The sequence below is a fragment of the Erpetoichthys calabaricus genome, chromosome 2 (assembly GCF_900747795.2).
Source record: "Erpetoichthys calabaricus chromosome 2, fErpCal1.3, whole genome shotgun sequence".
Lineage (NCBI taxonomy): Eukaryota > Metazoa > Chordata > Cladistia > Polypteriformes > Polypteridae > Erpetoichthys > Erpetoichthys calabaricus.
In genome coordinates this window covers 97751549-97874827 of record NC_041395.2, presented here as the reverse complement: position 1 = coordinate 97874827, position 123279 = coordinate 97751549, and the positions used below count along the sequence as shown (strand labels likewise).

General features: G+C 37.2%; 2 protein-coding genes across 4 annotated transcripts; both read right to left on the bottom strand.

Moving 5' to 3' along the window:
* Positions 1–16485: 16485 nt before the first annotated feature.
* On the bottom strand, positions 16486–39416 carry saal1 (serum amyloid A-like 1). The gene is made up of 13 exons (XM_051923202.1): positions 39190–39416; positions 30049–30233; positions 28808–28921; positions 25194–25277; positions 23499–23578; positions 21499–21558; positions 20718–20833; positions 20160–20349; positions 19881–19963; positions 19584–19772; positions 18555–18724; positions 17663–17755; positions 16486–17537 (listed from the first exon to the last, which is right to left on the bottom strand). The coding sequence occupies exons 1-13, from the start codon at positions 39191–39193 to the stop codon at positions 17451–17453; spliced, it is 1455 nt and encodes a 484-aa protein (XP_051779162.1). The 5' UTR covers positions 39194–39416; the 3' UTR covers positions 16486–17450.
* A 10661-nt stretch (positions 39417–50077) lies between these two features.
* hps5 (HPS5 biogenesis of lysosomal organelles complex 2 subunit 2) lies at positions 50078–108212 on the bottom strand. 3 transcript variants are annotated; one of them, XM_028794182.2, is made up of 23 exons: positions 108086–108212; positions 106577–106767; positions 99696–99806; positions 99513–99577; positions 99048–99240; positions 98805–98935; positions 92393–92608; positions 90516–90587; positions 89923–90011; positions 80105–80283; positions 78906–79064; positions 75475–75625; positions 72466–72589; positions 71115–71264; positions 69610–69684; positions 64965–65770; positions 62953–63073; positions 58989–59144; positions 56678–56797; positions 56375–56488; positions 52522–52628; positions 52094–52370; positions 50078–50644 (listed from the first exon to the last, which is right to left on the bottom strand). In XM_028794182.2, exons 2-23 carry the CDS (start codon positions 106682–106684, stop codon positions 50584–50586), a joined length of 3585 nt encoding a protein of 1194 aa, XP_028650015.1. In that variant the 5' UTR covers positions 106685–106767; positions 108086–108212; the 3' UTR covers positions 50078–50583. The 3 variants fall into 3 exon arrangements, with proteins under 3 accessions (XP_028650015.1, XP_051779159.1, XP_028650017.1); XM_051923199.1 differs by having other exon boundaries at positions 80105–80280; XM_028794184.2 differs by lacking the exons at positions 106577–106767; positions 108086–108212 and having other exon boundaries at positions 99048–99236; positions 99696–99712.
* Positions 108213–123279: the final 15067 nt, after the last annotated feature.

Below are 123279 nucleotides of genomic sequence, written 5' to 3'. Positions count from 1 at the left end.
CAAGGTGAGAATACAAAGTCTCACTAGCCATCTGACTGCAGGCAACAAAAGATGCATTTAATTAGTCAAAAATAAGCAGCTCATAACTTAACAGTGCATCACAGTATGTTGCCAGGTTTTCCCCCATCTGCCACTGGCTTACTTTCTATCCAAGATATATAGAGTGTAGTCAGATTTGAATCAGTTCCCTTTTATTTTAGTTTTTCTTGGTGGCTTTATGATGTCATCTAATATAAGAATTACTGGAGTTGGACCATGTTGGGGTAGCCATTTTTTTTTTGCTCTAAAATGTCCACTCTCTTCATGGCTGGTCAGGATGATTAACGACACCCAATTATTCCTCCTCCTCCTCCTCCTTCAGCAGCGGTGTGCTTGGCAGGAATGCCTGAGGAGAGCAAGTCACCTGAATGAAGCTGACAAGAGTAATTCAAGCTAATGTCTTCAAATGTCCACCAGCCCCTTGGAGGCCCTCAAGGCCAGGAGACTCATACAAGCAGCATCCCACCACTGAAGACTACAAACTGAGCTGATGAGATGTCATTTCTCGAGCAGCCCTGTGAATTCAGCCATCTTGCTGACTATCCGTTATCACACAAAAGGGCTGACCAGCCCACTTTCGCTGTCAACAACCTGCCAAGTTTATGCTTTGCATATTCATCTGTGGATTTTGCTCAGCTATGGCTATTTTAGAGAGTTCCATTTATCTATTGTGATTTGACCTGTAGGTTTGGGGACTTTTTTCTTCTCTAACCTGTGATAAATTTCCCATTTTTCCTATAATGTTTTATTTACAGTAAATATTTATAGAAGTGACAGTGTTTGACATGTGAGTGACGACATTATGGTCTTGTGACAGCACGGCCCTGCAGATGACAGCCACTCTAGCTAGGCACCTGTGGTGCACGAGAACCTCTTCAGATCAGGCCCTTAGGGACCCTTGTGTGTCCACTCAACAGCAGCACTGACAACACAGGGGCCGTGCTACAATTCCAGTTGGTGAACGCAGAGCTAAGGGTGGGGTTTTAGCTACTAAATGACAACAGAAGGAGATAATAAAATGTATGGATATACCATCAAGACACATGACGCCAGGGAGTACTTTGCACGTTCTGAACAGGTAAAGGCTCAGGTGAAGTGTGGAATGGAGAAGGACACCCAGGAGGACCACTTACATCACTTCTGCCACACTCCCAGAATCCCTGTCTGTTCTGGTCCTTCCAGTACACAATAAAGACAGACATCAGAAGTTGGTGTTCACTGTGGAACCAGTTTCAGAAGAGAATGACCTCACTTTCTCTTACCAACAATAATTGTTATAATGACGCATATTTTGGATTGTTTTACGGTTTTGCAGGCTTCAGAATTAATTTTAAGGTTTTTTTTTTTTCACCAGACTGAGTTGATTTTACAAAGTTTACTTTTTTTACGTGTGCACGTTACATTCAGTCACGTCGCACAACCGCAGCCACTGCACCTAAGATGTCAGCAGACGTTACGGTATGAGTATGGTGGCGGTTCCATATAGCGACATCCCTTGACTGTATAAAAGACAAAGACAATAGCAGTAGGCCTAGCGTAAGGTTCCGTTCATATTTTTTGAGAACTCCATTTAGATCCCACGTTCCCTTTCACACTCTGTCCATTTGCTTCAGCTGCCGGATTCTATTGTCTTTCTGGTTATGATTGTAGCTGCTGTCACTTCATTTCAGGATCGTTTTCAGCTCCTGGTTCTTTTCTCACTCACAGTAATCCTCATTACAGTAATACCTGCCAGCCAGAAGTCTCCATCCTGGAAGACTACGTGTGGTTTTCTTTTTTTGATTCTTTTAGGCAGTGATCTGACTTCCATTACATGGGTTGCCAAATTCTGACCTCAACTCTTTCTCCGACTCCTTCTCCTTGTATTGCAATGTTCCCATTTCTCAGTGGTTCCAGTTTAATTCCACTTTTTGATTGTTCGATCAAAGATGTGCAGGTTTTGCTACTTGGCAACTCTAAACTGGCCCAGTGTGAGGGAGCTGGGGTGCGTGGATACGAATGTGCCCTGTTAGACACACTGTCCTGCACCCAGTGCCTTTTGGGTGGAATCCAGCCTTCATGTTCTAGATTGGATAAAGTGGCTTTGATGATGAATGCAGTGTTCACAATCATAGACACACGAACTAAATTACCAAGTGGAGTAGTAGAGGGCAGGGACTTTATGAACTTTCAAAACACAACTCAACTTATTTTGGAAAAATTAGGTGAATACAGGCGTCAAGCTTCGCTGGGCTTGACGGCCTGTTTTCATCACAATTGTTCTCATGTTCTATTTTGAGTGCCTTCTTTCAAAGACAAAATGGCAGATAGTGGAACTGTATTTGTGCTTAAAATAGAAGTTAATATTCTTCATACAATAATGTAAGTATTTAATTTTTACCATTATAGGATTTGGAAAACCGAGCGCATACAGCCGCCCTAACCCGACACAGACAGACAGAGACACGAATTACCACGCAACCTGGGGAAGCGTTTCTTCTTCTCTCCCCCTAAGTACAGCACAGTCCATAGAGCACCACAACACAGTCCTTTCTTCAGCTGCCAGTTCACAGTCCTTTCGCCTCCACTTCTCCTGACTCTGGCTCCTTGAATGGAGTGAGGCGGCTCCTTTTATGATGGCCCTGGAAGTGTTCGGACCTTGAATCACTCCCAGGTGTGGTGAGAGCCCAGTGTAGGCCTCTGCAGCTCCCCCTGACAGCCCCCATGGAACCCAACAGGGCTGTGCCAAACTCCAAGTCCCAGCATGCCCTGCAGGAATGCATGATGCCACAGCCACCCAGGAGAGCTGCCCTCTATCATCCGGGGGAAGGTATTGTGCTGCCGATGTTCTCTCCCCCAGGTAATGGCCATGGCTGCCCATCACAATGATCAAAAAAGCTCTACTTTCATTTGAATTTGTCTTCAGGTTCCCCATTTACACATATTGGACCCTGTCCATCGCAGAGATCACACTTGCAGAATCGTAACACAGACTCCTTACTCCATCCAGAGTCCTGAACTATCTACCGATTCACCACTCCTCATTTCAGACATCTTTAAAACTATTTCTATGTTCATTTGTAAAGTCACACTTGAATTCTGACTGATGAGGTGCCATACCGGAACACTTGACAGTGCTCTATTATCTCACTGCTCGAGGACGAACGTATCATTCCTGACCGAGGTACTTTTGGTGTCCATAAAGGTTTGTCAGTGGACTCTTCGATTCTTGCCACGGCTCAAAGACATGCAGATGAGGTGGCTTTAAAGTAAGACTGTGGTCTCAAGTTTTTGTTCCATCCGGTTTATTAAAGCCAGTCATATCTTTCCACTCATTTCATCATTCATTCCAACACACGTCATTTCAGTGTGGTGCTACCAGCATAGACTCTGACCTCCCCAAGGCCCTGATTTGGATTAAGCGACTTCGAGAATGTTAGGTTATGTTGTCGTGTTATCTCTTCTTGCACGGTTTGTGATTTAGGTCTGTGACAACAAATTCAGGCGTCTGCTGAGAACAGCCACACCAGTATAGAAATCAAATGGATTGACGTACTGCTTGGAACGCTTTTAGCACACAGCATCCCCTTATTGCTCTTCAGCCCTCTTTATGCTATCCTAAGCAGTTTTCTTTAATATTAACTGTTATCAAATACTACTCATCAGTGTAGACGACATGTCCTCAACTGGGGAGTCCACTCCATTTCCATTCATGCCATTGTCTATTCACTATTATCACAGCATGAGTCAAATAAGAGGGGACCAAAACAAGGCTGCCACGTTAGTGAACAGTCAGGTTATTTTCCTCTTTAGCCTAACATAATACAAACCCCACCAATTACAACACAACAGCATCATAGAGTGTAGCACACCTCAGAATCATGATAATGTAATGAAGGAGAATTCAGTTTGTAGGGTCCTCATTGTCACGTATACAGAGTAGGGTGAAATTCTTACTTGGATGTGCTGATCAACATGCAACATGTCACCACTTTCCAGCAGCAGGATTAGGATAAAGTCAGAAAGCGTAAACTGTTGGGCGCTTAGGCACCTTTCAGCTTTTCATTTTTTGAATAGAAAAGAAAATTAGACAAATAAACATTGACTCCATTAAGACAGAGAAAAGACGTGATGATGGCATCCCATTGGGCTCAGGCTCCAGACAGCCTTGTAAATTATGACAAGTGTGTACTTAGGCCTCCAGTAAGCTACAGAGAATCTCAATTTTCTATATCATAAAACGTTTAAGGGTTGGTAATGCATTTTATAATAAATTGCTTTTAAAAAACTGTATTTGCACTATTAACTGGGTTCAACTTACTTTTTAAGTTTCAGCGTGTCTCCAGCCTGTGCATTACTCTGACTCTGGCCGCATGTGAACTGCTGCCGTAGCCGCTGGTTATGCTGCACGGAGAGCTTAGAAGACGTCTGAAATTTAACAAGTTAGCCATTTTTGTGAAAGTGGGGAACAAACCTGCACACCGTCAGTAGGGGACCTAATTTAAGGATTGGTTTTCTATACTTACCCAGCACCAACACCTGATGTGCTCCAGTAAAGCTCTATTTTGTCTGCCATTTTTACCTGCTTAGTGATTCTGGCATATGGTAGGTCTTTGTCATACAGGCAGGAAATCTTCTACCGTCAGCCCTTCTGGCCTCTCCATGTCCATCAGCGCCGACTTTTCAATTACACGTTAAAAGCATTCAGCTCACAGAACGGTTTTCTGAAAGGCAGAAATGAACACGTTGTCATATTCTGTTCATGATAATCTCCAAAAGAAAAGATCCTCTATTTTTACCTCCCTCCCAGTTTTTTTTTACCACGAGTCTTTCTGTTTTCTATTGAGTTTCCCACATTTCCATTACAAAGGCAAACAGCATATCAATGACATCTTTAATTAAACGGCACCTTTATTTTCCAGCTTTCAAATAGCACTCTCTGGCATTTAAAAATGTCCCAACCTTTTAAATGGCCAACTTTTTACATCAGAAGCACATCAGCCAACCACAGATCGAGTCAGTGCACAATTTGCTTTCATTTCTTCCTGTAATTGTTATTGCCGAGATGAAGCTACCAGTAGAAATCAGCAGATAACTGTGAATGCCTGCTGTCACAATGGAAGGCTCAATGTGAAAAACCATTTAGCTCCTCTGGCGGGGCAGTTTGGGGTCTCTCTCAACACTGCATCATCTAAATGTGTGTGTTTTTCTAAATCACCTTCGGTGTGTCCCTTCAAAGAGCTGTGCCATATTGATGGGCCAAAGCCATAGAGTCGCTACCTCAAAAATAACAACTGTTGAGGTTTACTGCACTCAGATCTGGTAAACAATTCTACATACAGTGGTGTGAAAAACTATTTGCCCCCTTCCTGATTTCTTATTCTTTTGCATGTTTGTCACACAAAATGTTTCTGATCATCAAACACATTTAACCATTAGTCAAATATAACACAAGTAAACACAAAATGCAGTTTTTTAAATGATGGTGTTTATTATTTAGGGAGAAAAAAAATCCAAACCTACACGGCCCTGTGTGAAAAAGTAATTGCCCCCTTGTTAAAAAATAACCTAACTGTGGTGTATCACACCTGAGTTCAATTTCCGTAGCCACCCCCAGGCATGATTACTGCCACACCTGTTTCAATCAAGAAATCACTTAAATAGGAGCTGCCTGACACAGAGAAGTAGACCAAAAGCACCTCAAAAGCTAGACATCATGCCAAGATCCAAAGAAATTCAGGAACAAATGAGAACAGAAGTAATTGAGATCTATCAGTCTGGTAAAGGTTATAAAGCCATTTCTAAAGCTTTGGGACTCCAGCGAACCACAGTGAGAGCCATTATCCACAAATGGCAAAAACATGGAACAGTGGTGAACCTTCCCAGGAGTGGCCGGCCGACCAAAATTACCCCAAGAGCGCAGAGACGACTCATCCGAGAGGTCACAAAAGACCCCAGGACAACGTCTAAAGAACTGCAGGCCTCACTTGCCTCAATTAAGGTCAGTGTTCACGACTCCACCATAAGAAAGAGACTGGGCAAAAACGGCCTGCATGGCAGATTTCCAAGACGCAAACCACTGTTAAGCAAAAAGAACATTAGGGCTCGTCTCAGTTTTGCTAAGAAACATCTCAATGATTGCCAGGACTTTTGGGAAAATACCTTGTGGATTGATGAGTCAAAAGTTGAACTTTTTGGAAGGCAAATGTCCCGTTACATCTGGCGTAAAAGGAACACAGCATTTCAGAAAAAGAACATCATACCAACAGTAAAATATGGTGGTGGTAGTGTGATGGTCTGGGGGTTGTTTTGCTGCTTCAGGACCTGGAAGGCTTGCTGTGATAGATGGAACCATGAATTCTACTGTCTACCAAAAAATCCTGAAGGAGAATGTCCGGCCATCTGTTCGTCAACTCAAGCTGAAGCGATCTTGGGTGCTGCAACAGGACAATGACCCAAAACACACCAGCAAATCCACCTCTGAATGGCTGAAGAAAAACAAAATGAAGACTTTGGAGTGGCCTAGTCAAAGTCCTGACCTGAATCCAATTGAGATGCTATGGCATGACCTTAAAAAGGGCGGTTCATGCTAGAAAACCCTCAAATAAAGTTGAATTACAACAATTTTGCAAAGATGAGTGGGCCAAAATTCCTCAGAGCGCTGTAATAGACTCATTGCAAGTTATCGCAAACGCTTGATTGCAGTTATTGCTGCTAAGGGTGGCCCAACCAGTTATTAGGTTCAGGGGGCAATTACTTTTTCACACAGGGCCATGTAAGGTTTGGATTTTTTTTTCTCCCTAAATAATAAAAACCACCATTTACAAACTGCATTTTGTGTTTACTTGTGTTATATTTGACTAATGGTTAAATGTGTTTGATGATCAGAAACATTTTGTGTGACAAACATGCAAAAGAATAAGAAATCAGGAAGGGGGCAAATAGTTTTTCACACCACTGTACACTGTACAGAACTGAATGCAAATGCATTTGCGAAATGAACATGCAGCTCAGATTATGACAGTCCTGCCAAGAACAAAAATGTAACCATCCATCCAGTTTGAAAGCTGCTCTGTCCTCTACCACAGACTCATCTCTGCACTTCCATGCACCAGCAGTACTTTAACCCCCTCAGTTTCCTCTGCTCTACAAATGTAACAAAAGGTGGGGATCATCTTGTCTGGCCTGCATCACATACAGTCCTATCTTCAATAATGACGCTTCCTGTATTGGTGACGGACCAAACGTATCTCCACCCCAGGTAAATGAAGGCATTATGACACTAGGTGACATCTGTAATGACTCCAGGTTTGGAACATTCCAGTTTCTCTGTACTCCCTTCTTTCTATCTCCAGCTCCTTTCAGTTCTCAAAGCAATGATGTTCTGTTAGACCTTCCACCACCATCTTTGTAACTTGTCATGGTTATTGTCTCTAAATTTGAAATTATTGGTGTTATTATATGCATCTCTGAATAAAGTACCTGCTTGGCCTTTACCAACAGTTTCTCTGTAGCAGTGAGAGCTCCCTTTCCATCTCTTTAAGAACTCCATAACATCACTGCGTTCACCAAGAATGCAAATTATCAGCCTGTTCAACTCCAGACTGTACATCGCTTATACCTTACCATGGCAGGTGATTTTGTTAACTGGCATGATGAGTCTTTTCTACACCTACCCATTACAAAAACTAAGTAATCTATAATGATTTCAGAAGAAACACCATTCACCCACTTATTATTAAAGTCCTGGTAGCGAAAATTGTTGACAATTATAAATATTTCGGGCTAATTTGGTCATATCAGGTTAGGTCGTGGAGCATGCACTGGTACAGCGTATTGCTGCACCCACCACACGATGAAATAGCTCAGGATCCCAGTTGGCACCCTCTCAGGCAGACGCGGTCCAGTCCCACCCTCCAGAATTGACCTATCTGCCACAGCCAGGTGTTATGTGGGCGACTCCTTGGCCTGGTCCAGCCACTCAGGTCCTCAACAATAATGAAGATTCTGTGAATCGGATCACCCTCGGGGAAGCGCGCCACATGGATGTAGTGATGTAACTGACGCTCCCTCACAATGCATGTAATGTGCCTCATTCGGGACTCCATGAGCAATCGCTCATTCGACAAAAAATAAAACCAGCAGTACCAAAGGATTCTCCGATGAGACGCAGTACCAAAGGAGTCCAGTCTTCGTCTCAGGTCACTGGATTGCGTCCATGTCTCACCACCATATAGCAGGACAGGAAGCACCTGGACTCTAAAGATTTGGACCTTCATCCTTTAGCATAGATATTGGGAGATCCACACACCCCTTTCCAGTGACCTCATGACCTCCCATGCTCTCCCATTCCATCTACTGACTTCATAGGAAGAGTCACCAGAGACATGAATGTCGCTGCTGAGGTAAGTAAACCTCTCGACAAGGTCGACACTCTCTCCTCAGACAGACACACTGCTGACAGCTGTGCCCAAGAGGTCGTAAAATAAAATAAAATAAAATAAATAAAAAATACAAAGAGACACAGACTCAAAACTGACTTTTAAGGAAAGCACAAAAGCCACCTGCAAGAAGGGAAAGCAAGCAGAGCCTCTACTGTTTAAGGAAGTGGAGTCTTTTTAATGCAAGTCCTACCATGATGTCCCATGTTTTAGATCTGTTCTATTGAGTCTGCCTTTATTTATGTTCTTCTGGCCTGATTTGGAAATCCTAAGATCAGCAACAAAAACAGAATATAAAAAAGAATTATAAAAATGGAGCAGTAAAAAGACATGGTCTCGACAGCTCAATCTCACAGAGCTGTTTAATAAGCAGCTATTACAGAATGCAGAGTGTATTTTGTCAGACAGGACTCGCCCACCACATTCTCACTTTCAGCTGTTCCAAAAATAAATATTCCTTCAACTTCTGTTGAACTTCTCAATAAGTTCAACTTTAACAAACATCCATAGGTTTAAATCATTGGACTAACAGAATTTGAATCGTTCATTTGTCAAGTCTAAATGTTGGATTGATTTTTATGTCTAATCTAATGTTTTATAATATTATGCATAAAGTTTCCTTTTGAAGGCTTTGTTCTTTGTGATGTGCTAATGTTGTGGTCGCTCTGTAAAACCTGCTCACAAACCAAATTTCCCTCTTGGAACAGTAAAACTGAATTGAATGGAACTCTATACACTATTTAACCACTGATCCGTCAGTTTTCTTAGTTTCGGCCTTGTGGTCTGCCATCTCAGTCTGAATATCTTCTGCCATGTCATTTCACATTCCCTTTCTACCCCACAAATTCCTCCTAATGGATCTCTCTGTGCTTCCACTCGCTTTTACCCTGCAGAATCTTTTTCCTTGGGTTGGGGGGGTGGGGGTTGAATAGTCTTGGCCTCCATTAATGACATGTTAAAGTGTCATTGTGAGCTATTAGAAATATCAGTAGATGATCACAAGCGTAAGACAAGGTCAGGCAGAGCAGAGTCAGAAGCATGAGATCAAACAATCGGGGGCTACCAAGAACAAAAGGACAAGATGAAACAAAATCCTATCAAAAGGGCCTACTTGTGAAATACAATCACTTCTGTGGCCTTATCAGTGTGACTTGACCTGACAGAAGATGTCATGCAAATAAATAAAATAAACATGTTACAAATAAAACTCCAAACATCAAATAAATATCAAAATTTGAATCCTCCCAAGTTTACAACCCCACAATACCCGGAGCACATATGAAATTGTCTAAAACTGCAGCCTCTTGCTGGAAATCACAATTGTGAATTTCCATCCATCCATCCATTTTCCAACCCGCTGAATCCGAACACAGGGTCACAGGGGTCTGCTGGAGCCAATCCCAGCCAACACAGGGCACAAGGCAGGGAACCAATCCCGGGCAGGGTGCCAACCCACCGCAGGACACACACAAACACACCCACACACCAAGCACACACTAGGGCCAATTTAGAATCACCAATCCACCTAACCTGCAAGTCTTTGGACTGTGGGAGGAAACCGGAGCGCCCGGAGGAAACCCACGCAGACACGGGGAGAACATGCAAACTCCACGCAGGGAGGACCCGGGAAGCGAACCCAGGTCCCCAGATCTCCCAACTGCGAGGCAGCAGCGCTACCCACTGCGCCACCGTGCTGCCCATTGTGAATTTCCCCTTGGGATTAATAAAGTATCTATCTATCTATCTATCTATCTATCGAAATCACCCCATTATCTTTCTTTACATTTCTGCAACTCCTCTCTCTTTAATCTCATCCAGCTCGTTGGTGGAACGCATCTGCAACTCGTCGGACTCTGAAACAGAGAATGGCAGGCCGCTGTGCACTTGGCCAGAAGCTGGCTGGCTGATGGTCACTGTTGTGTTTTTTCTCTCAGCTGTTAACTTGCTTGTGTGATTATTCTTCTTCTTTACTCCTGGGCTTCCTGTGCCCACCCTACGTTTTCCCAGTTTGTGTACGCACCAAGGATCCTTTTGATCCTCCAGGGACCTCTCTCCCTGGGTGGGAATGGCATGGACTGTTTGACACGCATACTCTTTTTTTCTTGTTTACAATTGTCATCGATGGATGGGCCAGTGAAGGTGGACCCCATTCCCTTACCTGGATGGGAGATGACAGCATGACAGGACTGGTGTACCAGGAGGAATGGTTGGGAGTCTCTTGCCTGGCCAGAGTAACAGATGAACACTGTGGGGACATCCTGGACAGAATGATTAGCATTCCTCTTTCCTGGTTTAGGTGGCTGGGGTGAGTGAAGTGCACTGGGACGCTGCCTCCTGTGCTCATGTTGTTTCCCCAAATGCTGAGGGGCAGCATCCCTTCTGGCGAGTTCCTGTTTGGATACCCACAAGGCCTTTTGGGGGTCTTGACTTCAAAGAGCTGCCCTTTTGGGTTCCTCTGGTGCTAGCAGGGGGGTTTGCAAGGAGGACAGTCCTCGGTCTCATGTGGGTTGATCTGCCTGATCTGGAATTGGTTCCAAGAGGCAGCGATTGGGTACCACAATTACTCAAAGGTTAGGGTCAAAAGGGAGGGCGCCACACAGCCCAGGGGAGTCTGAGTCAGGAGGTGGACGACACTTGCTTTGGAGAAGTGCAGAAGGAAAAGAGGAATTGTGACTGTATCGATTTTGAGGAAAACAAACCAATGGGAGTTTTTTTCTTTAAATAAAACCATCTATTTAAACCTGGACTGAAGTCCAAGTAGTTTTGCCTGGCTTTTGGGGGTCTATATGGCCTAGCGGCCATATAATGTTTGATTTATATTGATGTCTCTTATTTAACTTAAATAAAACTTTGACCAGAAAAAAGAAACCCATTCTGTCCAACGGAGTGCCAAGAAAGCAATTAAAATTTCTTGTAATGCAACTGAGAAATTTGTTTGCTTCCAATCAAATAATCACAATTATCACAAATAACAGCTTGGCATATTTGTATTGTATACTGCATTTTCAAACTAAACACATTGTTATCACTACAGAGTGCTGTTGTCTGCTCAAATGAAAAGGATCTCAAAAGCTTAAGAAATGTTCTTAAACAATCAAGTAGGTAATCTTTAACAACCTCCATAGACGTCGTGTCTCATCTGAAATACTGCGCAGACAAAGGAGCTCCAGCAGGGAGATTCAGTTCTGTCTGTAGGTAATATTAACAATATTAAAGTTTTGAACAGTGCTGTATCGCTGTTCTGTTTTTTGGGTTGGTCGATACATTGTATACAAATTGCAAAGGCCGTCATTATCAGGAACCAAATTATACTGATTTGAGTGGCATCTTGGATGGAAGGCCAATATGATCCTGTCCTTGCAGAGATGCTAAGTTAATGGAAGAATAGTAGCAGATACAGTATATGTTAAAATGGCAGCAATCGATTTTCCTCCATATACCAGTAGTTGCTTGTGTCATTCAGTGCCCTGCAGGGCTGCCTGGCCCTTTATTGCTCAACAGGCCCATGGACTTGTAGGGACACCATCAGGGTAATAAGAGAGCGACTAACACCACCATTATAGTACTGAACAGATTTCACTAAAATCGTTTGCTTTTTGTACGGATAAAGTAGCAACTCAAAAGATGGCCCATCAAGTGAGCAGAATGAAGCAGCACTAGTGGTACTGCTAAGGGTACAAAGTACTGTGAAATTCTTATTTGCACATCCAACCAATATGCAAAACATTGCCACACTCCAGAAGTAATAAGGGAAAAACAAAATCCAGTGGTGCTTCGTACTTTGAGCTTGATTTGTTTCAGGAGGTCATCTGAACTGTTCGAAGTCCGAATCAATTTACCCCATTAGAAATAATGGAAAGTGAATTAATCCATTCCCAAACCCTAAGCAATACCTATTTTGATAAACTCAAACAGCAAAGACACATAATTTAAGGTAAAAATAATACAATTAAATGCTTTAAGTAGTAAATTAAAACATGAAAACAATAAATAAAATATGTAAATACTTTAAAATAAAGTGAAAATTGCATCTACTGTACCTTCATGCTTCACAATATGTTCCATTTCCACCTCAGTTGTCAATACTACAATCTTTCTCTTAGGCTTTGTTGCTTCCACACTCTTCTTGGATGCCATGGTTAATAGATAGAGGTTTTATATTATATATATATATATATATATATATATATATATATATATATATATATATATATATATATATATATATAAAGTATCTATCTATCTATATAACCAAGCACATCAAAAATAAAGTGGAAAAAAAAGCACTGACAACACAGAAGTGTAACCCAAGAAGTGCTTTAACAGCGAGAACGAGGAATGACTTGGGTACACAACAGTTTAAACGCCATCGGTTGCGGCATTTTTTCACTGCACACGGATCAAATTTCTCTCGATTTCAACTGTTCAAACACTTTAAGTACAAGGCACCATTATAACCCAGAATTCAAAAAAAGGTCTTTCAGGGGACGGCCCCCTTATAGAGCAGTTTTAAATTCACTTATGAAGTTTGAAAGTGTACCCTATATACAAAGATATTTCCCCCTTGTGTATTGTGGTTTTCTTCCACAACTCACTAATGCTTTGGGGGATTAATGGATGAGTTTAAAGTGGCCCAGTATGAATCGGGGAAGACGTCCATTAATGGACTGCCACAACATCATATTTTGGGTGATGCAGATATTGTGCAGTTGAAAAAAAGCAAACATTCCGAATAAAACCCTGAAGTTAAAAATGTAAGAGCAAATCAATGAATTGAAGCCATTAGTCATATTTTTGGAAAAAAAGAGCTGATGTGACCATACTTGAACTTTCCTATATTTGTGAAAGTTAACATGGACTTATCTAATACTATTGTCCTTCTTTTGCTAATGACTAGCGAGATATGCTAGTTTACTCACCATTTATGTCACAAAAAGCAAATAATAAATGTTGGTACCTAGTCTATCTTGATTATTGTGGTACCCTTGGACATCAACATCAACATCTGACAAAATACAGCCTTATAGATTTAAAAACAAGGCAAAATGGAAGCCTGTTGGCCTAGAATTGAACGGCTTTGCAGTGAAAAATGATATGACTTATTGTCCACCTTAATAAACTTAAGTGTCTGTGTGCCTCTGTCATTCTAAAAGATGGTGCATCACAACCATTTATAGTAATACAATGCAATGCATTTGTCACTCTAATAGATGGAGCATCACAAACATTAACACTGTTCTTACGAATTCCATACCAGATAGCATATAACAGACATAAGCATTGCATGGTGCACCGCAAACTTTAATGCTGATGTCTACGTTGATTAATTGGATTTTAATCAATTTTAGATGGGTAGCATCGCTGGTTAACACATAAAGAACAAGCAGGCTGCACGCTCAACATAACTCAAGTACACGATCCAGGGAGTGTTCTATAGCAGTGCTAGTTACCATGTAACCTGGTGTTTGCTGGAGGATCACAAAGGTTTGAAAGATCAGTTTTACATGCATACCTACTCTTTAGACTCTGGGCTTTTTTTTGAATCAGGAGCAGCATACCAATGACTCTTTCCCCCTAACCCCAAGTGGAAAAAATCATACATAAAGCTTTGATGACAAATTTAGCGCCATCACTTGGTTCTCCGCCGCAATGAGTCAAGTTTCAAGATGCCAGTCATTTCTTGTCCTTGGTGCATTTCTGATATTGATCTGCATTCTTGTCTTTTCAGATTACTGTGGCTACCTTTAAGTGCACAAATGGTGCTTGATTTCTCATCTCTCTTCGCTGGCTTGAGCTGCATTGCCTTAACTGGCTTCACTTGCTAGCCAAAAATGATAAAGACTCAGCATTAAAGAGAAACGCAAGTCAATGTACATCGAAAAGAGAAGATACATTCTTTTTAATAGCTATGTTCATGGTTAATATCTGTTTATGTTATTTGAAAATAGGTACTGTTTCTTTGGAATATTAAAAATACTTTAACACGCACAGTCTGTAGAGAAAAGATGTTTCCTATGCCAAGAATTCCTGTTCCAATTGTCTTAAAGAGACATAAGTTTGGTATGCTAATTGCTTAGAATTCATAACTAAATGGAACAATATAAGTAATAGTGAGGTATAAATAATGCATGTGAAGAATTTAAAACAAAGAAAAATCATGTTGGATACATGAGGACTTTTCAAAATCCAGCCATCCATTTTTCCATCCACTTCTGGATCTGTTTTTGCTTTGGAAAGTCACACCCCGACTCTCTCACTGTAGCACAATTTAGAGTCTTGTCTTTGGAATTCAGAAGGAAAGAGACATGGCCATTGTGCAAGCTCCAGGGCTGTGAGGCAGGGCCTATAAGCATCGTTCTACCTATGGGACACCACAGACACGAAACGGTTTAATCCCGGTGCACACTCCGGAACACTATCCAATGTGTCACCCTCTGATAATAAATCACAACGTAATTCTGGCAATATGTTTATATAAACATGGAAACAGAACAGACAAGTGTAGACAGGTCAAGTAAACATAATTTAGCTTGTCAAAGAATATAAAAGTAACAAGGGTGCAGTGGCAGGCAGCCCCCAAGGAAGTCTGTATGCATCATTTAGGATGAGGAAATTTTCCACATTCACAGACCACCAGTGTGGGTTCACGTCAATTTAGTCTTTATGTGCAGAGCTGGAAAGCAAACATCCTGACTTTTCCATTTTTTTTTTTGTTCAGACCATCTGCAGAATGTGACTAATAATTACCCCGGAGATTATTACATGGACACACGCCACACTTGCATGGAACTACTTCTGATGACAGATTGCATATAATTCATCACTTTAATAACATACAAAAGTCCCTGATAACATAGAGGGCACACTTACTTATTTTTGCCATTTTAATGAAAATACTGTGTAAGGTTATAACATAAAAAAGTATTTTCAAAATGGCTTTTGATATTTGGCTGTTTTAGGAATTTTAATAGAATCTATTAATAACAAAATGTAGATCTATGTGTGTACATACTACATTGCTTTTTTGTGTTCAATATTATTTTTTGTTGTATTTATTTATATGTACTCTGTCTGTGATAATGTATAGCATTACTATGCCCATATCAGAGAGTAAGCTGTGTAAAGATCACTTGAAGTTTAAAAAATTAAGCTTTGGTCAATATAAGGTGCATTTCAATGTTAAAGACTTTAGAACAGTTTGTTGTGTTATAGATAACAGAATTTAAACAAATATGCAATTAACTGTGTGATTTGTAATGTTTTGTCTAAGATGTGATCTTAAATTATTTTCAGCCCATGTTCTCCTTCCTTGTTGAATAACTTAACTACAAGCACATATTTCCAATTTTTGTTTTCCTTACATTCCCAACTTCTAAGACTAATATGATTTGTCACATCCAATTGCCTTTTTTCTTTCTGCAAATGAGAAAATAAGTTATTTTGTTAAAAATTTGATTTCCCAAGTCATCCATTAAGTTCAGCATATCACCTTATATAAAATATTTTTGTACTCTGAAGCAAAGATTCAATATCTGCAGTTCAGGCAGCACTGAGCACAAGCTCTGGACAGGGTGCCAGTCATTTTAGAGTTGCCAAGCAGCCAAACAAACACATATTTGGGAAGTGGAAAGAAAACCAAAGTACATAAAAATAAAAAACAATGCAACAATAATAATATGTTCTCCCTGTTAAAGAAGTACAACTGGGTTTCTAAACTGCAATGTTCAGAGAGAAAATCTAAAAAAATACTGAAGTATTCCTGAAGTCAGTAAATATGTTGACAGAAATAAATGTAACAAGACTCCGATTAAACTGATGCCAGCTGACAGAGGCCCTTTAAAAGTCCTAGCTGACTAACATTTTCAGTTATGTCTCTGCATGAGGCTTTTACTGCAAATCATGTGGGTGCAATGATTTGTGCAATTACGGTTATTTACTAATTTACCTCATTTCTGTAATTTCTAGAATTTACTTTTTTTGTTTTGGATATACTTTGTTAATCCCCCAAGGGGAAATTGTTATAAGGTCACATCTAGAGTAAACACTCATTTAATAGGTTTCACAACTGTAAAGAGCAATGCAGCTCAAGCCCTTCTTTAACAGTACTGTACATTTTGGTCAAGCATACAAATTTTAGCTAATAGGCTCTTACTTTATGATGCCTATCACAAGTATTAAACTAGACTCGTTGTACCACAACTCTTTAAAGACAAACCCATTTAAAAACAAATTTCACAGATCATACATTTCAAGTTTGCAAAACAAACAGTCTCTTTTTACAAACCACCTTGACAGTTGATGGTTATCAGTACATGTTAATAAACTTTGGGAGTCTGATGGATTCAGCTAATTCCATAAGCAATTAAAAAATATAGGAGCTAAACATTCTAAAATAAAAAGGTCCACAAAATGAGTCCTTAATTATTCATGATAGAGGATAAATTCAATAAGATATTCCAGTGTAGCTGGCTACATTGAAAACCATTCAGACACTAAGTCTCATCATCCATCTTTTTATCTACATAATATTTTTGGTAGATATTTTGTGGGCTATGTGTTTGCCTTTCTGATCAAGTTTGTCCACACAAAGCAGAATTTAAAGCAGCCGCTTATTCACTTCAAGATCCTTCTGTTTCCCAGAAAAGACCTTAATTGTCACTACCAGTCTGAACAAACACAAAAGTCTGTCATATTTAATAATAAAAAAAAAGTATGTATGTGTCCACAAATGCAAACTTCAATGAGTCTAGTTAGAGTGTCAACAGTATTCCAAGAGATTGAAAAACAGAAATCCAGTCTGAAAAGGAAAAATCAACAAAAGTTGGAGGATTAGCTCATGGGTAGTTGGGAATAAAAACCTGCATGGCATGGATGGTGTCAATAGACAACATTAATGAAAATGTTGATTCATCTTTGTTTAGGAAGTAGCTGAAATGGTACCGAACCAGGAGGTCGAGCTTTGTCCAACACAGGTAGTTTCAAATATTATCTTCAAGGTTTAAGGATGGGGAATTCATTCAGAAGGTTCATAGCTAGCTTCTTGTTTACATCCATGAGCACACCAAAGAAATGCTGCATCTGTAACATAACAGAAGATGCTTAAGCTAAAGAGGAACAATATTGGGTAAATATCAGTCAGTTACATTGTTGTGTTAGTCAAAGCTTTAAAATATAATGAAAAGACGATTCAATGAAATAATTACCGCAGAGCTGTACAGAGGCAGCAAGCTCTGAAAGGCTGTATTGCAAGACTCCTCACTCAGATAACCTTCCTGGATTAGTTCCAGTGTCGTCTCCTGCAGATTACAAATTAAGAAAGACCTGAGAATGGATGGTTAGTGCCAGTAATTTAAACAAACAATTTCCTTCAATTACTAACTAGGGGGCTTCGCCACCTGCAAGCTTCATTCGCCAACCACCCGGCCTGCACTACAAGCCAGCCACTTCGCATCTCTGCTGCTCACGTATATGGATTTCACTTTCACCAAACAACAAAACTTAATTCTTGCAGATACGCCTCTTCATTGTGAAGAAACACTACTTTTCCCTGATGGCAACACGAATTAGATGATCTACAAGTCTCCGATTTAAAGTTTAAATCCCAACAATATATCCAATCTCTTTTCGCTGTTCCGTTATTACACCGAGTAATAATTTCCATTTGTTTGCGCTAATGCGGTCTTTACTATAATTTGTTTGAGACTTTCGAATTTTAGTACTTTCATTACCACTAACCTGCTCTGTATTGTATTGCGCCAACATTTTGGAACCTCTTTATGACTGTCTACTTTGTCATCTACTCTTTTTCTTTTATTTCCAGAGTGGTTAAATCTATTGGCACAAAGTCTCGTCTCACAGGACTTGAAAGTATCTCTCTGAAAAAGTCACGTCTCGCCCCAAGCTGAAAAGTCTCGTCTCTCGTCCCAGGATTTTTTTATATAATAGAGCGATATCCAAATACACAAAACCTAGATGGAGGCTACAAAGTTGTTTCATATTTAGAAACACAGACATTCAACTGATTTTATGTTTAAAAATATAAGACAGTCCAAAGATTAATGTAAAGTAATGCCATCAACGCTCTTCCAAGAATACCTTGGGTAGTTCTGTAAGAATGTTGGAGAGGAATTCACAACAGGTCTCCTGAAGGATGGTCATCTGTTCCTCTTGAACCCCATCTGTTTTACTCTGTTCATTGGTCTCCCTCTTCTGACACTCCCGCAGATACTGCAGCACTCTGAATAGACTGCCTATCAGTTTCAGGTCTATGACAGAAAGACATAATGTGGTAACTAAGCATAGAAATAAAATGTGCTCCTGACCATTAGATAGGTGCTATTTCTGTGAAATGTACTGATTGGTCTAATACCAGCCATTAGCTTAGTCCATCACTTAGGTCACATTTTCTAACATTCCTAAGCTACTCTTCAGATGTTTTAGTCTCTGCTGTGTACATTATTTTTCATCAGATAAAGCAATCTACAATGTCAGGAGGGGATCAGTTTGAATTCAAAGATTAAAAGACAGTAATGATTATTTTATCTTTTTTTTTTAATTAAAAGAACTAGATGCAGTTTCCAATCTAAGGAACAGAACAGAAAACCACATTGATATTTACACACAATTTCTCTCAGGTGTAAGGCTGCTGCAGCCTGTTGAGGCATCAAGACAGAATCCAGCCTACACTTGGTCAATTGCAAGGTACACTGACATGTCAACTTAAAGTTAACTTATTAGCTTAAGAAGTTGTCAATAAACTGTGCAGCAAACACATGTTATTGAACATGAGCAACACACTCGAGCTCTCTTTTAAAAGGATCTTATTTGAGTGGATTAATGTCACGATTCTAAAGGACACATGCAAGCAAGAATTTCACTGTACTATGTACACATGGCAAAAACTTTAACTTATTTTCTAAACAAGGATCTGCTCTACAAGGTCTCAAAATACAGTAAAATCTAACGACTTGTATGTGAAGGTAGTTGAGTTAAAATTGGCAATAATTCTTTAGACAGCATATGTTGTTCAATATATGTTGCGGTTGTTAAAAATTGACAATCCTCAAAGAATAACATCTTAGAAAGATAATTAAATTGCCCGAAAGGGAAATACAGCAGTCATACTTCTGTCCATCTTGCTGTAGGCATGCTGGGACTGACAAGCGAACATGGCTGACAATACAGACAGTATCGATGCCAACAGAATCTTCTGTTCCAGTATAACAATAGGAGGGTCATCAGGCTGACAAAGGTCATTACACACTATGTTGCAGAGCAGACTCCATGTGTTTTCACCTATCTCTGCAGACACCACTGTAGAGAATAAGCCATTGAAACATCGTTATAACAATATGAAAGAGCATATGTTAACACAATAATGCACAGTGCTGCGATATTATTTGTTAAGATGTACAGACTCACCTATAGCTTGGATACCCTCATCCACAGTAGTAAGAAGCTGCAAAATATGCATATAAACCTCAAGTCCATCAGGGCTTTCATGCCTGCAGACAAATATGAGAAATATTGCAATGTTATAAAAACATACAAATACAGTTAAAATGACATGCATACATACTTACTTTCTTTCCAGAGGACTTGATAAATTAAATGCTAACATTAATTCTTCACATATACTACACATACTGTATTTCCAAATCCTTTTTGTTTGTCACCACATCCACTTTCCTAGATTCTCACCTCAGTTGCTTGATTGCCTCAAGCAAACATGGAGCAATACCCAAGGTATCAACAATTGCTTTAGGCTCTTCATCTTCACAGTTGTTTCCAGTTGATGCCTCAGCAGCATTCCCAATCCAGTGCCTCATCAACTCTTCATCCAAATCAAACATCTTGTCTACTACCTCTCCCACCTTCACAAGTAAATCCACTGTGTAATAAAAACAACGTTAAAGTATTGTGAAGGAGCTATCATTGTTTTCAGAAACATCAGCACCACACAGACTAGAATATCTCTTGCCCAAAGCTTTCTCTTAATGCATAACCGATGACAGCTTAAAACAAGTTAGACAACTTGAAGATCAACTGAGGGGGAAATCACACCACCATTGAAGGAGTTGGTCCAGAAAAGCAGAAACAATCAAAAACTAGAGTAAGTAAACAAGTAACTGGAGAAGATACAATACCGAATTATGAATAAACTCCAAAAATTAAATCAAGTGTAAAGACAGAAGCACACAAATTTTAGGAAAATTTATTCTGATGAAGCAGATTTTTTGGAGGAAGAGGTATCCTTACCACAAGTAGAGCTTGACATGATGAAGCAGATGTTCTCACACACAGTTTTCTGATTTTTTATCCGCTCTATCCAGCAAGGGCAGACGTCTGGTTGAGACAAGCATGTCAACAGCAATCTGACAAGAACAAATCGTCCCTTGTGATATCCTGTATAAGCTAAATGGTTAATTCTGATTTGTAGAAAAAAAGGATGACAGGAATCTGTCATAATCTGACATTTAAAAAAAAAAAATCAACCTTTTTGCATATGTTTAGCTTACTGAACCACAATATACCAGATCAAATAGGATTTCCAGAATTTTGCTGTTTAAATTTACTTAATAGTTTTAACAGTGCAAGTTTTTACATTTAGTGTAGATGGGCATTATCATTTCCAAGGTGGCTTGCATATTAACTGCTTTACACCACAAGCAGAAGGAAATCCCCTATACATTTTAAACTGCCATTAAACCTAAATTCCCACAGCAGATAAAAAAAATTACACAGAAAATGATCACAGAGTAACATCCACTTCCCCTACAAAAAGTGGGAAAAGGCGAGACAACTGCTACTCCCTTAAACCAAGGCAAAAAATGTGGCACATTTAAGTGTCTCTGTAATGTTGGTCTAGCAGTATAAAGCTGGTGCTCACATCAAGACTTTTAATCTTAAACTGTACCTTAATAAGCTTTTTTTTGTTAATAATTTGTTCTTTAATCAATGTGACATTACATTTTGAAACCTCGAAGTGATTTTCAATGACTTAATATTATCAGACAAATATATTAATGTGCCCCCACACCTGCTTGTTTCCAGAAGTGTTGGAGGATCTGAATCTCCTAATAGCAGCAGCAGCACCTCCCTGTGGAACATAAGAAAAGTGCAACACAGTGATTATGATGAGAAGAGTTTACAGAATCTATACACACACTGTATACATGTATTTTTATATTAAGGTAGTACATTGGACAACATCTTCTAGTATGCGGAGTCTGCAGCCCTGCTTTCAATAGACAGAAGATTTAAAAAGAGTCAAGCAGCAATTTCATTTTGCCCTTTGACCAGGTTCTCTGGATAAACAAACAGATATATCATCAAATCAATAATGAAAAAAGTATTTAAAAAATCTCAAAACAAAAATGCTTTTTTCATTAAGGTTCTGCTTCATTTCTGCAGTTTTGACTTCAGATAGATGAGCATACCTTTTTGAAAAAGAGTTGAATCTGTTGCCATTGGGCTCTTATATCAAAGAAAGCACAAATTAATTATGATTCACACATAGGCCTGCTCACTGAAAACTGGCATTGTTTTTTAAATGTATCCTAGAAAGCAATTTCATTGAGGGAATACAGAGAACACGTCTCATTTAAAAAAAATCTCACATTGTGCATCCATTTAGAAACAAAAGACAAAAATTTGAATGCAGCAAAAACAACTGTACACAAATAATATTTCAGTTAAAAGTGTTCTCTGATTAAGACTTCAGTAAAAACCTGCAGCCCCTGGAATTGATGCAAGTATCATCTTTTATTTATTTTAAACAGTAGGTAGTTTAGCTGTTTATACTGTATAATTGTACATTATCCAATCTAACTAATAATTTAGCTTTTGCCTTGCCTAGACCGCCCTTTTCCCAGTCTCTGTATTTAACTAGCCTGTGAAACAAGACTTCAGACTGGCTAATAAACAATAACATCTACAGTGACTGTTCTTCTTCTTCTTCAATTACAGATAGTAGCATGTGCCATAGCATACTACAGGGCATACAGGAGAGTCTGGGTGGCTTGTTGGCCCAAGTAAGTAAGGCTTCGAGTCTGAATATTCGAAAAGAGAAAAATGTATTTTCTCCAAAAAAAAATGTTTTGGCTCTCCTTCATTACAAACTTGTCTTATTTTTTCTTAGCTTAACAGAAAGCTTCCTTTGATTTTATTTTTAGAATATTTTAAACAAATGTATTATTATTGCAATTTACCTAGATACACAAGTAAAATATGTCAACATGGTAGGATGTTGTATTTTTCAATTACTAGTTTCTTTTAATGCTTGTTAATTTGTGCATGCATTTCAAACATGTCTTCCGAAATGGACAATTAAGGATTAAACTACAATGAATTAAAACTAAAACCTCAAAGTCTGCAACTTGGGATTGGATTTGTTGTTTTTGTGCATTCACTTCAAATGGGATTATTTTATACCATTTGCTCAGAATAATGTTAAGGTACTGACTGGAATGTCCAAGGCAGGCCTATATACATACTTATAAGTGTCATACCACATATGTTACAGGAGACAAATTTGCCTTTAACCTATTAGTCCTTTAATAACCAGCAACTGCCCCAACATGTTTCAAAATTTGTCTTTGAGAACATCTTCCATCAAAAATATCCAGAAGTGAAAGATAAAACCACGCAGCCCAAGATTTTCACTGATAAATCCCAAAAAGCTCCTTTCAACTTAACAAAAAAGTGAACAAATGGGAGCAAAGGTCCACGAGAAAAAATACGGTGTATGCTGCAGGGGAAATTTACATGAATAATCTTTAAGTCACAGGAATGAAGCAATAACATTATTAAAAGGAAGTTCATGAAGAAAAAATACTAATATTATAAAACACCCATTGATTAGTATTTCTCGATGCATACTGAAAGTTGTATAAATGCTGCCAGAACAGATTTCAGTCCCTGTTATCATGAATTGCATAGGTAGGTTAGAAAAAGGATAGGTGGGCAGATGAACTCTTATTAAGATGCTCGTTTTATAGTTCTGAAAAACAAAAATAAAAACAGATATATTGCTCTCACCCAAGGTCATCATTTCTGCTTATGGACTGGCAGGTCTCTGGGAAGCAAGCAATATTGCCAAGAATGCCAACACAGATTTCCTATAGCAAGACGACCAAAACAACAAGTTAAAGTACTGCTGACAGTTAGCATGAAAATACCAGTCTATTTTTCTATATGTGCTTTTCTACAAACAAATTCAGCAAGACATACAAGATAAAACATTTTTTGAAAAATTGTAAAAAAAATATTCCAGTCCTTAGCAACATAATGATTGAATGTGATCGCCAAATTATAAAAACACACACACACACGCACACACACACACACACACACTGGATTCAGAAAGTAATGAGACTCATTTCACTTTCTGCATACTTTATCCTGTTGTTGATTAAATTTTAAATGGGCAAATTTGTCATTTTTGCACAACAATCTACATTCAATAACTTATAATGACAAACAGGCTTTCAGAAAGGTTTACAAATTTATTAATCAACAACTGAAAGCGCTCATTTATAAAGGTATTCAAACCCTTAATTCAGCACATTAGTGAAGCCCCATTGGCAGCATTACAGCTTTGAGTCTTCTTGGGTAAGTCACTAGACACTTTGCACACATGGATTAGGGTAGTTTATCCCATTCATCTTGGCTGATCTTCTCAAGCTCCATTAGACTGGATGGACGCCATTTGTAAACTGCCATTTACAGGTCTCTCCATACATGTTCTATGGGGGTTAAGTCTGGGCTTTAGCTGGACTACTCAAGGACAGCCACAAATATGTTCCAAAGCCACTCTAGTATTGACTGTATGCTTCAGGTCACCGCCGTGTTGAAAGCCGACATGCATTCTAGAGCAAGTAATTTTTCAAGGACCTCTGTGTATTTGGCTGCATTAATTCTTCTCTTAATTCTCAGTGTCCCTGCTGCTGAGAAGCAACATCATAGCATGACGCTGCCACCACCATGCTTGGTATTAGAGGATGGTATTAGGCAGGTGATCAGCAAAGCATTAGAAATTGTTTTATACCCTTGTCCTGATCTATACCTCAGCACAATTTTATCATGGAGGTCTAAAGAGAGTTCCTTGGACTTCATATCTGGTTTTTGACCTGACATGCAGTGTGAACTGCGGGACCTTATATACAGAGGTGTGTGCCTTTCTAAACAATGTCCAACCAATTCAGTTTGCCACAGGTAGTCTCCAATCAAGTTCTAGACACATCTCAAGGATAATTAAAGCAAACACAATACATCAATACATTTAGCTTCAAGTTGGAGTACAACAGTAAGGGGTCTGAATACTTATATAAATAAGAGATTTCTGTTTCTGATTTTTAATTTATTTGCAAAACTTTCTGAAAACGTGTTTTCACTTTGGAATTATAGGTTATTGAGTGTAGATTGATTAGTGAAAATGGAAAATTAATTCTTTAAAATTAAAACTATACCACAACAAAAAATGTGCAGAAAGTGAAGAGTACTTAATGAATTCCATGCGAGTGTCAGTCTGTGTGTGCATATCACTTACACTCACACACATACACACACTTCAACCCTGATGTTGGGTCAAAACGTAATGAGCAACATCTCTGTTCTTACACATATGCTCTATGTCAAATGGAATGTGCATCATTAACTGCAATCATCCCCACCACTGATTCAAGACATTTAAACTTAATTCATGAAACACCACCAGATGAAGAAAGCTCTCACCGTCAATCTAGGACAACGAGACTTAACGATGACCTCCAGTAAGATGTCTGCCGCTTTAAATTCCTGCAGAAAAGCAGCTACATCCTGAAGGAAGATGAAGACCAAATGTAAAAGAATGTTAAGCTGAACATCCTAAATCTATAAAAATTATCATTTAGTAACACAGACCAGTCTTCAGCTCCTCTATCCAAACTCTAAACTCTCCAAAAACTTTTACATTAGTCATGTTTTACATTCATCTGTGCTGCTACTCACCGTTTTTGAAAAGATCACCTACAAATTTTCTAAAGTAAATGTCTTAAGAACTACCATGTGAAACTGTGGTGTAGCGGGTCCACAGCTCAAGTTAACAGGGCCACTTTTTAAATAAATAATCGCCGCACTCACAGCTTAGCGAGGGGGCGTGGTGTGTGTGGCCGAGCGGTTCCCGTGGGAATTTGTGATGTGGGCAGTCCTCACTTAAGTGCACAGATGAGGAGTTGTCCGCATCTGTAATTGTTCCTGCTAATTACCACAGCTGATCCACGTCCCTGTGATAAATAGAAGTGCGAGGCAGCTAGCACAGAAGAGGAATGAGAGAAAGAAAAGACACACTGAGGTTGCAGGAGAAGAAGGCAGGAAGCAGGGAGAGAATAGCCGGTGTGAGAGAGCGAGCGAGCGCAGGTTCGCAGGCAGCTGGACAATGAGCCCTAGCGGGGTGTTTAGCTGACACCTAGGACAGTCGATTATGGTCGCTCCTGCTGAGCATTTTGTGAAGAGCAGGAGTGACCGGAAGAAGGATGACTCGCCACAGAAGACAGAGGGAGTCGAGAGGCTTGGGAGGTGGATTCCACAGTGTGAGCATCCTAGCCATTGGGGGAAGCCAAGTCTCGGTCTGGGGAGAGCAGAACCCAAGCCAGGGATCAGGAAGCCTCCAGAAGGCAGAATGAAGGTCAGCTGCAAGTAGGGTGGCTCCCCTGATGCATAGCCTGAATGGGAGAAGCACGGGCGTCACCAGTAAAAGAATGCACCGGGCTTTGTGGTAAAAAAAGGACAGCTTCCAGCCATAGTTTTAACTTTGTTTTTTTTAAAAGGATTTATTTATTGTTTTTTTGACCTCCACAATTCACAGTTTTTTATTCGATTATTTATTTAAAGATTTTTGAGACACTGCACTTATTTATTTGAACACTGTTTTGTTTGCTGTTTTAATAAAAGTGCTTGGCACTTTTTTTGCACCATCCCCTTACTTTGTTATGCCTCACTGTCTAGCTCATCGGTGACATTACCAACAGTGTCGGGTACAAGAGCTCCCAGAAGGAAGATGGGAGCATTGAGTAGAACCCGCATCATCACAAAAACCATATGAGACTGCTACTGGCAAACACTTGCCAGGGTGGTTTCTCACAGCCATTTAGCAGTGTGGAGTGGTTGCTGCAGTTCATGTGTTCCATCAAATTTCTATTTGCATTTTTTTTCTCCCTTGGTTTGTACTCACCATAAATGAGCAACACAGAATGTTTATTTTGGCATCATGTACTTTTACTCAGTAATTTTACATTAACTTTTTCTGATCAAGAAAAACAAACTATCATTTAAATGAATCAATACTCCTCAAAGGAAGAAATGAATTTTACACCTATTTTATATATAACATAACAGTTTCAAATTTGCTTAATCCAATTCTGGTCTGAGGGGAGCACAACCTCCTGTGGCAATATTAGGTACATGACAGGAACCAAACCTAAGCAAGTCACCATTCCAACATTGGGCCCATTTACAGAGGGTATAGAAAAGAATCGCCCCTTCTAAATATTCACTTTTTGTTGCATTGAATAATGAAATGAAGACACAAACAAAAAAAAATTCTCCAGCTGTATTTACTCAATGAAACTTATGACAGCCAAATGAAAGATGTAATAGCAACATTTCATAAAATAACAAAAAATTAAAAATACAAAATACTTGTAAACTGAATCAGGTGCTACTAATCACCTTCTTCAGTGCACACCAAGCTAATTGGTTTCTACCTGTGATTGACTGTAATCATTCTGATTAGTTTGGCATAAAAACAGCTATTCCTGGAACATTCCAGTGCTTGGAAGTGCAACTGAAAGCAAACAATCAATTATGGGTGGCAAGGCACGGTTAAAAGATCTCAGGGATAAAGTTGTGGACAGGCACAAAAATAAAAAAATTCAAAGACTTTACCACAATCAAGAAGTGGAAAGTGTTGGTACTGCTAGGCTGTCCCTTCAAATTAGACAGAAGAGCAAGAAGGCCTATGGCAACTATCAAGCAACTGCAGGAATTTTTAGCAGAGTAGTCATTGTATGCATGTGACAATATCACAAATGTGGCTTGTAGGGGGGGTTTACAAGAAAAAAAAAAAAGTCCCTTCTCACCACAGGCCACATTAAGTCTCGAGCTTTGACAAAATGCTCCTTGAAGATTCTGAGGCCAAATGGAAAAAGGTGTTATGGTCAGATGAGACTGAACTATCTGGCCTCAATGCCAAATGGTATATTTGGCATAAAGCCGATACACCTTACCATCCAAAGAACACCATACCTGCAGCAAAGCATGGTGGTGGTAGCATCCTGTTGTGGGAGTGTTTCTCTGCAGCAGGGACTGGGGACACTTGTCAAGACAGAAGGAAAAATGGATGGGGCAAAATACCGTCAACCTCTTGAGGAAAACCTGCTACCCTCTTCCAGAAAGTTGTCAATAGGAAGAAGATTCATTTTCAAACATGACAATGACCAAATCATACAGCAATGTGGCTGAAGAAAAAGGTGAATGTCCCTGCATGGCCTAGTCAGAGCCCAGACGTAAACCCTACTGAAAAATCTGTGGAAGACTGCAGTACACCAACAGTCACCATCCAATCTGATTGAGCTTGAACAGTTTGTAAAGAAGAGTGGGCAAATATTGCATAGTCTAGATGTGCAAGGTTGGTAGACAACTATTACAACAGACTCATGGCTGTAATCAAAGGAAAAGGTGGTTCCACAAAGTACTGACACAGGGGGGTGATTCTTTAACCATCTCTGTGATTTTGTTTTTTTTTTATTTTTTCCCTGAACTGTTGATATTATATTTTTCACTTGCCTGTTATAAGTTGAATTCATTGAAATACAGCTTGCGTGTGTCTTTATTTCAGGTTGCAAAGCAATAAAAAATTTAATATTTTGAAGTGGGAGATTCTTTTCACACTGTATATGCACAACCACACTCACATGAAGGTTAGCTAAAACAGCCAGTAAACAGACCCATGTTTGGGATGTAGTAGGAAAATGAAAATATTTAGTAAAACCCTGTGCATATATGGATACACACACACACACACACACACACTCACAGAGTGAGGTCATGCAAAGTCTACACAGACATCAACTTGTCATGCAATTCAAACCCAATTTGCTGGTGGTGGAAGCACCATCCCTCAACAGTGTGTCAGTCATCATGCCACTTATGTATATATAATTTTTTTTTCTTTTTAATACTTGTCTCATCAAGTTATGAAATTGGTTTATTTTTTTGTCTTTGATTTTAATCCATCTCAAGTGATGGGAAAATGGTTGTTCCTAAATACTGACTCCAGTATCCCCAGATTCCCCCAACTAGAGCCTCACCTGATCCATTGACATGTCCCAGACTTTGCAGATCTCGTTCTCAATATCCTCATCCAAATCTGGTTGACTGCTTTCATCTGCTCCTTCTGCATTTTCATGCTGATTTGATAGGGGCTAAACCACACAGCAAGCCAAAAAGAAAGAGAACACGGTGAACTAGTGAATGTATCCTTATAGATACAGTAGAGAAAATAAAAACCTTGGTAAACAAGGATGAGCAAAAGGGAATTTTTAGCAACAGTCATCTTACATTTCTACAACATTTAGAAAAAAATGTACTTCCAATGATCAAAATGTAAATAAAATAATGTTCTTGTTCTTCAACAAAAACCTGCAGGGTAAAATTTACACCTTGAGACCTTCTCTTCTTTAAATACACAAGGTGGTAGTCCATTCTGAAGAAGCAGATGGCTGTAAGTCCTGCTTTGGAGAAAATAATGAGCCGAGCTACTGGGTATCTTTGCTTTGGTTACAATTTCATAATCAACTCATAATATTTCATTCTGATTTTTGTTTAAATTTATTACATCTTTAGGAATGACGTAACATACATTTTCACACTTGCTTAATCATGGAGCACAAAGCATAAACCAACCATGGACAGGACACAAGGCCAATATTGGTCCCACTCAAACTAACTTGTAAGGGTCCCAATCTAGAATTACAATTCCCCTAACATACATATCTTGGGTATGTGGAATTAAAACCAGAATGCTTGAAGAAAAGAAAAAAAAAAAACAAGTCAGCAATTGCGGAATTGAACGCAAACTCAAGATAATGGATTGGTCAGGTGACACTGTTCTAGCAATCTTTAGTATAGCATTTAAGCAAAAGAAAAAGTGAGCGAAAAATAAAACCAAATGAAAAATTTTAGAAAAAAATAAGGAGAGGCAATTTGTTTATAAAATTAAAAGGGGCAACTCAGCCGCAGCATTTTTTGCCTTTGCCAAAAAATACAGAGGATGGTCTTTACCCTTCACTGAGTCTCTTATGAGGCACCACAGGCAGAAGCACATTGCTGCTAATGTTTATTTTGAGTGGGAAGGAAAACTGAATGAAAGAGAAACAGTAGCATGTCTGTAGAACAGATATACTGTACAAGAACCTATTCCATTTAAGTCAAAAAAATGTACAACTAAAACAAAAGTATAATTTATAGCACGCATGGTCTTTAAAGCTTTCAGATCTACATCCATCGCAGATTCTTAACTTCTAAGTATCAAAAAGCAGTCAGTCCTGACCTGAATGAGCTTTGTCAGTGTTCTGACGAGCCAGTGCTTGCTGTAGGCTGTGTCTCCAATGGCGTCATCAACTGGATCATCCTCATCATCACTGGCTGGGGGAGAGGGATTCCTGTCCATGCCTGGGGAGCTGTCAGAACCTGCCGAGATGCTGCTTTCATTATCCTGGTACTCAGAATTTCTTTCTGAGAGAGAAGGGAAGATAATTTTACAAATAAATATGGATCTAAAATTAAAGCAGTCTAATAGAACTACTATAAGCAAATATGAGCTTCTTAGCTCTTAAGCAGTAGTTTAGCACTTGAAATCACAATAGTTTAAGGTTAAGATCAATGATTATGAGCACAAGAACTCTGACACGTAAGAGGATATCACTGAGTCCATCAAGCTTGTCTGGTGCACTAATAGCTCACTTGTCCCGATACTAGCTCCCCCTGAGTTAAAGTATATGGAGTGCAAGTGACTATATTGAAACTATCAGTCCTGTGTTACAGAGTCCAGCAATGCAATGGCCAATATTCAGTATCCCTTTGCATTGAGAAATAAACACAAATGTTAACAGTCACCAGGCTGTACGCTGCCTCCTCAGTGAACAATATCCATTCATTCTATAACTGAATTTGTTTTTGTAAAGTGCTCTTCACTGAATGCAGGCTCAGAGTGCTGTACCATGTTTACAGGTAAAATTCAGATTGCAAATTTTAAAAATTACACCATGTATACACATAAAAAGAGAGGAGGTTAAAACTGATTAACAAACATAATGACAAAACACCTATAGATATCTTATATATAAACATCTATGTGTGGAAGAGTGTATGTGTGTATGTGTGTGTGTCTGTCTGTCTGTCTGTCCGGCCTGGAAGTGTGACGCTACAGCATGAAGCTGAAAGAGCTGGCAAGGCGGCCCCAAGTTAACGAGTCAGAAGAAGAAAGAAGTGAGAGGCTACAGCATGAAGCTGAAAGAAAGTGACTCCATCGCCAAAGTGAAACCGCTGACAAAAGACAAACTCACTTAGCCGCTAATACACATGCGAGGTGATCACATCGGCAAAAATGAAACCTCTGAGGAGAGAGAAATTAGCCATTGATAAACAATGGGGATGAGCACGTCTGCAAAACGAAATCACAGACTCTGCATTTCAATTTTTTTCTGACAATTTCAACAGTTTCTTGGAGCCCAGGCTTTTTACAGCATGGGCTAACACATCCTCTTTAATAAAACCCCTGTGTGCGTCCATGTGTCCGTGTGTGTGTGTCTTCTGGTGAAGTGCGCATGCGCGGGGCACTCTTTAATAAAGGACATCATTGCTGGAGAGAGTGCTGATTGGGTACTCGCGGCGGTGCACATAAAATCTGTTGCTGGGGAGACGCCACACATACAATAGTCAGCTGCACACCTGCACAGATTAAAATACTTGCTGGGGAACTGCACAGTACTTGCTGGAGAGACGCTACAGGCACGATTATCAGCTGCACGCCACACATTACATCAGTTCCTGGGGAGACTCTGCTGATTGCCCACTGTTGTGACAGAAAATTAAATGCATATTACGGACAAAGCGGAAGTACAGGGAAGGACGGAATGAGTGGCAGAGTTACCGGCCTCTAGCAGATGCTTCAAAGGCTGCCTGACGCATCACACAAGACAGAGAGGGCGGGACCTATAAAATATCGCACGGCCAATCCAATTGGATTTCGGTAAATGAGGTATGACCTAAAACATAAGGCACGAAAAATCCAATCGGGTACTGAGACGTGGAGACTAGCTTTCCCAAAGAGGTGGGATTAGTGTTTGTCGTTGTACAACTGTTCACTCCGAGGATGTCAGATTTGCGATTAAGAAGCTTGGCCCGGTAAAGTGTAAAGTGTCATTCGTTGAAGGGGTTTTCCTAAATATATGAATTTTCATGATATTACAATTGGTTGACTTTTAAAAGTAGATTTATTTTCAAGCACATAAAATCCATTGCTGGGGAGATGCCACACATAATCAGCTGCACGTCAGCACAGATTAAAATACTTGCTGGGGAACTGCACAGTACTTGCTGGAGAGACGCCACAGCAAGCTAAAATAAAGAGAGGCAGGATAGGAGATCTTCAAACAGACACAACACATCAATCAACAGCCACACAGGAGAGGATAAATATAATATTAATTATACTTACTGTATTGTCATATACGTTTCTATTTTATTTTTCATTATTATTTTACTTTAGGCTTCTTCCAAAAATATTTTTCACAAAAAAAATAGACTGTTCCTACTAATGTTTATGCACTACTGTTCTAGCACCCGTTATTGTAATGGGCTTAATGTCTAGTAATAGTATAAAAACCATACATACACACAAGAATACTCATTGATATGATTCAAGTATCCTGTTACATTCTTGCACCCATTAAAAACAAAACATTTAGCAGTATAGCCATCTAACTTGCCATGTGCGATGTCATGGTCACAAGATGATTAGAACTGTTCTTTTAATTAAGCCCTCTAATTTCAATCTACAATAAGCCTCATGAGAGGCCTCAATATCTTTAGAACAGGATACATGGTGTAGTGTTAACTATTCTGGATTCACTTTTTCACATCACATATTTATCTCTGGAAGGTGAATATGATTGGCGATAGCAAATTAATCCTGTGGAGCAGTAGCAGTGGTGTCACATGCACAGTGCACCATGAACGTTTTACTTCCATGGCCAACCAACATAAAGCACATGTAACAAAGTGTGCTCTGATGGATTAATTCCTGCCTTGCAAAAAAAAAAAAACAGAATTGGATTAAATGAATTGCAGAATGTAATGTTATTTGACCTTGGAAATACAAAGTAAGTCGGCCATATGTAGGCTGTCACTGAACTGAATGGCATATACACCTTCACAATCACAACTGACAGTTAACTGTCAAGGTCAAAACGTTGCATATTTTTTTTTTTTACATTGTTGCTTGTCTCGTGCTTTATGAGCATGCTGAGGAAGAAAAGTAAGTTTGTGAAGGTGTCAAAATCCACATATCTCTCCATTATAAAAAAAAATAAAAATCTTGAGACAAGACTATTTCCAAGAAATTTTATCAAGTCCCGCCCTCCTCTGAACCATTTATGGTTAACGGCCTACAGCCACGGTCCTCTCACCTCTCATTTGTGTGAATGCTTTTATCAGACACAGTTCCTGCACTCTCAGCTCTTATAAATTTTTACATTTTTCCTCACTTTAAGTTCCCAATAAAAGAAAAATTATGATGTCAAAATCTTAATGAAGAATTTCATCCCAAAGGGTTATCAAAAGAAGAAATGAGTACACGGGCAATCCTAGCACCGAGAAACGATGAAGTCAAACGAATTTACGCAAAAATTGTCAATTGGTTGCACGGCAAATTGGTTAAATGCGTATCAATAGACTATGCTGAAACAGTTGGTGGTGATGGTGTGGAAGATGAAAACATCAACTTACAATATCCCATAGAATATCTACAGCCGTTAACACAGTCCAGACTTCCAACGGCCAAATTAATGTTGAAAGAAGGATGTATCATAATGTTATTGCGTGATTTATGTATGAGTGATTGGCTATGCAATAGGACAAGATGAGTTGTATTCAAAATTGGTCGAACAATTCTGACATGTAAAATGTTAACAGGCGACAAGAAAGGTAATGTAGTACATCTTCCGCGGAAAACATTACACAACATAGGAGAACTTGATATGCCATTCATATTAAAACACTTACAGTTTCCTGTTAGAATAGCTTTTGCTATGACAATTAACAAATCACAGGGACAAACATTCAAAAAAGTCGGTTTATTTATTAGAGAGAAACAATATTCACTCACGGGCAGTTATACGTTGCATTGTCTAATTACTTGCTATAATGTAAAATAGTTAGGTCTATTATGCATATGTAACAATTCACATGAAAATAACAATCTGTTTAAATTGTTCTTCTGCTTCCCCATACGTGAGCAGCAGAGCCGCGAAGTGGTGAGCGAGAGAAGTGAGCAGTGGGCAGAGCCCCCTAATTAAAGAAATTAAAGTTTATTCCCACTCTGAATAAAACAAAAGAAAAAAGTGAAAAGACACAACGTTTTTGGCCTATATCAGGAGTACAGCCAAAATTTCTTCCTTTACCCAAGCAAACTCAACCCCCCCCCCCAATCTTTTCCGTGTGGAAATAGCCTTTACATTTTTTCCTTTTAAGGTACACAATGACACTGCCTGTCACAAAATCCATAAGGTACTTTGACACAACAAATACAAAGGAAAAAATACCTGGAAAAATTGTCTCAATTATTTTATTATTTTAGGGTGCTAAATTCAAAAATGAAAGACATTTTTCTCCATCATATAACATTTTATCACAAAACACAGTTTAACCTGTCAATCATAGGTTTGTTTTATTGTTTTCACAGTATGATTAATTTAATATCAATACTGTATTTTTATTTTCACAATAATTTGTTTCAATTTAATATTTTATAATAAGAAGATCTATGTTTAAAGAAAAACATTTGTTTAATTTGATAGCAAGGTCAAACAGTTCATATTTTGGGACCTGAAAGGTCTGTGTGTCTTACTGGGTCACAAGTCAGGGCAAAAATTCCCAGGTTTTCTCTGTGAGTGGGACAACATAGCCAAGAATTGAGTTTGGGTTCAGCAGGAATGGCCAGTTAGAAGAAGAAGAAAAAAAAAAAACAGCCTGGTGCCAAAAACATCATCAGATCTGGCCTGGTGGATTCGGATAATGTGCTGCTACCTTCACTGCAGTTTGGTTTAATGAAGCAGTTTGTCAAAGCTCTAATAAAATATGGAGCCTGTTTTATGTATTTGTGCTGAAAGTGTTCAGGTTTGCCTGAGGCTAAACTGAAAGAGGGTGACTTTGCCAGACCGGATATTAGAAAATGGATTTCTGATGCAGAATTTGATGGTGTGATAAATGACCTGGAATGAGAGGCTTGGGTATCATTCAAAGATTTTAGATAATAATAAAGATCTGAATTACAAAGACATTGTGAAAAATTTATTAGTTACGTTTAAGGAGTAAAATTGCAACATGAGTTTCAAAGTTTACTGTTATAAATTGGTATTAGGAATTTTTCCCCAAAACTCTTGGAGCAATGAGTGAAGAGAAGAATGAAAGATTTCATCAGGATATCGAGGACATGGAATGAAGGTACCATGGATGTTGGAATGTCAGTCTAATGACGGACTACTGTGGATGATTCACAGGCTTGTTCCAGTAAATGTGTACAAATGACAGGCCACTAATGAAGTCTGGTTCAAAAAAAATATTAAGAAATGACAAAAACTAGAGAGGTTATATGCAAGTTAATAAATGTGTTGTTTTCTTTACATATATGTTTAAAAAGTACAAGACTGACTAACTATCTCCATGTTAAATTGATTTAGTACAATATTGTGTAATTTCTTAAATCTAAATTAAAACAAGGGGGCTCCGCCCCCTGCTCGCTTCGCTCGCCTACCCCCGGCGTTTTGAACCCGTGCCCGCTGGGCAGCTACGTGTCCGGATGACGCACGTTTAATACGGAGCGTCTGCCCGTGTCATTTTGGAGTCCCCCACTGGTAATACAGAGCTTCGTCCGTACTATCACGCGGTGCATTTTGGACCACTGCGGACCCCGTAGTTTTTCTCGTTTCAGTTTGTATCTTTGGTCAGTTGAGCTCATGTTTTTCAAGCTTTTGAATTCCGGTCTTCATTATCTGTAATCTGCTGACCAAGTGCGTGGCCCCCTTGTTCAACCTGTTTATGACGTTTTACTTTGCTTTCTACTCTGTCTTTAATTTCTGACCTAGCTTTATTCCGGTTTTGTTTCAATGACACTGGGTCCGTGGTGATTATATGTAAAGGAGGCAGTCTAATTTTACCCTTTTGACAACTACGTGTAAATTCATTATTTGTATTGCCAGTTGTTTCTTCTGGGAAGTTAAGTGAATGACAATGATTGCAAATGACATTCATTAATCCCAATGAATTTTCCTCAATAGTGGACTCATTATTGAAGGCGTTGTCAGCCAACTGGCGTAAGCATTTAGCAGGTGTCTGGCGTTGATGTCCGCGACGGGCATGTTTTGCTTGTGGCGTTTGACTGACGCGTTGTTGCATGTACATTATTTGTGACGCGCTATTTTGTAGTTTTAATTGATTTGCCACCGCTTTGCGAAATAAGGAGGATCGCACTCACTGTTAATATGTATCCTTTTCTGCAGTTGAACGGTTAATAGTGCTTTATTGTAAGGAGATACACCTATGCTCACACCTATGCTGCCTAGTGTGAAGGTGTTCAGATGACGTATGTTTAATATGGACGTTTCCTTTAGAAATGTGGTTTTGGGTGTCACTTCTTATTGGGGGGGTTGAGGATTGTTGTTGCGCGAGCGTCTTCTTTCTTTTTGTGTCCCATGGGCTTGACACCTACGCCGACACCCATGCTGCCTAGTGTGAAGGTGTCGACGTTCACTTTAGAATATGTGGCTTTGGGTGTCACTTCTTATGGATGTGTGGGGGGGGATTGTTGTTGCGCGAGCGTCTTCTTTCTTTTTGTGTCCCTGTGTCTTGTTTGAATCCCCCTCTTTGTGTGTGTCCCGTCCCTTGCTTGTAGGGTCTGTGGGGTGGTTTTGTGTTCTTTTTTATTGTCTTCCATGGGCTTGTTGAATCCCCCTCTTGGTGTGTGTCCCGTCCCGTGCCTGTAGGGGGGGGTGGTCGTGCCTTGCCGTTGTGCGCTCGTCTGTTCTTTTTTTTTGTTGTGTTTAGTTTCGTGTGCAATGTGTTTTGTGCTTTGCCCGCGGTTGAGTACTTTTTTATGTGCCTTTTCCTTTTTTCGGTGCTTGTGTGACTCCTTTTTGTATGTGCTCACTCCTTTTTTCTGTGGTCTTGTCCGCCACTCGCGGCCCCTCATCCGCCTTTGTCGCCCTCTTTTGTCCGCCTTTCTCCGACTCTCGCGGACTCTTTTTGCGCCTGCGCCTCTCGCGGACCCTCATCCGCCTTTCTCGGCTCCTCAGCCGACTCTCGCGGACTCTTTTTGCGCCTGCGCAGTACGTCTTTTTGCAGCTACGGCCCATGGCCGGATGTGCCTGCGTCCATCATCCGGTTTAGCATTCTCGGTTAGTAATATAGATTCTTTTAACTTTCGTATTTAAATGTGACATTAAAGAAACAAAGTATATTTGTTTTGTAGTTATGAATGTATTAAAATAATTATTCGGAATAAAACCAATTTAGTTTAATTTTGAAGATCTTTGTTATTTAAATATGGCACATTTTCATAAAAGGATTTAGTTCAAAATGCTTAACAAGAGGTATTAAGAAGATGCCCATAATAGTGCAGAGCCTCTCTTCTAAATTCATTTCAAGACCAATAACTCTGTTCTCACTGACCTTAATGAAGACCACCTCTGAGTCAAGACTCCAACAATGAACAATGTGGGACAACCTTTAATGTTTCACACACGAGACAAACATGGCCATCAAACAAGCCTGGTGGATCAGGCACTAAATAATTCCTTGCATTTCTCTTCTTTTTCACAAAGTTTGTATAGAATTAAAAGAAGAAAATGATGGTTAAAAACTTTGATCTGTAGATGTAAAGTGGAAACTCCTCAACAGTAAGAATGTAGTCTCATTTCCATGAGATTGTGGTACAGTTTCAGCATCAGATGTGCTGTTTCCCCCAGACAAGCATTTAAAGTTTGGATTTTCAATCCACTGCTGTGCAGGTGAAGCCCAAGTGACCAGTGGAGCGCGTTTAGAGGAAAATTGAGGCACGGGGATAATCAAATGTGGGTTTACAAAGAAGGTCTGCATTTCAATCATTGTGGACATCGGTTAAATTTACTTTAATGTAGAATGAGAAATTATGCCAAACGTGTTGGAGCTGTGCCAACTTTAATAGTCGGTTGTAAAGAAAGGAACTAAAAATGCAATGTTTTAATTAAACAATATACGAAGATCAGGCCTGTAGCTCTTGTCCGATTGTGAGAATCATTGCAGGGGCACTTCGTGGTCTCGCGATAAAAAGTTTAAAAGGTGTCTGCGTCTCGACCTCTTGAACTGTCCACGAACCCACGTGATGATTAAGGTGTCTTTTTTCCCAAAAATAATGTTTACTAAAATACTTTGCACATTCAAAAAAGTATAACATTAATATTCGAACTGAAGGTATTTTACCTTGTGTAATCTTGTTTCTTTCTAATTTTGAATTGAACTGGTTAAATTTCCGTTCGTTACGGTTGATGAATACTCCCAGCCACTGCATGCTATAAGTTACATCGGAATATAAGAGACAATGAAGGCAGATGCCTGTTTCGTTATTGTAGAGCCCCCCGGACTTAATGATCGGCTGGGGCCAGGTACCTACATTATTTACTGCAGAAAACAACATACAGTATACACACCGACTGGAGCTTCTCGTTTGTCCCACAACTGTCCGGGGTCGTGTGCTGTAAATGCACACGGCGGGTCAGAAGTGAATGATCCAGGGATGGATGACACGAGCTGACCACTGGCGATCTAGGAGAAGCAGTTGGAGTTCAGATAAAAAAAAGCTGTCCACGTGTCGGGAGCTCTAAGAAGTTAAATGTTGGAGACGGCGTCACTACAAGTCAGCCGATGGGAGAAGGAGAGTAACATGCGATCAATACCAATATACATGAAAGGAGGCAAAGTGGTGGAGTCGCGACCAGTCCCGGTGTTTTAAGTGCGTATGTAGCGTTCCTCAAGGCTCTTAACGGCGGATAGGTTTACATAGGTGCGTTAGACTTCAGCGATTCGTCGGTTCTGTTGTGAAGAAAAACAATATGTATACCTGTTAACCCCAGAGCTCAAACAACTCATGTCAAAATGGGTTATGTCTCTTGCATCTCAGTGGTCGTTACAGTACTATAAAGAATAACGAAGTTTCATTATGTTAGAAGCATGAATCTAAAATCACCAAGCAAACAAACAAATCGGCAGAGCTGGACTTTTTTACGTTGGAATCACGAAATGTGCACTAACCGCCGATCTGCTATAACCAATAATATTGGTATCATCCTTATTATAGCACTATTAGGGTCCCTGCCTCCGCTTCTATTATACTAAAGGAAAAGAAGAAGCACTAGAAACACAAAGAGATGCTCCTCACCCATTGCTCAGTCACGCCGGGTCCACCTTGACTACCACAGGTACGCCGGTGCCAGCTTTCTCTTCACTTTTCCAAGTTCACTTCTTTACAAGGTGTGCTATAAAATAGTTTCGTTCCAAGTCCCGATTCGGGACACTGTTTAAAACTCCCTCCTTAAGTGTCCGTGTTTCCCAGGGAACTTCTCCCGGTGTTGCATTCTTACGGGAGCCCGCACAGGACATAAATCTCGGCGTGGGACTTCACACCACACGGGAGAGGCGCGAAGACCGGACGCGCCATCTGCTGGCGGCTATTAATTGTTACAATAAGCAAAAATGAAACGAGAGTAGACGCTCCTCACAAAAACTCTAAAAACACTTGATATAAACTCGTAGACCAGCTGAGAGTTTGGAAGAGCTCCCTTCAGCAGCAACTACGTAACTAGTGACGGGCTCGTGGACAAAATGTGCTGCATGTTTATCATTCATTACTTTTTGTAATGAAATCGAAGTATGCTGATGGAATCACTCCGAACAGTGAAGAGTGTAATACGTAACAGACTTTTTTTTCTTACCATTGCAGTGATTATTTCTACATTTTCGTTAACATTTTTTTCAGCTACAGTATGTTTACTGGAAAACGTGTAGCACGTTTTGATAGCTAACACATTGTAATTAAAAGGAAAACGGTAATACATATAGTATTTGCCTCGATGTGACTGTAGTTGCCAAGTAAAAAAAAAACATTTTTTTTCCTTTAAATTATTTAACCGACTTTGGGTATATATATTCACCGGCCACTTGCTACTACTCGGGTGGACCCCCTTTTGCCTTCGGAACTGCCGTAATTCTTAGTGGCATAGATTCAACAAGGTGCTGGAAACATTCTTCAGGTATTTTGGTCCATATTGACGTGATAGAATCACATAGTTGATGCAGGTTTGTCGGCTACATATCCATGATGCGAATCGCCCGTTACACCAAAACCCAAACGTGCTCCATTGGATTGAGATCTGGTGACTGTGGAGGCCATTTGAGTACAATGTACTCATTGTCACGTTCAAGAAACCAGTTTGAGATGATGCGAGTTTTGTAACGTGGCACGTTATCCTGGTGGAAGTAGCCATCAAAAGATGAGTACACTGCGGTCATAAAGGGGTGGACATGGTCAACAACAAGACTCGGGTAGGTTGTGGCATTTCAACAATGCTCAGCCGGTACTAAGGGGCCCAAAGTGTGCCAAGAAAATATCCCCCACACAATTAAACCACCACCGCCTCCAGCTTGAACTGTTGATACAAGGCAGGATGGATCCATGTTTTCATGTTGTTGACTCCAAATTCTGACCCAAACATCCGAATGTTGCAGCAGAAATCGAGACTCATCAGATCAGGCAACATTTTTCCAGTCTTCTATTGTCCAGTTTTGGTGAGCCTGTGCAACTTGTAGCCTCAGTTGCCTCTTCTTAGCTGACAGGAGTTGAGCCCTGTGTGGTGGTCTTCTGCTGTAGCCCATCTGCTTCAAGGTTCGATTTGTTGCGCATTCAGAGATGCTCTTCTGCATACCTCAGTTGTAACGAGTGGTCATTTGACTTATGGTTGTCTTTCAATCAGCTCAAACCAGTCTGGTCGTTCTCCACTTACCTCTAGCATCATTATGGCATTTTTGCTAAGAGAACTGCCTCTCATTGGACATTTTCCCATTTTTAGACCATTCCATGTAAGCCCTAGAGATGGTTGTGCATGAAAAATTCCAGTAGATCAGCAGTTTTTGAAATACTCAGACCAGTCCGTCTGGCACCAACAACCATGCCAGGTTCAAAGTCACTTAAATCACCTTTCTTCCCCATTCTGATGCTCGGTTTGAACTTTAGCAGGTCGTCTTGACAATGTCTACATGTCTAAATGCATTGAGTTGCTGCCATGTGACTGGCCGATTAGATATTTGCGTTAAAAAGCAGTTCAACAGGGGTACCTAATAAAGTGCCCCGCGAGTGTATATATAATACAAAGTTGACTGATTTATTCACTCATAAACAATAACACCAGTTTACTTAAAAAGCTGCAATTTGGCAGGATGCCATATCTAGGGCAGTAGGTGTCCACTAACAATGGGCATTTCAGTATATTTTGAATTTCCCCATGGGATTAATAAAGTTTCTAAACAAATCAATATTTAGGGGTAACACCCATGCCCCCAAAATACTAAATATCCCAAAATCTCAAATGCATTGACAGCTTTGAGTAAAATTTGGTGACATTAGAGAAAAAAGAAAATTAGCCTACCCATGTGTTTTTTATCCATACAGTATGTTTTATGGATCAGAAAAGATTTTATTTTATTTATTTATTTCTAAACATTTTATTGACACAGATATTTCATGAAGTACATTCACCACTTTAAATGGGATAAAGTTTTCTGGAGAGCTGGTGGTTTGTTTTCTATTTGCATTTCGGCATTAACTGTGACTGGTTAAGAAAACAGAAAATAATTAAAACCTAAGTGCAGCTGCTTAAAACTAAAATAGGCAATTTAGAGTCATAACAAGTGAGCTAACTAAAAGTAAGAAGGGCCAAAAACATTCTCAAGGACAAAACTCATCCTGGAAATTCTTGGTTTGAGCTCCTCCCGTCAGGCAGACGCTTTAGGTCAATCCGTGTACGCACAAACAGACTAAAAAATAGTTTTCCCATCTGCCATAAACTTTCTGAACTCTGAATCTCCTCAGTTTGAGATTATTTTTAATTGAACATGTGCAATAAGCTATATTGGTAATATGAAATATACTAATGTAATACAATATAGAATATGTAATGTACTATTCATTAACAGGTGCAATAAAAATTTATGCTGCTGTACTTTGAGCAATAATAATTTCACTTATAACACATATTTCAATAGTAAGATCACAACACTATATATGACATATTTGGAATTATTTGACTTTTCTTTAAATGCACCTTGGGGCTGTCACAAAAAGTAATTTCGTTGTGTTACACAATGACAATAAAGTGCTTGAACTTGAAACATTCTGCTTTAGCATGAAATAAATGGGTTCTAATTAAGAAAGCAGTTGAAGTCAGAATTGTAAAAACTATTTAGAAATGACACTTGAGTAAAAGTCAAAGTACTTTGTCAGATTTTTACTTCCACTGAAGTAAGAAGTATATCAGTTAAAAATACCTCAGTAAAAGTATTTTTAAAAAACCATCTGCTTTCAAAAGCACTTAAGTACTAATAGTAAAAGTACATAGAAGGTGCAAGGCTAGAAAACACATTTATTTTTAAACAATAAACAATAGTTTTTGCTACAGAAATGCACTACAGAATAAAAGATCATGCAAATGCAATCCTGCCTTTGAACAGTACATAGCTGGAGTCCACGTCATGGTGATGACTTGAAGTGTGGTAGTAGTGACAGTTAGTAGTGAGTGTAGATGTGACGTACACTGAGCCTCCCCTTTTGGAATACCCGGCAGCAGTTGAGGAGTCGCCCCTACCCCAGAGAGTAGAAGGTTTCACTTCATCTGCCCTAAGAAGTCTCACTATGGACGCATTGTTCAACAAGGGTGCAATCTAACAGAGTGCTGTGCTGTGCGTTTTCAAACTAACCATAAGTCAAAAGAAATGTGTTGTATTGCATCAGCTTCTGTCTGTTGCGGTTATCACATAATTTTCAAATTCCCTTTATTTTGGATTTACCCTCATACTTCAGAGTGTTAAAATTACCGTCTTTGAAAATGCTGCTGTTAAAGAAAAATATTTGGCAGGTGTTGTTGACTGTTTAATTACCGTATATACTCGCGTATAAGTTGGGTCTTGAAACCTGAAAAATCAATCATAAAATAAGACCTCGACTTGTACGCCCATTCAAAAATGCGACACTTAAATTTATTTTTTTTTACATCTTCTTGCCTCCTCCAATCTCAGACGCATCGAACTTTGTTGTAGCAGCGCAATTACCAATTTTTTCACCACTTCAACAACGTTTAATTTAAAACCAGCTTCATATTTTCTTCTGATCGAACACTCCATCGTAGATAAGGGATGCTCTTACGATAAAGGTGTATGAGGGTGTGAGATACAAAAAACACAAATCAGTGCAAACATTGCTTCGGAATAGTTTGGGTATTACCATGTGGTCACGTAGGCACACTAAAGAGAGAGAAAGAGAGAATGAGGTTAGGAGCACGTGCTGATACAGCACATTGCCGCACCCACTCACGTGTCCATTAGCATATCATAATCCCTTGTACCAATAGCGTGAGTTTTCCACGTTTGACTTATATGACCAACATTATAAAATACCAGAAATTATACTGTAAAATCAAGTCCAGTCTTATCCGCAGGAGAACTTAGCCGCGAGTATATACGGTAGTTTTGTTTCGTTATTTTGTAAAATAATCATTATTTGGCGATTTTACAGCCATTGCGTGTGTGCTGTTTCGTGTTTTTTGAGTTTTGAATTCAGGTAAACATTCTGGGTTTGATAACAGCTGCTTTGACCTGAAGTAAAATGGGCCCCCATCTGATTATTGACTGTTCTCTGTCTACCCGATCCACTTAGAAAAATGTGGTTGTTCATCTTAAAATAAATTTTCCAATCATAAGAGGTGTTACCTTGGTGCTACATGTTGGCACTAATGACATTAATTTTCATCAGTCACTGGCATTAAGCAGGAGATACAAATCAGGGTGTTCAAGTCACAAAGAAACATCAGAGTTGAATTACATCTGGTGCCCAACCAAGATCATGGAGATGAGACACCGGCTGGTTAGATACCTGGACTGCGTTTAGAAGCATAGCCTACATGAATGTATAAATTGAATTTAACAAATGACCTGGGCTTTTTAAGTAAAACTCTGAATATTTAAAAAAAAAATGCTTTTTGATTAGTTAGACTACAACTCCATGATTTTTAAGTACAGATTATTTATAATATGATTTGGGGCAGACAGTGAAAGAATGATCAGGAAATGGAAGCTCTTTTAAGGGAAGAGACATAGAATAGTCAAAAAACAAAGGAATTAAAACCAGTGATCAAAATGTAATCCAAAAACTGTAGATGAAAAAAAATTCTAGTCTGTTAGCCTTTCTGTAACTTGCACATTGAAAATATTTTTTGCAGAAAAAAAAATATTCCCTTTCATTAACCATGTGGATACTTGAAACAGTGTGCCATCAGCTTTAAATAAGGCGACACACAGATGTGACCCACTGGAACAGACACATGATTATATGACAGCAAAAGCACACAGAAACCTTCAACAACACGGCAGTAGCCGTACTAAAACGTAAAATACTGGTGTGCCTCCAAAAAAAAAAAACAAACACACAACAGAAAAGTGCCAGAATGAAGCCACTGTCACAATGATATTAAACATTTTCAAGAATAAATAAAATGCACTAAAACACTTATCACAACAGTATATTTTCCTGTTTAGAATTTTGCTCATAATCTCTCAGTAAGGCCGTAGTTCACCTCAAATTAAAGTCACGGTTTACAGTTGTACTCTAGTTTTATGCACCATATCTAATATCTGTTTTCTTCATCAAACTTTGCTAAGAGTTATAAACACCAAAAGAGGAAGATAACAAGTAGTCTTCATGGTGAGCGTCAAACATCTCTAACAATCTATGTGACAGCACATCCTTTGAGATCGCAATGTTAGATATATTAAATCTAAAAGAACTATAGTTAAATTGTTTAATTTACACAACCTCTTGGAGCATGTACCTCATTCTTAGCAGACTTTAGCAACCTTCTACCTGAAGCAGCTGTAAATGTTTAAAGTAATGTTGTATGTGAATTTTAATATTGACATGGACATGGAAATAGGACACTTTCGAGTGTGTGACTGCTCACATGTGCTTCACATGACCAAAGACAATCAGGAGAGTCGGTTATAGAAAGCACCAGCAAGCTCACCAATCTGTCTGCTTCATCCATGGGGTGCACTCCACCGGTGTCTTTCTCTCTACCCTCTGCCGAGTCCACTCCACTGGCCTTTAAAAGTACTGTGCCAGCCTTGAGAGACTGTCCTTGTGTGAAGGCTCAGTAGAAACTGTGTGTTGGACTAACAATGGTGGTTTCTTAGCGAGGCAGCAGCACTTCATTATTAAAACGGGCTTGCCCAATTAGGGACACCAACCCCTTTCTCTGTTTTCACCCTTCATTTTTAGGATCCCGTCAACAAGATTTAAATTCCTGATTGACTCTGCATGGTAAAATGATATCACAGACTATCGTAAAGATTAGTACATAAATGAAAAAGAAAGTTGCAAATTGACCAGCTTGCATGGACACAACATATTAAAGAATGCAAGGATCATTCTATGTGAACTGTGGTTAGCCTTTATTATCCCAACAAGAAAACTGTATTTGTTTGTAGTGGGGATATATAAATATTAAAACATTTCTACAGATACGGTAAGGCTAACAAAGAATTAAGTTACATTGTCATGATTTGTATATAGTTTAATATATTAAGTTTCAACAGTGTACTGAATAATCTGGAAGTTCATGAAATTCTCGACCACCACCAAGGCCCACTTTGTGAGTCCAACATACATAGAAAACATGAACTAAAAGATCTATAGATCTTAAATCTTGGCAGTCTAAACCTTCAGCCACATGGTAATATTTGAAACTGTGAATTGACTTTGATCAGTACTACATTTTCTGCTACATGTCTTGTGTCAAATGTTTTCCATTCCCTTTTACTGACATTTTGAAAGCGTTTAAATTTAATTGAGTAAACTCACCATTATTTAGCTTCAGCATTTTATTTGTGGGTTGCTTAGTGCTTGACTTCTTTGCACCACATAGCAGCGTTCTGTATATTGTACAAAATTATAGATAAAAAAAAAACAATCCCAGTCATGTGCTCATGGTATTTAAAAACTTCTGGTTAACGCCTCACAGCATTCCCTTCTCTCTGATCAGTTTATAGTCTTAGCATGCAGGTTGTGTTACCATCAGAATTTCAGTTTTTTAGATTTTGGTTCTCACCACAGTTCCTCAAGTATGCACACATCTCCTGGTCTGTTTCAAGACCATCTTCATGGCTGCTCACTAACTCAGGTTGGCTGAAAGTAAACAGCAGGTGGACCTAGCGTATGCACCAACCATCCAAGCAACTTGGGATATTTGTGACTGGCACAAGTCACTCAAAAATGTTAGGAAAACCTTAAGTTTCATTTACCGTAGAAAAGTAAGCAATCTGACAATAAAGCAAGGGGAAAAAAACATAAATTCACCTAATATGACTTACTTTAATAATTGCAGATGGCACAATTAGCTTCCAAATCTAGTAACACTGGATCACACAACACGTCACTCTTGCTCCTGCTTTTGCAGAAAAGAATGTATTTTAATTTTTAAAATAAAAACCTACCCCAGGTTTGCCTTTGACTAGATTAAAAAGCTGACTATTGAAAAAAGAAACATTGGCAACATTTATATATACACAACATTTAATAGACATAAATGACAGCAATCTTTATTTAATGGCATTTTCCTCTATTCCTTCAGAAAAGTAAATTTTTGGGTTATTTTTAAGCTTAGAAAGGACTGGTAACCTCACAATTTGAATTTTAAAAACAATCTACGAGACCTTTTAATGTAATGTTTGTCCCACTCATAACTCAGAAACTACCTAGAGTTGTAAAGGGCATTCTAACATCCTCCAGTACAAGAAGCATTTTATATTTAAATGTATCACTTGACACTTTTCTCCACAATATTTTACCAAACAAGCTCCAGAATTTAGTTAACATGACAAGGCACTGATTTTTAGTTGTTTGACTTCATACTTAAATTATTTTCTGTTCATACAGATGTCTTAAGGCTCCCTCATTTCTTTCAGCGTCAGAACTGGCCGTGACCAGTTTTCTTTTTCTCCCTTTTGGAAGTTGCCATTAGGGAAGAGCAACACTAACTTTTATTCATATTCTAATCACACTCGTCTTCATTTTTTCATTAGAACAGAATAATGATTCCAAAGTGTCACTAACAACTTTAATGAGATAAAACAGAATGAAATAAACACATTTACTTGTCTTTATATTTACAAAATATTCCTTTCATTTAAAACAGTATTTTTTAAAAATCATTAAACACTGTTTGAGTCATTGTTTCACCAGTTTAGTAATACTGCAAGGTTGAGGCAAGTAAAAATTTAAGGTAAGGTAGTGATACTAATTGTGGTGCTTGTTCGGATGGCATGCTGCATTTTGATTAGCACATGCAAGTAAGAGTTTCATGATATTTGTACATGTACAATAATGACCCCAAAATGCATAAAACTGAAAGCAGTGTGTTCATTTTTACCAATTAAAACTAATATTTTTTTCAAACTCTTTTCAGTTACTACTCTGCAGATACTCCAAAACAATTCAGCAATTATACATGTAATATCTACAAGTACAAACATATAACTTTAAAATGTAAATTGTTACATTATCTTACTGTGAAGAGCAAGTTTTAAAATCATTATTTTGATAGAAACATTGAGGCCCTCTCCCCACCTTACATAAATTATTAGTGCCTATATGCTGACATGCACACTGCAATCACAAAATGCAGTGATCTGCTGTAGGAGGCTGAGTCCTTAGCAGTAGGGTCCTCGGCCTCTGCAAAAATCGACCTGACAATAGTAGCCAGGTCCTTAAATCAAGACTGAAGACTCGTTTAGGCACTGCCATTTCTTGTTAGAGGCAGTTCATATTGCTTTGTAGTAATGTAAGCAATCTTTGTGATTAGTTACTATGGAGTCTATTCATGGTCCTTGGCATCAATGTCAACTTATTGAAGTTATGCTTACTGCAACTGGAACACAACCTTAGACTGGAGGAAGTGCTGATCACTAGTTTTGGATGTATTATCAGAACCATGTCACATTTTGTCAGACTCATTGATATTTGCTGCACTTTATATCCATGGCTGAGAATTAGTTTGATATTCAGTTTGCCAAGAGAAAGTTCTATGTACACTGGAATTTCTTCCTGTTCTCTTTTGAATTTTAAAATTAGCATTCAGACAGCTTAGAACCTTATAAAAACAAAAACCTATATATATGAATATATAGCGCATACTCTTGCGTATTTGTATGTATATATGTGTATATAGCTTTATAAGGTCATTATTATCCTGTTTACAGTAAAGTTATGCATTTTGTTTTAACTATACTGTATGCGTAAACGAGTCCAGCATTTTAAGAACGCTGATAGAACAGCACAAGAAAAAACAAATAGAAATGAACGGACTTCAGTTATTGTTCTGAATCTTAACTAAACTTGCTATGACATTTGAAAATTGCTGACCATCAAAAGATCTCAACCAAACTGAAAAAACAAAACTCTACAAGTTTGCAAATATCAGATAGACATCTTACCATTACAAACAATGTTACTACATGTAGTTACAGGTGCCTCCAAAGACTATTCTGAGACATTAATACATTTGCAATCAAAATGTTAGTTTCTAATATTACTTCTTCTTCTTTTAGGTTTGACTTCTAAACTGGAGTTATACAAAAAATATTCAATTTTTTTAAACTTCAGTGTGCTAAGTTTTGACGTCCAATAAAGTTTTCATTATAGTAAACTAGAAAGTGAATTCACTCTGTGGATTTAGCAAAATGTGTGACTTGTTTAACCATTATCATGGTAGTTTTCTCTTTTAGCACTAACTGTTCCCTTTCTGTTATTCATTCTATGCATCTTTCCACTCATATCTAGTACTTTAGTGTTTTGCAAGGACAAGGTCAAAATAATCCAATCAAGAGTAAACTAAAATGATACATTCAAGACTATGAATGACATTCTCCCTGCTGGAAACTTTTTCTTACTTATTCAAAAACAGACCAATGTCCTCCATATTTTCTTTGACAGCATGTGTAATTTTGCCATCATTCCTCTCATTTTAGATACGTTACTTTTCTCAAAGTTTCATCTTGTCAAGTTGCTTCTCTCACTATAGATATACTTTTCAGGCTCCACATACCTATCTCACAGATGGCATCTTCACCCACTTTTATTAGCAGACGAGAAGTATACAGAATTTATATCCAAGCAAATCGATTTTTTTAGAGACAAACACATCCTTGGAGATTTCTGCAGGAATACTCTGGGAAACTCTGAAGGGTTTCTTAAGAGGGCAGATTATCTCATATCTTACCCACAAAAATAAATCGGAAACCAAGAAGGTATCAGAGCTAATCAGTGAAATTTCCAGAATAGATCAAGAACATGCCAGCTGTCCAAGTGAAGCACTTCATTGGAAAAGACAAGCTCTGCATTCAGAACTCAACCTCTTGACAACTAAAGAAACAGAACAACTCATTTTTAAATCAAGACATCATTAACTGAACATGGAGAGAAAGCCAATAAGATTTTAGCTCAACAAATCCACAAGCAGGAAGCTCACAATGCAATCCCAGCAATTACCAACACAGACGGAGACAAAATCATTGATCATAAAAAATAATGCATATATTTAGAGACTACTATAAGTCCTTATACTCTGCTGAGTTTAAAGAAGACAAGACACAACCTGATGCATTTCTGGATGCATCACAGATACCACAAATAGATACTCTTAGTGCAGTGGAACTGGATAAACCTCTGGCACAATCAGAATTACTAGATGCTATAAACTCACTTCAGAGTGGGAAAGCAGCAGGCCCTGATGGCTACCCTACTGAATTTTACTTTTCAGTCTCAATAATGTTGCTCACAGACAAGATGGACTGTTATACAGAAACCCTTGACTCAATATGGTCAGATGGCCAAGGAAGGGCAGAGGGCCAACAGGTTAAGTATTTAATACAAACATACATTCTGCCCATGTAAGCAGGCTAATAAAACTAAGGAAAATACTATTTAAGTAATGGAAATGCAGAAGAGATTCCCTGGTTCTTTAAATTTTATTTTATAGCTGCTTTTCTAAAAGTTATATTTAGCAAACATACCTTTCATGCACAGATAAAAATGGCAAATTCTTTTGATTTACATGGCTCTTGAATAATACTGACAAAACAATGAACATTAAATAATTTGGACACATGTCATTAATAATACCATTTTAAAATCTTTCTATTTTGCAGGTTAAAAAAGTGTCAAATTAAAGAATATCCATGAAAAACATTTTACTGCTGAGCAGTTTCAAATAAAACAATACATTTACATGAAAACCAACAGGTCAAATTTCCAAATTGAAAGTGCAGATCTTGGTTTAGCTTTATCTACACCACAGTCTTAGAAAAGGTCAGAAGCTAAATCCACAAAATTAATGTAGATTTGGACTCAAACGCAGATCTTTACTTTCCCCAGATTACACACACTGTGTGTTTATAATTGTAAGTTAAGGGTAAGATAAAAGGCCATCAGTCATCTTCAAGTACATTTGTTCAATTAAGCTTGCTGTGACCAGAGGAAACGGTCACATCTTTCCAGCATTGATTGTAGCAAAGCCCTGCACAAAACAAAACATATTTCCAGTGAAAAAAAGATATTTAATACATTTTGAAAACTTTAAGACTTTTTACTATATGCAAAATCCAAACTTTTTCTTCTTTCTGTTACAATGGCAAATCAAATGCAAATCTAAAGAGCTGCATAAACCAACTTATGTTTATTTTGGAATCATTCATTCACTCATACTGTGGGAACTCAAGGTGTTCCCTAGCCATCTGGGAGATATAATCCTCCCAGTGAGCCGTGGGTCTTCCCTGGAATCTCCTCCCAGCTGGATATGCCCGTAAAACCTCCACAGGGATGCGCAGGGAGCCATTCGTATCAGATGCCCGAATCACCTCAAGTGGCTTGTCTCGATACAGAGGGTCAGTGGCCCTACTCCTAGCCTCTCCTGGATGTCTTTTGCTTCTCACCCTCTCTCAACAGGAGAGCCCAGCCACCCTGCGGAGAAAGCTCATTAGTTATTTGTACCCATAATCTCATTCTTTCAGTCATTACACAACGTTCAGGACCATAGGTGAGGGTAAGGACTTGGATTGACTGGTAAATTGAGAACATCACCTTCTGATTCAGCTCCTTCTTCGCCACTATGGATTAGTGTAGCAAACCACAAAACTGCGCTCTATGCTTCTATCAATCTGTCAATCTCACCATCCCTTTTCCCCTCACTCTTGAACCAGACCGTGAGGTACTTAAACTCCTCCATTTGAGGCAGTTAACTCTCACCTCATACTTGGGGAGGACAGTCCAACCTTTTTCCTACTAAGGACAATGGCCTCAGATTTGGAGGTGCTGATCCTCACCCCTGTAGCTTCACACTTGGTTGCAAACTGTCCCGTTGCATGCTGGAGTTCACAGCCGATAAAGCCAACGGGACCATGTCATCTGCAAAAAGCAGTGAAGTGATTCTAATGCTACCAAACTGGACACCCTCCCTTCTCTGGCTGTGCCTTGATATCTTGTCCATGAAAATCACAAACAGGATAGGAGACAAAGCACAGCCCTGGTGGAGTCCCACACCCGCTGGGTACAGTGCTGATGTTTTTCCCACCCAAGTATGTGGTCACAACTCTCACTGTGATTATACAGGGACCAAGTAGCCCTTATTAAGGGCCCCAGAGCCCTGTAGTCTCCATCACCCTCCAAAGAATCCCTAGAGGAACACGATCATACACCTTCTCTGCCCACAAAGCACAAATAGACTGATTGGGCGTACTCCCGTTACCCCTCCAAAATCCTCATGAGGGTAAAGAGCTGGTTCAAAGTCTCCTTTCCAGTGCATTGGCATAAAGCTGAGGAGTGCGATCCCCCGATAGTTGGAATCTCAGTAGTTACTTTCTAGAGATGAGCTAATTATACAATTAATTTACTAAAGTAATGTTTAGTCTAAACTGGGGTTTACATCCAAGTACAGGCTTTTAAAAAACAAATGTATAAACATACTGACCTCTGTCGTTTTTCTGCTACTTTCAAGAACTCACACACTAATGCAGACCTTTCAGAAAGTTCTATATTTAGGCCACATTCCTGCAATATTTCAAATGCCCGTTCTGGTCCTGTTGTCCGAGCTAAAAGAAGAATCATATTCTCCAAACTGGTACGACTTGACCAATCCACGACACCATTTACTTTTTCACTCCCATTTGGAGATTCTGGCTCTTCTGCTTTATGTTTTGCAATCTGAAGAATACATTTCCACTCATCTACTGTTTCCGGTAATGCACCTAGAGAGAAAGGATGAAATGAACGACTTGGTATATGAAATGATTACTGAAACTATTAAAATAGTGGTAGTGCAGCAGTATTTTGCGACAACATTAAAATTGTGACAAGGAAATTATCTAAACAAACAAACATTATAATCAGAATATTCACCATTAAGTTCTTCAAAAAGACTTATATCATCCAACCTAACAATAGCCGAAAATACATCCTTTTTTCTTCCCAGGTCCAAACATGTCCATAGGTAACCAGTCCAAAACCTGTAAGATATTAACAGCACAGATTTGTTCTCCTGAAAGAATGTGATTATTTCTGACTGTTTTCCCTTTTCTATTCTTAAATTGCACTCATGTTATATTGTCTATTTCTGTATTCAGCTAGTTTTTTTTTTGTATAGAATGAAGTTTTACCATGACAACTGTTAGAGACTTGAAAACTGCATGTACAGTAGGTAATACAGTAATCCCTCCTCCATCGCGGGGGTTGCGTTCCAGAACCCCCCCCCCCCCCCCCCCGCGAAAGGTGAAAATCCGCGAAGTAGAAACCATATGTTTATATGGTTATTTTTATATTGTCATGCTTGGGTCACAGATTTGCACAGAAACACAGGAGGTTGTAGAGAGACAGGAATGTTATTCAAACACTGCAAACAAACATTTGTCTCTTTTTCAAAAGTTTAAACTGTGCTCCATGACAAGACAGAGATGACAGTTCCGTCTCACAATTAAAAGAATGCAAACATATCTTCCTCTTCAAAGGAGTGCGCGTCAGGAGTACAGAATGTCAGAAAGAGAGAGAAATGCAAACAAATCAATAGGGCTGTTTGGCTTTTAAGTATGCGAAGCACCGCGGCACAAAGGTGTTGAAGGCAGCAGCTCACACCCCCTCCGTCAGGAGCAGAGAGAGAGAGACAGAGAAAAACAAACAATCAAAAATCAATACGTGCCCTTCGAGCTTTTAAGTATGCGAAGCACCTTGCAGCATGTCGCTTCACGAAGCAGCTGCACAGAAGGGAGCAACATGAAGATAATCTTTCAGCATTTTTAGACGAGCGTCCGTATCGTGTATCGTCTAGGTGTGCGAACAGCCCCCCTGCTCAATCCCCCTACGTCAGGATCAGAGAATGTCAGCGCAAGAGAGAGAGAAAAGTAAGTTGGGTAGCTTCTCAGCCATCTGCCAATAGCGTCCCTTGTATGAAATCAACTGGGCAAACCAACTGAGGAAGCATGTACCAGAAATTAAAAGACCCATTGTCCGCAGAAATCTGCGAACCAGCAAAAAATCCGCGATATATATTTAAATTTGCTTACATATAAAATCCGCGATAGAGTGAAGCCGCGAAAGGCGAAGCGCGATATAGCGAGGGATCACTGTATTCCTTTCAGTTATGTGTAATTTTGTTAGGGGCTCTTCCTTTTTTACTTTTATTAGTTTATGTGTATTTTCTGTTTATTTATGTTTTTTTCTAAATATTTAGAATGTATTTCTTTTATTTCTTGTAAAGCACTTGAGTTGTACTTTTTGTATGAAAATGTATTGTACAAATAGATGGTGGTAGTGTTGTTCTAGACGTTTCCTTTTCCACTTCTTCATGATCTTACAGCTGCTTTTCTGATTGCTGACAACCACACAATACTACACAATGGAACATACTATTTAGGCATGTGCTCCTTCTTTCTTCAGAGACTTGTATTTGGTAGTAAGCAACCTGTCTATAACCTCTCACTTGTAATGTTCATCAATGTAAAAGTGCTTGGTTAATTTCTTGTTAATATCTAAATGTTAATTGTTACGTCTTGTCTGTCAAACTCAACATAATGTTCTCAACTTTCACTTCAATGCAGCAATGCCATGCTCTACAAGAAGTTTTTTGTGAGTTTCACAACAGACTTAGACAAGCTTACTGCCTGCATGGATGTCCACTAACTTACTACACCTGAATACAAGCAAAATTTACTGCAATAACTTGGTTTCAAACAGCAACTGCAGTCACTGTGGCCTTTCAGGAACTGAACTGAATCTGATACTCCCACCCCAAGATTAACAACAAGGTTGTCCAATCTGAGGCCTGAACTACCACAGCTATTGAAAATTTTCAGTAAGCATGAAAAGATTGATTCCTGTCTTTTATTACATTCATGTTTTAATTAGACACAAGTAAAAAAACTGTCTCAGTCTTGAGACACTGAAATGTGAAATTTACTGTCAAGCACCTTATAAGGTGAAACCACCAACTGGCTCCAGAGTGGGGCCCCGGTGACCCGCGACCGGGCAAGGGAAAACGCCGTCCAAAATTGTTTTTCTTCATAGGAGGTTTGTTTAACCGCTCTTTGTCTCATCCCTCACCTAGGACCAGTTTGCCTTGGGTGGCCCTACCAGGGGCATAAAGCCCCGGACAATAGAGCTCCTAGGATCATTGGGACACGCAAACCCCTCCACCACGATAAGGTGACGGTTAAAGGAGGGGACCAACTGAAATACTTTTTGAAATTAGGTTGGGAACATGCACAGACAGCGCGCTGTTACACCCACCTTAGAATGTGTTTAAAAGATTTTTTGAAATCTCATAGAAGCAGGGAGATAAAACAACTTTTTACTACTAGACGATACTGAACACCGGTCATGTTGCTTATATTTCTGGAAAAAGCTAAGAATACCAGTCTTGGGACATTTCAAAACCCTCTACAGAATGCACAAAGCAGTAAAATGAGAGTGAATAAGAAAAAAAAGTTGATTAAAACCAAGAAAGCAACATATTTTTAAAGACTGATTTAGGTGAAAAGCTTCAACCAATTGAGATCTTTCAGCACCATGACACAGTTTTGTGATTGAGCAGCAAATGCATTATCTCTTACCCTCCAAATGGGTACCAGTAACCACAACTTATCACCTATAACTATGGACAGTCAAAATTGGTATAGATTTTTCTGGAGAATAGCAAAGTAATAACATGTCGTATTTGTCATTAGGTAAGCTGCCACTGTCCCTGATAAATGTCACATTATTTGTGGTATAATTCAAGACAAAATGTTATGAATCTGTGTACCTCCAGAAATAATCACATTACAAGATTAATTGCATTCGTTCACCATAACACAGCATGTATTACAGCAAGAGTAAATTTCAGATCTTTGCATTATTACAGGAGACTGTTAAATAAAATTATTTTTTTTAATAATTCACTGAACTTTTGATGTCTGTAAGAGGATGGTTCAATTACAACTAAGGCTTTCCTTCTTTAGCACTGACATTCCTGTATAAAACTAAACTCAACTTACAGGTAACATAAGAGGTGGACCTTTATCTCTTAGTACGTGTCACTGTACATTTACTTATTGTTTGTCATAAGCAATTCAAATGAGAATGATTATTCCCTTCAACAGTTTCATGCTGCATTACTGTTTACCTTATAATGACAATGAACAATCTACAAAAACGCACAAATCAGAGCACAGTCCACCAATGAAATCTTCTCAATGACAGATAAATAAATGGATAGATTGTTTAAAGAATGTTAGAATGAAACTGAAATATTATATACAAGCCCTGTGAATTCTGAGTGAATAAATCTACCATCATATTTGGGACCATCCAAAAGTTTACATAAATAAAAAAAATAAATTACAGCACTTTTGTGCAATGATTTGATTGGCAGCCACAGACCTTTTTTAAACAGGTACTAATAAAGTTACCTTAGTAAAGTGCAGGGAGGATACATAAATAAATGCAAATTTCTTTTAAACAAAACTTCTCAATACTTTCATTTCTATTTTAGAAAAAAAAATACTTTTGAACTCTTCCTGCTCTTTTGTGTGTGGGTGTGTTTTTTTGTTTTGTTTTTTTTTTGTTTTGTTTTTTTTACTGGATCATTTGGACCCCTAAATACATTATCTTTCGATTTCCTATGAATAAATCCAAAGTTTTTTAGATAAGTGGCTACTGACAGGTCTTTGAATGCGTTTTTTTTTTTTTTTTTTTTGTGTAAAGCAGCACGCAAAAAACATACCCATGTGATTTGCAACTTTCTGCAATTTTTTCTTTGTCAGACAAGCTACCAGGGAGTTTAATCAGCAGCTTCAAAAGTTGCCCATAGCCCCAGGGAAACAGGTGAGATCGAGATCTGCAAACAAAAATATATACAATAACCAGTGAAATGCCTAACATGATAACCAAACAAAAGAAAGTCTGATGTAAAATGAAATGCATTCATTTAAAAATAAATACTTAAATATGTGAATTTATTTCATACCAGTTGTCAGTTTATCTCCTACAATAGAATACGACATGGTTCATAGAGATAAAAACTTACCTGGGGTTACCTAATGGGTTGATTGTGTCAGCAAGCTGAGGGGCATCATGGGACAGAGCTAGTTCTAGCCATTCATGTCGCAGGCATTCTGGTTGAAGGAAAGAACTTAGCAGAGGTGCCCTGGTAGAAGAGTAAATAAATGCACCCTTAGAGGGTTACACTTTTGCAGTAAAGCCAAAGAAAGAAATGCCAGACCTTACAATTAAAATAATTGGCCATGATTAAAATGCCTCTTTTTGGAAGAAAAATATATTCTGTACTCCAATGGACTAGAAGCCCAAACAATTTGATATGGTGGGTTCACCAAAGAACTGCAAAGCTCAGGTGTGCTGCGTCAAAGCTCTAGACAAATAAGTTCAATTTCTCGTCTGGTCACTCTCAGATTCGAGTTTGTACATTGTCGTCTCTCTGTGTCTGTCTGGTTTTCCTCTAGGTACTCTAGTTTTCTCCTGCTTATAAATAATTCTGGTCTAATTAATGTGGATGTGTACATAAGTGTACCATTTGACAGACTACATTGCCAACTTGTGCATAATGCTGAAATGATACAATCCAGCTTCTTATATTCAGATATGTAGGTTCAGACGGATGGATTAATTGAATTTTGTGATGACTTCTCTTAAATGTTACAGTTTGTTAATCTTAATTTTTACTGGGCTGAATATGTATTTTTTGACAAGATTGTGGATTTCATTTGTAAAATGTTAACTAATATGTGTTTTTTTCTGTGTGTTTCAAAGATCTTTTGTGTAACACACCTCTTAGACTTTGAGTTTTTCTTAGTGTTTTGGTTATATTAAAATACATTTTTCTTGACCCCACAATTTAACAGTGCACGGAAATCCTCACCCACACACACACACAAAAGATGTATTCTGTAGATTTAGGTGTGCTGAATCCATTTTTGAAATTTGCATTTCTCTACCACAATCTGCGAGATATTGGATTCAATATAAAATACTGTTTTATGGCATAATTATTTTTCTTCCTCAGATTATTATATGAAGTGTATTTTGAGCTGAAAATGGCAGTCTTTCTCATTCTTAATGTTAATGAGGTGAAAACAACCAAAAATCAAAGTTTTGATATGCATTTTGGCTTTCAATCAGTATTTTTGTTCTCTCTTCTTATGCCTTCAAAATAGCCAGGAATTTACGTTTAGAAGGTTGTCTTTTTTCTGTTCAGAGAGGAGAAACTTGTTGTTTAAGTGGTTTTTACAGAAATATGTAAAGTTGGGTTCTCTCTTTCTAAGTTACACTGGGGTACAACATGTCTTTAATTTCCTACACTCTCACTTCAATTTTTTTTCTTCTGAGAACACGGGAGAGGGAGAGGTTCGATCAGGACATTGCTCAAATGGAGAGATGTTATAGTGGAAAGTGGAGTGAGCCTTGTTGGCCATTCCACCATGAAACATCTTCAGAAGATTATAAGAGGAAAAAACTACCAAGCCACTACTTTTTTAAGTATTAATTATAATTAAAAAAAATGTATGTTTAATTTATAATTTTCCAAGTCTAAATTATAAATTTTAAAAATATGTCACTTTTTCTCCAAAACAGTGTTTTTTGTTTCACTTTAAACCTTCATCTCCCAAAAACTGAATATAATGAAACATCTTCAGAAGATAAGAGGAAAAAACTACCAAGCCACTACTTTTTTAAGTATGAATTATAATTTAAAAAAATGTATGTTTAATTTATAATTTTCCAAGTCTAAATTATAAATTTTAAAAATGTCACTTTTTCTCCAAAACAGTGTTTTTTGTTTCACTTTAACCTTCATCTCCCAAAAACTGAATATAATAAAGCAATTCTGTTTTTTTTTTTTTGCATTATTGTCTTCCTTTTGTCTTTACAATCCCATCTCCCAGTCCTTTAAACATTTCGTTGTTGTACATTCTATGTCAAAACAGTAAATGCCTGCAACTAGGTAAAATCGAAGATTTTGACCAAATAAATAATGAAACCTGAAACATAACCATGTTTCTTGAATAAGTTTCCTTACTGACTGAGTATGCTATTCAGAGAAATACAGCTATTAGCTAAATGAGCAAACTATGATACTGTATTTATAATACATGGTTTTATCTGACTATCTATATCCTTGTGAAGCTCTGCACAAAAATGAGAAACCTACTGTAAAACAGTACTCTGGCCAGAAATAAAAACAAGACCTAAAAATTACAAAACGGAGTCTCAGTCTGTAGTGCAAATGATAAATGTATACATCAAGCTGAGAGTTTAGGATATTAAACATTTTTCATCTTAATTACTGTATACTATCATAAAGCAAGTTTACTGTATTATACCTTTCTTCTTCTGGTTTCGATTTAATTAGGTTATCCAAGTAGGCCAGAAAGTGGGCCGGGTGATTCCTGGACATGGCCAAAACATCTGCAGGAAGTACAGTAGGGTAAAACTGTCCAAAAGATCTAATAGCAAGTTCCCCATACATTTCATAAAGCCTGAAGGAAGTAATAAAACATAAATTAATAGTTAAACATGAGACAGGTTAAATTTGAAGAGGGTGACCTCTTCTAGTTTAAATATGACACCATTATGGTATTTGAGTTAGTTGCCTTCTTAAAATTTAATTTCTAATTTAAATAACTGAAGTTCTACATCCTTAGTTCATTAAACTTCTATTACATTTATTGTATATTAAACTTAAAGAGCAGTACATATATCAGTGTGTAGGAATCAAATTGTTTTAATAATGGTTTAAGTTTACTTTTGTTCATTTTTGTCCATCACCTTTAAAATACACCTTGCCAAAATGGATGGAGCTCTAAAATTGAAAAACGAAAGCAAGCTAAAAGCATATGTTGGGCAGAACCTACCAAATACAGATAGTTACCCTAAAATTGAGTACTTAAGCACAAACACAAAGTAAGTGACTTCACATGAATGACAACAGAGCCACAGGCAACACTGTGAATATTTTTAATTTGATGCGTCTTTACTTACCAATATGCATGCCAGTTTAGCAGTACTATGATGACTAATGACAAGAAAATGATATTTTAACTTCAATAACACTGCATCTCTCTTTCTCTCTTTATTACAGCTCATAGTGGTTACATGCTCTTTCTGCAGTGCAAAAATTACCAGCCCCCTGCAGCGTGTGCTCTGTATGCAGCTATAAGGAGGGAAAGAGTAAGAATTTGAGAGTTCCCAGCATTTGATCTCTATGCTCTTCATATAGCTGGGGCCTAGCAGCAATGTCTCAGAACACTGAAGCACTATCTATCCTTCCTTTGAAAGATAAAAGTTTTTTTTTTCAAAATATTCCTCTACAATTACATGTAAAATCAAACATTCTTGCACATTTTTAGGCATAAGCTGTGTTTTTTAAGCCTTAAATCAGGATAAGCAGAATCCTGAATACCATTCAAGAGTATATGCTTTCATCCCTGTGAAAACTGTATGCTGTTTGTTGGTGGCATAAGGGAGTGGGACTTCCATGTTACCATCTCCAGTCAGTCTGACTATACCTTTTCTGCCTTTCCTTTTTCAGTCTATTTCTCTTCTGCTGTCTCAGAGTTTTGGTCAATTTGATGATAGCCTCCTGGAACATCTGGTGTCTTGGTGTAAACCCTAAAAGGCCTAGTGTCTTTTGAGTTCTGTGGTGCAGGAAGTTTAATGTTGTTTTTCTACAGATAATCCAAATTACTACAAAGGGATGTCATGATGGGGTTAGACAGCAAAGGTAGATTTTCTCCAGGAAGTTGGAGACAAAAATATACACTATATTGCATGTGCTCTACAACAACTCATCATCAATCCTCATTCTGGTCATTTCTCAATATAAAACTTCTGAATTTTCCAGTGTCCAAATGTACTTATTTTTTTAGCACACACTACTAAATAATTTTTGACATTGATGCAAATGATAGTACGAATGCTATATTAGTTAAATTCCTAATCCTATTAAATCATCACACCTTCTATCTTCTCACATGCTCTGTAATTCTGCCTTTTGTTTTATTAATGACACCGCCAACTAATACTTTTTATCCCCTATATCACTGCTGTTATTCCAGTCTTGATTATATATGAATGTCCATTAGTTTAATCCTTTTATTACACATGTTGATATTATTTTTAATTCTCTGACAGAACATAAATACCCTTTCTCAAAACTTTATATCCTATCACTCCCATTTTCGGTCCATCACTAGCATTTTAACAACTCATTACTTCACTTCAATTTCTGTCAGGCACTCTCCTTGTATCCATTAATCAAGGCTTGGTAGATGATCCTGCTTTTATTTAGTTTGCCTTTAAGTGTATAACATGTAGCTTTTCAAATTCCTTTTCCAAGTACTTTGGCATGTGTGTGGTAGCATTGCATTGTAAAACTGAAATCATGTCTCACATCTCAGGAAAGCATGCATCTTCATTTCGTGGAGCTTAATCATAAAACTCTTAAATAAACTAGGTGGCAGTAGAATTCCATCTTTTTGTAAAAAGTAAAAATCCGAAATTGAGTACACAAGGGTGTGGCACTATGCTTTTAGGGTAAAACCAGAAGTTTTGTTGTTGCTAGGGTTTCATTTATTAAAATGACTAGGGGGCCCCCCTACTCGGTTTGCTCCCCAACCCCCCTTGGCCTGCGCTACGCACCAGCCACTTTGCATCTCTGCTGCTCGCGTATGTGGATTTCACTTTCACCAAACAACAAATCTTTTAGTTCTCGCGGATACACCTCTTCATTGGGAAGAAACACTACTTTTCCCTGATGGCAACATGAATTAGACGATCTACAAGTCTCTGACTTAAAAGTTTAAATCCGAACAATATATTCAATCTCTTTTTGCTGTTCCGTTATTACACCAAGAAAAAATTTTCATTTGTTTGCGCTAATGTGATCTTTACTATCATTTTTTGAGACGTTCGAATTTTAGTACTTTCATTATCTCTAACCTGCTCTGCATGTGTATCGCGCCAACATTTTTGAATTCTTTACGACGTTCTACTTTGTCATCTACTCTTTGTCTTTTATTTCCGGCCCCGGGCGTGGTTAAATCTTTTGGTACAAAGTCTCATCTCACAGGACATGAAAGTATCTCTCTGAAAAAGTCACGTCTCATCCCAGGCTAAAAAGTCTCATCTCGTCCCAGGATTTTTTTATTATAATAGATAAGATATGTTACTGATACAGCTAAAATTATTTCCTTTCCAAAAATATTACTCTGATTGGATCCTGAAATGGTTTTTGACCAAATGATTTAACCAGGTACAGCATATAATAGTGTATTTTTATCAATATGATTACAACTCTTTATTCTCCCCCACACTACTATCATCACAAACACTACTTTATGTTTTCCCTTTAGATTACATAGAGGCACTAAGACAGGGCTGCCTATTATCTCCTTTATTTAATTTTTCTGTTGTGCCTCTATCCATTTCTTCAGTCCAAATTAAACGACCCAAATTTATGTACAAGGCGTTTCAAAGAATTTTGTTAATTACCAATGATATTCTCGTCTTTCTTGCCCAAGACCCTTTAGACATTTCTCACATTCTGACTCTAGTAAATATTTATGAAGCTAATTCAGGTAACATAAGCAAAATAACCATTTATACCAAAATTCCATTTCTCCCTCCCCGAGTCCCACAACAAACTCTCTTAAGTACTTGCGTATAGACATCTTTTGTTCAATACAATATATAGTCAGTTAAAATTATGACTGGTTTTTCAAAAAATAAATCTTTATTATTTAATTAATTCCCTATTGAACCAAATCTACTTTTCTTAAACTTTAAAACCTTTTTTGCCTAATCTGGACTCTGTTAATCCATATGTATTGAAAAAATGTAGCCTTTTGTGCTGAACATCAGGACCTGATCCTTAGCGTAACTCACGTCTGAAATTGTCCTATATACAATAACTGAAATTGAATTTTATTTCAAGGTACTGGAAATCCTCTTCTTCATATATCAATCTTAGTCACATAATTCTTGTAAACTGATGCTCCTATTTTGAAATGTGGTTTTCTTCCTTTCTTTTGGTGTTTGTCTTTTTTGGAATGATACTGGCAGGGCTAAGTTGAAGTGGGAAGTTGGTTCTATTTTTTAATTTTTTTTTTTACCATAATCATGTTTGATTTCTTTTATCATACTCAACCAAAAATGGCTTTGGAAAAAAAAATATTAGTTTTGATTTATACTAATTTCTTAATGAAAATTAAAAAAAAGATACTGTCTTTTTATGGTTATCACTATAAAATAATAGTCTTCTGTACTACTGTATGTTAATACCATTACCTGGTCAAGTGTGCAAGAAGAAATGGAGTGCTGCACAGTGCAGAATCTCTTAAACATTTCAGAGACTTCAAAAGGTTTCTTTCTCCAAGAAATGTGGTCTCTTGACACGACAGGGTCAAAGCTAGCAGAAAATATATATAGACCAATATGATCAACAATTTTGCAAAGTCTTAGTTAACTCTGTTTTACATACAAAAATTATATAATGGATGCATATCCTCCTTTCTTATTAAATTAGTATTAGAAAGTTCAATAACATTTTGAATTGTTTGTATACTGTAAATAAAAGAATACATTTTAAGCTTTTGTTTTATAAAGAAGTAAAACAATATAAACATTTTGCTTCACATACACTAAAACTGTAACTTAGTCTTTATTTGGATAATTAGAAGTGTCTGGCACAGAAATAATGACAGATGTTGATTAACTTTAAAACACTAGGGATAGTGGAGAATATTAAATGAGAAGGCTCATAACTCGTTGCAGGAGTTGTGCAAACATATTCCCGAAAATAGGAATAATTGTAATATTAATCAGTATTCAAATATTTTCTTACCAACTGGTAATCTTAAAGGTCAACATACTTTTATCTGAAAAGAAGAAGAATAATGGATATCTACTTGTTTAAATCTATAATGACGAAAACTCGTTGACCAATATCTTTGTAAAACCCTAATACAATATTAACAAATCAAATCCAAATTACAGTAAAATGTATTAATATAAAAAATGTGTGTGGAGCACAGTGGTAGCACAGCAAGGACGAAAGAGTTCATATCCCAGGTCCATCCTGTGTGGAGTTGCATTTTCTCATCGTGTATGCATGAATTTTCTCCTGGTGTTCCAGAGTCCAAAGATTTGCAAATTAGTTGGACTGGTAATACTAAATTGACCCTAGTGTAGGTATATGAGAGCATTTGTGTGTGCATGTGTTCACCATGCGATAGACTGGTGCTCTGTCCAGGGATTGTTCCTGCCTTGCCCTTTGACCCTGCTCAGGAGAAAGCAGGTTTGGAAGATGAATAGATAGATATTCTGAATTAGAAAATGTTGCAACTATGACGGTGGTTTGGTATCAGTTTGGCATAATAGACAGCCGGAAGCTCAACCCAGCCGGGACGCCCATATAATGGAAGGATGGGGGAAGACAACTGTTTTGGGACAATTCTTCCCCCTAGACATTGGATGGCAGCTTCCCTGCAGTGTAGCGGTGCCCCGGATTCCCACAGGGTACCATGGGACATGTAGTTTTATACCACAGCCCTATTGGGTACCGTGTGTGACGCCAGGAGACGCTGCAAGAAAATCTAGGGAGTCAGGTTTTCCCCATAGCCCGGAAGTACAAAGTCACGAGGGCTGAAGCCCCGAAGTACTTCCGGGCTGATTAAAGAACATACATATTTTGCAAAATGTTTTAGGACAAATGTCGCAAACGTAGCTTGCTACTTACTTTAGCAATTACATCTTCTGGATATAATAAAGATAAAGAAAGGCTCTATATTAATGCTACAGTCTGTGAGAGCTATGGAAATTCAATTATGTTTGGTTAAGGAAATAAAGTCAGCCCTTCGTATAATACAGTTTTCAACAGATTGTACCCAAAAAAAAAAAACAAGCAAAATTACTAAAAAAAATTACTTTGTTGGCTATACGTATATAAATTTCAGGTGCATTGCCTTCTGTTTAAAGACTGCACACTCTCACATTACCATTGGTTTTTTCACATGATCTAAAGATAAAGAGTTAGCTAACAGGTCTAGTGTGAATGAATGTCCTCTGACTGAATATCCTCTTCAGGTTTGGTTACTGTCTTGAGCTCAATGACACTGTACTGGAAAAACTAAGAAAATACACAGTTGAGTTAATAATTATATTTAATTTACACTATTGATTGTCCAGAACCTTGCTGCTCATCATTGGTAAAGATAACTGAAATTATATTGATTTTTATCTGCAAATCATAATCATACATTTTTCACAGCTGGAATATTTTTATGTGTTTTTTTCCTCACCTTTGAGTCCAGTAATATAAGTATCCCATACAACAGGGTAGTCCCGATAATGAATGAGACAGCAACGTCTCACTCTTTCCAAATCCAGCAAGAAAAAGTACTGCTGAAGGAAACTGCAGGCCATCACTGCCTCATCTCCTGTCTCACTAGTGCAATGGGAACCATGCTCCTCAGACTGAAAGCAACTCATCTCAAAACAAAGGGTAGCAAGTTCTGTGAGGTCTTGGTGGAGTTCTGATGAAAGATCAGGAGGAGGTGATATTTGCACTTGCTCCCAAGTGTATTCTTTTGTGTCCACTGTATTATGCACACACTCTATACTTGTATTTTTTTCGTCTAGTGTATCTAAATTGGTTTTACTGTGTTCGTTCTTCATGGAAATTTGATCTTCATACATTTCTGTCTCTCCTTTATTCTCAGTGATATCCTTTTGAGGGACAAGTGTTACATCATAGGCTTGCTGACTATCTCTTTCACCATTCAAATGATTGTAATCTTTTACATCATCCTTATTTAAAATCAGATTTGCAGACTCTTGCCTTTTCTTTTTCTCAGTGCAGGTGTTATTTTGTTCAGCAAAAGAAATACTCTCTGAATCAACCTCAATGGTCTTTTCAACTTTTACATCTTCTATCCTTTTGATTCCCTCTTGCATGGAGGATTCATGCTTCAGGTCTCTGATGTTCTTTATGTTTATGTGATTCTTAAGTGACCCAAATGTCTTTACCAGAACAGGAAGCCAGGCTTTTAAAACACACATCAAATCATGTGTATTCAACAGGACTATAGGATCCTCAAGAAGTGCTCTGGAAAGAATAAAACAATTATTAGTTTAGAGGTTATATAAAGAAACTTAGTTGCAAAACTAGAGATATACCTTTTAACAAAATGTAATATAACATTCTCAAACCCCTTTAATCCAATTTATGGTCTCAGCAGCACTGCAAGGCAATTAAGAGCTAGTCCACAGCAAAGCCCACTCCCACACAAACACACTCTCATACTAAACAGGGCCAACTAACAGTTGCCAAAAAACAATACAGTGGTGTGAAAAACTATTTGCCCCCTTCCTGATTTCTTATTCTTTTGCATGTTTGTCACACAAAATGTTTCTGATCATCAAACACATTTAACCATTAGTCAAATATAACACAAGTAAACACAAAATGCAGTTTGTAAATGGTGGTTTTTATTATTTAGGGAGAAAAAAAATCCAAACCTACATGGCCCTGTGTGAAAAAGTAATTGCCCCCTGAACCTAATAACTGGTTGGGCCACCCTTAGCAGCAATAACTGCAATCAAGCGTTTGCGATAACTTGCAATGAGTCTTTTACAGCGCTCTGGAGGAATTTTGGCCCACTCATCTTTGCAAAATTGTTGTAATTCAGCTTTATTTGAGGGTTTTCTAGCATGAACCGCCTTTTTAAGGTCATGCCATAGCATCTCAATTGGATTCAGGTCAGGACTTTGACTAGGCCACTCCAAAGTCTTCATTTTGTTTTTCTTCAGCCATTCAGAGGTGGATTTGCTGGTGTGTTTTGGGTCATTGTCCTGTTGCAGCACCCAAGATCGCTTCAGCTTGAGTTGACGAACAGATGGCCGGACATTCTCCTTCAGGATTTTTTGGTAGACAGTAGAATTCATGGTTCTATCTATCACAGCAAGCCTTCCAGGTCCTGAAGCAGCAAAACAACCCCAGACCATCACACTACCACCACCATATTTTACTGTTGGTATGATGTTCTTTTTCTGAAATGCTGTGTTCCTTTTACGCCAGATGTAACGGGACATTTGCCTTCCAAAAAGTTCAACTTTTGTCTCATCAGTCCACAAGGTACTTTACCAAAAGTCTTGGCAATCATTGAGATGTTTCTTAGCAAAATTGAGACGAGCCCTAATGTTCTTTTTGCTTAACAGTGGTTTGCGTCTTGGAAATCTGCCATGCAGGCCGTTTTTGCCCAGTCTCTTTCTTATGGTGGAGTCGTGAACACTGACCTTAATTGAGGCAAGTGAGGCCTGCAGTTCTTTAGACGTTGTCCTGAGGTCTTTTGTGACCTCTCGGATGAGTCGTCTCTGCGCTCTTGGGGTAATTTTGGTCGGCCGGCCACTCCTGAGAAGGTTCACCACTGTTCCATGTTTTTGCCATTTGTGGATAATGGCTCTCACTGTGGTTCGCTGGAGTCCCAAAGCTTTAGAAATGACTTTATAACCTTTACCAGACTGATAGATCTCAATTACTTCTGTTCTCATTTGTTCCTGAATTTCTTTGGATCTTGGCATGATGTCTAGCTTTTGAGGTGCTTTTGGTCTACTTCTCTGTGTCAGGCAGCTCCTATTTAAGTGATTTCTTGATTGAAACAGGTGTGGCAGTAATCAGGCCTGGGGGTGGCTACGGAAATTGAACTCAGGTGTGATACACCACAGTTAGGTTATTTTTTAACAAGGGGGCAATTACTTTTTCACACAGGGCCATGTAGGTTTGGATTTTTTTTCCCCCCAAATAATAAAAACCATCATTTAAAAACTGCATTTTGTGTTTACTTGTGTTATATTTGACTAATGGTTAAATGTGTTTGATGATCAGAAACATTTTGTGTGACAAACATGCAAAAGAATAAGAAATCAGGAAGGGGGCAAATAGTTTTTCACACCACTGTATATGTGTCTGTGGGGATGTGCAATTAAAACCCACACAGACATATAGTCTTACAAACTCCAAGCAGACAACAACTGAGCATAGGATTTGAACCCAGAAAGAAGACTCTCAACACACTGAGCCAGTATATCACACAAAATACCTTTTTAATCAAACATAAATAATTCTAAATACATTTTCACATCTGATAAGCAATGGGAATGTTAAACTGACTTAAGAACATATGTAAAGCCAGCTTTTTATGCTCGTATCAGATACACTACCAGTCAAAAGGTTGGATACACCCTGAAATGTTCATTTTTTGATAGATATATATACCTTTTTTATTAACATACCATTAAATTGATTTAAAAATATAGCCAAGACATTACTAGGGTTTCTAATTGCTGTTACAGCTTGAAGTGACTGACTTTTAATTCATTACTCAGATTATGACTGAAAACTCCCATTTTCAGCAGTCATTCCTTCATTCTCCAAATGGTAAAACCTCTTAAGGTGTCGTCACATTAGAGGACTTTTCTTTCACAGTAGCGAGTCAGAGGCAGTCAATAGTGCACCCCGTGGATCCAGTTGCATAATGTGACATGCCCAATGACTCACTCCAACTAGTCCTAACAGATTTGATTTTGGATTTAGTCACAGGGGCAAGCTCTACATATGTGCATGGCAGCTGACAACCAATTAATGCTCATCTGGAAGTACAATTTACTTAATGCAGCAACGAGGAATAAGGAACCTGGGTGTTTTGGAACTTGCAAATAGATTAGAAGCTTGTCTGTCTGATGCCTTGTGCTTTATGCACCATGAAAGAAAAGGAAAAAAAAAAAAAGAAAAAAAAAAAAGGGCAGATATTGCAAATGGATTCGCCATACCTGTTAACCCTCCGTAAAGCACAGACACTGCGATGCAGCATGTTATTGGCTGTCATAAAAAGAAGCAACCAAAACAGTGGTGGAAAGTTTGCATGCAGTCCCGTAATTTGACATTTCCAGTAATTTTCAGTCATATAAATTGACATTGCCCAGCGAGAAGATCAGCAACAATAGACTGTAAGGTAGACAAACCCAGTGACTTGAAGTTGTGTAATGTTCCATCAGCTTTAGCTTATCCTTAATAAGTACCAACTGGTTATAAGGGAAGCCTTTGTTTGCATTAGCACCGCTCAAACCTGTTGCAACATACTGACATTCCTAACATTCCTAAAGTTCAATTCTGGGTTCAAAAATGGCCAAAAATAGCTTTAAGATGAATGTCTTACTGGTCCTCAGATGGCTTCTTTCTTAAATATACACCAAATATCAGTGCTTTTCCAGTCATCTTCCATCTAATGTCTGTGTTCTTTTGCCCATTTTAATATTTTCTTTTCATTTGCCAGTTTCAGATATGGCTTGTTTTAAAATTCTGCCACTAAGGCCAGTATCTCAGAATTGGGTTTTTTCCCCCAGTACAACATACCACTCCTCAAACATCTTTCATAAACTTTCATAATAAGAGAAGCTCTTTTAAAAGTCAGAATCAGACAGCTCCTAGAATTTCTTACATGCACTTCTCACACTTTGTCACTGCTATGTTTGCACCTTCATCTGCACTCCACATATTACCTAAGTAGCAGAACATCCCTATTTTCACCAAAACAATTCCTTTTCTGATATCTAAATTTACACTTACTATATCAGTGTTCTGCAACCCTCTCACACACTTTCAACAAATAAATATTGCACTTTCCGTAACCAGACAATCATTCAGACCACTACATCTTTTATACACCCACTTCCAACAACCTGTATATTGGAATGAGTTTCTAACAACATATCTAACACACACACACACACACACAGACACATGCGCACACGCGCACACACACACACACAATACAGCCCCCTTCAACTTACTTTCAGAATCCCCACCTGCTGACCTGACTATTGTTCATGCTTGGTGTGCATCTTGTATTTAGCAAAATAGAAAAAAATGAAAACCACAAGGCCTACTTTGCATGATCTGTTGATTCTCTCAGTTCCTTAAAGCAATCTTCTTCTTCTTCTTCTACTGTAACATCCAAACACCTTTGCAAAAAAAAAAAATGTAACAGTTATTTAATTACAGTGTGTGTAGTGACAAACAAAAAGACTATTGGCAGTGCAAATTAACTGTCCCAGCAATCCTGTCTGTATAATACACAAATAAAATTGTTCAATTTGTTCAGTGCTGGAAAGAATATGTACATAAAATAACAAAACTCACTTTTAAAATACACCAAATCCAGAATGTCAGATTTTTGTCTAAAAAATTAAATGTCACAAAAACAGGCTGTTTTTGTTTTCTAAACTTGATCCAACAAATTATGAAGGAGACATTCGTGGAGATCAGTGAGCTTAGAGTAAAAAATGTACACTTCTGATAAGAATCTTCAATTAGATAAACCATGCTAGAATGTTATTGTAGAAAGTAGTTGAACTCGGAATGAAAAAATAATTTTAAATGTGAAAATACTGAAACTAAGATTCAACTCTTATTTCAATATGGCACAATTATTTTTCTTTATGTACTGCTACTTTCTTCATTAGCATTTTATTTACTGTCTAGTCTATTACTTTTTGAGGACATTTCATAGTTATAACATAACCCTGTAAAGTCTCCACATTAACAAATTATGTCACTAACCATACAACACAGACAAACTGGAAAAATAATTTTTTACCAGATTTTTTTTTTTTTTTTTTCTAAAACCCCAATGTTGAACTTCTTTCCTAGAAGAAAGCACTACCTGTTGTAATTTGAGTCTGCATGGAAAATATCATAATGTCCTGTTATTTAATCATTCACAAAGCAATGTTTTAACTTTTATAATATCGTGGACTATTTGCTGTCTTTTTCCATGCAAGCCTCCACTGGCAATTTAATTAGTTTCATTAATCCATGTGTGTTCTTTAAAAAATGCATTTTAAATTTAAATGTATAACTAACATAAAACATACAAGAGAATGAAATAATCATTTTGACAACATACTGAAAAAAAGTTAGAAATGGTACTATTAACCCAGTGCTGCACTGTGCTATGTAATGCATGAGTAAAGCAGGTAAAATCATTATACTTTGGGGCTCACTTATTTAACGTACACTGTGTTGTGTGCACTTCTAAGCAAAGTAAAAAATGCATACTTGAAACATCTAATGATATTTACAAAATTAGATACACATTACGGGAAATTATAAGACATACTGCAAACATATAGTCTTATTGAAACATATGCATTGTTCTTGTGTATTTAAACAAATGTGCAGCAGGGTTGTAGTTTTTAAAAAATCTTGTACATCAAAAGTAGGTTTTAACAAGATAAAAATACTAAAATTAATTATAAAAATTGAATTTTGATATTTTACTGTTCAATTGAGATGGTCATATACATTCTGCAATTATTTTGGTTTTGATTAGTTAGATTAATCTTATGCTAAATGAATTCTTTCATGCTCTTCAGCCCTTGTATATTCTTACTTTTTGTCTTGCTCAGCAGATTCAGCATTGAGAGAAACCAATAAATCAGCTTGCTGGCTTCCATCTTTCCCTTCTAATTTCAGCCATAAATCTGATGGCATTTGGAGAGTGTTGATCTTCTCTGTTGTTTTTTTCATGAAGCTGGACACACTGAGAAAAAAGTAATATTAAACAGCACATATATTTTTTAACAAACATGTATAATGTCAACTTTGCAAACTTTTCAGCTTGGCCAGTTTCATTTAAAATATGCTTTATAGCAACCAAAAACTCTCATTTTCTAAAACCCCAATGTTGAACTTCTTTCCTAGAAGAAAGCACTACCTGTTGTAATCTTGATCGTGGCACATAATTCTACTTAAGAGATGCACATATGTTCTTGCAAATAATAATTTCACACTGAATTTCATGTTGCTTGAAATTAACAAGCTAAGCAAAAGTTAAGTTTACATTATATGTAAATATGAACTTATTAGGTAATAAAGAAAACCAAGAAAATATAATGTAACCAAACAATCTGTAAACATCAAAACATAAATTCCAATAAAATATTTAATAAATAATATTCAGGTGGTTAATAATATCCAGCACATTTTTCAGTTTATTCAAAGTCTGGACATAATAAGGATAGTTAATCAGCAAAATCATTGGTTAATACATTAGCATAAAGATTAATATGATATTGAAATATATTATTGCAAATGTACTACTATACATATTGTACAAAATTAATTAAAAATAGAAAACAAAACAAATGCGATGCAGTGATTTCCAGTACCTCTTAAAACCATCAAGTGAAACCCAAAAGCCATTGTCCAGCAAAAAGAAAGATCGTTTTAATGGTGGTCACCTTCATAAGTAATCAGTTTGGATATAAATCTTTTCTTACCTCATTAGTGCTCTATGTACTGCTTAAGTATTATAATGATAACCTTGTCTTAAAAATAAAAAAGCACACTACAGTGGGCAACACATTTGCAAGTATGCATTAAAAAAATGAGAAGTGAGAGTTTGGGGATTTCTTTACTTGTCTTTAAACAATTGAAATGTGACTGAGATAGTCACAAGTCGTAACCAAACTCAAATATAGATTTCTCTGTAAACATTTTGGTTTTGCAGTTGGCAACACAAACATCATGGGATAAAAGAGGTGTTAAAAAGGCCAGGTTTAAAAACATTAAAGTAAAAAAATACAGAGCATATGAAAAAGAAAGTCTACTTAAAACAGTACTTTACTGGAGTTAGAATTACCAAGTGCACTAAATGGAAAGGATAGCACACCAAATGTTGTCAAAATCCAACATAATGTATGAAAAAGCTTTAAACCTGAGCTGCAAATAATGAGACTTACCTGTCCTTAACAGCTTGCAGGTTGATGAGTGGGGGGGTGGGGCGAAATGGTAATGGAATTTGGAACTGAAGGAGGGATTCACATCGCTCTGTGTCAGGACGATCACTTGGTAGGGATGGGGTCTCTAACGATGGTTGAGGTAAGAGGAGAAGATGGCAACACCAGGCAAGCACAGATGAAGCACACAGGAGACATGCAACACAAGAGGTACTACATATGATAACCATACTGTACAATGATGTTGACATTTCAGGGTATGAATTTCCTACAACCACAGTGGAATCAATTTAATTTTAGAAATACTCTAACATTATGAACCAATGTACAATTTAACCAAACAAGTATGATAAATTCTATGACATTACTTGGTCAAAAATGTGCTTATAAACCAACAGGAAATGAGAACAGAATACAACAAATGAATAGTAATAAGCAAGCACTGTAACTAAACAAGTACCATTACTAAAACTAAATATTGCTATCTCAGATACACAGTTATGACCGAAAGTAGAAAAATATGACCATTCATGATTCTGTGAAATGGTAAATTGATGACATTTCTGCCAACATTTTAAAATGTATGGTTTATGAATACTACAATCTCTGCCTTTTGTTTTGTGCATAATTGAGGTGCACTGAATTTTATCAGACCGAAGTCTTCTGAATATACTAGATGTAAATGGCTAGCTTCTTGATTTTAAATGGAAAGAATAAAATACAGTAAGAAATATGATTTACACTAAATACAAAACTTAAATGACCATCTGAAGACTCAGGACAGTAATATGTTTTTTTGAATAGAAGAAAGAATCACCATTAATCTAGTGGATAACAAGCAAGAAAAGTTATAATAAAAAAGTCTACTGAAATCAAAATGTGCAGTAATGTTCTATAGCACATGAAATCAGTAAAAATATTATTTATTTTGCTTTAATTGAGCAAATACATAAATGGTAAAGCACATTAAGTGAATAACATTTACTGTCAAAAGAAAATCAAAATTATATAATCCACTACAAAAAAGAAAACGACTCTCTAAAACAATAGCACACTGAATGATTCCCTAGGAAAATATATAAGATCAGCATTTCACACATGTATTTTTCTTGTGTTGTCTTTGCTCTATGCAGAAGACCTCAAGTTAAAAAAAATAAAAAACAGGTATTTGCATATTAACAATTATTTTACATGAAACCAAAACCAAATGAACATCCTAGTGTACCTTCCCAAAGTGACACATAACTCTGATATCCCTGTAAACATTTATCTTTTTCTCAGTTTTTTAAATTCCAGCATCTTTGAAATCTAGACATTGCCATATAAAGAGCACTGCAACAGATCTTTAGGAAACATTTGCATTTGTCATGAACACATGCTTGCTACATGGGATATGAATTCCTTAGCATCCACAGTAAACTAAATTGGAATTTTACGTCTCAGTTCAAACGAGTACATTCAACAAACAAACAAATACTTGTCGAATCTGCATGTCTACACTCTGAATCTTAAATTTTCAATTGTTTACCCTTAGTACAGTCTAAGATGCCAGTGTGTCCCTAAAATCTAAACAGCCAAACACCATGCAGTTTTTCTAAAGCTTTTAGCAACCTCTGTATTGTTTTCTATTTAGCTTGGAGCACACAAATCCACAGAGAGTCTGAACTGCAGTGAATATCATTACCCAACATCGTCAACACATCTTTTATCATAGAGGAACAGCATTTATCATCAATTTTTGAAAATATTCCTGTTAATAATGGTGAGTGTTATGAACAAGAAGTTCGGTTAGAAGTTTGATGTACAAGGCAACATCTGTGTAAAAGAGTGAAAAACAGTAAGCATATAACTATTACATATGGGACTGTAAAATGTATATTCATTAACATTATCAGTATTTGTATATGATTAATACAAGGTATTTAACATAAGCATGCCTATTTTGTGTCAACAGAAGCTTATATCAGCATGTCCCAGAGGTCTGGATGGCGACGGTCCCAACCTCAGTGACACCACCTGTATATAGTGCAGACTTTTTAAATAGTCTTTTATTATTAATATACATTTGCATTAAAAAGTCATGATTTATAGCAAATATCAGTTTTTATTTCTATTCCATATTAGACAAGACTAGATTAGATTAGATTATAATTGGAAAATTGTGGTATAATGTTTTGTCCTACCAAATATAAAAGCAAATCTGTCTTCAGTGTTAAGAATGTAGCAAAAACAAGTAAACAGACATACTGAGATGTACAATTATTAGAATATATATATATATATATATATATATATATATATATATATATATATATATATATATATATATATATATATATATATTTGTAGGTAGAGATCCACAAAGGGGGAAAATGAGTCACATATCTTAAAATAGTTTATGACCAACACCTTCTGAACCCCACCTTACTAATCTAACCCCCAACCCATCTGCCATAAACTTTCTGAACTCTGAATCTCCTCAGTCTGAGACCATTTTTAATTGAACATGTGCAATAAGCTATATTGGTAATGTGCAATATACTAATGTAATACAATATAGAATATGTAATGTACTATTCATTAGCAGGTGCAATAACAATTTATGCTGCTGTACTTTGAGCAATAATAATTTCACTTATAACATATATTTCAATAATAAGATCACTTAACACTGTATATGACATATTTGGAATTATTTGACTTTTATTTAAATGCACCTTGGGGCTGTCACAAAAAGTAATTTCGTTGTGTTACACAATGACAATAACGTGCTTGAACTTGAACCCCTCCCCCTTACCTCAGCTATATATTGTCTTTGATTCCTGTACATTTAATCATTTCCTCTAATGATGACGTCTGGCAGGTTGTGAAAAGTTTAGGAATAAAAAAACTATTTTAAGATAAGTGACTCATTTTCTCCCTTTGTGGATCTCCAGCTACAAATATGCAAACCATATCACAGACCTTTGTTTCCATATATATATTTTGTGATTCCTGGTGTATATCACATACCTTGTTCTTCTTCATGAGCAGAGCTAAATTCCTTCAGCCTCTCATCTTCAGAAAATGTCTGACTAACCATCGAACATGCATCTTCATCAGATTGACTGCCACGACGACTAATCACTCGATAAATTCCACTGTCCAGGACATTAAAACTTCCCTGTATGAGGCAATCATATTTAGGAGTAATTTAATATCACAAACTGTAACATTGGCAATTTATAAAATATAAATAATGACATGTTACCGACAAACTTTCAATACAATTAACAACAGGGCATTACAAACAGTCCCAACGATCCCTGTCTCCCAAAGCCCAGATTTTATTTTAAGTGAAATTAACTAGTGTTCAATTAAGACATCTCTACCATAACTTTATCAGAATGGCACTTCTCCAACTAATCACAACATAGTCCTTGACCAGTGTTTTGGGAACTTTAAAGGCAATTGTATATGCAAACCAAACTGCTGCTGGGTATATCATATCATGACCATGACCATCTTATTCCAGTATACTGTATATGACAGAGAGAAAAAAAACAGAATAACTGAACAGAGAAAATTGGACAAAGACGTAAAATATGAAATCAGATATGCAAACTCATGCCATCCAGCTTTACACCTTAGTTAAGAAAATAATTTGGAATTTCTGTTCAACCTGATTCACTACATCCTCAACAGTTCACACAGAGTGCATATGGATGACTGCTTTTCAGAGGCAACATCAACTAGGTCACCACAAGGCTGCTGTCTGTCTGTCTTCTCCTTTGTTTATTCTCTATACAGATGGCTTTCAGAGTTCACACATGGACACACATTTCTTAACAGATGTGGATGACCCTGCCATTGTCAGTCTTTCACATGATAAGGCTGAACGTTAGACCTATGTTGATGATTCTGTTAAGTGGTGCAATCATTATTCTATATAGCTAAATATCTCTAAAACCAATAATTAGGCTGTAGATTCTGGTGTTCCTTTCCTTCCCATCTCTCAAACAATAATTGTAGTGCAAACAACAGAGGTGACATAGCACTGCAAATACAGGGACAATTGATTACAGACTCATTTTAATCATGATGTTGTAATGAAATCTTTCAGAAAAAATATGCCCAATTCCACAAAGTGGTCAAAGGATAGTCTGAAATATATATTTATTTAAATCATATACCACAACCACACAAGTCACCATGTTCCAACCTATTTTAGCACATAAGGGAAATTCTGGGGTAGCACCTGACAGAAAGTTTTAAACTACTATCAAAAAAACCAAACAACAGAATTTGCATTACTCCAACAGTTTTACAACCTGCTTTGGTGGCTCATGATGGACCAAAGCTCTATAAAGATGTATGCACGTGTTTCCATTATTTCAATGCTTGAAAAAAATTTTTTAAAATCTTTTAACTATGACTAAAATAAAAATCAAAGTGCATCACAAATAATGCACACTTAAAGGTGGGGTAGCATCATAGATTCTGCATATTTACATACTTAGCATAGAAATTAAATATGTATCTCTTAAGGCACATCTTGAAAAGCTGTTCATTTAAACAGTCTTTTGGACTTTAAACCCATGAATTATTCTACTATTGAACTTTCACTGCGATAGATCTTGTTACATCAGATCAGAAAAAGTTTTATTTGCAGAAAATCTCCACAAAGCAGCATGCCTCAAGAACTGAGTCCTGACAAGAGGCATGCAAGTAGGGTTGCTCAGAGTACAATGGAGGAGCAGTCATAGAGAAGCTCCACCAGCCTACTCTTGGTGCAATGCAGCTAATGAGATGCCAAATGGGTGGCAATGGGAATTACAGGATGAAAACGTGGTGCCAAGGAGGAACTGGCAAGCTTTCCAGTTTAGACAGTGACAGTACCAGGCCAGTAGCTTGGCTGTGTGTGTGATGATGATTTTGCCTGCTGTGCTGGACCTAAACAGAGCCTGAGGGTCAGTGACATGTAAAGCTCCCATGGACTGCCATGACATTGAAACAGGAGGCTAAAAGTGCAAGTTACTTTAGGGGAAAAAAAGAGAAAAGAATAAGCACCAAAGTGACAGTATCTCCCATGGGCGTAATAATACTAGGGTTGAAAATAGTTATTATTGCGTTATTGTTTCTTTGAGAGTCTTTGTTGGTAGAAATCAGCCTGTTTGATTTCTACACAGCAAACTGTCAGTGCAGTTTTGTTTCTTGCACCCAGGAAGTAGCATTACAATATTCAAGCAAAGAATATGACAAGCGGCTCTTGAATAAATGAGCTTGTTCCAAAAAAAAAAAAAAAAAAAAAAAAAAAAGACTGGAAAGATTGGATGTCTAAAGTCAATTCCAAAGTTTGCAAAACAATAGCAGTTTGGGGTCAGGGGAAGATTATGACACACATATCCATCACACCTTCTTACTCTGAAATGATGGCTAAACTAGCATAGGAGAATAATGAAAAGTCTGCCTGTAGCAGATAGCTACAGGGCTATCAGAGCACAGCTGGAGGAAGAGACTCCTCAATACACAGGTCACTCAGTTGGCCTGTAGTTACAGCAGAGGGAAGAAGCTGGCAGGTATGCTCTGCAAGATAAACTGTTTAACAGACAAAAAATGAAAAGTCATCTGTGATATAGCACAATGAATATTTATCGTATAGGGAAGAGCAGTGAAGGGTAAAATAATGAAAAGGGTGTAAAGAAAACTGCAGAATTTAAGGAAAGGACCCTGTAGGTGATATGAAAGGAATGACAAAAAGCTGCAAATGTAAAAAAACAGTTTGCAAAATTATTTAAATAAATTGTGAATCATCCATAAATTAAAACAATAATAACAAAAATATATATACATACATACGGTATATGGAAAAGTATGGGGCTGTGTCATCATTTACAAAACTATGTTTTCCTTGTCAGCAACTAAAGGCTTGATTCAAATTGCCCTGTGCCTCTAGCAAATATGATGCATCCTAAAATCAAAAAGCTTTGGAATTTGCAATAAAAAATTCAACTGGAAAATTTAAAACATTAAAACAAAAAAAGTATTAATTCTGTAATTTTAGCAAGTACTGACTAGAAATGAAATACAAAGAAGTATCACTGATTGTTTAACGTGCCTTAAGTCACACTTAATTGTTGTCATAGTTTTATGAAATTGTTGAATTTGGATGCATTAGGGAATATAACCAAGCACAGGTTCATAAAAATCACCGTGAATGATAAGGTGCAGAAGGATATATGTATTAGTTAATAAACTCCAAAAAGAACCTGCTTGCATATCAGTAAGAATAAGGTGGTTTCAGCATGTGCATTTTTAATGAAAGCAAATAATGACTTTTTTTTAAAAAAACAGTACAAAAGACCTGCCAGAACAGTCAAATATGAGCTTTCCCAAAACCAAATACATCTTGAATATTATTTACTTTTAATAAAAGACTACAAACCCTGTATTGTAATACTTACATGAGAAGAAATGCTGCTTCTTCTACTGCTGGAGGCAGAGTCAAGGGGCTCTATTTTTAAAATCAGTTCCTCCAACTGGCCAATCAGATCTGAATGACAGTTAACATCCAGTTGGTTTTTCAGATGTTCTAGTCGGTCCAGTGGCAAAACCTTACGAGCCTAAATGTAAACAAAAACCATTTAAACATAAACACGTCATTTCTGTAGAATTTGGAACCCCAGTAGTTAATACACAGTATGAACAATGTCAGATTAGGAAAATCCAAGATGCCATTAGCTTTTGTTAATTCTTAAAGTAATAAACTCTGCTTTAATGCATGCAGTTGTGCTACTATTTTGATTTTCTTTATAAAAATGTCATATTTAAACAGGTGTACAATAAAAATGTAGCCACTCCATTTTGACTACATCTTTTATACTAACCATTATTAAGAATTTGGTTACAGTAACCACTACCAGGCAGGGCTAAAATGCCTTTCTATTTCACATGCTACTGTCTTCTAATTATTCAACGACATAAACACAAGAATTCCTAGACCAGACTGTATGCTTCACATATTGTTTAATAAAATTTAAGCTATAAAATTTACAGTACATAAAGGGGGGAATTTAAGAAACATAAAATATGTAAAACAATTAGATAATATAATAAGGTGTTTAACACTATACTGTATTATTCTTTCCTTTCTGGAAAAGCTAATAAAATGTATTATTCCCTTTAACAAAGCTGGAATCCTAGAATCAGTAGCATGTAATATTTTCATTATTAACATTTAATTTCTTCCACTTTTGACTTTTCTGACATTCGGTTATTACTCATAGTAAGTTAGAACAAGCATTCAAGTTACTCATAAAATATAGTGTTTAAAAATCAATTCATATTAAAAAACGTCATTGAAGCAGGTCCACCAGCAACCGTGAATTAGATTAATCAGATTGGAAGATGTTTTGTTATTTAAGAAGTGGGTGTGAATAGTATTGTAGGACACGACACTCAAAAAATGTGTATTGAAACATGCAGAGGAGTAGAAAAAAGTAGGATGTTAAAATACAAGTCACATACTGTAATAGCTAATGACTGAGTGCACAGAAAGAGAATTCTGCCGGACCACAAGAGCTATATCCCATGACTTATTCCAAAATACTAGGCCAAGTCACATGTTAAACATTAAAGACTGAATCCTCACTGCCAAACTGACCTTTCCAGAGGAGATCACATGACAGAACAAAGAACAGACAGCAGCAGCTAAGACCCAGGAATCCATACGAAGAAGCCTTTCCACACATCGCTCCACAGACAGCAAATACAGGTGAGAGATGTGTCCATCAAAATGGAGGCAGAAAAGTTCATTTCTGTAAACTGCAATGTCCAGGACTTCTGAAAAACAGAAATGTTTAATGACTTCAAATTTAGAATTTTTCATAATAATATGTTAAGAGATGTGGGAATTTTAATATATAAGGCAATACCATTCGCAGCTTCAGAAGTAGTATCTGACCCTGAAGGGTGCAATCTCATGGTGATGATCAATTTATTTAATTCCAAAGTAATTTTGATGAATAAATATCCAGCTCATGTGGATGATAGAAATTTTATGCAAACTGTATCCATTCCCAATATGAGCATTTATAAAATTATAATGACTGGAGATTTTAATTGTGTTTCAAATCCAGACCAGGATAGATCATTAACTACAGTGGTGATAACATCTAGTAGCCTCACAGTAAAGAGATCATGGGTGTGGACCACTTTCAGTAGTGAGAAAAGCACTAAATAAATGTTAATATTAAAAATAATAATACTGTAATATTACCACAAAGACAATCACACAGTTTGTAATGGACCACAATAATCAGACCCAGAATCAGAGATTTTTAATTCCAAATTCAAGAAAAGATTCCTTCTTCTTACCAGTACATTACAGCTACTCAAGAATTGATTATTTCTTCATTAATATTTCAAATCTTTCTCAAAAAATTAACCGGAAACTAAGAAAGAGTCAGAGTTAATCAACGAGATTTCCAGAATAGATTATAAATATGCCACGTCTCCAAATGAGGCACTTTACAGACAACAAAAGAAACTGAACAACTCACGTTTAAATCGAGACATCATTATTTTCAACATGGAGATAAAGCTAGTATGATTTTAGTTCAACAAATCCTAAAGCTGGAAGTTTGCAGTGCACTAACAGAAATTACCAACACAACTAGAGATAGGAATATGGACCATATAATTATAACTTGCACATGTAATGTCCTTATACTCCACTCATGTTAAAGGAGATGAGACATTATCTAAGGAGTTTTTTAATACAAATACCACAGCTCAATACTCTATGTGCTGAAGAATCTGACAAACCTCTGACACTCTCAGAATTACTGGATGCTATAAACTTACTCCAAAGTGGGAAAGCAGCAGGACTTGATGGCCACCCAATGACAGAGTTGAACGAGACTATGCTTTCACCACATTGCACAAATTTGGGTTTAGCCCAAAAATATCTGTATGGATAAAATTACTTTATATCAGTCAAGAAAACTCAGTTCTTCTTATCAACATGAACTCAGACTACTTCAGAATAGAACATGGTACTCAACATCATCATTGCTTTTTCCATTTTCCATTGAACCATTGGCTGTTCATTTTCAAAATACATCAGAGAAAAAGGGGATTATCAGGGAACGACTCGGAACAGAAAATATCATTATATGTAGATATGGTACTTTATATATCAAACAAACACCTTTGGTCCTTAACTCATCAGCAGAATTTAAAAAGACCTCTGGACTTAAAGCTAATTTGAATAAGAGTGTGCTTTTTCCAGAGTACTCTCTAACACTCCAAACTAGATTGGATATCTATCCGTTCATGCTATAAAAGCAGTTTAAATATCTAGGGATAAACATAAGTAAATATAAAGATCTCTTTCAACACAATTTTGGTAACAGCATAAAAAAAAATAAAACAAGATGTTAACAGATGGTCTACCCTTCATTTCACCTTAGCAGCAATAATCAAGATGAACATTGTTTCAAAGTTTCTATTTCAGAGCATCCTCATAGACATTAACAAATCATTCTTTAAGAAACTAGACTTAATTATATCCCCATTTATTTGAAATTCAAGATGTCCACACATTCAAAAGACTACTCTACAAAGACAAAAAGTAGAAGGCGGCATGGCACTACCCAACTTTCAATTTTATTACACACACTGATGAATTTACACCAGTCTGGTCAGCAATGGAAACCAGCTTGATATTTTCTTCTGATCGAACGCTCTAAAACAGATAAGGGATGCTGTTATGATAAAGGTGTATGAGGGTGTGAGATACAAAAAACACAAATTAGTGCAAACGTTGCTTCAGAATTGTTCGGGTATTACTGTGTGGTCACGTAGGCACAACAGTGAGAGAGAGAGAGAGAGAGAGAGAGAGAGAGTGAAAATCTCTCAGGTGGACGTTACCATATCATTATCTCTTGGACCAATAGTGTGAGTTTTCTGCATTCGACTTATACGACCGACATTATAAAATACCAGAAATTATACAGTAAAATCAAGTCCTGCAGATGAACTTATCCGCGAGTATATATGGTAATAACTTTCATCAATATATCAATAATCCAGGTTTTTCATCAATCTCTTAGAGTATGGCGCCAATACAGGACACACTTCATGGCAGTGAAGCTTTTATCTGTTGCACCTCTACACGTTAATCACCTTTTTCCTCCTTCTCAAACCTACTCAGTGTTTAATCTTTGGAAAATGTTATGGATTAAGATATTAAGGCAACTGTATATAGATAACATATTTTCATCTTATGAACAATTATGCTTCAAATTTAAGTTACCAGCAACAGAATTTTTCCACTATTTTCAAATTAGAAATTTTATAAAAAGAAATCTACCCCATTTTCCAGACCTCCCACCCATTTCTATTCCAGAGACAATGCTGATCAGTCTTGAAGACTCAGAGAACATCTGAACAATATATAAAAACTTCTCAAAGAATTTTCCCTTCAACAATTCTAGGGTTGGGTGGGAAAAGACCTTTCAATTAACATCTCAGAAAAGGAGAGGAAGTCAGCCTTACATAAAATTCACTCTAGTTCTATATACGCCAAACACTCAGTAATTCAACTTAAAATCTTTCATCTATCACACTTCTCTAGTTTAAAATTGTCCAAAATATACCCAGGGCAAGATCCACCTTGCAATATTTGATATCTAGCTCCAGCATCACCAGGCTACATGTTTTTGGAATGCAGCAAATTAATATAATTTTGGACAAACATCTGTAAATACTTATCAGCTATCTGTGGTGTCACAATCATTCCTATTCCATTAACGGCAATATTTGGTGAACTCCAAAGCAGGCCTAAAGTGGATAAGAAGAAATTGATTGTATATGCCTATAACACACTGCTAGCACATAAACTTACCTTGCCTAACTGGCAGAATACCAACCCACCTTTAATAACTGTGGGTAACTTACATTCTACATTATTTGAAATTACAAAAAATAAAATTCTCACTTAAGAGGAACTGTTCAAAACTTTTTAAAAACATGGCAAGACTTAACTGAAAAAATGTAGAATATTGATTCACATAGGGGGAAAAAGATGCTTTTTTCTTGCTTGTGGCTCTCCTCTCTTTGGGGATGAATTCTTGTTGTGTTAGGTTGTGTTTTTTTCTATGCTTTCTTAATTTTCTGGTGTTTTTTCCCCCCACAAGACTGATTTTGAATTTATTTGTTGTATACCTTTGACAAATTTTATGTACTTGACTGTTCATTATGTTACTTTCTTGAAATAAAATAATAAAAAAAACTTTAACAGACTTTAAAAAAACAGTCATCCATTTTAATCATGTATTTCTATTTGTAGAATAACTGAGTAAAAGGTAAGTAAGAGTCACAACAGTTAAGTGTCTCCTATCATGAATAAATGTTACAGTCCAATGATTGTCACTATTAACTGGAATTCTAATCTATACACTGTAACAAAAAGACATACAATAATTGGGCGAGGCAGATTTTTATATCATTAGCATATTTAAGCTACAAAATCTTATCTGGATAAAATGCGATCCGGAAGACTTTGATGCAAACACGACTGTGATAATGCTATTGGATAAGAGCAAAACTGTCCTTTTTCATGAGGTTGGATCTGTAGAGATCAGTGCATTGTTAAATCATTTGAGTCTGAGGCTGTTACAGAATGCTGAGGAAACAAGAATATGTTTTAGCACAGAGTATCCCAGTTTTCCCTCCTCATTAGAAAAAATGACACACAACTTTACCTACACAGAAACAGTGTTTCTCATTAAATTCTTGCAAACAAGTTAATGCACTGGCAGACAAATTACAAACAGTACACCAACTGATGTGACCTACTGTTTAAAATTGCCATTTTTAAAAAAAAAATCAAATATCAGATCAAAACCTTCACAGAAATTAATAAGATTAAACAAGCTTCACATATATTATACTTACTAATAGGTCCCCTTCAGTAGCAAAATGCACTTTTCCACAACATATACACACTCACTATCAAAAAATAATAATAATAATAATACATTTTACTTATATAGCGCCTTTCCCATGCTCAAGGCACTTCACATAGTTTGAGAAAGAACGGCAGGGTATACAGTATATAGCATTGTACAAACCAGATAAATAAATAAAGAAGATTAAGACAGTAAATTCAGAGAAAAAAGCCTAACAGACAACATAATTGATGGTCTAGAACACACACAGAGGTTACATGAGCATCTTGACATGGAGGTAAACAGAGAGAAGGGTAATAAAGTCAAGTAGAGCTAAAAGCATTCCTGAACAGATGAGTTTTGAGGTGTTTTTTAAAAGAATTCATGGAGTCATCTGACCTGATTAATTTCGGTAGGTCATTCCAGAGTCTGGGCGCTATACAGCTGAAGGCCCTATCACCCATGGACAGTAATTTTCTTTTATCTGCTATTAATTAACTTTGGAGATATAAGCCCTTGTCAATTTGATCACTCATAAGGATCTCACAATATAGTATATTTGTGACAGAGATAGATAATATTTTGAGTAGATTAGGATTGTTCAGGTTTTTTTAAACTCTTAGTGGCCAGCACTAGCAAGTACATGGGGAAAGAAATACATTTAAAAAATTATCATTTGTGGGTGGAGTATTCCTTTAACATTGATAGTAGGCTCATCATTTACTGTCTTTTCCAGAATTTAACCCACTGTTTATACATTTTTTTATAGTAAATGAGAGGGGCGTGCATGTTATACAAGAATGAAGTTATCTAAATATTTGTAAACAAAATCCTTATTCTTTCTGCAATTAATGATTATCAGATGATGTATACAAGACTCCATTTTATGCTGTACAGGCCCTCAATCTATTATCAGCATTATTATCTATCATTGCCTATTTCTCTAGGCTTCACATCAACACATTTTTACACAGTGACAATCAGGAAATGTTTCCAATGATCATTTGCCAACAATTTTAAAACGAACAGAATGGCTGCTGTCTACTTTCACCTGTTGGGTGTCAATTCAACCAATCTTGTAGCTGACCAAAAATTAATGTGATCATTTGAATATTTGCTGCTAACAGTTTTTGGCGATAACCCCAAAATAGGGGGTAGGTAGGGGTAGGTGGGCATCATGAGGGTAAATAATCCCTACTTCTGTAACGCATTGTTCTGTTCATGGTTAAATATATTGGATTTTGGATAAACGATCAATAAAAAATATAAAAAACAGTTATTTATCTTACAAAATAATAAGTCCATCCACCAACCAAAGTAAAACCTCTCAGTCCAGTTTAGGGTCAAGAGGGAACCATGGCCTGTTCCAGCAGCATTAGACAGACGCATATCATGAACCAACCATGCACAAGGCACTTGTCCAACAAAGGACACACTTGTGCACAACCCTTCAATTGCTTGGTTTAGACGGTTATCCTAGCACAAGTTTAATATGTGTAAGGAAATGGAGTATTCATAGAAAATTCACCACACAGACACTGAGATTAGTTCCCAAATGCAAACAACCTGTGCCAAGGCCAGGATTTGAACCCACAAATCTAAAGTTATTAGACAGCAGTGCTTCAGTGCAAATTTACAATATGTTATACAACAAGTACTATGCTTTTTTACCAAATAAGCATAACTGCTTGCATTTACGTTTTACCATAACTGCTTTCATTTTTCGATAAACTAGACTTCATCAGAGATCATTGGAAATTTCTTTGATAAATTCCATTAATCTACATTCTTCTTGATCTTCCTGAAAGACAAATAACATGCATACGACAAGACTGACTACCAAATGCCCCACCAGTAGTTTTATACTTGGTCTCTCAATCTGACTGGAAATTTATCTCACAATTATACCTAATCATCGTTGTTTCAGCCTTCTTTTCACACTGAGATCCAACTTTAAAGACTAGCCAAGTGAATTACATCATATATTAATTTAACATTTGATCCATAAACACATTAAAATCATTATTTTCCTCTTTACCTCTACAGAAAATAAATATTTTTTTCTCATCAAGGTGACTCTACAGAAGATGGTAACCTCTGCTGAAGGCATACAGTAATGTATATATATTTAGCCTGAATGAACACTGTTCAACACCTTAATTGTGAAGGCAGTTATGAAGACATCTGACCAAAAGGTTGCTGGTGCCTGTCGCAGTGGTAGCCATTGGAGCTTGAATGAGCATTTTCAGGATCTCCTATACCCTATGCATATGACCCCTAACAGGTAAGAGTGCCAGGAACACAGATTGGGGCATTTTGCCTTTCTCTCTGTTGTAATAGCTCACAACAGCAGATTTTTTGTTGGGATGTTTAGTTAATGTGTATCTTCAATATACAGTAAGACCCCATTTAACACTACCCCGATTAACACTGATTCTATATATCTGGTTTGTTCCAAACGCTAAAAAAAGCACCAAATTTACAATGATTCGTTATAACGCTATTAACGCTCAAACAAAACCCAAATGAATCAGTGAAAGGCACTGATTTTGAACAAAGATCAACCATAGATTCTCCCCTTGATAGATTTAAAAAACGACGCAACTTCCACAACATATGAATTACTGGAGAAATGGCAAGTGCAGATATAGCAGCTTCTATGGCATTTCCAACTTCTTTAAAAGACATAATTGAGCAAAGAAATTCTTCTTCTTTCAGCTGCTCCCATTAGGAATTACCACAGCAGATCACCTTTTTCCAAATCTTCCTGGAATTATCCTCCTGAATTGGTGCTTAATGTTGATGGAAGATAACGCCACGCCGCAATTTTATATCATGCAAAGAAAAACGAGAACAAGGATTCAAAGCCGCAAAAGACCACTTATCCCTTCTTTTGGGTGGTAATACTAAAGGAGATTTCAAATTAAAACTGCTGTTTGTGTATCACTCAAAACTCCAAGAACAATGAAGCTCCATCCATAAAGCGTTACTATAAACTTAAAAAAAACAGAGCCAAAAGCATTAGTACTGATTGATAATGCAACAAGTCAAATGCTCTTTTCCAACTTATTTTGTTTAAGTAGTTTATCTACCACCACTGCTTTGTTAATCCAGCCCATGGATCAGGTCAGTTGTTGGTGTTACCAGTGTTCCATCTCGCAGGGCACTCTGGATATAATCGAGAGGAGTTGCAGCGCACAGCTTGATGGCAACTCCGGTCTGTACTGGGAACTGAGAAGGATGGCTGCGAGGGCTCTGAGGGCACATAAGGAGGCAGTGACATTCATGTCTCTGGCGACTCTTCCTATGAAGTCAGTAGATGGATTGGGAGAGTATTAGGGGTCATAAGGTCGCTGGAAAGGGATGTGTGGCGCTCCCGATATCTATGCAAAAAGACGAAGGTCCAAGTCTTCATAGAGTCCTGGCGCTTCCTGTCTTGCTATATGGTTGTGAGACATGGACACTATCCAGTGATCTGAGACGATGACTGGACTCCTTTGGTACTGTGTCTCTTCGGAGAATCCTTGGGTACCGCTGGTTTGATTTTGTGCCAAATGAGTGGTTACTCATAGAGTCCTGAATGAGGCACATTACATGCATTGTGATGGAACATCAGTTACAGCACTACGGCCATGTGGTGCGATTTCCCGAGGGTGATCCGGCTCATACCATCCTCATTGTTGAAGACCCAAGTAGTTGGACCAGGCCAAGGCGCCCCCCACATAACACACGGCTGCGGCAGATAGAGGGACACTTCTGGAGGGTGGGACTGGACCGCATGTCTGCCTAGTGGATTGCCAACCTGGATCCCGAGCTATTTCATCGTGGGGTGGTTGCGGCAACGAGCTGTACCAGTGCATGCTCCTCAACCTGACCTGACCTGACCTGACATAGACAACATTAAACTCCCCTCTTCCTATTTATTATGTGTTAAAATGACCCTGTTTAAGGCTGTTTCATTTAATGCTTTGTTTTTTAGGAACACATCCTGAGTGTTAACGGGGGGATTACTGTATATAGGTTTATATAGTCATTATTGTCACACATACAGAGCACAGTGAAATTTTTACTTGCACACGCCAATCAACATGCAATACATTGCTACACTCCAGCGCCATGATTAGTGAGTATATCAACTTTGCCTCTACCTGAAAAATCTCAGAATTTTCCATTAGGAAACATACTAATAATGTGGTGTGGAATGTGGAAAGTGTCTCTGGACTGAAAGAATTGGAAGGCTGAGGTTGTGTTCCAGTTAAAGAAGGACTACACTCTTCAAAGTCACAGATCCAGAAGGAGCAATGCAGATTCTGTGAACATCATAGGACAGTGGACTGACTGATAGTTTGTTCTTGCATTGTTACTTGAAGGAGTCATGGAAAATTGTCTATTCTGTACACAAATGCTTTATGGACTTAGAAAAACAAATGATATCTTATGACTAGGACTATAAGATCACACAGTTTTAGGGCTGCTGCTCTGTGCTCCTGAGCCCCTGCACTGTGATGCAAGGGTTGAGTTGTTTTGTTTACACATCTGCCATTTAGGTGGATTCCACCAGATGTGGATGCAGATATACATCCAGGGTGCATCTTGATTCCTGAAATTTTTTGAGCAGCATATCAATGTATTGTTGAGATTTGGAGAGTATCAAGTTTGGAAAACTAAAGTATACATCTCTGTCATCTGCAGCTGGCATAATCCTCTTCACCTTTCAGTCTGTGATCTCTGCTGCTTACTGGAGTAGTCTGCAGATGAGTAAAATCTGTCTGGATGAGAATTAACATCTCCAAATATTCATTCAAAATCCCCTTACTAAATATAGTGGTTGGCTACTTACAGGTTAGGGAGAAATAGTATTCACAATTTAAGCAATTCAAGTTCCTCAAAATCTTAACGCAAGTCAACAAAAATGACTTGGAACCGAGTTTCAAATCAGTGAAGTGGTACTTCTAAAGATATTGTACTAGACTGTGGTAATGAAGCAAGAGCTATGTCTTGGTCAGCCTATATCCTGATCTTCATTTAAGTTCACAATCTCTAGGTCGTGACTGAAAAAATGAGATTGCAGTTATATGTGGTTAAAATGAGGTTCCTATGTGTGCTTGCTGGGCTTACTCTCCACCATAGTGTGAGCAGTTTATCAATAGAGTGGGATCTCAGATTACAATCACCATTTCTCCAGACAGAGAAAAGCCATTTGGAGTGGTATGGAAATGCAGGACATACTGCAAGGATTACCTCTCAGTTGGCCAGGCAATGTCTTGAAATTACTCAAAAGGTCCCGGAAACTGTTGCTTAGATCCAGATACATTCACATTGATATGCCGCCATCATAAACACCACCAGAAAAAGTGGATCAAAACTGAAGTGATTGTGAAAAATGATGATATAGGTTCCCTCCTGAGTAAGTCTTTATTACTGAAAGAACAATGTTAAACACTACAATAGAAGGTTGAGTTAAATAACCTAAACAATACAAATGTATCAAGAAAATATGAGATATATTTGGAAGGTAAACACAGACCTTTTACTTCACTCCACAGGAGGACTTGCACACATTGAGGTATAAATATATAGATGCCCTTTTCTGTCCATGTTAACAGATACTGGTCACTGCCAGGAGAAAAACAAAATGATATTACAACTTAAGTTTTAAAGCAATATTTCCCAGTCTATAGAAACATGTCGCAGTCATTAAATAGCCCTTTATGTAACATTCCACAAGACCAGATTTCTCGCATATTCCATCTCACTTTAAGAGTTCAAAGAGTCACAAAATTTAATTTACTATTTAGCAATATACATGTCATAAACTATAATTATATAGTTATAATTTATTGTCATTAACGGTTTCCTTATTTGATCATCCTGATCTGTAGATACTGCATTAGCATTCACTATGCAACATACTATATAAAGTAAACAAAGATTAGCAGGACACCATGAGTTCAGTTTCAGTTGAGTTTTGCATAAGCCAAGGACCATACATTATGGACCATGGCATTGTATGAGCTCTTGGCTGTGGCATAATACTCGTCTAGTTCAACACAAAGATTTTTTTACTTCTATTTACAAATAAATTTAAGAGCAAAAAATTTAAATATCACTTAATCTTACCTGACAAGCAGTAGTTTTGGGAATGCTATGGATTGTGGAAAACAAGTTGTTTTGGAATATACTGGGTCAGACCTGGCAAAATGTAATAATTAATTACTTTTTTCATACACATGGTGTTGACAAGTATGCTGTACCATCTTAAATATTACTTAAACGTTTCACCAAGCTAAACTACTACATTCTTCAATCTACCCAATAAGATCCATGCTTTAATAAAATGCAGTACATTTGCACAGAAACAAATTAAGCCAAAGTAAGTGTTCTAAGTAATTAAGAATTACAAGAACTAATTAACTAAAAATAGGCTTTTAAAACGAAGCCAATGGTTTTATACAGAACTGTCTTGACTAATGTATAAAAACTTAGAGGTCGATGAAATTGTTCATTTGTATGTTTCATGCCTTTTGAGTAATTCTTGTATTACATAGGTAAATGAATGTTTATTTTGACATTGTCATGATGTACTGTCATGTCTTTTTCAAAAATAAGAAAGTTCGGCCATTAGAAACATCTAGGTAGCAAGCTAGCTACTTTATTCCAATTAGAATTTAGGCTGCATACAGGGACCTGTACAGTAGTCTCATGTAATATATTTAGTTGAGATATATCATCTGTACACTGAGAAAAAGAATGGTGGGATTCTTGCCTACTTTTTGCACCATGTACAGGTACAAGAACCTTTGTAAAAGTGCTAATGTTTGTGCAGTGCCATCTGTTACGACAGGTAAGTACCAGTTCTTGTGTAACAAGATACACTGCTTCCACATTTCAACAGATAGTGCAATACCAACATTTGCTCTGCTGTAAAATTTTAAACACCCAGCAAATATCATACATCATAATGCCCTAATAGGCTATACTGCTTCTACACTAAAGAAAAGGCTAAAGTCATTAAAAATGGGTATGAGAAGACCTACAAGTCATTTCTCCCCATCATTAACAGGGAGTTTTAATTAGTATTTAAGATTGCACTGGTGCTCAACAAGTTTTGCTTGAGAGTGGAAGTTTAATATCTTGTTCTCAAAAATAATACGTTTTTGTACTTCATAGAAAAATACAATTAAGTAGCCCTATAATATTTAAACATAAACTTAAATATCTTCAAACAGTTTTTAAATATGGAGTCTCTAATGTAAATTATTAGTTGCAAGAATAATAGAGTTAAATATATGAACCTTGCCCTCAAACGCCCGTTCTCTAAACCCTTTTAATCTAAGCTTAAGGTTGTGAGCCACTGAACCCTGTTCGACCCTAAATGGACCACTAATTGTCTACCACGTATATTCACACATACTTATTATATGGCCACCTAACAGACATCAATCAACCTAGCTTACACATCTTTAGGATACTGGAGGAAAACTGGAATGCCAGAAGAAAAAACTGTGGAGACAGGAAAAACTTCACAGGCTCCATACAATTAGTGGCTACATTGTAACGACAGTCCATATTTCTGGATTATATCTTAATATAAATATAATTAGGATTTCTTTTTTAATAAATTCAAGTTTTCAGTCTGAATTTTATAAGTATTTGGAACACAATGTTCAATTGAAGTAAGTATTTGGAATTTGTCTACAAATTATCTTCATATATGCTTTAGAGAGATAGAAGAATAGAAATAATTTATCAAAATGTATATTTTACAAACAGGAAGAAATCTTCCAAATCTACTAACATTATCTCACATCTTAGTTTCTAAATTTTATTCATAAGATCCTTAATATAAAGAGGTTATTATTACATGTATATAATTTCTGTACATGTACCGGTTATATAATTTCATCCAGCTGACTAAAAATCTCTAAGACATTGAATTCTGTTGAGTTCTCTACTATTGAATGCATATTTTTTATCTCTCACACTTTGCACTGTACCTGTTTGAAATGACTGGCAGAGGAGGTGATGCCAACAACTTTTTAAATTGATGCGTGCTCAACACATCTCCTTCAATGTTCACTTCCCACATTCTTGATCCAGGGCGGGCACAATAAATAAGTGGTGATGGAGAGGTGCTATTCTTAGCCAATGGAAAAAAGCAAGCACCATATTCACCATCACGCTCCTTGTTTCCAATCCTCCAAAATTTCTCCCTTCAACAAAGTAAGCAAATTTAATTAACACCAGTTTTAGCCATAACCATTCAAAGCTAATATTTTCATACTTGTAAACTACTTGAGAAGCAGTGTTAGCCAGCATCTTGAATTCAATAAAATCTTTCAAAATTAAACATTTTTTATGTTTTTAGGGGTAAGAGTAATAGTAGAAGTACAATACAGATTTTAGGCTTAGTGCACACTTTTATTTTATTGCACACTTATTTCTTTCACCTGGGGCTACACAAATAATCATGTAATAATCATGATTACAATTACACCTATCACGATGACGGCACTCCATTTACTTGTAATACTCCCGGTATGTCAGAGATCGATCTTTCCCAGTTACATATGGCTCTGAATAGGAAATGAGTTTTGTAATTAAGCACAGACATCTTTACTAAGCACGAGTGTGTTTGCAAATTAGAGGCACGGAGATCATACGAATAATCACAGGAGACCATACTGAATACATTTTTAGGGGTCGGTTCCCTAACAATATTTTTTATAAAGTGTTAATTTTTTTCCCTCCTTTTTGCAGCACCCTCCAGAAAAAATGAGACGTAATACTGAATCTAACTCATCTTACACTTTTAAGACATTTTAGTATCAAATTGAGGAGAATTATTTGGAATATGGAATTATTGTTTTTTCTATAGCAAGGGCACTTATCAAAAATACATATTGTGCAAACTGTTGGGGCACTGTACTCAAATATTTATACAACCATCTACAATTCAACCATAGTGCAAGCAACACAAAGCTCCAGTAACGTTAGATCAGTGACACAGATAACCATTAATTGCTTGTTTATGCTAATGCATGTCCGTATTGAGCAGGCTATTGAAGGTAAATTCAGATAAGTCATTGCATTTTATTTATCAAAAGTCAAGTCTCCAACATGCAATGAAGGTTTTCAAAAATGATCAACCCCCAAGGTAAAAGATACATCATATCCTCTAGTACTTATTTCTTCAAACCTGTGTTGCCTTTTTTCCCCAAATCACAGAAAGGAAATCCAATGGGCAGGTGAAGCTTTATGCAACCATAACTGATTTGTGGCTGAGTTTGCATGATTACAGATAACGGGGTGAATGTAGTAAATGTCGTTGCTATCAGCAATTGGTCCAGACTTCTGAGCTTTGGAATAGGTCTGTGCTAATCAATGGTTGAGTATGCTATCACTAAAACTAAGCACTATCCAGAGCACTGTGTCTATGCCTTTGCAATACTGTCATATATTACATAGGTAACAGTTCATTGCTTGATGTTTGTGCAGACACCATATGTAAGCATGAAGTGAATTTTTAAAAGTATTTAGACAGTGATGTTCTTTTTGATTTGATGGTTCTGTGTGTGTATTCTAGCACATTACAAAAATGAAACAATGACAGAAGCATGTAACATCTAAATACTTCTTAAGCTTATTACATGTTAAAATGTGTTTCATGTAATGCTTTCAAATATATGTACAACAGAATTATCAGGTTGTATTTACATTAACTTGTGATGTTACCGTCACTTAAGTTTATTGTGTGCTTTGATTTTACATACACATGCAACTTTTGTTTTCTGCAGAACCCAATTTAACATTCTAATGTTTAACATTTTCCCACATTTTACCTTTTTAAATTGTGAGTGGTGGTGATGACTGGTCTTCAGAAGATCATAGGTTTAAAAAATATATGTTTTATTTTATTTTATAATTATTTGAGCATCAGTATTTTACTGCATTTACTGTATCACATAAAACAGTGACACATATACTAAATAAGCATCTTATATGTTTATTTTAAACAATAAAAAGAAACAATATTGTTTTAAACATTTTTTTTAAATATTTTCTAGCATTTAACAATTTCATATTGACAATGTTTAAGTGGTTTAGAAAACTGCTAATTACAGGCACCACTCAGTTGTGTGCATACAGAATAAAGTAACTTGTATGCATCTGGCAACACAAAATACATATTTCACTTTAGTGCTACTAATCAAAACCAGTATTTGCAATTACAGTATCAAGGGCACTAATCATCAACTGTGAATTCTATGCTCTGCTGCCACTATCTTCCCTGTTCATACTTATGAGATAAGACAATATGTTTGATCACGCATGTAATAGAAAAGTAAATCAACATAAATACATGCTGGCTTTGTAAACTTCTCAGATTAAATCAGAGCTGAAAAAAGTGAGCAACGCTGAATTAAGCTTTTAAATAAAACAATAATAAGTCACAAAAAATGAAATTTTTAAAGCATGCACAATTTCCCATGATGATGTATGTAATACACAAGGCAAATGATTCTAGCAAGATGAAGTGAGACCATATCCTTAGAAAAACTACTGAGAAGAATCTTGCATATGAACTCTATGGAAGAACATTAACGCAAGCAGTGTATAAATTATGGAGGTCTCAGAAACTGCATGTAATAAAAACAAGCAAAGCACAAAATCCTACTGATGAATAATAAAGTCTATATTTATTATCTACTTGCACTAAATATTAATTGTTAATTATTAATCCTAGAAGCTAAATAGTTTATACAGTATTTGCTATTTAGGATAATAAGACCCTTTTGTCCTTCATAATTGTCAAAGGAAATAAAAAATAATGAAGAAAATAATAAAGGTAGATTTTAGCTGATACTTTAATACTAGAATCCCTGAAGCCTACGAAAATAGTTGTAATGCCGGGCCACCTTAAATTCCTTCACACCTCTTTATCAGCGTCTTTGTTTTGCAAATGTCTCAATCAGCACAGGCAGCAAGTAGCCTGCTATCCCATCCCCCACCGATGCAACTGAAGTTCTCCCAGCTTGAGTCTCTTTATCTGGGTGTGAGGTGTATGGAATTGTAAAGGTTAATAATATATCATTAATTGGAATACATACAATTCATGTGTGATCCATGTATACAACAATCTGGGTAAATGTAGGATGACAGAAAATGCGAGGCAAGAAATATTGAACACATAACTAAAATAGAAACCTTTTTCATGTAATGACAAAATGCTGATGTGAAGTATATAATGTGTGAAGACTGAAGTTCAAATATCAAATAAACACTTTCACAAAAGGTATAACAAACAAGTGTGCTTTTATTCAAGGATATAACCAAAGAAAAAGAAGTCATTCAATTTACATGTTGTGGTCAATGACTAAAAACCTAGGCTCAAATATCAAATCGACACAAAAGTGAAACGTATGTTTGGCTGGTGCAGAGGTAAGAATGGCTGCCTTATAATCAAGAGGTTACCAGTTCGAACTCGGGTTTTTCCCATTTTGAGTATTGAGCTGCTGTTATTATTACTATTACATAATAAAAACAAACATTTGATTTGAGTCTGTAACACCCGGTGTAAATTTTTACTACCTGTAAAAGATATCGCTGAAGGCATATAAGCAGACTTACAAACTCTGGTGAATCCTGTCTTCTTGGTATTTTGTTGTCACATAAATTTTTTTTTTATTCCGTTTTATTTTTGAATAAAAGCACACTTATTTCGTTATACGTTTGCAAAAGTGTTTATTTTATATTCCAGTAACCACTTGAATGACATCAACTCTGTCTTTGCCTCTGTCGCACATGCACACACACATCTGTGCATGAAAACGTCATTATTTGAAAACTCTATATCATTTGAATGTGTTTTTTGTTCCTATCTTGCCCAATCACTGTGTTATGGTGCATGGTACTGAGAATGCAGACAGACTTCTTTTTGGCGTATACACCATCAGCATGGCACTGCCAGATTTAAACACTAGCATGGAGAATTGTTTGTGTACTGAAGTGACTTTATCTGCAGGTGGAAGTTCCCATTGTATTTTATGGTGCCAAGCAGACTTGTGTTGCGGTGCAGCAGTCTATTAGCCAGCGAAAGCGACATGAAGAAGTTATTTGTTGTTACGGTTCGGCCTTTGTCCAGAAACAGCTTTATGATCACAGTATCGGAAAGTCTTTCTCCTATGGAACAGCTGGGATGTTTTCCTAAATAAGGAGTGGCATTGCACATGTATTTTGTTCCCAAATCTGCCACAATCCAAAAGTTTATGCCAAATTTGTCAGGATTGGTTGAGATGTATTGCAAGAAAGGACAATGGACCTTGGTTGGAAACAGTTGCTCATCAGCAGTAATATATTGCTCTGGGTTGTAACTCAAAACACAGTTCACAAGAAAATGTTGCCAGATGTCAGAGATCACAGCTAATCTGTCATTTTTCACACGTTCTGCATGGGTGTCTTTGTTGTCAAAGCAAAAATGCCGCATGACAGTCTGATAGCACAGGGCATCGTATCTTTGATTGCCGGTACAACAAATAGTTCTGACTAGGCATCAACCACACCACCAACTGTGGTCATCGCTGCTCTCGTGAAAAGAATGGAGATAAATGCCATCAACTCAGAAAGGGAGAGGCAGGTTTGTTGTACAACATGAACATGACTGAGAAAATAAAATTGAATTAAAAAAAAGAAAAAAACTTTTACAAGTAGCAAAAATTTACACTGGGTGTTACAGACTCAAATTAAATGTATGTAATAATAATAGCAGCTCATTACTCAAAGTGTGGAAACCCCAGACTCAAACCCGCAACTTCTCAATTACAAGGCAGCTGTTCTTACCTCTGTACCAGCCAAGCAGTCATTTCGACTTTGTGTCAATTGATATTTGACTTGGTTTTTTAGTCATTGATGGCAACATGTAAATGGAAAGATTTATTTTTCTTTGGTTATATTCTTGAATAAAAGTGCACTTGTTTTGTTATACCTTTTATGAACGTGTTTATTTGATATTTGGACTTCAGTCTTCACACATTATACACTTCACATCAGCATTTTGTCTTTACATGAAAAAACTTTGTTTTAGTTACGTGTTCAACATTTCTTGCCTCGCATTTTCTGTCATTCAACATTTATCCACATTGTTGTATACAGGGAGCACACATGAAATGTATGTATGTATTCCAAATAACAATATATATTTACCCAGTACAATTCCTGGCACCTCACACCCAGATAAAGACACTTGAGCTGGAAGAACTTCAGCTGCGTTGGTGGGGGATGGGATAGCAGGCTGCTTGATACAAAACAAACACGCTGATGAAGAGGTGCGAAGGAATTTAAGGTGGCTTGGCATTACGACTTTTTTCATAGGCTTCAGGGATTCTAGTGTTAAAATATCGATTTTTCTGCCAAAAGATGGGTACTGAAGTAGAATGTGTTTTGTGACAAATTTTTTGTAAATGTGTTCTTTTTTTCATAGAACCATTAATAAATGGACAAGTTATCCTATGGTGTACTTGAAAGTAGCATGTTAAAGATCTTCAAATCCCAACCCAAAGTGATGTTATGAATTATATACACATAGGAATTGAAAAGCTGTGGTTATTGAACTTCTTGTTCTCTGCAAACATAAAACTACAAGAACAATGTATTGATCCATTGTTCCATGATTAGCACAGAATCTGTATTACTTCTTCTGGGTCTGTGAGATTGAGGACCAAAATCCAGCTTTAACTGGAACACAACTTCTTTGTCCCATTTGGAAAAATACAGACCACTACCCACTTCTTCCAGTCTGAAGGCACAGTCTCTACCTTCCACATCACATTTGTTGATCAAGTTTCCTAATAGTAGATAGTGCTGTAAACTGTACTCTGATATTTTTCGGGTAAGGAAAACAAAGGTTTAGAGGTAAGGTTGTTATAGTCAATAATCATGGCACTGGAGAATAGCGATGTGTTGCACGTTGATTAGCACACGAAAGTACAGTAATAATGTCACTAAACAAGCGACAATAATAACCCTAAAAATGCATATAACTTTATCAGAGTGGTGTCCAATACAGGGTTATTTCCTGCTTTTTTCCTGCTACCAAGACAAGTCCTACTGCCCATCCGTTATCACTGAAGAGTTTAAAACTAAATTAACCTCCTTCAGAAAATAGGTAGATAGATATATTTATTAGGTGTGAGACACAGTTATTTAATTTTCATATCTTACAGACAAGCATGTTTGGTTAACTGGCTGCTCTGACTGGGCTCAAAATGAGTGACAGTATATGAAATTTCATGGGTATGCCCTTCAATTAACTACTTCCCCATTAAAAATTGGTTTCACGTCCCAAAACATCCTTCAGTTTCCTGAGATAGAAAGAACAGGTTAAGGAAGGATAGATAAATGTGTATTTACTTGTCAGTGTCACAGAGATAGCAGCGATTTAATGATGATACCAGAAGTCTTCCTTCAAAGTAGCTGAGCTGAACAACTCGTGAGTCCACCGTAGCAATAGCCTGTACAGGAAACATCACAAACCCAGCTCCCTATAACAGAAAAAATACACATTTTACTCTAATGTTCAATCATCCCAATGGCTGAAAAAAAAAAATAATTTCATTAAAAATAATAAAATTAATACAAATCAACGAGGCATACTTTGCCGAATTTGGTTGAAGCAACTCTGGCTACTGATACTTTTCCAGTGGAGTCCCCTATAAAAAGACGATGCTGAGTTGAGTCCCAACAAAGTGCTGTCACTTCCCTTCCCCTGTGCTCTGAAGACACACAAACACGTTCTGGTTTTCCCCGATGATCGACATGTAGTTCCCAAATCACCACCAAGCCCTGGCTGAGAAAAGGCACATCAGAGTTTAACTGGCAACTACTTTCTCGATAATACTTACTCACCCACACACCCAATGAACTTTCTATCATTAGTTCTAATATGTAAAAAAAAGTAATGGGAGGTTTAAACTTGCTCAAAAAAATAAAAGCAAATAATGCTCTTAATACCCAATCATCATGTGAACAAACAATACAGAGTACATGTTTTAGCTTCACAATTTCCATTAAGAGGAAAGCTTTGAAAACAAAAGGAACCGACAGTCTGCAGACACATACCTTGTTGCCACAGCTACAAAATCCTCATCGTGGAGACAGCATGCCACTTTTGAAACAGAACCTTCCTGAAAAATCAGAGAAGCGAAAGTTAAAAAAGTAACCACAAAATCCTAGCAAAGCAGATGAAAGCAGCCAGCATACAAACAAGAGAAAAAGAGAAAATGGAGTAGAAGAATATTCCACCTTGTGCGTGAGAATTAACTTCTGCTTCCAGCCTTCCTTCTGAATGAGGTGCAGGCCTCCTGCTGAGCTACCTAAAGCAAGCCATTTGCGAGACACTGCAACAGACGTGCACTGAAATATGGAGAGAAAAAACACACACACACATGAATAAACCTCAGTTTAAAGCTCTGTACGAAGCCTGAATAAGAACAACTTAATGGATAAACTCTACAGGCTTATGGTCCTGCAAAATTCAACTCAATCTTGCCTTAACAAAGGTCATTGGTGAATGAGAGAGGAGTGCCGACTATATGAATAATGCTTCAGATACTAAATGACCTGAATATGACTTGTTAGGCTCCATACAACAAAGGGCGGTAACAATTTATTAATTATCTGCAAATTAAGTATTTTTAAGTAGACTAGTTAAGTCAGAGGTAAATACAAACATTGGATGACAATTCAAAGTAACTGAAAATACAACTCACTCAATGGACATAAGCTAAGCAACAAAGACTGCCATGAAAAGTAGCAGCACAACAGGGTCCAGAACACTATGCAAATGGTTACTGGCATCCACAAGCAAACTTATTTTAGAGATGGTTTAAAAGTACAGCACCAATCTTATTGAAGGTAAAGTTTTACAATTCCACAAATGATCTCATATAAATCAAAAATGTATTGCCCACAAATCAAAATATCAGTTGTCACGCATGGGGTGCTGTCATTAACTGCCTTTTCTCCTCCATTCACAGTTGTGAGGGCCAAACCAGGATGACTTGCGATGTCATTTCCACCACACCATGGAGACCCTGTCTCTCCAGGTAAACTCCCTATAAAAACCCGTCGTGTACAGGATTTGTCATTCACTATTGAACTAGAGCCAGAAGAAGACAAAGATAACACATTATAGAGAAATTCAAGGAGAACGCAAAGCCATAGCAAATATTGTTGTCACAAGAACCAATATTTCGGTACTAATTCAGTACCAGAGTTCTAAAAACGTAATGGTGCCGGCCTTTTCACAGTATCAGTAGTACTGAAAAAACTGGTACTATACTCATTCATGTGTGACTGCACGTAGGAAGGCACAATAATAAATGTAAAAATGTGATTAAAAACTACATATGAAACAGCACCACATCAACAAATACTGAAAAGTAAAATAGCAGAGATCATGTCCGAGAAAACGTTTACATTTTTTTAAAAAGCACCATTATTGCAACTTATTTGGAATTACTTAAAAAAAAATTTGTTTTGTGCATGATTTAAGGAGAAAATAACATTACTGATCTAGTGAGGTGTAATCGTTTAACTTGTATTATAACGCATTTGTGATTAATTGCTTTTAAACAGCATCTTACATAGCCCCGATAAATGAACAGAAGCTTTGCATTCATTCTCAAATAATAATGCACACTCCTCGAGATGTCTATCTGTAGTAATATCCATACATTTTCTAAATGGAGTATACAGTTCAGGGTCGCACTGGGGAATGACTCACACGCATCCACAGGACCATGAAATGTGGGAGGACTGCCAGGGAAAAAACAGCCGTAGCAAGTAAACATCACTACAAGATTTAAATGAAGTAGCTATTTGGCTTGTCTGCACTGGCAATGACATGAGTTGCTCCATTTATTAATACCAAGATAAAATGGACTTAGTGTTTCAATTCTTCAAAGGACAAGGCACATCTCCCTATTAAAACAATGTGTACTGTGTTACCAGAGACATGTAATAGCTAAAACACACAGCAGGACATGCAAAACACTGTAACATACTTCATTGCTAAACATTGAATTTGTGTCATTTATTTGGTTTTTGAAGACAAATTATCATTCATTAAAATAACCTGTAAGTGACAGTGCACGTCATACTGTATATTTGAATGGTATGTTTAAGAATGTAATTCTGTCTCACAGTTACAAATTTATTGAGCACAGATAACAACAACCCAAGTAATTTTCAAGGTTTGAATTTGTATACAGGCATAAGCAATAACAATGTTTGATCACTCACGTAAGAAACCTTGAAAACAGCAAAACAAAGGCTGTTTAACAGGAGTTCTGAAATAAAGGATTAATGTATAACTGACAAGGTTGATTTCACACGGGAAGCTTTAAAGTCAGGACAAAGAAAAAAGGTACACACATTTGAAATTTGAATTAATTTGACTAATCTGTTAAATGCAGTACTGGCCATACGTTTTGACAATGACACAAATATTGTGTTTTGCAAAGTTTGTAGCTTCAGTTTTTGTGGTGGCAATTCATGTTCTTTTTATATTATTGTGAAGACTGATCGGATGCATATTAGTTCACTGCAAAGAGCTTTATTAGCATAAAAAGTTAACTTTATCACAAAAACACATTTTCATTTATTTTGGCCCTGGCACAGAATGATCTGCTAAAAGTGTTCAGCGAGCGCCAGGACCGTCTCCTCCTGAGGAGTCAGCTACAGAATCGTGTTGCCACCAGTGCATAGCTTGCTCAGTATTGGCAGCAGGTGGGTGTGAGTGCATCTGCACACACAGTGAGGCAAAGACTTTTGGATAACGGGCTTGTGTCAAGAAGGGCAGCAAAGAAGCCACTTCTTTCCAAGAACATCAAGGACAGACTGAAATTCTGCAGGAAGTACAAGGATTGGACAGCAGAAGACTGCTGCAAAGATATGTTTTCAGATGAATCCTTCTTCCGACTGTTTGGGACATCTGGAAAATCGATTATCTGGAGAAGGAAAAGGTGAATGCTACCATGAGATCTGTGTTGTGCCAACAGTGAAGCATCCTGAGACAATCCATATGTGGGGCTGCTTCTCATCCAAGGAAGTGGGCCAACTCACAATTTTCCCCAAGAACACTGCCATAAATAAAGAATGGCATCAAAACATGCTCCAAGAGCAACTTCTCCCAAAAATCCAAGCGCAATTTGGTGATGATCTATGCATTTTCCAGCATGATAGAGAACCATGTCACAAGGCAAAAGTGATAACAAAGTGCCTAAGAGATCATAACAGTGAAATTTTGGACCCGTGGCTAGGAAACTCCCCAGATCTTTATCCCATTGAGAACCTGTGGTCAATTATCAAAAAGCAGGCGGACAAGCAGTAACCCACAAATTGTGATCAACTCCAAGCACTAAAATGGCAAGAATGGATCACCACCAGTCAGGATTTGGGTCAGAAGCTGATATCCAGCATGCCAGAGCGAATGGCAGAAGTTATGAAGAAGAAGGGGTCACACTGTAAATATTGACTCTTTACATAAATTTGATGCGGTTGCCAATAAAAGCCTTTGAAACTTAAGAAAAATTATAAACATTTCATACGTATACCATAGAAACATGTAAAAAAATAATCTGAAAATGCTGAAGCAGCAAAGTTTGCAAAACACAACATTTATGTCACTGCCACAACTTTTGGCCACTACTGTATTACTCTTTAGTAATATTTTTTTTAACCTGCTAATGATGCAGATATCAATCTTAAAATATTACAAATCTAACCACTGGATTTACTGACAAACCAAACTTTAAAACAATGATGTTACAAAAACAGTTTTAAACAGTTTGTTTAAATTGAACTACAGTGATCCCCCGCCTAGCACGGAAGTTACGTTCCAGACCCATCAGCAATAGGTGAAAATCCACGATATAGAAAGACCATATAAATAAACATTTTTTTTTTATAGTTTAAGCCTTAAAATACCCCTCCCACATGCTTTAAACACAAGTAAACTTATTGAAACACACTTTGTAAACGCATATATGTGGATGTCGGGCTAAGGATATGAGTAACATCTATTATAAAAAAAAATCTTGGGAGGGAGACCAGGGAGACAAGGCGTGATCTTCTCAGAAGACAATCTGACATCCCATGAGAGACATTTTAACGTCACGCAAGACATGGCAGTGAGACAGAAGGACAGCTGCTATACAGGCTTTTAAGTGATCTGACGCGCAGAGTGACAAGAAGAACAGGCATCTTGGCAGAAGCAGCACAAAGCCAGTAGCTGATCTGTCCACTTCTGCTTAGCGTGCGTTCAGCTCCCCCCCTTCACAACGTGAGTGGGAGAGACACGAAGTGGCAGGAGCATAGTCGCATCTGAGGGGGGATAACGAAGCGATCAAGACCAGATCATCTCAGAGAGACACTTTGATGACATGCAAGACTAGACATTACAACCTTAGGAAGCAAAACCCGTGAGACGGTGACTTTTGCACGTCATGCCCTACTTACAGACAATTTAAAACAAGTTCACTGACATCTAACCTAGCAGTTGTTGGAATGCTTTTGGCAGACAAACTTCAGGTGCTCCCAGCTCTTAAAACAACAACAAGCAGAACACGCAGCTTGCCAGCAGCAGCTGCAGCAAGCCAGCAGATGATGCGAGCGTGCGTTCGGCCCTCACACAAATCCCCCCCTCCCACCCCCGATCTTCAGAATGCTAGCGGCAGAGAAGCGAAGTGACAAAAGCTGCTGTACAGGCTTTTAAGTGATTGACGTAAAGCGCGACTAGCACAACACACAGCTGGCCAGCAGCAAGACAGCAGCTGAACCGATCGCATCTCTTTAGTGTGCGTTCAGACCCCCCCTTCACAATGTGAGCAGCGTTATAAGTCCCGCAAGAAAGAGATTTAACCAGGGGCAGGAAATAAAGGACAAATATTGTTTTTACAAAAGTTTTAAAGTAAAAATGAAAATAATCCATATGTATCAATTCCCATGAAAATAACAATCTCTTTAAATTGTTTATCCGGTAAACCAAACCTGGGGGTGGGCAAGCGAAGCGAACAGGGGGCGGAGCCCCCTAGTAATAATAATAATAATAAATCCACGATGTAGCTGGGGCGCAATAGCTGAACCGCAATATAACGGGGGATCAATGTATCTGAAATTACATTGGAATTCACTAATTCAACAGTGCATATACAATAGTGTCTTAATTTTTATATTTAGTATGGATTTTAGGCAGTAGTTTTCAGTTACTGGACAGAAAATGTCTGAGAATAAATTTAGAACGTGTACATGTTAAGATAAATCTGGATAGTTTATAATGGACTGATCTTTAAAAATGCTATGCTGAACACCCCCTCCCCCACCAAGATTATAAACCCCATTTGATCCCTAGAATTACATTGTATTTTGATATTTATGAATGCTAATACAAGTTTACTTACATGATAGTTAGGTAACTGCTCGATAGATATACCAGCATTTTAAAGCTATATTTACTGTTAGCATTTCTATTTTTTATATTGTATTACAGAAAAAGGCACAATATTGTTCACTTTGATAAACTGAGGTAATAAAACGCTATTGAATGAGATTTCTGCTTCTGTCCTGGAATCAAAACCTATCGAGTATCATAAAACTCTACCGGTACTGATATTAAATACAAAAATTCTGGTATAGTGACATCCCTAATGGCAAATATGCTTATTTACATTCATTTTGATTTATTTTATTTTTTATTAAACAGGGTTAATGCAAAGATGTCCAAATTCTTGATTCCTTGTTCCTCTCATCCTTTAATGTGGTGTTAAAAAATATTATTTCCCATAACTAGCCAGCACAACTTTAACCAATCTCTAAATGGAATCCTCAGACAGCCCAGGGATCACCTGTACAGGAAGCTCAGCAGTGGGGGAGACGTTCTCCATACTACCCCCTCATATAACAACTCTGCCTCTTACCACAATGACAATACGGTTAATGAGAGACCCAAAAGTAAATTTAACATGACTCATTCCTGCAGTGGGGAACAGTTTGCAAAAGTCAGCAGTTAGAGAATCAAGTAATTATAATGGAGAGCTGTTTACTCTTTTAAATGAAAACACTCAAAATGTCTAAAGAATGTGTCTAGGTTCTGGTTAACAGCAAATGAAAACAAGAAAAACCCATGTATTCCTCCACAAAGTAATACAGAATTACTACAAAAAAATCACACAAACAGAACATTTATCTTCTCAGTCCTAGTCCTAATCTGTGTAAGCAAAAAGAGCTGGATGAGGATGATAATTAGTCTGGCAACAACTCTCTTTGGACAGCTCATCACTTCCAGGCCTACTTGACTCACAAGGAAAATGTGAAAGCAACTGCTCACACTAGGGTAAGCAGGTGCTTACATATACAGGACTCCAAAATTTGTACTATACAAAGGAAAAGGGTAGAATCTAACCAGTGTGTCAATTTGCTTTATACGAGTACAACAATTTTTACTACACACAAACTGTGAGTGATAACGCTGATTAAAAGCAGAAACAGAAAGATATAAAACCAAGCAACACTAACATATATATAAGCACATATCTGTTTAAATAAGCATGCATAGAGTCATAACAATGTGTATTTATGTACAGTATTTAATAAATAAAGCAACAATTGGGAATATAAGAAAAACTGAGCTAACCATAAGAAGAGGAATTTTCAGTTAACAATGCTCATGAAGAAAACAAACATTGGGAGCGCTTTGGAATTTCAAGACAAATGTGACATTTCTACATAGGAACAGTTTAAAACAATTGACTGACTAAAATGCCCTTTGTACGCTCTTAAGGAATAGCTAACTATATAAATATTATATTCTAGCATCAGTCCATCAAGGACTGGCTCCTTTCTAGTACCCAGTAATGCCAGGACAAGCATCAGTTCCTTGCAGAACTGACTTGGATTATAGTTAGAAGATGGATGGATATTTTAACATATCATAAGCTTTGGAATTATTCTCATTATTTTATTTACATAATAACTGAATGTACATTCACAAAGTTACTATACTTTGCCATCTGAAACAGACAAATTTACATTTTCTGACAATAAAGGCATTCCATCTAGTAAAGCCATTAAATACAATGGATATAGTCAAATTGTAAACAGCCAGAAAAACTATTATGGCTTACCTTCAGTCGGCTATGGTCCAGGCGGAGGGCAGACAGGAGTGGATCTAAAGAATCAAACTCTGCCAGCACATGAGTATAACAGTCAGGAATAACTTCAACAGAAGACATTGTTTATATTTCTTGCTGGGTTCAGGAAACACTGAAGAACTTCTTTTGCATCACATCTTAATTACTTTTTTTTCCAGATTAACCTTAAAAAAATACAATATATTCATATTACATTAATTAATTTCCAGACCACTTAATTCACAAATCTGCAAGGCAGCAGTATCAACCTTTCTGCCACAGTGTCATCCCAATAAAACATGAAAGCGTTTATTTTTTTAACACTCATATCTGCGTTTAATAAAATGTTTCAGGCGCATACATCCATCCATTTTCAAATGCGCTTTGTCTAACTAAGTTTGGGAGAGGGGACTCTTCGGCTACATCTGGAACAAGCTGAAGAGTTTTGAAGGGCATTTTCAATTCCAAATACAGTTGGACAAAGACGGCATTACATGACACTAACTGATTCAGCGTGATTTTCATTCATGGACATTTACCATGCCACCATCTAGAAATTAGAAAAAGGAAATCATTAACAGTGCACAGAAACTCTGGACTTAGGAAGCAGGCTAGAGTCTGCATCTTGCTATCTTCACATTAAAAAACGTTATCAATTACATAATCTTTAAACGCATCGGTTTCACAGAGAACGAAGAAAATCTAGTGTCAAATTTATCTATATGGACGTCTAAAAATTAACACTTTATTTTTTAAATTCAATTTAAAGCTACTTCAATCATCTTGTAAAACTAAACACTGTACTGCAGGCATAGAGCTCTGCCAAATTGGAGCAATTACGGACAGCATACAATTTAAAAGAGATTAGGAAGATGAGAAAAAGAAGGCTGTGATGACATTTTTTACCTATGGTTGACGTTACAATATTACTGACAAATTCGTGGATAATTCCAGAAAAACGTTTAGTTTCAAAATGACTAGAATAAAATGAAACTTAACGTCGGCGGAATGGTCCTGTCTCTGTATTCAAATAGCCTTTGAAGTTAAAACATGATAATTACATCGGAGAAATACAAAAATAAGTGTCGAAAGGGAGATTTCTATTTTTAAAGTCTACGATGCTAACTATCACTCAGAAATGAGCCCAACCTGCGAGTCTGAAATCAAAATCAAAACAGAAAAATTACTGTGTCGAACACTGCAGGCTAACAAGAATGTCAAATGCAGAAGTAAGTCAGGAGGACCTTTATCAATGCCTGACTGAAAGTTATATGCCAAATTCAATCAAAGTCCGCCACCACAGCATTCTGACTGGCAGACCTGTGTCAGTGGAGCCGAGTGCACACTTCGGGCCAGTCCCAGCTTCCATTCCCAACTCACTCGTGACAGGCACGACTTCCTTCTGAAAGCAAAGTCCTCGAGGTGTATACAATCGTCATTTCTGTTGAATCACGAAAAAAGGAGCAACGGCTGTGTAAACGTAGACGCGAAAGAAAAACTCACCATCACTGACATCAGTTTAGGTCAGCTAACAAGCTCGCCGCTATTGGACTCCAAAACAGACCTGCCTTGACACCAGACTGGGAATTCACAAACTGAGACGAAGGCGGGGTGCCCCGCCTACTCTCCGCAGAACTACAGTGGGAAGGGTCTTTGTGACCGGAAGTGCTGGAACGAGAACGCGGCGCGTGCACCAGACTCCAACACGGTGAAGGAATGAAACACTGAGGATGCGTTAGTAGGGGTGCACGATAATGACAAAAGTAACTATTGGCGATTAGTACCTTTGATATTATAATTGCGACTATTAATTTCAACTAACAGTACAATGAAATATGCACCTTATGCTACCAACTACAAATATTGTATTCCTTTAGCACACAGTAGAACCTCAATTTTTCTGGAAACTTAATATGTAATTGTTAAATTTTGGATTAGCTGAAACATTAAAAATGTAGCGTTTAATAATGTTTCTTTTTTTACTTTTCAAAATAAACAGCTCATTTATAAAATTTTTGACACTGTTTAGATATTCAAATATTTATAAAATCACCACTTGAGTATGGGAAAGGCGTTATATAAATAAAATAGATTATTATTATTATACATTCGTGTTGTTTCACAATAATTGTTACTTACTTTAATAATTGTTAAAACCCAGCCATCACCACCACTGATCATTCGAAAATGCAAAATTTGGGAAAATGTTAAACATGGGAATGTTAAATTGGGGTTCTGCTGTACTAAGAAAACAAATGTTGCGTGTGTATGTAAAATTAAAGCAGATAATAAAACCTCAAATGACAGTAACGTAAGATCAATAAGGTAAACGCAACCTGATAATTCTGGTGCATACAAGCATTGAATCTAACAATACAGTATTAATACACAGTACGTTCAAGCAGTTTTTTGATAGTAACACATTGCTACATGCTGCTACCAGACTCGGCCCTTGAACAGTCAGTGTCCCAGTTGAGCAATGCAGAATTGTGATGACAGGCGCACTCGTTTAAAGAGGCAGCATTGCAAGCATCTGCTCTTCAAAATACGTTCCTAATCGATATAATGAACCGTTATGCACGGGAATGCTTCCATAGTTATGATTAACCACATGATTCGTTAATGCATGAAATGTTACTTCTTTCAGATCCATTTTCACTTTTGTCCGAGATCAGGAGTAAAGTAAAGCCAGAGTAACTTTAGAAGAATGAATGCAGTTGGGGATGACTTCTCTTACCCTGCAATGTTGATCATTTTTTAAAAATGAACACAGTTTTAATCGGAGCCATGTCTTTGAATAATTAAAACTCGATGATTACTGTTATCTGATTTTTCGCCCTGCAAGAGTGGTTTTTCTGTCCATAGTCTGCTGTATACTGAGCACAAACAGGTATCTGGGTGGCGGACCCATAACGTTGCTGAGACTTCTTGCTGCTTGTTTAGCCTTCGCGCACTCTTAATCCAGTACTATATGGTTGAATTTGAAATGGCTATGTAAATGTTTAACAGTTTGCACAATACACTCTTGAAAACAAATATTTCTCATTTACGGACGATTTTTTTTTTGTTGTTTGCGTTTTGCCCAGGCTCAGAGTCACCATATATAACCGTCTAAAAGTGTCAGCTGATCTAAGTTCAACATTACTTCTCAATTCTCCAGGAAGCTGCTTCAACTACTAAATAAATATATTCATAGTATATTTATTTAGTATTCCATTCCACTACCTTACAGTAAGTAGATCAGAGTTTGTGTTGCTGGTCCTCCCTGCATGGAGCTTGAATGTTTTCCTTCTGTCTCTGTGGGTTTCCTCCCACAGTCTAAAACATGCAGGCGAGTTGGATTAGTGTTGTTCAGTTGGCCTCAGTGTGTTCACCCTGGGATGAGCTGACTCCCTGTATGGGGATTGTTCCTACTTTGTGCCTTATGCTTGCTGGGATAGGCTCCTGACACCCTGTTCAGGATTAAATGGGCCTGGGCAATGGTATGGTACTTTTTAATTGTGTTTAGCATTTAGCTCATACTTAGTCATGTGATGTGAGTGCCTCTGATTTGTTAGTGCAGGGGTAGGCAACGTCGGTCCTGGAGTGCCACAGTATGTGCAGGTTTTTGTTCCAACCCAGTTCCTTAACGAGAACTCAATTATTGCTGATGAAGCACATATTGCTTAAGTGACATTTTAATGCTTCATTTTAGTGGTCTCGCTTGTTAAGGTTCTCCAACCTTAATTGCTTATTTCAATCTTAAACTGCTGCATTCAGTGTTTTAATTGCTCCTTATTAGCAATAAGATGTAAAAGACAAAGCAGCCAGCAGTTCTCCAGCTAGCTTTTTTCCAATTACATCTGTGTGTGTTCATCATGCACGGTTTGATTTAATAAAACACTTAATAGAAAATGTGACAGACTGAAAATGATCTGTTTTAGGCTTCAAATCATTTGGATGATATCATTGGAAAGGAAAAAAATCTACGATATAAAAGCCTTACATTGCACAGACTAACAAGCCATAAAATTAAATAAGGTCTGAGATTGGCAATGATTGGTTTCTAATTAAGCAATTGGGTTGAATGAAAACCTGTCGCCACTGCGGCTCACCAGGACCGACATTGCCTACCCCTGTTTTACATCTTATTGCTAATAAGGAGCAATTAAAACACTGAATGCAGCAGTTTAAGATTGAAATAAGCAATTAAGGTTGGAGAACCTTAACAAGCGAGACCACTAAAATGAAGCATTAAAATGTCACTTAAGCAATATGTGCTTCATCAGCAATAATTGAGTTCTCGTTAAGGAACTGGGTTGGAACAAAAACCTGCACATACTGTGGCACTCCAGGACCGACGTTGCCTACCCCTGTGTTAGTGCACTTGCACCTTGTAAATGCGTCTGTACTTAACTACAGCAAGGTTATTATAGTTAATGAAAACTAAAATCAAAACTGAAACTATTATTAAAAAAACATTTCGTAAACTGAAATAAAATAATTAACAAGGATGAAATGAAAAACTAAAACTAAACTAAACTATTAAAGTAGCTGGAAAGACTAAATGAAATAAAATAATAACATACTAAAAATATTTTTAGTTTTCATTTTTGAGTAAATATTCTTGCCATTGTACAAAAAAATCATCCATCCATCCATCCATTTTCCAACCCGCTGAATCCGAGCACAGGGTCACGGGGGTCTGCTGGAGTCAATCCCAGCCAACACAGGGCACAAGGCAGGAACCAATCCTGGGCAGGGTGCCAACCCACTGCAGGCAAAAAAATCATGACTGAGTAATGTTTCAGTTTATTTCTCAGGTGCCTGCGTTTTGTTGACAATAATTCACCTGCCACTTTGCACAGGAGAAATCCTTTCTAAAAATAAAACGGCACCAATCAAGAGACTGACTAGGTCATCATGCAGGATCAGCATTTTGTTGTTGACCAGTCACTTTTGCTTTAAAAAAAGTCATTTAACAACAAAGCGATACAAACTTCGTAAAATTCCTGAGTTGGCAATGTCTCTACTGAACTACAGGTAGGTAGGCAAAGAGAGTCTACCCACTGGTGAAAAACAGAACATACTAATGTGTTTTTGTCTTTATTCTATATTTATTAATTTATCTTTTTTTAGTTTATATTCACAGCTCAAAATACCTGATATTGTGAAAATAATCCAGTAGCAGAATTATATTTTAAAATATTTGTCGCCCTTTTTTAAAATTTTCTGTCTCTCTCAAAATAGATAGTTGAAATATCATATTCTTGTTGTTCTTAACATCAGCCATATCATACATATTGCATACTAGGGATTTTTCCTGCCTTGCATCCAAACCTGCTCAGGTAGGCTCCAGGTTTCCTGCCATCCTGCTCTAGATAAACAGGTTTAGATAATGTATACTGTATGTTGTTCTTAATCTCAGTTGCTGTCTCTGTTGTTTTGTGGCTGTCCTCACTCCTATTACCTACTCTTGCTCTGCTCATTATGGGTTTACTGTTCTTATGATGGGCTAATCAAGCTAATCACTGCCCCTAACCTTGACACTAAATGCTTGTTTTTCTTTATTTCCCTCAATACAGCTAGATGGGGTCTGCACACTGATTTAAGACAAAGAGCCCTGTTCTTCCTATGAGCCCCCATGATTTTCATTATCACAACTGTCAGAACACAGTAGAATCTATTTTCAAATTTTTTATATCTATTCTCTAAAATAATTAGAGAGGACTTTAAATCAGATACTGATATAGCAGCAGCTTACCGCATCTGCAGATCAAATACCTTTAGACCTAGGTCTTTTATTGTGCGCTTCGAGAGGTTACTATGTAAGCTAGATGTGATGGCACTGCTCAGACACAAGCAAGAGATTATATTTGAAAATAACCACATTCGTATTTTCCCTGATTTCTCTCCCACAACAGCTGCTAAACGTGCAGCCTTCTACAACATTAAATAGCGATTACGGCAAGCCAATATCAAATACAGCCTCTTGTATCCTGCCAAACTGAAAGTGAATGTGCAAGGCCAATACTACATTTTCTCCAGCAAGGATGAAGCAGAAAAGGAATTAAGAAAGCTGATCCCGACACTATTCTGAAACACAATAGTGAGTCGCATCCTGTCATGGCATGGCAAGGAGATATCACCTGCTGTCTGATCCACTTGTAATTATACGGGTATCATAATTATATATCCTTTTCATTACTCGGACGCTTTCTGTTTATGTTTTAGTTAGAGTTATAGACGTGTGTGTGGAAGAAATTCATTTCTTTTTTTTCTTCTTTTTTTTTACTACCCTAAAGGAGACTGTTTAACATCATACCCTTGGTTTATTGTTATTGTTATTATTGCATTAGGATTTACAATGCTTATCCAAGACCACTTTTTAACACCACTCCCTGGGTTTATTATCTTATTACTTTAAGATTGCTGAAAATTATACTTTATGCTTATAGTTTGTTAATGATTATATTTTTGGCATATAGTATTTAGACTTTATTGGTAATAGATATCTCTACTTTTTAATCCTCAAACGCCGCTGCATGGGGGCTTGTTTTGTTTTGGAAGTGCTCTATCTCTAGGTATATCAGAGGACTGGGACTTTGTGAAGTGGGGTTCAGCCTCACGTGGGGAGGTAAAAGGGGGGGGGGGGGGGGATAAGGGGGGGAGAGAAAGAGAGCAGGCTATATCTAATCTATACTTTTATTTCTTATAATTATAACTACCAATGTAATAATAGGCTGCATGGTAATAACTCATGGAGAAATTGGAAATTAAGGTTAAAGCTGTCTCACGTCCAGTTAAGACTATAAAATGGCATCAAAAATTCAGAATTAATGTCTCCATGATGGGACAGTTAGCTTTGTGAGCTGGAATGTTAAAGGCCTGAATCACAAATTAAAGAGAAAGAAAGTATTCTCTCACCTAACAGGTGTAAACACTAAAATAGTATTTTTACAGGAGACCCACTTACTAAGCAAGGATCAGTTCCGGCTGCAAAAAGACTTGACTGGCCAAATGTTCCATTCTAGCTTTACAAAGAAAACTAGAGGTGTGGGAATTCTCATACATAGAACAGTCTCATTTGTAGCATCAGATGTAGTATCTGATCCTGAAGGGAGATATGTGATTGTCATGGGCAACTTATTTAACAGTAAGATGATTTTGATAAATGTTTATGCAGCTAATGTCGATGATAAGGAATTAATGCAAAATGTATTTGTATCCATTCCCAATGTGAATACTCATAAAATTATAATGGCTGGGGACTTTAATTGTGTTTTAAATCCACTCTTAGATAGGACTCCTATCACAAGGGGGATGACATCTAACACTGCAAAGACAATTACACAGTTTGTAACTGACCACAACTTATCAGACCCCTGGAGGTTTCTAAATCCAAACTCAAGAACATATTCGTTCTACTCACTAGTACATCATTGCTACTCAAGAATTGACTATTTTGAATAGATAATAATTTCTTGCCTACAATTAAATCTTGCAAGTACAACACTATTGTTATTTCCGACCATTCACCTCTGATCTTGGAGCTAAAGTCATTATGCCCCACACACTCACCTCACAGATGGTGTCTTAACCCGCTACTATTAGCAGATGAGAACTGTACAGAATTTATATCTAAACAAATCAGCTTCTTCCTAGAGACAAATACATCCTCAGAGGTGTCTGCAGGAATAATCTGGGAAATTCTAAAGGCCTTCTTAAGAGGACAGATTATTTAATATCTTTCCCACAGGAATAAATTAGAAACCAAGAAAGTATTAGAGCTAAGAAGTGAAATTACTAGACTAGATGAAGAACATGCCAGGCGTCCAAGCGAGGCTCTGCATAGGAAAAGGCAGGCTCTGCATTCAGAACTCAACCTCTATGAACATGGAGAGAAAGCTAATAAGCGTTTAGCTCAACAAATCCACAAGCAAGAAGTTCACAATGCAATCCCAGTAATCTCCAACACAAATGGAGATGAAATCATTGACCATAAAAATATTATGCACACATTTAGAGACTACTATAAATCCTTATATTCTACTGAGTTTAAAGAAGACAACACACAATCTAATGCATTTCTGGATACATTACAGATACCACAAATAGATACTTTTAGTGTGGAGGAACTAGATAAACCTCTGGCGCTATCAAAATTACTAGATGCTATAAAGTCACTTCAAGGCGGGAAAGTAGCAGGCCCTGATGGATACCCTGCAGCATTTTATAAGAAACTAGCAAAATACCCGCGCTTCGCAGCGGAGAAGTAGTGTGTTAAAGAGGTTATGAAAAAGTAAAGGAAACATTTTAAAAATAACGTAACATGATTGTCAATGTAATTGTGTTGTCATTGTTATGAGTGTTGCTGTCATATATATATACATATACACATATACACACACATATACAGATATATTATATATACATATACACATATATTTTTTATATATATATTTTTTATATATATATATATATATATATATATACACATACATACATACATACATACATATACACACATAGATGCACTTACAATAACATAGAAATCGATATAAACAACATTAACATCATTATCATATGAGAATATGAAGTAATATATAAGAAGCACATTTCATATAAATATAAATTATTAAACAGTAAAATCTTCTTCAATAATTTGCTACCGTGGCTTTTCGTTGGTCTGTCCAGGATTTTAAATCACATGTAGCTTGCAAACCGTTTCACGTATTGACTTGAAATGTGGTACACATATAATACGTCACGTCTGCTATCCGCTTTATGGGTGATGAATGTATTACTGTTTTTATGTTTATTTTATTTTAGAATCAACTCCTATCTGCGCACACCAGGGCGGCCGTGGGCAGATGCGTATGGTGTATTCACTCCATGTTATCGTGCATTGCGCTGTCACTGGTATTTTCATAAAAGAATTTGAACAATATATAAGAAGCGTATAAATTATTAAACAGTAAAACATTAACATTTAAGAAGTAAAGTTACATTGAGTACTACTGCAGTGCCTTCGGGTATACCTCATTTTTTCTTTGCCCATTACATGCTTAAATGTATACATTTTTTGGTGGGAAAGTAGCAGGCCCTGATGGATACCCTGCAGCATTTTATAAGAAATTCTCCACTCAGCTAGCTCCCCTCCTATTAGCAATATTTACAGAAGCCAGAGACAACCAAATTCTACCTCAAACTTTTTTGCCAAGCATTAATCACCGTCTTTCCTAAACAAAATAAGGACTTCTTACAATGTGTATCATACAGACCAATTTCACTTCTGAATAATGATGTTAAGATACTCTCAAAAATCATAGCTAGAAGGATGGAGAAAGTGCTGCCCTCGGTAATATCACAAGATCAAACTGGATTTATTAAGGGTCGACACTTATCTTCCAATCTGCGATGCCCGTTTAATGTAATATATTCACCAGCAAAGTCAAACACCCCAGAAATATTATTATCATTGGATGCAGAAAAAGCATTTGACATGATTGAATGGAAATACCTTTTCACTACATTAGAGAAATTTGGGTTTGGCCCAAACATTTGTGCATGGATCAAACTACTCTATACCAATCCAGAAGCTTCAGTTTGTATTAACAACATTTGTTCAGACTACTTTAAACTAGAATGTGGTACCAGACAAGGATGCCCCTTGTCATCACTGCTATTTGCAATCGCCATTGAACCACTCGCGGTTCACTGTTGAAATGCTTATCAGATAAAGGGGATCATCAGAGAAGGACTGGAACAGAAAATTTCTCTATATGCAGATGATATGGTGCTGTATATATCAGACCCACAAAATTCTGTGCCTGCAGTCTTAACAGCACTTACAGAATTTCAAAAGATCTCTGGTCTCAGAATTAATCTGAATAAAAGTACTCTTTCCAGTGAATTCTCAAGCATACAATATCAGATTGGACACCTTTCCTTTTATTATTGCAGATCAGTTTAAATACCTAGGGGTAAATATCACAAGTAAACACAAAGCTCTTTATCAACAGATAAACGTTTGTATGGAAAAAATTAAGCAAGACTTCTAGCTGGAAGAATTAACATTGTTAAGATGAATATTCTTCCTAAGCTTCTTTTTTTATTTCAAAACATTCCAATATACATCAATAAATAATTTTTTAAGCAATTAGATTCAACAACAACCTAATTTATCTGGAACTCAAAACACCCACGTATCCAAAGAATGACCCTACAAAGACCTAAGGCAGAAGGTGGCATGGCTGTACCCAACTTTCAGTTTTATTACTGGGCAGCAAACATACAAGCTATAAAAACCTGGACACAAATAGATGAACATACACAGGCTTGGTCCACAATAGAAGTAAAATCCTGCAGTACTTCTTTATATTCCCTGCTTTGTGCCCCAATATATGCAAGTTATCGCCAATATACTAATAACCCAATTGTGCTTCACTCACTCAGGACATGGAACCAATATAGAAAGCATTTTAAGATGGAGAATCTTTTATCTGTGACACCCCTGCAAGAGAACCACCTCTTTCAACCCTCGCAAATATATGCAGTTTTTAATATCTGGAAAAGATTTGGGATTAAATTGCTTAGAGATCTTTATATAGTCAACATCTTCGCACCCTATGTACAATTACATTCCAAATTTAACTTTCCAGCTACACATTTCTTTCACTATCTTCAAATTAGGAACCTGCCCGGTTTTCCTCATCTTGCACACCTCTCCATGCCGGAAAAATATTGCTCAATTTCGAGGACTTAAACACCATTTCTGCAACATATAAAATTATGTTACAGTCCCTCCCTATCAAAGATCTAAGAGGACAATGGGAAAAAGATCTCTTAATCAATATATTTGAAAAGGAGTGGAAAGTAGCAATACAGAAAATTCACTCAACCTCCATATGCTCAAAGCATACAATTATTCAACTCAAAATTATATATCGAGCACATCTGTCTCGCTTAAAACTGTCCAAAATGTTTCCAGGGCAAGATCCAACCTGCGTACGCTGCAATCAGGTCCTAGCCTCACTGGGTCACATGTTTTGGGCCTGCACCAAATTAACATCATTTTGGACCAAACTTTTTAAGTGCCTCTCAGACAGCCTTGGTGTCACAATCCCTCCTAACCCATTAACAGCTGTGTTTGGTGTTCTTCCAGATGGGTTTAAAGTGGACAAGGACAAACAAACTGTGATTGCATTCACTACTCTTTTGGCACGCAGACTTATTTTGCTAAACTGGAAGAATCCTAATTCTCCTCTTTTAAGTCAGTAGGAAACCGATATTTTGTATTATTTGAAATTGGGAAAAAATCAAATTCTCAGTTAGAGGATCTGTACAGAACTTTTTCAGAACCTGGCAGGATCTAATCAATAATATTTTAGAATAAGCTCTTAAAGCACCAAGGAAGCAATTCTCTCCGCATTTTTTTCTCTTCTCCATTCATATCTATTGCCCTATTAAACTAATCAATTTAGGTATGTTTACAAGCTTTAAGGTTTACCCCATTAGCCATGCTCTCTTTTTCAGGGGTGAGGGTCGATCTGTTTTCAATCCTATTTTTTGTAAAAACTGATCTATTTGTGTGGAATGATTAAAATTAATAAAATTGTAAAAAAAAGTGTGGGAGATTTTTGAATGCAATATTGAAGGCATTCATTATAAGCACATTGTCTTGGAGCGAGATATATTGTGTGCTGTAGACATTTACAGTAAAAAAAAAAAACTTAAAACTTAAAATTCACCTAAATTTCATTACAAATTGGCCCATTCTGGGCAATAAAAGAAAAAAAAAGATAAAAAGTGCCAACAATCAGCACAAATTTGTTCAGCATAAATGACACAGAAAATATTTTTAAAAATTACAGAATTGTATAAAATTGTTCATATTCAGTTTCTGGTTTTGATTATGCTTGTTTTTACCAGACAAAAACAAAACCAGATAGAAAACAATGTAGTGTAGTAAGCTTTTAATCTCTTAATCCGTTAAGTGTACAGTTCTGACTAATTGTGACTAATTGTGACACAAAACTAAACTCCATAGTAGCTCTTTAACCATACCATAATTACTAAAACTAAAACTGAAACTATTAGATATAAATATAAAATAGAAATGTCTTTGTGAAATAAAAACTAAATTAAAGCTAAAAATACACAATGAAGGAAAACTAAACCTTAACTGAATTTCCAAGGCAGGTTAGAAAAAATATAGAAATAAAAACTAATATAAGAAGACAAAACTATAATAACCTTGAATTACAGCACTTGTTTGTTGTTCAGAGCAGTTTCTCAGATCTCTGAAAGAAAGGGAGATCTAAGTGGAATGCAGTAATCATAACTTTCCACTAGTATACGGTTAATTGTGCAGCCATCTGTTTTAGTACTGAAAAACTATTTATTTAGAGTATGCTGTTTCATTATATATATACTGTATCATTACCTGTCTGGGACTCCAACTGTATGGAAGGACTGGGGGAGAGAGCATCAGCAAGGCACTAGTTTCCCTGGGACCCTAGAGGACAGCCCTCCTGGGCAGCTGTGGCACCATGGATTCCCGGCAGGCCATGTCAAGACTTGGTGTTTGGTGCAGCCATGTTGGGTTCCGTGGGGCTTACCAGGGGGAGCTGCAGAGCTCTATAATGAACTTCTACCACACCTGGGAGTAATTCCAGGTAATTCTAATGAGCCAACTGGAGCACTCCTAGAAGTAGAATAAAAGGAGCCGTCTCACTCCATTCGAGGAGCCAGAGTTGGGAGGTGGAGGACAAAGCATGCTGGGAGAGGAGTGGAGGTGGGAAAGAAAGAGATAAAAAGTACGAAAAAAGGACTGAGCAGTACTTTTGTACTGTGATCTGTAGTGGGGAGCGGGGAAAAGCTAGAAATAAACATGTGTTGCCTTGGACTTGTGTCTCTGTGCTTGTCTGTGTCTGGGTTTGGGAAGCTGTACACCCTGGTATTCCTATATATATATATATATATATATATATATATATATATATATATATATATATATATATATATATATATATATATATATATATATATATATATATATATACAGTATATATATATAGTAAGGTTTCTAAACTCTTTTGGGTCTCCCCCAATGGGACGACACACCGAAGAGTGTCCTGAAGAACGATCGCCACGTCTGTGGAAGACAGCATATTGCCGGGGCATTGACGGGGAAACCACAGGCTCCCTGTGCTGCAGCGGCTCACAGTGAAAGCAAATCCAATTCAAACGCATTTGCATTGTAAGCGCTGTTGTTGATGGGTAATGCAAGAAGCATTACAAATACAGGGAGCAGTATTAACCAATAACCTGGCCACGACCCTGCCCGATTGCTGTGTCTGTGTATAGCAGAGTGGTAGATCCCGGTGCAATAAATAACCATGCTGCTCCTGTTTCAAGCTGAATAAAGCTTGTTTGCTAAAGTACTGAGACTCAGCCTTGTGTTTTGGGGTGCAAGACAGGGACTCACATGTCACAATATATATACATATATATATATATATATATATATATATATATATATATATATATATATATATATATACTAGCTGTGTAAGCGCATGCAGTAAAGAAAAATTGAAATGCAGAGTCAGCGATTTCATTTTGCGGACGTGCTCGTTCCCCTTGTCTGTCAGCGGCTAAGCGAGTTTCTCTCTTGTTTGTCTTTCCTCAGCGGTTTCACTTTGCTTTCTTTCAGCTTCATGCTGTAGCCTCGTACTTCTTTCTTCTTCATACTTGTTAACTTGGGGCCACATTGCTGGCTCTTTGAGCTTTACGCTGTAGCCTCATACTTCCGGGCAGACAGACATACACACTTCCACGCGTAGACATTTATATAATATATATATATATATATATATATATATATATATATATATATATATATATAAGTATATATAATATATATATATTTGTCTATGACTGTTCACCTGATGATGGGCCCAAGTCCTACCCAAGTTTAGACATTGCCCAGAGCTTGCTTCTGCTGGAATAGGCACACACAGGGAATGAGCAGCTTTAGAAAGATCATGCATTATTTATAGCATTATTTCTTTGTTAGAAATGAAATAATAATGCTTGACAGGTTACTCATGGTATTTTACAGTTTCATAGTCAATCTATTGTTGGGGGAGATCAGTTTTGGACATGATTTCAGGGCTGCCATTGAGCACATACACATTCAGACTCCTGGATTGTAGTAATTTATTAACCCCAATTTACTTTTGCTGTTTATTCATCCATTTTCAAAGGCATATGATCTTGAGTACATGGTAAGAACAAAACTTCAGCAGAGTGGCAGTTCACTTCTGGGCATATTCAAGTACATAATGGAACAGTTTAGAGATACTGTTTGGGAAAAACCTGCACAATAATGGGGAAATGTACACACACTCGACCACTAGTTTTGAGATCTGAGCTCAGATCTGTATACTAGTAACGGTTGGATCTTTCAAAAGAGAATGCTATTGCAAGGCATTTTAGCCTAAGGGGTTGTATATATGGTATATCTATTTTAAAATTAGAACACTCAAAGTGTAAGAGGTGCACAGTGAGTGAACAGCAGGAATTGAGCCACAGTCTTGCAGCAGCCACCATGCCTCACTGACTGTGAGGACATGAATATTTTTATTAGGAGCTACTGCTGAACCTATAAACTTGTCTGACAATTTAGACTGTCCTTTCCATTAATAAAGTGACTTATTCATTTACTGAAGTGTACCACACAAATCAAGAAAACAAAAACAAAAAAAACTTTACTGAATGCAGTATTATATCAAGCATTCTGCTTGTATTGTGAATAGCACATTTTAGAACAATTATTTCATGAAAGCAAGCACAATATAAACCAGCTCATGGTACTGTAAAGAAGTAGAAGTAGTAGTCATCAAAAATTAAGTGTTGCAATTAAATGAAAAAAACAACTTTGTGTGATTGCTTCTGGATAAGTGGGTTCAAAAATGTGCATTTGAATATTTTTATACCCTTTACTACAACTTTGACTTCCTTAAACATTTTGAGAGGTAAACTAAATATAATGTACGCTATCAAAGTTGATCATCCCTAATCATAAATGAAAGTAAGAAATAGCTCCATTTAACAGAATACACATCCTCCCATCCCTCTCTCTTCTGAATATGCTTATTCCATCACAGGTTTACATGGAGTCATAGCCTAATCCAGGAGTGTCAGGTTGAAAACAAGGGCAAATCCAGAATATAGTGTGAGTCAATTCCAATTACAATTTTTGGTACGTGGGAATAACCCGGAATTTCTACAGAACATCCACCTGGATACAGAGGACAATGTACAAACTCCTTGCCTGGTCTGGATGTAGATTTGAGTTGATGCCCCTCGAGCTGCAAGTTAGTTGTGCTAGCCACTGTACAATCACAGTTTTGTACATATAGCTATGATATATCTATCACATGATTAAAGAGGAGAACAAAACTTGCTTGACTGTTCCCTATTGGGTTGTGGCAGATTGAAGTAGCCATTGTGTCTTTAAAACTGGAAATTCGTTTATACTGTAATGGAATTTCCTGAAAATTCTGAAAGAATGGTTACAACCAAAAGAGGAATATCACATAGTTCAAGTTCCTTTAGTGCAAACGTTACACATAAACTTTTAAGGCTAATAAGAGACAGCTTATTTAGCATATGCAGTCGTCCTCATGTTACCTTTGGTGATGTTCTAACCTATCAGCTGTGCTGCAGCACAAGAATAAGAAAGAGGGGAAATTTGCTGTAGTATGCATGTAATATCAACTAACAATCTAACACTAACTGGTCACTTCTCCAAAAGACTGCATGCAATCCATACATCTAACCAATTCCTATGGTTGAGAGAGGGAGAGGAAGGGAGCATTCACTTATATAGTTTGTTGCCATACCACCACACGACGAACCACCTCAGGATCCCAAATTAGGACCCGAGTGCAGGCATGCAATGGGTGACACCTTAGCACCACACTAGTTCGAATGCAATGGAACAGTGTGAGGTTTTTTTACAGTGGCTAGAATGCCCATCCTGCTATCAACCCCAAAGTTTTCACTGCAAGCTGCAGGGCTGGATGTAAGTTAATGTCTTACCAAGGATGGAGCAATTGCAGGTTAAGGGCCCTGCTCAAGGGCCAAACAGAGTGGAATTACTTCTGGCATTTATGGGATTCAAATCGGCAACCTCAGAGTCACCACTCCGCCCTGCTCTGGTTGGTCCTACTACAATTCCAGAGGTTAACAACTATGTGTATTGCAGATTGTCACCCTTCTCTGCTTCTTCTCTTCCTCTGTCTCATGCCATTTCAACTTCAACCACCTAATGGCTTTCTTAGACTGGATTTGAAGTTGTATAAACACCAAAGTTCTCTTGTTAACCTCCTTACTAAGTTGTACAGATTAGGTTTCTTAGATAGGTGTTGTATTTTACTTCTCCAGATATAAAACTAACATACCGTTCATCTTCTTAAGGGACTACCTGTGGTTGATACAGACAAGAGCTGTCCAATTACCTCTCTCAGGCCCTGCTTTAATTTTACATAAAAGCCTGATACTGTATACTTCCTTTTCTCTATTAATATTAAACTGCACTTTTCAAATGTCTTCCAACTCATATACAGTATTCAGATATTCACTGAGCAGCAGCATCTGTTTCATAAATTAGCAGCACATCCCCAAGATTTGTTTCAGCAGTGGGG

Bases quoted from the DNA above. Each gene is read 5' to 3' on its own strand.
- hps5 (XM_028794182.2), bottom strand. From the start codon at position 106,684: ATGTCTTCTGTTGAAGTTATTCCTGACTGTTATACTCATGTGCTGGCA. The intron at 80,284-89,922 runs GTCTGTGTTTAC...TCTGTTTTTCAG, and splicing joins CCTGTGGAGTGAAGTAAAAG to AAGTCCTGGACATTGCAGTT. The intron at 69,685-71,114 runs GTAAGAATATAC...TTTTTTGCAAAG, and splicing joins TCTGCTGAGCAAGACAAAAA to GTGTTTGGATGTTACAGTAG.
- saal1 (XM_051923202.1), bottom strand. The intron at 23,579-25,193 runs GTGAGAGCTTTC...GTCTTGCTATAG, and splicing joins CTCGTTGTCCTAGATTGACG to GAAATCTGTGTTGGCATTCT. The intron at 17,756-18,554 runs GTATTCTTGGAA...TGTAATCTGCAG, and splicing joins TTCTTACAGAACTACCCAAG to GAGACGACACTGGAACTAAT.